The sequence below is a fragment of the Carcharhinus amblyrhynchos genome, chromosome 35, assembly GCF_965287045.1.
Source record: "Carcharhinus amblyrhynchos chromosome 35, sCarAmb.v2.hapA, whole genome shotgun sequence".
NCBI classification, from domain to species: Eukaryota; Metazoa; Chordata; class Chondrichthyes; order Carcharhiniformes; family Carcharhinidae; genus Carcharhinus; species Carcharhinus amblyrhynchos.
The window spans coordinates 14,372,269-14,489,534 of NC_137358.1; the positions used below are offsets into that span (position 1 = coordinate 14,372,269).

Genomic DNA, 117,266 nt, shown 5'->3' on the forward strand with positions numbered 1-117,266 from the left:
TACACTCTTATTGTTCCTCTATTTATTTCTCAGTCCTTAATTTAAGAGGCTGACTCTTTGATTCCCTGTTCACCGTGGACCCAGACTCCCTACTGAGTTTGGCTCTGTATGTCAGCTCCACTCACATCAAGTTACATCGTGCAGGGTGGCACAGTGGTTGACACTGCTGCCTCACAGTGCCAGGGAACCGGGTTCGATTCCCAGCTTGGGTCACAGCCTGGGCGGAGTCTGCATGTTCTCCCCGTGTCTGCGTGGGTTTCCTCCGGGCGCTCCAGTTTCCTCCCACAGTCCAAAAGACGTGCTTGTTAGATGCATTGGCTGTGCTAAATTTTCCCTCAGTGTACCCGAACAGGTGCTGGAGTGTGGCAACTTGGGGATTTTCACAGTAACTTCATTACAGTGTTAATGTAAATCTACTTGTGACACTAATTAAAAAAAACTTAAATATAAAAATAGTTTGAGATAAAGGAAGAAGAATAGGGGTTGCCAACTTTGAGTAAATGGTTCCCTGGAGATTTCATTACATAACCCGTCACCCTCTTCCCCCCCCACTCCCCTCAGCCACCAGTGGCTCCAGCCATTAGTCCATCCTTGTGTCTACTCACCTTCCTGTGTAGCACGATGGCACAGTGGTTAGCACTGCTGCTTCATAGTGCTAGGGACACGGGTTCAATTCTCTGGCTTGGGTCAGTGTCTGTGAGGAGTCTGCACATTCTCTCCTTGTCTCCCCTTCTCCCCGTGTCTCTGTGTGAGTTTCCTCCGGGTGCTCCGGTTTCCTCCCACACTCCAAAGACGTGTGGGTTAGGTTGATTGGCCATGCTAAATTGCCCCTTTGTGTCAGTGGGACTAGCCAGGGTAAATACTTGGAGTTACGGCGATGGGGCCTGAGTGGGATTGTGGTCAGTACAGCCTCGATGGGCCGAATGACCTCCTTCTGCCCTGTAGAGATTCCACGATCCAATTGGAATGCAAAAGGACACATTCCCCAATTGGAGGATGGTTGACTGTCACCCAAACAGCCTTTCCCCCTGATTTTTAATATCTGATAAAGAGAAATGTTCAAAGTAAATGGCAAAAAAATCTTTCAATGTTCTGGCAATTTATTTTTGTCCAGCGTTGCACACAGCGGTGTCGGGGATGATTAATGTTCGATTCCAGGAAATTCCAGGCCAACCCCTGGAGAGAAATTGTTTTGATCAGGATTTGTTTACTTGCCTGGGTGACTCGAGGCAGTTTTCCTTGGAAAAGGTTTTTTTTTGCACTGTTTACGAGGCTTTGTGCTCACGTAGTCTTAACCCTTTACAACAGTGGTTCTGTCGCTTCATCGCAAAACAAGACCAGTCTTCCACTGGCTGCAACAAGCAGCTGGAATTTTTTCTTTTGCTGAAATGTAATCGAGAAACGCTTCAGGCAGCATCTACGCAGAAACGAAAAACAACAAGGTAGTCCCTTCATCGGGAAGTAAAATTCTGCAGGAGGTCTGAAATAAAATGCCGGAAAATCTCAGCAGGTCTGGCAGGGTCTGTGGAGAGAGAATAGAGTTAGCAGATGGGATTTTCCAGATGGAAAGTCCCACCCGAGGTCAACAGACTTTTGCATGGGCCTGTCCCATCCCGTTTCCATGGCAGGTGGGACAGGAAAGTTTTGAGTCCAGTGTGACATCTTTGAGGGAGCCATCAAACCTCCTGTCCGGGGGGCCGAGGGCTACCCAGCCATCAGGACACTGGTCACAGTGCTCCGTCCCTTTCACTGGGTGGCCTTCCAAACTGACCGTTGAGCTAAGGGATTCATTCTGTTTCTTTTCCCCGCCCATGCTGCTGAACATTTCCAGTGTTTGTACTTTTTTGCATTAACCGGTACGCTCTCCATATCTGACTGGGGAGTATGACGCAACGTAAGGCTGCAGTTCCTGGCGTGGCCACAGGGGGCTGCAGTTACTGCAGTGTTGCCCAAGGCCAGAGGGGGGCACTGTTGCTGCAATAGAAAATGCTGGAAAATCTCAGCAACTTTGGCTCTATTCTCTTCCCACAGATGCCGTCAATGTTTCGAGTCTGGACGACCCTGGCATTGGTGAGACCACACCTGGAGTATTGTGCACAGTTTTGGTCCCCTTATTTGAGGAAAGATGTGATGGCACTGAAGGCAGTTCAGAGTAGGTTCACTAGATTGATTCCAGAGATGAGGGGGTTGTCGTATGGAGAGAGATTGAACAGTTTAGGCCGATACTGTCTGGAATTTAGAAGAATGAGGGGAGATCAAATTGAGGTTTATAAGATGATAAAGTGGGCATGGAGCGGATGCTTCCTCTTGTGGGACATCCTAGGACGAGAGGTCATAGTCTTAGGATAAGGGGTAGCAAATTTAAAACAGAGTTGAGGAGAAACTTCTTCCAAAGGGTTGTGAATCTGTGGAATTTGCTACCCCAAAGTGCAGAGACATTGAGTAAATTTAAGGAGAAGTTCACAGTAACTTCATTGCAGTGTTAATGTAAGCCTTACTTGTGACTCATAAATAAACTTTAACGTTAGTTGGACAGATTTTTAATTGGTAATGGGTTGAAGGGTTATGGGGAGAAGGCAGGAAAATGGGGATGAGAAGCATATCAGCCATGATTGAATGTTGGAGTGGACTTGATGGGCTGGATGGCCTAATTCTGCTCTTATATCTTATGAATTTATGAACTTAGAACCCTTCGCTAGAACTGAGAGCAAAGCAAATCAGACAAGATTTATACTATGAGGAGAGGCAGCTGTAATTGGACAAAGGAAATGTAAATGATAATGAGAAAGGCTGGGAAAGGTGTTAAAATTGTCCATTAAGCGATCAGAGTATATGAATGGCAGAACAGAGGTACAGGTAGTTAAGGGACTACCTGAGAAATGTGGCACCTTCCCTGATGGAGAGCGAGAATAGACAGGCGGAAAAATGGAAGCGAGAATGAAGGGTGATAAAAATGGGCGAATGAGATGAAAAGAGGAATTGAAATAAAATGAGTGGCAGTGGGGTGAAGGTGGAGGGGATAGTTCACACTCTGAAGTTGGAGTAATTCATGCGACTGTTGCTACAGTACCAGTAGTGTCCAGAGAGGGAGCACATTCTGCAGTACCAGTAGCGTCCAGAGAGGGAGCACATTCTGCAGTACCGGTAGTGACAGTAAAAAGTCTGACAACACCAGGTTTAAGTCCAACTGATTTATTTGATAGTAAACTCACTAGCTATCACTACTGTCAAATAAATTGGTTGGACTTAAACCTGGTGTTGTCAGACTTTTTACTGTGTTTACCCCAGTCCAACGCTGGCATATTAAATTAAATTATATTAAACATTAAATTCCAGGAAATGGCAAATGGAATTTAATGTTGGCAAGTGTGAGGTGGTCCACTTTGGTAGGAAAAATGGTAGGAAGGACTATTACTTACGAGGCGAAAAACTGCAGCAGGCGACGGTGCAGAGGGACCTCGGGGTCCTTGTGCATGAGTCGCAAAAACCCAGCTTGCAGGTGCAGCAGGTGGTCAGGAAGGCGAATGCTGGCTGGATGGCCTACTCCTGCTCCTATTTCTTATGTTCTTATATCCACGTCATGACTAGCACCGGTAGTGTCCAGAGAGGGAGCACATTCTGCAGTACCGGTAATGTCCAGAGAGGGAGCACATTCTGCAGTACCGGCAGTGTCCAGAGAGGGAGCACATTCTGCAGTACCGGGAGTGTCCAGAGAGAGAGCACCTACTGCAGTAAAAAAAACTTGGAGAGACCAAGGATAGACTGGGTGATCGCTTTGCTGAGCACCTTTGGTCCATGCGCAATCAGGACACTGACCTTTCGGTTGCTTACCATTTTAATACACGATCCTGCTCCCATGCCCACATGTCTGTCCTTGGCCTGCTGCAATGTTCCTGTGAAGCTCAACGCAAACTGGAGGAACAGCATCTCATTTTCCGGCTAGGCACTTTACAGCCTTCCCGTCTCAACATCGAATTCAACAACTTCAGATGATTAGCTCTATCCCACCTTGATCCCTTTGTTTTCACTTTATTTAATTTTTTTACTGTTCTCTACTTTTTATTTCTTTATTGTCTTTCTTTTCTCTTCCCCTCCCCCACTCTTCCCCTGACTTATGCCCACTTTCATAAAACATAGAACAGTACAGGCCCTTCAGCCCTCGATGTTATGCTGAGCTATGTCTGAACCCAAGCTCAAGCTATCCCACTCCCTATTATTCTGTTGCGCTCCATGTGCCTATCCAATAGCCGCTTGAAAGTCCTAAAAGTGTCCAAACTCCACTTTTCTTACCTTTTCTCCCCGTTTGCTTCCCCTTTGCCTCAATTTTACTTTCACTCCCATTCGTTCCACACCCCCCACATCTCTGTCACAGTTTACCCTCTGATTTCAGCTTCTCTGCCCTTTGGCCATTCACACCTTCTATTCACTCTATGGGCTGCCATTAGCAGCCTTTCCCCTAGTTTCTGTGGCTATGGCTCATCTTTCATTCCCTCACCCTGCAGTATAAATATCTCCCACTTTCTATGCCTTTTAGCTTTGACAAAGGGTCAACTGTGTCATCTTACAGATGCTGCCAGACCTGCTGAGATTTTCCAGCATTTTCTCTTTTGTTTCACCTACTGCAGTACCGGTAGTGACCAGAGGGGGCGAACCTACTGCTGAGCGCTGGGGACGGTGTGGGTTCAATATCGGCACTGAGCGCAGGGGGCGGTGTTACTGCAGTACCGGCACTGAGCTCAGAGGCGGTGTGGCTGCAATACCGACACTGAGCGCAGGGGGCGGTGTGGGTGCAACACCGGCACTGCGCAAGGGGCGCAGCGGCTACAGTATCGGCACTAAGCGCTGTGGGTGCAATAGCGGCACTGAGCGCAGGGGGCGCTGTCTGTGCAATAGCGGCACTGAGCGCAGGGGGCGGTGTGGATGCAGTACCGGCACTGAGCGCAGGGGGCGGTGTGGATGCAGTACCGGCACTGAGCGCAGGGGTCGCAGCGGCTGCAATAGCGGCCCTGAACGCAGGGAGCGCGGTGTGTGCAGTACCGTAGGGGGCGGTGCAGGCGGAACGGAAGTGGCGCCGGGGACCGGAAGTTGTGCCAGGACCGGAAGTGGTGCCGGGGAGCGGAAGTGGCGGCCAGAGCCGCTCCCATGGCGACACGGGCGCTGCAGGAATGGGCCCGGCTCCAGGCGGCCGGATACCCGGGGGTGGAAGTGAAGAACATGAGCTCCAGCTTCAAGGATGGACTGGCCTTCTGCGCCATCATCCACCGGCACCGACCTGATCTGATGTGAGTGTCCCGGGGAGAGAGAGCGGGGAGAAAGAGAGCAGGGATTGAGAGCGCCGGATGGGGGAGAGGGAGGGAGAGATGGGGGGGAGAGCAGGGAGAGAGGGGGATTGAGAGCGCGGGATGGGAGAGCATAGAGGGGGAGAGCGGGGAGAAGGAGGGGGAGGGGGGAGAGCGGGGAGAAGGAGGGGGAGGGGGGAGAGCGGGGAGAAGGAGGGGGGGAGAGCGGGGAGAAGGAGGGGGGGAGAGCGGGGAGAAGGAGGGGGGGAGAGCGGGGAGAAGGAGGGGGGGAGAGCGGGGGAGAAGGAGGGGGGGAGAGCGGGGAGGGGGAGGGGGAGAGCCGGGGAGAAGGAGGGGGAGGGGGGAGAGCGGGGAGAAGGAGGGGGAGGGGGGAGAGCGGGGAGAAGGAGGGGGAGGGGGGAGAGCGGGGAGAAGGAGGGGGAGGGGGGAGAGCGGGGAGGGGGAGGGGGGAGAGCGGGGAGAAGGAGGGGGGAGAGCGGGGAGAAGGAGGGGGGAGAGCGGGGAGAAGGAGGGGGAGGGGGGAGAGCGGGGAGAAGGAGGGGGAGGGGGAGAGCGGGGAGAAGGAGGGGGAGGGGGGAGAGCGGGGAGAAGGAGAGGGGGGAGAGCGGGGAGGGGGAGGGGGGAGAGCGGGGAGAGGGAGGGGGGAGAGCGGGAGAAGGAGGGGGGAGAGCGGGGAGAAGGAGGGGGAGGGGGGAGAGCGGGGAGAAGGAGGGGGAGGGGGGAGAGCGGGGAGAAGGAGGGGGAGGGGGGAGAGCGGGGAGAAGGAGGGGGGAGAGCGGGGAGGGGGAGAAGGAGGGGGAGAGCGGGGAGAAAGAGGGGGGGAGGGGGGAGAGCGGGGAGAAGGAGGGGGAGGGGGGAGAGCGGGGAGAAGGAGGGGGAGGGGGGAGAGCGGGGAGAAGGAGGGGGAGGGGGGAGAGCGGGGAGAAGGAGGGGGGAGCGGGGAGGGGGAGAAGGAGGGGGGAGAAGGAGGGAGAGCGGGGGGGGAGAAGGAGGGGGAGGGGGGAGCGGGGAGGGGGGAGAAGGAGGGGGAGGGGGAGAGCGGGGAGAAGGAGGGGGGGAGAGGGGGGAGAAGGAGGGGGAGAGCGGGGAGAAGGAGGGGGAGGGGGGAGAGCGGGGAGAAGGAGGGGGAGAGCGGGGAGAAGGGGGGGAGAGCGGGGAGAAGGAGGGGGAGGGGGGAGAGCGGGGAGGGGGAGGGGGGAGAGCGGGGAGAAGGAGGGGGAGGGGGAGAGCGGGGAGAAGGAGGGGGAGGGGGAGAGCGGGGAGAAGGAGGGGGAGGGGGGAGAGCGGGGAGGGGAGAGCGGGAGAAGAGGGGGGAGAGCGGGGAGAAGGAGGGGGGGAGAGCGGGGAGAAGGAGGGGGGAGAGCGGGGAGAAGGAGGGGGGGAGAGCGGGGAGAAGGAGGGGGGGAGAGCGGGGAGAAGGAGGGGGGGAGAGCGGGGAGAAGGAGGGGGGGAGAGCGGGGAGGGGGGAGAGCGGGGAGAAGGAGGGGGGAGAGCGGGGAGAAGGAGGGGGGGAGAGCGGGGAGAAGGAGGGGGGGAGAGCGGGGAGAAGGAGGGGGGGAGAGCGGGGAGAAGGAGGGGGGGAGAGCGGGGAGAAGGAGGGGGGGAGAGCGGGGAGGGGGAGCGGGGAGAAGGAGGGGGAGGGGGGGAGCGGGGAGAAGGAGGGGGAGGGGGGAGAGCGGGGAGAAGGAGGGGGAGGGGGGAGAGCGGGGAGGGGGAGGGGGGAGAGCGGGGAGAAGGAGGGGGGAGAGCGGGGAGAAGGAGGGGGAGGGGGAGAGCGGGGAGAAGGAGGGGGAGGGGGGAGAGCGGGGAGAAGGAGGGGGAGGGGGGAGAGCGGGGAGAAGGAGGGGGAGGGGGGAGAGCGGGGAGAAGGAGGGGGGAGAGCGGGGAGGGGGAGAAGGAGGGGGAGAGCGGGGAGAAAGAGGGGGGGAGGGGGGAGAGCGGGGAGAAGGAGGGGGAGGGGGGAGAGCGGGGAGAAGGAGGGGGAGGGGGGAGAGCGGGGAGAAGGAGGGGGAGGGGGGAGAGCGGGGAGAAGGAGGGGGGAGCGGGGAGGGAGCGGGGAGGGGGAGAAGGAGGGAGAGCGGGGAGAAGGAGGGAGAGCGGGGGGGGGAGAAGGAGGGGGAGGGGGGAGAGCGGGGAGGGGGGAGAAGGAGGGGGAGGGGGAGAGCGGGGAGAAGGAGGGGGAGAGCGGGGAGAAGGAGGGGGAGGGGGGAGAGCGGGGAGAAGGAGGGGGGAGAGCGGGGAGAAGGGGGGGGAGAGCGGGGAGAAGGAGGGGGAGGGGGGAGAGCGGGGAGGGGGAGGGGGAGAGCGGGGAGAAGGAGGGGGAGGGGGGAGAGCGGGGAGAAGGAGGGGGAGGGGGGAGAGCGGGGAGGGGGAGAGCGGGGAGAAGGAGGGGGAGGGGGGAGAGCGGGGAGGGGAGAGCGGGGAGAAGGAGGGGGGAGAGCGGGGAGAAGGAGGGGGGAGAGCGGGGAGAAGGAGGGGGGAGAGCGGGGAGAAGGAGGGGGAGAGCGGGGAGAAGGAGGGGGAGGGGGGAGAGCGGGGAGAAGGAGGGGGAGGGGGGAGAGCGGGGAGAAGGAGGGGGAGGGGGAGAGCGAGGAGGGGGAGGGGGGAGAGCGGGGAGAAGGAGGGGGGAGAGCGGGGAGGGGGAGAAGGAGGGGGAGAAAGAGGGGGGGAGGGGGGAGATCGGGGAGAAGGAGGGGGAGGGGGGAGAGCGGGGAGAAGGAGGGGGAGGGGGGAGAGCGGGGAGAAGGAGGGGGGAGCGGGGAGAAGGAGGGAGAGCGGGGAGGGGGAGAAGGGGGGGAGAAGGAGGGAGAGCGGGGAGAAGGAGGGAGAGCGGGGGGGGGAGAAGGAGGGGGAGGGGGAGAAGGAGGGGGAGGGGGGAGAGCGGGGAGAAGGAGGGGAGGGGGGAGAGCGGGGAGAAGGAGAGGGAGGGGGGAGAGCGGGGAGAAGGAGAGGGAGGGGGGAGAGCGGGGAGAAGGAGAGGGAGGGGGGAGAGCGGGGAGAAGGAGGGGGGAGAGCGGGGAGAAGGAGGGGGAGGGGGGAGAGCGGGGGGGGGGAGAGCGGGGAGAAGAAGGGGGAGGGGGGAGAGCGGGGAGAAGGAGGGGGAGGGGAGGGGGAGAGCGGGGAGAAGGAGGGGGAGGGGGGAGAGCGGGGAGAAGGAGGGGGAGGGGGGAGAGCGGGGAGAAGGAGGGGGAGAGCGGGGAGGGGGAGGGGGGAGAAGGAGGGGAGAGCGGGGAGAAGGAGGGGGAGGGGGAGAGCGGGGAGAAGGAGGGGGAGAGCGGGGAGAAGGAGGGGGAGGGGAGGGGGGAGAGCGGGGAGAAGGAGGGGGAGGGGAGGGGGGAGAGCGGGGAGAAAGAGGGGGAGGGGAGGGGGGAGAGCGGGGAGAAGGAGGGAGAGCGGGGAGAAGGGGGGGAGAAGGAGGGAGAGCGGGGAGAAGGGGGGGAGAAGGAGGGAGAGCGGGGAGAAGGGGGGGAGAAGGAGGGAGAGCGGGGAGAAGGGGGGGAGAAGGAGGGAGAGGGGGGAGAAGGAGGGAGAGCGGGGAGGGGGAGGGGGGGAGAGCGGGGAGGGGGAGGGGGGGAGAGCGGGGAGAAGGAGGGGGGAGAAGGAGAGGGAGGGGGGAGAGCGGGGAGAAGGAGGGGGAGAGCGGGGAGAAGGAGGGGGAGAGCGGGGGAGAAGGAGGGGGAGAGCGGGGAGAAGGAGGGGGAGGGGGGAGAAGGAGGGGGAGGGGGGAGAGCGGGGAGGGGGAGAGTGGGGAGAAGGAGGGGGAGGGGGAGAGTGGGGAGAAGGAGGGAGAGCGGGGAGGGGGAGAGCGGGGAGAAGGGGGGGGAGAAGGAGAGCGGGGAGGGGGAGAGCGGGGAGAAGGGGGGGGGGGGAGAGTGGGGAGGGGGAGAAGGGGGGGAGGGGGAGGGGAGAGCGGGGAGGATGAGGGGGGAGAGCGGGGAGAAGGAGGGGGAGGGGGGAGAGCGGGGAGAAGGAGGGGGAGGAGGGAGAGCGGGGAGAAGGAGGGGGAGGGGGAAGAGCGGGGAGAAGGAGGGGGAGGGGGAAGAGCGGGGAGGGGGGGAGAGCGGGGAGAAGGAGGGGGAGGGGGAAGAGCGTGGAGGGGGGGAGAGCGGGGAGAAGGAGGGGGAGGGGGAAGAGGGGGGGGGAGAGCGGGGAGGGGGGAGAGCGGGGAGGGGGAGGGGGGAGAGCGGGGAGGGGGGAGAGCGGGGAGGGGGAGGGGGGAGAGCGGGGAGGGGGGAGAGCGGGGAGGGGGAGGGGGGAGAGCGGGGGGGAGAGCGGGGAGGGGGGGAGAGCGGGGGGGGGGAGAGCGGGGAGAAGGAGGGGGGGGAGCGGGGAGGAGGAGGGGGGAGAGCGGGGAGGAGGAGGGGGGAGAGCGGGGAGGAGGAGGGGGGAGAGCGGGGAGGAGGAGCGGGGAGGAGGAGGGGGGAGAGCGGGGAGGAGGAGGGGGGAGAGCGGGGAGGAGGGGGGAGAGGAGGGGGAGGGTGGGGAGAAGGAGGGGGAGCGGGGAGAGAGCGAGAATGGGGGGAGAGAGCAGGGAGAAAGAGGGGGATGAGAGCAGGTGTGGGGTGGGGGATGGAGAGAGAGACCAGGGAGGGTCTGGGAAGAGAGGAACCTGAGGTTCAGCTTTGACAAAGGGCCATCTGGGCTCAATGTCAGCTCTTTCCTCTCATTGGAGATGCTGTCAGACCTGCTTAGATTTTCCGGCGTTTTCTCTTCTGATTTCAGATTCCAGCATCCACTGGAGTTTGCTTTTATCTTTTGATGCTTTATCAAAGCTGTGGTGATTGTTGATAGATGAGGGACAGTGGGTGGAAGAATTTGTGGTCATGTCTTGCTTCCCAAAACTGCCCTCGGGAATGAATCGAGGCTGTAATGGATTTCCAAGACTTGCAGGCAATCGCAACATTTTGATTAGATTGTGCATAAGGGAGGAAGACTGTACAACCTGACCATTAAAACCTTGGATAAATCCAGGCTAGTGATGGGGTGAGGCTCGGGAAAATCACAGGCTTCAGTGTCATTGCATAATAGTGTTGGGTAGGCCAGCCTCCCTCACATCTCAATTACAGCGCCAGAGGGTAACATGGAACCATTCTAGTAATCTGCGATTCAAACTGTAAAAGAGAGGGAGATCAGTGATTCCGATCGAGTTCCCTCAGTAGACTGAACAGAACGCTCTCTGCGCACAACCAGCAGTCTCTGTGGATCGCTATAGAATCCTTATAGTGCAGAAGGAGGCTATTCGGCTCATCGAATCTGCACTGACCACAATCCCACCCAGGCCCCATCTCTGTAGCCCCATGTATTTACCCTAACGCATCCCCCTGACACTAAAGGGCAATTTAGCATGGCCAGTCCACCTAACCTGCACATCTTTGGGAAGAAACAGGAGCAACCAAAGGAAACCCACACAGACCTGGGGAGAACGTGCAAACTCCACACAGACAGTGATCCAAGCCAGGAATCGAACCCGGGTCCCTGGCGCTGAGGCAGCAGTGCTAACCATTCTGGTGTCTGTATCAGGGCAGGAGGGGTTATAATAATTACTGTGGATGTGTGTGCTTTGCAGACTTTTCCCTCCAACTTCTCTCTCTCTCTCTCTCTCCACCTCACCCATCCAACAGTTGACACAGCCTTTCACTCACTACTTGACTCTCTCCCCTGTCTGCCCTTGTTCTCTCTTTTCAATTACAAGGTTATATTAGGATTTGGCGTTGCCAGTGTGTTGGCACTGATACAGCGGAGCGTGTTAATGGGTGGGTTAAATGGTGTGTAACCTTGTGCTGCTGTACAGCTTGCTTCAGTTCAGTGCCCGGTGCCACGCTCCAGCTGCCCACTATCTGCTGGAACAATCTCATGATCTGAGCTTCAATCAGTTATGAGCTGTTTACAGAATTAATTTGCTCTGATTTCCAGGCATTTATGTAAATATTGGCTGTTTGTTTGAGTGTGTTCCCCTTGTGCTGTTCCAATCGGTTAGGCATTGTTTAAAGCTTTGCTGCAGCTTGCCAAAAAGGAGCTGGACAATCCAGCCTCCAGAGTACAAATCCAGCAGACAGGATGGAAATAAAGACAGCATCATGCCCTTCAGAACACTTTACCTTCCACCTGCCTCCAGACCCTTCCCAAGGGCCAGGCCCCACAGGTCCTATTCTTGCTCTGTAACCATCTGCAGATTTTGCTGCGTTGTCTCCCCTCAGTCAGACACACACACCTGAAACTGTGTTGATTCATATTCCCAGCTCTCTGTTCTAGGTGAATCCACTCCCCTGCATTATTACTCTCAGCCTGTGTCCTGGCCTGTGTTGCCAGCTCTGATACCAGTGGAAAGTTGTCAGTCGTTAGCTTGTGCACATCATTAATCAGGATGGCAAACAGCAATGATTCAAACACAAACACGGCCACAGCGATTTTAAGTCTGCTGTGTGTCCCTGCTGAACATGTTGGTGTGTGTGACAGTAATACGTCATGGAGCTGCATAACTTTTCATCTGTGATAGCATGGTTACCTCATCACAATGTCCCCTACTTCCTTCGGCGACTGCATTCCCCCCCCACCCCCAACAAATCTCCCTCTGCATCTGGACCTCTTCCGCATCTCCCTCAGCATCTGGCTCCCCCCGACCGCCCTCTTAGCATCCCCTCCCTTTTCCTCTCCTCCCTCAAACCTTCTCCATCTGACCCCTTCACTTCCCACTCCCTGACTCTCTCCTCCTCTCTGTCTCTATCTGAGCTCGCACTTTTATCTTGTCTTTTATTGCCGGATATTTAGTGTCTGACATTCTTGTCTCTTTTTCAGAGACTTCGATTCACTCTCCAAAGAAAATGTCTACGAGAACAATCGCCTTGTGAGTGTTACATTATTAATATAACCGAGCTTCCTATTGACATTATTCCAACCCAGCATTTCCTGGTCTGGCCCTTGCTTTACATCGGAGCTGTCAGAAATAGTCACTTGCCCACACACTCTCACTCCTCTGTACCCCACCGCAAAGGAGATGAAACAATAAAGCAATTGGGTTTGTGGTTTAGCACTTGTTGGCGTATGGAATGAATTGTTCTGTGTGCAGAATGCGTAGGAGCAGTGTGTGTGACGGGGCCTGTGTGTGATGCAGTACGACTGAGAATTTGCTGTCAGTGTAAATTCAGTGCAGAGGGGGGACAACCCTCAGCCTCCAGATGCTGTTCAAGGCTCAAGGTGAGTAGCTGGTGAGTTTTCTCCTTATCTCCCTAGAAGGGCTTGTAGTTTAAATCAATGCTGGAATATATAAACATTGCATTAAATTTATAGTCTAATTGGTTACACTACTTGATAAAACTGCAAAGAATAAGTTAATTGAATTTCTAAACTTTGAAGTTTATTTAAAAGTGTCAGAAGTAGGCTTACACTGCAATGAAGTTATTGTGAAAATCCCCTAGTCGACATACTTTGGCACTTATTCGGGTACACTGAGGGAGAATTTAGCATGGCCAATGCACCTAACCAGCACATCTTTCAGTGTGAGGGGAAACCGGAGCACCTAGAAGAAAGTCACGCAGATACGGGAGAATGTGCAGACTCCGCACAGACAGTGACCCAAGTTGGGAGTGGAACTCGAGTCCCTGACTCTGTGAGGCAGCAGTGCTAATCGGTTAAATACAATGAAGATGGCAGGGCAGATAGTGTGTTGCAGCTCTCGCATGTGGTAGTTGGTGGACACCAGTTTGACTCATGGCAACCGTGTCTGCATATTTGGCTCTGAGTTGATGAGCTGCAGCCTGAGCTTCGGGCACCGTGATACATCAGCAAGGGGGAAACATTACCTGGACACTTTGTTCCAGGAGATTCCTCACATCGATTAGGCTAGATATTGCTGAATCATAAGGCTGTAGAGAGGGCTTTAAACTAAATGAAGGGAGGGGAAAGTTCACGTGAGTGGAGGTTTGGAAAGTTAAAGAGAGAGGGCATGGTGATAGTGCAGAGTAGCAATGTAGATAATGGTAACCAGAGTGTGACAGGAAGGGCAAGATGTCATCAGATAAGTTCAGAGTGGACAAGAACAGTAAAAGCACAGAATTAAAGGCTCTTCATTTGAATGCTCCCAGCTTTAATAACACGGTAGATGAGTTGATGGCATAAATAGAAATAATTGAGTATGATATAACCATTACAGAGAGATGGTTACAGAATGACTGTGGCTAAGACCCGAATACTCAATGCTCTTTGTTATTTCAGAAGGTCAGGGAGGAAGGAAAAGGTGGTGAAGGAGCTGAGTTAATGAAGGATGGGGTCAGTAAGGAAGTGAGAAATGATCTTGGTTCAGAGGTTCAAAATGCAGCATTTAAGCACATACACTCCAAACTCACAACTTACCATCCTGACTCCCTCTGCGTCTGGGTTAGAATCATAAAATTATGGAAGGTTTGCCACACAAAAGGGGGCTTTTCAGCCATGCCAGTTCTCCAGGGAAAAATGTGTGTGTGTGTCCGAGTCTCTCTGCCTTGCACTGTAACACAGTCATTTTTTTCCTCTTCAGTTGCTTATCCAATTACCTTTCAAAAGCCATGATTGAATCTGTCTCCACCACACTCTCAGACAGTACATCCCAGATCCTAACTACTCGCTGTGTGAATCTGTCTCCACCACACTCTCAGACAGTACATTACAGATCCTACCCATCCACTGCATAATAAGGTTTTATCCTAATGTCTCTGTTGGTTGCCATTCACCTTGAAACAGTGTCTTCTGTTTCTCAACCCGTCCACCATGGGGCTAGTTTCTCCCTATCTACCCTGTCTAGATGCCTCATGGATTTGAATATCTCTATCAAATCCGCTATCAGCTTTCTCTAAGGAGAACAGCCCCAGCTTCTCCAATCTATCCATGTAACTGAAGTGACTCATGCCTGGAAATGTTCTCTTAAATCTTTCAGATTCTTCCTATGTTGCAGTGCCCAGAATTGGGCACGATACTTTCGTTCAGACTGATCCAGTGTTTTCTAAAGATTCATCATTGTACTCTATGGCTGTATTTGTAAAACCCAGAATCCTATATATCCTTGCAATCACTTTGGCAACTCCCGTCATTCTCAACCATTTATGTACATTACCTTTTACTTTATATTGCCTTTCCGTAACAGGTGACACTGTGGTTAGCACTGCTGTCCCACAGCACCAGGGACCCGGGTTCGATTCCTGGCTTGGGTCACTGTCTGTGCGGAGTCTCCCCATGTCTGCATGGGTTTCCTCCAGGTGCTCTGGTTTCCTCCCACGGTCCAAAAGATGTGCTGGTTAGATGCATTCTAATTTCTCCCTCAGTATAGTCAAATAGGTGCCGGAGTGTGACAACTAGGGTATTTTCACAGCAACTTCATTGCAGTGTTAATGTAAGTCTACTTGCGTCTAATAAATAAACTTTAACATTACTTCATACTCCTTTGCATCAAATTTCATCTCCCACGTATCCACTGGTTCCGCAAGTCTGCCTGTACCCTCTTTAAGTCTTATCACTATCCTTCTCACAGTTCACACTGCTGTCAAATTTTGAAATGTGCTTTGTGTACCCACGTCTAGACCATTAATACATCTAGAGAAAACTGAACCTGGTACGGTCTCCTGGAGAACCTCCCACTTGAAACAGCAGTAGAGAATAGTTGTTTCCTGTCACTCAGTCAACTTTATATCCATGCTGTTTTTCTCCCTTCATTTCCTGAACTCTGTTACCTCAGAAAACCCATGTAAGTTCAACACGACTTGCCTTTAACAGCTCTGTATTGGCTTTCTCTTATTAAAAGTCAGGTGGACAAGTGTGGATTTATGTTATCAAGGCTTATAGTTTCCAACAACTTTCCTGCTACTGAGGTTAAACTGCCTCGCCTGCAGTTGCAAATTTAGTACCTCAGCCATGCCCCTGCTTCCACGAACATATCTCCTAGTTGGTCCGACCCCCATCTCTTCACACCTTTCTTACTATCCATATACCTCGAGGAGACTTTTGAATTCCCTATATGTTAGCTGCCAGTCTCTTCTCATACTCCTCCTTTGCCTCTTTTATTTCCATTTTCCTCTGGGGAAGGCACAGTGGCACACCGCTGCCTCACAATGCCAGAGCCCAGGTTCGATTCCTGGCTTGGGTACTGAACATAGTGTGCACCTTCTCCCCATGTCTGTGTGGGTTTTCCTCCGCGTGTTCCGGTTTCCTTCCACAGTCTGAAGGATTTGCTGATTAGGGTGCATTAGCAGTGCTAAATTCTCCCTCAGTGTACCTAAACAGGCACCAGAGTGTGGTGACTGGGGGATTTTCACGGCAACTTCATTGCAGTGTTAATGTGAGCCTACTTGTGACACTAATAAATGAACTTAAAATTTAATATTTCAATATTTAGCCTGGTCGTCACTTGTATTATTAATTTAACATCTTGCCCATCCTTTTTATTGCAGGGTAATCTGTTAATCCATCTTAACCTTGCCTCCCAGTTTACCTGTGCCAAATTTGTTCTCATCTCCTTGAAATTGCCCCCCCCCATTAAGTATTTGCACCCTAAATTGCGTGCCCTCAACATTGTTATCCGAAGATCACTGTCCCCTAAATGTTACCCTGCTGACACGAGTCACCTCATTCCCCACAACTCTTCATGGTTACTCTTTCCTACAGTGCTGCTTGACCCTCCCAGACTTCGACTGGACTTGATGGATTCAGTGCTTGCGTGGCCCCGTTTGAGTGAGGGGGGTTTGGTGTGGGGATGGGAGGTGGTGCAGGATTGTCACAAGACCATTAATCCAGAAATCCAACAGTGGACACTAACCTAGATATTAGGGAACAAAAAATCACAACACTTTGCATGATAAAGGAAATATCCCTAATCCCTTGAACCATCAGGGCATACCATGGGGTGTGCTGGTACGTTTAGCTCTATGATTGAAGGGGAGGGGATGGCCTCATGGTATTTTTGCTGGAATATTAATCCAGAAAATCAGCTAATGTTCTGGGGACCCGGGTTCGAATCCTGCCATGCCAGATGGTGAAATTTGAATTCAATAAAAAAAAAAATCTGGAATTAAGAATTTACTGATGACCAATGAAACCATTGTCGGAAAAATCCATTTTCCTTAAGGGAAGCAAATCTGCCTTCCTTAGCTGGGTGTGGCCTACATGTGACTCTGGAGCCACAGCCATGTGGTTGACTCTCAACTACCCTTGGGCAACAAGGGATGGGCACTAAATGCTGGCCAGCCAGCGACGCCCAAGTCCAATGAATTTTTCAAAAGTTTACCATGACCTTGCTACGGTTAGAACAACTACGCTTGTCAACTCGCGCAGGCGTTAACCTGCAACAGGTTGGCCAAGCAATAAGTTGACAATGGGTTTTATACTGAGCATGTTGAGCACCTTTGGCTCGAGTAGAGATTGCTGGTTGTGGTGTTGGTGACTGGGGAATTGAGGGATCATGTTGCTTCTGAACCCAAGTAGATTAACTGCAAAGTTAATTCAATTAATTAATTGGATTGTGTTGTTGTAAGTTAATAAGGGAGCTGATTGAATAATCAGCTGGAGTAAAGTACTCTTGTGCTGATGATAGAGCTGGCTGGCAGCGTTTGCTGAGGGAAGGTGAGAGGGAGCGAGTTTGACTGAAGCACAAGTTGGCACTTGTCTAGCCGACAGGTTGGTGTGAAATGATTCTGCCCCAGCCACCAAGCACAAACCATCTGAGATGCTTTCTGAGCCAAATAATCTTTTTAAATAGACCGACGTCTTTAAATATTCCCGATAGGACATTCCAAACACTTAACACTGCAGAAACAGTGATCCTGACAGGTTGAGAGGGGGTCATTGAGGAATCTGACATGAGGCTCCAGAATCCATGGGGCCTTTGTGACCTGACGTCACCTTTCTGCCTCGGAGGGTTCAGAACCAGTCACAGATAAAGCTGTTTTCTGGTTAGGACGTGTATGATTGCAATGTTTTTTTTTGCTGAAGCGTAGTTAATTTTAGCTCTCCCTGTGTCGTTCTCTGATCACTGCAAAATTTTGAACTGTGTGTTGTTGTTGGTCACAGGCCTGTACGCGACAGCCAGCCGTTTGCAGGAATTGCCGCCTTGCCTTTCTCTGTAGCAGTGTGTGGTTTCACTGTGGGTTGAGGGGGCTATGGATGAACTCGGGGTCAGGGCATCATTGGTGGGGGGGGTGTGAGAGGCTGGAGGGAGGTTGGGAGGGGTGAGAGGCCGGAGGGAGGTTGGGTGGGGGGGGTGGTGAGAGGCTGGAGGGAGGTTGGGAGGGGTGAGAGGCCGGAGGGAGGTTGGGTGGGGTGGGGAGGCGGCGAGAGGCCGGAGGGTGGTTGGGTGGGGGGGGGTGCGCGAGAGGCCGGAGGGAGGTTGAGTTTGGGGGGGGGGGGCGGCGAGAAGCCGGTGGGTGGTTGGGTGGGGGGGGGGGTGCGCGAGAGGCCGGAGGGAGGTTGGGTTTGGGGGGGGGTGCGCGAGAGGCTGGAGGGTGGTTGGGTGGGGGGGGGTGGTGAGAGGCTGGAGGGTGGTTGGGTGGGGTGGGGGGGCGGCGAGAGGCCGGAGGGAGGTTGGGTTTGGGGGGGGGGCGCGCGAGAGGCCGGAGGGTGGTTGGGTGGGGGGGGGGTGGCGAGAGGCCGGAGGGAGGTTGGGTGGGGGGGGGGGGAACTTGGTCGTGGCTTTGGAGGGAGCTCAGTGGGGGCATGGGGGGAGTTGTGGGGACGGCAGCACAGCTCACAGTGGGGAGAGCTTAGGGTGAGGCCATTGGAGGAAGTTCAGGGTTGTGGGGGTGAGAGCTCAGGGAGGGGGAGCTCAGTCAGGTTGTGGGGAGAGTTGGGGTGGAGCTGGGATTCTGTGAACAGTCAGACTTGATTGTCTGAAATCGGGTCACGTTGACACAGCGAGTTTTCTTTTCCCTGAGTCTGGTTTTCCGAGGGCTGACAGGTCAGAACTGGTTCCGAATGAATTCTCACTGGCTGCCCAATGTTCACTCACTCGCTGCAGTTATTATTCAGGCTGGTTAGGTTCCTGATTGGTGTGCTGTGTCTGTGTGCTAAGCTGTTCCAGGATATTGTTGTTGAAGCCTGTGTGTGTGTGTGTGTTTTCAGGCGGTGACTGCGCAGTGTGCTGTCCAGCCAGCCGTGCCAGTGAGCTCCAGCTTCTTACTGCACCCACCGCCCTGTGCCAGCTGTGTAACCCATGACATCAACAGTTTGCTGTGATCCAGATCTATTCATAAAAACAACAGGAATACCAGTGTTATTCACGATTCAGTTTCAGAGCAGAAACGCTATCTGTTATAAGCGATCTGTTTGTGTCTGTTCAGACGTACAGACCAGGGAGCTGAGGACAGTGCTTATTTTAAAGGGGGCTGTTTAAACTGTTGCTCAGGTTTACCAGACTGATTCTGAAGATGGTGGGACTGATTGACTAGGTTAGGATTATTTTCAGGTGAAGGAGGGAGGATCTTATAGAGATTTATAAAATTCTAACAGACTAGACAGGGTAGATGCAGGAAGGATGTTCCCCGATGACGGGCAAGTCCAGAACCAGGGGTCACAGTCTGAGGATTCAGGATAAACCATTTAGGATGTAGGTGAGGAGACATTTCTTCACCCAAAGAGTGGTGAGCCTGTGGAATTCATTATCACCGGAAGTAGTTGTTGCCGAAACGTTGAATGTATTCAATAGGCAGCTGGATCTAGCACTTGGGGCGAATGGGATCAAAGGTTATGAGGGGAAAGCAGGATCCAACTAGGAGTTGGATGGTCAGCCATGATCGTAATGAATGACGGAGCAGGCTCGAAGGGCCATATGGCCTCCTGCTCCTATCTTCTGTGTTTCACCTGCTGGAGTATCAAAGAAAAATACAGCATAGGATCAGGCCTTTCGGCCCTCCAAGCCTGCACCAACCATGCTGCCTCACTGAACGTTACTTGTCACAATCCTCCATTCAGAAACGCATCCTTCCACTGCTACCCTCTCTCTTCTATGACCGAGCCAGTTTTCTATCCACCTTGCTAGTTCACCTCTGATCCCATATGACTTCACCTTCTGCACCAGTCTGCCACGAGGGACCTTGTCAAAGGCCTTATTGAAGTCCATATAGACGACATCCACTGCCCTACCTTCATCAATCATTTTCATCACTTCCTCAAAAAAACTCGATCAAGTTAGTGAGACATGACGTTTCCTTCACAAAACCTTGTTGCTGCTTTTACTCAGAGTGGTTGGGGTGTGGAATGGACTGCCTGCTGTGATAGTAGAGTTGGACGCTTTAGGAACTTTCAAGCGGTTATTGGATAGGCACGTGGAGCACACCAGGACGATAGGGAGTGGGATAGCTTGATCTCGGCACAACATCGAGAGCTGAAGGACCTGTGCTGTACTGTTCGATGAAATCTGCCATCCTTATCCTGTTTTGGCCTACGTGTGACTCCAGAGCCACAGCAATGTGGTTGACTCTCAACTGCACTCTGAACAAGGGCAACTAGGGATGGGCAGTAAATGCTGTAAGAAGTCTCAGGTTAAGATCAGGTTAAACTCCAACAGGTTTATTTGGTAGCACAGGCCACAAGCTTTCAGAGCGCTACCCCTTCATTAGGTGAGAGGGAATTGTGTTCACAAACTGCATATAAAGACACAAACTCAATTTGCAAGATTATGCTTACCCCAGCTGACATCTCCACATAATGCTGGCCAGCCAATGACACCCATGTCCCACAAATGAATGAAAAAAAAATCTGGCTTGCTGCTTCTTGGCAGCACCATGCCTGGTCAATGCTGGTGGCACCAGCCCAGGCCGGTGCTATCCACTTACTGCCCTTGTTCGACTGGTAGTCAGGCAGTGTTTCCTGACATTGAGATTTGCTGTGTCTAGCATACTTGGAGGTTTATCGCAAACTTTCTTTGTGTGATCCTTCTGTTACAATTCTAATCAATTCCCCGAAGTTGTGGAATGTGTGGTTTGCACCTTGGTTCTATCACTAGGTTCCTTTAGCCCAGCGGGAAGCATTGCTGTTCAAAAATCTGGGCCAACTGTTTATCTTGCATGGTTAATTTATTGGCTTCCTCGTTTTCAAATGATCCCTTATCTCTTGTAAAACAAAATAGAAGATCCAGAAAAAATGCTATCTTAGTCGTTCCTTTCTTCCCTTTGCTTCTAACCCCCCAGTCCCGTTGCCTGATGTCTTGATCCCCATATTTGGGCTTTCTCCACCCTTATTATTCCCTATTCCTGCTGCTTTTAGTGTCTGGCAGGTTCTGCCAGTCCCAACACTGGGCTGTCTGTCTAATATCACACCTATATTTCTGCTCAAGGTACCGCCTCCTCTACATTGACCAATTCCATATGGGGCGACAGCTACGTGGAGCGCCCTGATTAAGACTGCAATGCGTGACACCCAGTTTCTGACCAATGGGACAGCATGGTGACACAGTGGTTAGTTCTGTGCCACACAGGGGCCTGGGTTCAATTCCTAGCTTAGGTCACTGGCCATGTAGAGTTTGCAAGTTCTCACCATGTCTGCATGGGTTTCCTCCCACAGTCTGAAAGACATGCTGGCTAGGTGCATTAGCCATACTAAATTCTCCCTCAGTGTACCCAAACAGATGCTGGAAAGTGGCAACAAGGAGATTTTCACAGTAACTTCATTGCAGTGTTAATGTAAATCTACCTGCGACATTAGTAAATAAACTAAACTGAAATCAGTCACCTGAAGTTTCCGTCCCATGCCCATTTCGATCTCCCTGTCTTCATCCTCCGACGTCATTCCAGTGAAGCAGAATGTAAACCCAGGGAACAGTGCCTCCCCTTTTACAGCCTTCCTGGTTCAACACGGAGTTCAACAATTTCAGACACAACGTCTCCCTTGTTTTGGGAATTTGAGCTGTTGGTGATTTTAGCGCATTTAACCCTCCTCTAAAACCCATCATTATTTTTACTTGTTCCACCCCTTGTGCTTTGAGCCATCGTCCCTTTTGTCACTTAACTCCTGCTTTCCACCCAATCGTATACCTTCCCTTTTGTTCTTTCCAGCCCGATGGCACAGCCGGGATTAACACTGCTGCCTCACAGTGTCAGGAACCCAGGTTCTATTCCTGGTGACTGTCTGTGCATTCTCCCCGTGTCTGCGTGGGTTCCTTCCCACAATCTGAAAGATGTGCTGGTTAGATGCATTGGCCATGCTGAATTCTCCCTCAGTGTACCCGAACAGGCACCGGAGTGTGGCGACTAGGGGTTTTTCACAGTAACTTCACGTAAACCTACTTGTGACACGAATAAATAAACTTTAAACTTTAACTCTACATCACCTGGAACTTTTTGCAGTTCCGATGAAAGGTTATGGATGTGAAATGTTAACAGGTTGTCCCTCCACGGGCACGGCCTGGTGTGCAGAGTGTTTCCAGTGTTTTGGATTGGCAGGCCAGGCCTGCCCATTCTGCACAAGACCCATCAACAGGCCAGGGACATCTGTGACAGGCCACAGCTATCAGCAGCAAAACAAGGAAGTGGGTGACATGGAGTTGCTGTCGGCAACATGCTTACACCATACAGCTATGAGCTGAAGCTCACATAGCAGTCACTGTTAGCCAATCTGATGGTCTTAAAAACAGCCATAATAGAATTAGGAAAGGAGTGTTGCAGGGTGGTCTCTGTGTGATTAATTATATTTCTCATAAAATCAGTGAGGATGCTAGAACATTGAATCAGGTAGTCACTGTTTATCATACAGAACGTGCTGTAAAGCTTAGTAATAGGCGAGTACTTGAAAACTTGGCAGTTTTGAACTTGGGTTGATTGAACCATTCTACAATTCGCCACCTGTATTATATTTTTCTTACTCCCTATACCTTCCCATTATTACAGTTGCATTAAACACTAATTCCATTTACTTTATACACGAACGATAACTGTAGTTACCAAACTGAATCTGTTTTGGAAGAGCCGATTTTTCTGTTGGGCTGAGATCTAATTCCCCATTTCATCACTTAGTCAAAAAAATACTTGCTGCATATAATTACTTTTCTACCAAGCAAAGCATTAATTACAAGTCTGACTTTGACTCTGTCTCATTTGACACACATTGCCGCCCTCCTACCTCACTATTTTGTTTGATGCCATCGTTCTGTCTGATGTCTGATACACCCCCCGCCCCCAACCCTTCTGTCTGACACCACCACCACCACACCTGCCCCCCACCTCGTCTGCGTGGGTTTCGTCCGGGTGCTCTGGTTTCCCCTCTCACTCCAAAGAAGCAGTAAGAAGTCTCACAAACACCAGGTTAAGTTACAGCAGGTTTATTTGGTAGCACGAGCATTCGGAGTGCTGCTCCTTCATCAGGTGATTCACCCCAGTCCAACACCAGCATCTCCACATTGTGACTCCAATGACATGTAGATTAGATGGATTGGCCATGCTAAATCCGTAGGGTTATGGTGATAGGGTGGGGTGAGGGGTGCTTCTGGATAGGATGCTGTTCCGGGGAATTAATGCAGACCAAGAACCTAAGATCCTGGAGTGCAGGTCCTCGGGTAGCAGGACAGATTGAGAACGTGATTAGGAAGGCACATGGAATGCTTTCCATTTTTAGGAGTGGAATGTAAGAATAGGGAAGTCATACTGGAGCTATTTAAATCACTAGCTAGGCCACAGTCTGAGTACCTCATGCTGTTTTGATCACCTCATTACAAAAGAGATGTAATTTCATTGGCGAGTATGCAGGGGAAATTTACAAATGTTGCCAGCACTGGAAAGCTGCAGCAATGAGGATAGGCTGGAGTTCTCCTTGGACAGAGGATGAGGGGAGATGTACAAAATCATGAGGGGTCTGGATAGATGGATGGGCAGGACCTATTTAACAGTGAGATCAGTGATTTGGGAGCATAAATTTAATGTGACTGGGAGAAGGATTAGAGGAGAGCTGAGGGAAACCTTTTACACCCAGTGGGTGCTGGGGTTTGGCATCATTCATTACCTGAATGGGCCGTTGAGGCAGAAACACTCAACTCATCTAAAAGGTGGCAGGAGATGCACCTAAAGTCTTATCACTTCCAAGGCTATGGACCATGTGCTGGGATTAGGCCGAGTGTCTCGCTTTTCAGACTGCACAGGCACAATGGGGTGGAAGTTCCTCCACATTTTTAAAATATTCTAAGTATCTGACAACGAAGAATGTGCAGTGACGTTCAGGGAGGGGCAGTGCATAGAATCATAGAACCCCTACAGTGCAGAAGGGTGCCATTCAGCCCATCAGGTCTGCACTGACAACAATCCCACCCAGGTTCTAACCCCACAACCCCATATATTTACCCTGCTAGTCCCCCTGACACTAAGGGGCAATTTAGCATAGCCAATCAACCTAACCCCACATATATCTTTGGACTGTGGGAGGGAACCGGAGCACCCGGAGGAAACCCATGCAGACACGGGGAGAACATGCAAACTCCAAACAGATAGTGGCCCAAGCTGGGAATCGAACCTGGCGCAATGAGGCAGCAGTGCTCAGTATATGCCACCTCATTGTGCCACCTCCTTGAGCATGAATCGCTCCTTAGGAGAACCATTATGAAAACAGTGGGCTGGATGGCCACTATCTATGCTGTTATAACTCTAATAGAGTTGGATGCTTTCTGGATATTTTTTCAATGCTCAATGTGCTTCCACAGGCAAGTTCACAATGCTAATATATATCTTAACGTAGCTACAAAGTAAATAAGTCTTTTTGATGAGGAGGAAAAGTGATGGCCTAGTGTTAATATCTAACTAGACTATTAATCCAGAAACTCAGCTAATGCTCTGAGGACCCAGGTTCGAATCCCACCATGCCAGATGATGCTATTTGAATTCAATAAAAATAATCTGGAATTAAGAATCAACTAATGACCATGAAACGATTGTCGATTATTGGAAGAGCCCATCTGATTCACTAATGTCCGTTTAGGGAAGGAAATCTGGTGTCCTTACCCAGTCTAGCCTACATGTTACTTCAGAGACACAGCAATGCGGCTGATTCTCAGGTGCCCTGGGGCAAGTAGGGATGGGCAATAAATGCTGGCCCAATACCAACGCCCATGTCCCGCAAATGAATGAAAGACAATAATGGAAATACAAATGAGCTCTGTAGTCTCTTGATCTCTCCAGTTAAAGGGTGCGCCAAGTATTCTCCTTCAGTGCACCCAAACAGGCACTGGAGTGAGGTGTCTAGGGGATTTTCACAGTAACTTTGTTGCAGTGTTAATGTAAGCCTTGTGACACTAATAAATTAACTTTAAGTAATGCCCCAGAAGCAGCTATAAATCTGGAAGTAGGAGGCAAGGAATATTGCAATCAGATGGTACAGAAGAAGTAGGAGCAGGAGTAGGCCATCTAGCCCTTCAAGCCTGCCCCGCCATTCAGTAAGATCATGGGTGATCTGAAGTGGCTCAGTTCCACTTTCCTGCTTTCTCCCCACAACCCTTAATTCCCTTGCCTACCAAAAACCTATCTACCCGTGACTTAAGTATATTCAGCGAGGTAGCCTCCACCACTTCAACGGGCAGAGAATTCCAGAGATTCACCACCCTTTGAGTGAAGAAGTTCCTCCTCAAGTCTGTTCTAAACTGCCCCTCCCTTATCTTGAGGCTGTGCCCTCTAGTCCTGCTGTCCTTTGAGTGGGAAGAATCTCTCTACCTCTACCCTGTCCATCCCTTTCATTATCTTATACGTCTCAATAAGATCCCCCCTCATCCTTCTAAACTCCAACGAGTACAGACCCGGTCTATTTAGTCTCTCTTCATAGTCCATGGTACTGGGTAAATTGTTGGAGCTACGGGTGGTAAGATCCCGAGTCCTGATGGACTTTGTCCTAGGGTATTAGAAGAGCTGCCTAGTGAGATAATTGATAGTCAATGTGAGCCCACTAGTCAAAAAAGGAGAGAGATTGGACACAAGGAACTATATATAGACCAGTGAGCTAAATGTTGGTACTGGGGAAGTTGCTCGAGTCTATTATCAAGGATTTCATAACTCGGTATTTGAACGACAGTGATATAATCAGACAAAGTCAGCATGGATTTATAAAAGGGAAATCACCCTTGACAAAGCTGTTGGAATTCTTTGAGGGTGTAACTAGTAGAATTGACCAAGAAGAAGGGTGGATGTGGGTTATTTAGACTTTCAGAAGGTTTTCAGCAAGTTCTCGCATAACAGACCACTATGTAAAGTAAAGCATGTGGAATTGCGGGTCGTGTCTTGAGATGGATAGAAAGCTGGTTAGCAGATAGGGAGCAAAAAGTTGCCATAAATGGATCTTTTTCTGATTGGTAGGCAGGGATTAGTGGGGTACTGCAGTGATCTATGCTAGGACCCCAACTGTTCATGTTATATATTAATGATTTGGAAGAAGGATCTGAATGTATTGTCTGCAGATTTGCAGATGATACAAAGTTGGGTGGGAGGGCAAACTGTGGCAAACAGATGCTTTAGTGTGATTTGAATAGGCTGAGGGAGTGGACATTGGCAGTATAATGTGGATAAATGTGAGGTTATCCACTTCGGTAGCAATAATAGGAAGGCAGATTATTATTTGAACGGGTGTTTATTGAGAGAAGTGGATATTCAATGAGACCTTGGTGTCCTCTGCACCAGTTGCTGAAAGTAAGTGCACAGGTACAGCAGGCAGTAAAGACGGTAAATGATATGTTGGCCTTCATAGCGAGAAGATTTGAGTATAGGAATAGGGAGGTTTTATTGCAATTGTATAGGGTGTTGGTGAGGCCACATCTGGAGTATTGTGTGCAGTTTTGGTGTACTTATCTGAGGAAAGATGTCTTTGCTATAGAGAAAGTACAGCAAAGGTTTACCAGGCTGATTCCTGAGATGGCAGGTCTGTCATATGAAGAGAGACTAAGGGTTATTTTCACTGGAGTTTAGAAGAATGAGAGGGAATCTCACAGAAATTTAGAAAATTCTAACAGGATTAGTCAGGGTAGATTCAGAAGGAATGTTCCCGATGGTGAGGGAGTCCAGAACTAGCAGGCATAGTTTGATGATAGGAGATAAACATTTCAGGACTGAGGTGAGGAGAAATTTCTTCACCCAGAGAGTGGAGAATGTATGGAATTCACTACCTCAGAAAGTAGTTGAGGCCAAAATGTTGTGTAATTGCAAGAAGAAATTAGATATAGTTCTTGGGGCTAAAAGGATATGGGGAGAAGGGATCAGGACATTGAATTTGATGATTAGCCATGATCAAAATGAATGGTGAAGTAGACTCGAATGAAACAGTGATCCCCTTTTGTTATGGCTCAATGTAAAACCTGCACTATTACTCAGGACTGAACTCATCCAAAGTCCTGTGTTATGGATGTTTAGCAAGCAGGCAGCTGCTTACCTGGGAAACTATACAATTCCCAGTGAGGTCAGTCTGAACATGAATCTCTCAATCCACCCAGCAGCCAACGGACTCACTGCAAGTGGGCTCGCGCTTGCAAACAATTAACTCTTTCCTTCCTGCATTTTTCACATGCCTTTTTTTAAAACATATTTCTGGACAGAGTGTCAGAACAATGTGCCCACTGTCCCTTAACACAATTTGATTACTGCACTGGAGGTGGGCTCATTTCCGTAGGATGGGAATGGACTTGATCTGGAATCAAATATTAGCAGGCAAAGCTGGGAAGGAACAATGGGCATCCTTTCAAGAAAAAGTAGTTTGGGGACAGTCCAGCTACATTCCCACAAGAGCAAAAGATGGGCCAACCAAAGCTGAGCTTGAGATGGAGAGTAAGATAAAGCAAAAAGAAAGTGTATGTGATAGATATCAACTTAATGCTACTGAGAACCAGGCTGACTATGGAAAGCTGAGAGAGGAAGACGTGAGAGGTAAAGTGAGAGTAGAACATAGAAAGTACAGCACAGTACAGGCCCTTCGGCCCTTGATGTTGTGCCGAGCTATGTCCGAACCCCAAGATCAAGCCCTCCGACTCCCTGTCGTTCTGTTGTGCTCCATGTGCCTATCCAATAACCGCTTGAAAGTTCCTAAAGTGTCTGACTCCACTTTCACAGTAGGCAGTGCATTCCACACCCCAATCACTCAGTAAAGAATCTACCTCAGACATCACTCCTATATCTCCCACCATGAATCTTATAGTTATGCCCCCTAATAACAGCTACATCCACCCGAGTAAATAGTCTCTGCACATCCACTCTATCTATCCCTCTCATCATCCTATAAACCTTTATTAAGTCACCTCTCATTCTCCTCTGCTCTAAAGAGAAAAGCCCCAGCTTCCTGATTAGACCTACCCTCCAAACCAGGCAGCATCCTGGTAAATCTCCTCTGCACTCTCTCTATGTTTCCACATCCTCCTCATAGTGAGGTGACCAGAACTGCACACAATATTCCAAATGTGATCTCACATTTGGATAGTTGCAGCATAACCCCATGATTCTTAACTCAAACCCCCTGTTAATAAATGCTGACACGCTATCGGCCTCCTTCACGGCTCAATCCACTTGAATGGCAACTTTCAGAGATCTGTGGATGTGAACCCCAAGATCTCTCTGTTCGTCCACATTCCTCAGAACCCTGCCATTGACCCTGTAATCTGCATTCAAGTTTGTTCTACCAAAATGAATTACCTCTCACTTATCAGGGTTAAACGCCATTTGCCACTTTTCAGCCCAGCTCTGCATCCTATCAATGTCTCTTTGCAGCCTACAAGAGCCTTCCACCTCATCCAATACTCCACCAGTCTTGGTGTCATCAGCAAATTTACTAACCCACCCTTCAGCCCCCTCTTCCAAGTCATTGATAAAAATCACAAATAGCAGAGGACCCAGCACTTAGCCCTGCAGCACACCGCTGGTAACTGGTCTCCAGTCTGAAAATTTTCCCTCCACCACCACCCTCTGTCTTCTATGAGAAATGATGTGGAGATGCCGGCGTTGGACTGGGGTAAACACAGTAAAAAGTCTGACAACACCAGGTTTAAGTCCAACCGATTTATTTGATAGTAAACTCACAAGCTTTCGAGGTTAAACTCTTCATCAGATGAATGGAGAGTCCTGGGAAGGCCAACATATCATTTACCGTCTTTACTGCTTGTAAACTCTCCAAATAAATCGGTTGGACTTAAACCTGGTGTTGTCAGACTTCTTTCTATGAGAAAGCCAGTTACTTATCCAATTCGCCAAATTTCCTTCTCTCCCACACCTCCTTACTTTCTTTGTGAGCCTACCATGGGGAACCTTATCAAACGCCTTACTAAAATCCATGTTTATGACATCAACTGCTCTACCTTTGTCTACACACTTAGTTACCTCCTCAAAGAATTCAGTCAAATTTGTGAGGCAGGACTTGCCCCTCACGAAACTCTGCTGACTATCCCAGATTAAGCAGCATCTTTTCGAATGATCATAATCCTATCCCTCAGGACCTTTTCCATTAACTTACTGACCATTGAAGTAAGACTAACTGGCCTATAATTACCAGGGTCATTCCTATTTCCTTTCTTGAAGAGAGAAACAACATTCAACACTCTCCAGTCCTCTGGCACAATCCCCATGGACAGTGAGGACCCAAAGATCAAAGCTAAAGACTGCAGTCTCATCCCTTGCCTCCCAAAGTATCCTAGGATGTATCCCATCTGGCCCGGGGGACATATCCACCCTCAGGTTTTTCAAAATTGCTAATACATCTTCCCTCAGTACACCTGCCACCTCCATCCTATCAGCTTGCATCACGCACTCATCCTTAAAAACATGGCCCCTCTCCTCTGTGAACACTGAAGAAAAGTATTCATTCAATGCCTATCTCTTCTGACTCCATACGCAAGTTCCCACTGCTATCCTTGACTGGCCCTAACCTCACCCTGGTCATTCTTTTATTTCTCATATAAGAATAAAAAGCCATAGGGTTTTCCTTTATCTGACCCGCCAAGGACTTCTCATGCCCCCTCCCAGCTCTCCTAAGCCCTTTTAACTCATTCCTAGCTACCTTGTAACCCTCAAGTGACCCAACTGAACCTTGTTTTTTCATCCTTACATACGCTTCCTTTTTTCTGTTGACAAGATCTTTAACCTCCTTTGTGAACCATGGTTCCGTCAGTCGGCAAGTAGGAGAAGAAACTAGCAGTTAGCATAAAAGAGAATCCCAAAGTTTTCTACCGTCTTATAAATAATAAAAAGGGTCGTAAAAGAAGGGATGGGGACAATAGCAGACCAGAAAGGTCCGCACAGCTGAAGTGCAAAATAATACTTTGCATCTGTCTTTACCAAGGAAGGAGATGTTGCCAGGGTCATTAACGAAAGAGGAGACCATCGCAGTACTGAACATTGATAAGCTGATAATGGAAAGGTTTTTAAAGTTTTGAGGATTACTTATTACTCACAAGTAAGGCTTAGATTAACACTGCAATGAAATTACAGTGAAATTTCCATGGTCGCCACACTCCAGTGCCTGTTCGGATCATTGCATCTAACCAGCACGTCTTTCACACTGTGGGAAGGAACCGGAGCACCCAGAGGAAACCCATGCAGGGACAGGGAGAATGTGCAAACTCCACACAGTCAGTGACCCAAGCCAGGAATCGCACCTGGGTCCCTGGCACTGAGATAAGTGTTAACCACTGTGCCGCTCTCGTGACTTATCAGTGCAACCAATCAGGGTTAGCTGTTGTCTCAACGCCAAGGACCCTGGCTCAATTCCCAGTTTGTGTCACTGTCTGTGCGGTGCCTGCACGCTTGCCTCGTGTCTGCGTGGGTTTCCTCCGGGTGCTCCAGTTTCCTCCCAAAGATGTGCTGATTAGATGTATTGGCCATGCTAAATTCTGCCTCAGTGTACCCAGCATACCTAACAGTTGGTTAGGTACATTGGCTGTGCTAAATTCTCCCTCAGTGTGGCTGAACGGGTGCCAGAGTGTGGCGACTAGGGGATTTTCACAGCAACTTCATTGAAGTGTTAATGTAAGCCCACTAGTGACACTAATAAAAGATAAATAAAGAGCTGGATGGGACATATCTGAGAATGTGGCAGTCAGTGAGAATAGAAATTGAAACTGTGCTGCCCACGATCTTTCAATCCTCCTCAGGTATGAGGGGGTGCCAGCTGGCTGGAGAATTGTAAATGTTTTGAGCCTTATTCAAAAGAGGGTTCAGGGATAAACCCTGCAGTTACAGGCCAATCAGTTTAACCTCAGTGGTAGGAAAACCTTTAGAAAGAATCCAGGACAGTCACTTGGACAAGAAGATTAATTTCCAGGAAAGCCAACACAGATTTAGCGAAGGGAAGTCATGTTTAACTAACTAAATGTGACTTGTTTTCATGAGATTAAAAAGGTTGATGAGGGTGTTGCGATTGTTGTGTGTCTGGATTTTTATTTGATAAAGTACCACATGAATAGACTTGTCAGTGCACTTGGAGCCCATGGAATAAAAGGACAGTGGTAGCGTGGATACAAAGTTGGGTTGTGTGACAGAACTCAGCTGGTGAACACTTGTTTTTCAGATTGTAGGAAGGTGTTTCCAGCTGTTGACACAAAGACCACAGCTTTTCATGACATATGTTAATAACCTAGACTTGGGAGAGAATTTCAAAATTTGCAGATGACAAAACTTGGAAATATTGTGAAGTGTGAGGTGGATAGCGATTAACTTCCAAGAGCATACAGGCTGGTGGAATGGGCTGGTGAAACACAGCAAAGTGTGAAGCAACACATTTGGGCAGAAAAAGCAGGGAGGTAATGCAAAATGTGATACATTTCAGTTGGTTTGTTTATTAATCGCAAACATTAACGCTGCAATGAAATTACTGTGAAAATCCCCTAGTTGCCACACTCCAGCGCTTGCTTGGGTACACTAAGGGAGAATTTAGCATAGCCAATACACCTAACCAGCATGTCTTTGGGAGGAAACTGGAGCACCTGGAGGAAACCCACGCAGACATGAGGAAAATGTGCAGACACCGCACAGACAATGACACAAACTGGGAATTGAGCCAGGGTCCTTGGCGTTGAGACAACAGAGCTAACTGCTGTGCCACCGTGCTGCCCCAGTTAGGTGGACTGGCCGTGCTGAATTGCCCCTTAACGTCAGGGGTATTAGTGATGTCTGTACAGAGTAACCACTGTATCACCATGCCACCGTAAAGTGGCTGCAGGAGTAGCGAGACCAGAATATATATATGTGCATAGGTCTCTGACAGAAAAGCTTTTCTGTGCACTGCGTGGTGGGAATTTGGAGTGTACTTCCTGTATGTGTGCTGGAGATAAGGTGTGATTGTGGCTTGCAAAGAGGAATTGAACTAACACCTAAAGAGAAATAATTCATCTGGCCACGGTAAATGGCAGGAATGAGATGAGCCCCCAAACTGCTGCTGCAGAGATCGTGAATAGCCTGTTCCTGTATTATAACCATTCGACATATCCTGATTGACCCCTTTCCCTTAACCGCACTAATTGCTAAATTATCTACTTTTCAGTAACTGAGTTGATTGCTAAATCGTTCTCTGCCTCTCCACTGAGTTAATTGTTAGATTGTCCTCTCTCCTTTTACTGTGACTGAATGTTCGAATTACACAGCCTGGCTTGTTTGTTACAGGCCTCTTTACCTCCAGCATCCTTTGGACATTCCAGGGCAAGAAAGTTTCCACCACCTACAGTCTGCACATATGTTGCTCATCGTAATTAGATGTCGAGGAAGGGAAAGGAGCTCTTGAGGCCACACAGTACAGATAATGGGATTGTGTGTGGATAATGTGTGCACTCCATCTACGCAGGTGACTCCCATTCTCAGCTAATCCACTCAAGATGATCACAATGCAAACTAGATGTTAAGAAGAAAGAATAATTTAAAACAAGACATCTTCAAACCCCATGATGAAAGTTTAGGATTATAGAATGGATTCATAGAATCTGTACAGTGCAAAAGTAGGCCATCTGGCCCATCAGGTCTGCAATGACCACAATCCCACCTAGACCCTATTTCTGTAACCCTTCATGTTTACCCTGCTAGCCCCCCTGACACTAAGGAGCAATTTAGCATGGCCAATCAACCTAACTCTCTCATCTTTGGACTGTGGGAGGAAACCGGAGCACCCGGAGGAAACCCACGCAGACACAGGGAGAACATGCAAACTCCACACAGACAGTGGCCCAAGCCAGGAATTGAACTCGGGTCCCTGGTGCTGTGAGGCAGTATGTGCCATATGCATTAAAGCTTCTCTCAGGTAGATCTAAGGCACAGCTTGATCAATGTTTATCTCATGACCTCCAACCAGTCAACTCACTGATACACAAGATGCACATTTGAAGGTTCTTCAAGCCTAAAGCTTCACAGGAAAGGAACCGAGCATCTTCCTCATCCAGGTGTCGTCTATCCCATATCTGTTCACCTCCCCCATCAGAAAAAAACCTTACTTAGACACATCTAGATTTCAGAGAGGCGAGCAGCCTTGGGGCCAGTTATAAGACCATTAGACATAGGAGCAGAATTAGGCCATTTGGCCCATCGAGTCTGCCCTGCCATTCAATCATGGCGGAGCAGACTCGCCGGAGGCAATCAAACAAGCTCCAGGAGTCTATGGTGCTCATTACTCTCAGTCACCCTAAAACTTCACCTTTGTAACATCAAACATCTCCAGCTCTCATTGAAGTACTCTGGGCAAATCCATGCACCCTGTGCACTGCAATAATTGATTCCTGAGGGCACCAGCTCTCAATGACAAATAGGTTTGAACTTCCTCAGTACCTTGTGTGTTTTCCTATACATTCCCTGACTTGCCCATTCACTCCTTTCTCAACTAACCCATGAACTGGATAGTATCAGCACTTTGCATGCAAATGTTTTTAACAATAGCCTCTACACACCTGAGTTTAAATGTTAAGCAACTGTATTAACTATTATAGACTCTGACAATGCAGAAGGAGGCTGTTCGGCCCATTATGCTAGTACTGGCCCTCTGTAAAAGCTACCAATTCATTCCATTTCCCTGCTCTTTCTCCATTGCTTTAGGAACTATTTCAAAAAATTTATTAGTTGAAAGTAAGCTGACGTTAACACTGCAAAGAAGTTACTGTGTAAATCCCCTAGTCGCCACACTCCAGTGTCTGTTCGGTGCACTGAGGGAGAATTTAGCACGGCCAATGCACCTAGCCAGCACCGACTGTGAGAGGAAACCAGAGCATCTGGAGGAAACTGGAGCAGACACAGGGAGAAGGTGCAAACTCTACACAAATGGTGACCCCAGCCAGGAATTGAACCTGGGTCCCTGTGAGGCAGCAGTGCTAACCACTGTGTCGCCATCATCCTGTCCCAATTGGGAATCCAATTTGCTTTTGAAATTAATGCTTGAATTCCACCAGCCTTTCAAGCTGGTGCATTCCAGATCATCCTAGTTCAACCGAATGGAAACAAATTATCCACCACCCCGGGGTGCTTTGCCATTTTAAATTTGTATTCTCTGATCACTGACCTTTCTGAAGATGGAGATAGTAGCGCTCAATCTAACCTAACAAAACCCCTCAAAATTTTGAATTCTTCTGTAAGTGACCCCTGAACATTCTGTGCTCTTAAGAAAACCAATTCTTGGTATTCTAGTCAATCCATATGGCTGACTTGCTTCACCCCCTGACCATGTAATAAATCTTTGCATCCAAATACTGTGCCACCATTCCTTCCCAAAATGTCTTGCATTGTTAGAAGTAATACCCTTGCTGTCTAATTTCTGACTTGCAGTGAATCATAGAATCCCTACAGTGCAGAAGGAGACCATTCCGCCCATCGAGTCTGCACTGACAACAATCCCACCCTATCCCGCAAATATTCACCTTGCTAGTCCCCTTGACGTTCAAGGCAATTTAGCATGGCCAATCAACATAATCTGCACATCTTTGGAGGAAACTGGAGCACCCAGAGGAAACCCACGCAGACATGGGGAGAACGTGCAAACTCCACACACACACACACACACACACACACACACACACACACACACACACACAGTGAGCCAAGCTGGGAATTGAACCCAAGTTCCTCATTCTGTGATGCAGTAGTGCTGACCACCGCCAGAGTGCCGCCCAGCGACACTAATAAATAAACTTAATTAGTCTACCTTTCTTCAACAAATTGGCAGAAGACTCACTGTAAAAGCTGTGACTCAAAAGTGTAATGTAGCTGTAATAGAAACACAACATGCCGGAAATTGTCAACAGCCTGGCAGAGTCTGTGGAAAGTGAAACAGTTAATGTTTCAAGCCAGTGGCTTTACATCAGAATGTGAAAAGATAAGAGATCTAACAGGTTCTAAGCAAGTACGGAAACTGGGCGAAGGGGGAGGAGAGAACAAGAAATAGGGTGGATGCCAGGAGAGATTAGATAACAAAAGTGGTGGTGCATGGGAGCAAATAAAACAAAAGCTGGATTGAGAACGGGGCTTCACAAACTGGGGCTCACAACACAAGATTCTGGGGTCACAAGTTCTGTAGCAGCTCCCACCCAGGGGCCAGGGTAATTTTCAAGCCCCAAACTGGGGTCACAGTTGGAAAAGCTTTGGGGAGCATTAGTTTACATGGAGAAAGCGGAATCATTACCCCAGTTAACACTGGAAAAAATGGGGGCAGAAATTACAATCTGAATTTGGTGTTGCTTTCAGAAGGCGGGCAAAGGCCTCTGTGAGGCATACGGTCGTGCTCATCAAGCTTCTGTTGGTGTGTCTGGCACTGACAACTTATTCCTGACATAGGAGAACATATGAATTAGGATAAGGAGTGGGCCATTTGACCCTCTCGAGCCTGCTGCACCATTTGACATCCCAGTATTTGGAGGGTTTGCTATCTCTAATGAGGGGGGAATATTCCAGAGATGTATAAAATTCCAACAGGGCTAGACAGATTAGATGCAGGGAGGATGTTCCTGATGGTGGGGGAGTCCAGAACCAGGGGTTACAGTCTGAGAATTCAGGGTAGACCATTTAGGACGGAGGTGAGGAGACATTTCTTCACCCAAAGAGTGGTGAGCCTGTGGAATTCATTACTACGGGAAGTAGTTGATATCAAAACATTGAATATATTCAAGAGACAGCTAGATATTTGATTTATTATTGTCACATGTATTAGCATACAGTGAAAAGTATTGTTTCTTGCACGCTATACAGACAAAATGTACTGTTCGTAGAGAACGAAAGGAGGGAGTGCAGAATGTAGTGTTACAGTCATAACTAGGGTGTAGAGAAAGATCAACTTAATGCAAGGTAGTCCATTCAAAAGTCTGACAAGCAGGGAAGAAGCTGTTCTTGAGTCAGTTGATACGTGACCTCAGACTTTTGTATCTTTTCCTGAAGGAAGGAGGTGGAAGAGAGAATGTTTGGGATGTGTGTGGTCCTTAATTATGCTGGCTGCTTTGCCAAGGCAGCGGGAAGTGTAGACAGAGTCAGTGGATGGGAGGCTGGTTTGCATGATGGATTGGGCTATAAAACTTGGGGTGAATGGAATCAAAGGCTATGGGGAAAAAGCAGGATTAGGCTATTGAGTTGGATGATCAGCCATGATCGTAATGAATGGCGGAGCAGGCTCAAAGGGCCGAATGGCCACCTCCTGCAAATATTTTCCATGTTTAAAAAGCTTGCATCTCTTTAATGTGTGTCTTTGTCTCCATAGGCATTTGAAGTGGCTGAACAGGAGCTGGGAATCCCGGCGCTCCTGGACCCGGAAGACATGGTCGCAATGCGTGTTCCAGACCGTCTCAGCATCCTGACATACGTATCTCAGCTTTATAATTACTTCACCAACCAGACTCATGGTACGGAGTTGGGCCAGCCCGTGCAGTGTCGCTGGTATCTGCTTTGGGACACTGATTCCATTTCAACTTCCCTTAATTGAAAACCCTAAATGGTACAGTCTGTTGTAGGTGATGGTGAGTTCAGTCGAGAATGAAATAATATTGGCACATGTTGCAAAGAATCCTTCAAGTGCAGTACACCCACCGGTCATTGCTTAAGGGCATCCACGGTGGCACAGTGATTAGCACTGCTGCCTCACAGCATCAGGGTCCCAGATTCAATTCCCGGTTGGGTGAATGTGCGGCATCTTCACTGTTGTCTCACAGTGCTAGGGACCTGGATTTGATTCCCGGCTTGGGTTACTGAGTGGAGTTTGCACATTCTCCCCATGTCTGTATGGGTTTCCTCCAGGTGCTTCGGTTTCCTCCTACAGTCCAATAGACGCGCAGGTTAGGTGAAGCTTTGACAAAAGGGTCACCTGGACTCGAAACATTTTCTCGCTTTACGGTTGCTGCCAGACCTGCTGAGATTTTCCAGCATTTTCTCTTTTGTTTGCTGGTTAAGTGCATTGGCCGTGCTAAATTTTCCCTCTGTGTGCCTGAACAGGCACCGGAGTGTGTGGCAACTAGGGGGTTTTCACAGTGACTTCATTGCAGTGTTTCTGTAAGTCTTGTGACACTAATAAATAAACTTAAAACAGACCAGTCAGGATTATCAATTGTCTTTGGAAATTAAAAGGCTGATTCAGTTACATGGCTGACTCAGGATGCAATAAAGGATGCATACAAGGTCCAAGCTGACAAGGTAAAATTTGTCCCCCTGATGGACAGGGGGGCAAATCTGGGGCCAAAAGGCCGAGAACAATTTTACACACAACCAGCACATCCTTTTTAGTCTGGGTTTGCGTTCGAATGGAATGGTTTTGGGGAATGAGAGGTTAGCAGCGATGAAACTGGGACCAAAACTGACACGAATCACCTCGCAAGCTTTGAGCAGATATAAATAACACTTCCGTGTTCTGTGAGCTCGTGCTGCTATGAGATTGTTGTCACACTGAACTGCACTGGCATGTGTTCCTGCCTCCAGCTTTGCTGATGTTGGTAACACTCTTTCTGGAATCAGCTTGCCCAGGAGGTTTTCCAGGCAGCTGCCATTTCATTTTTACAGAGGTAATGCCACCAAAAGGATAGGGGAGTGAACACACATTCGCTTGATCCAGTGGGCTAACAGTCTCAAAGTAGCAGCGACCGAGAAGTTCCCTGATTCTGCTGACAGAATGGGGAAGCGGTTATTGTTAATCAACATTAATTTTGGTTTCAATTTCATGGTGATTAATCTCTATTTAAAAGTAAAGTTTAAAAAGTTTATTTATTAGTGTCACAAGTCAGCTTACATTCACAGTGCAATGAAGTTACTGTGAAAATCTCCTAGTTGCCACACTCAGGCGCCTGTTCGGGTACACTGAGGGAGAATTTAGCACGGCCACTGCACCTAACCTGTACGTCTTTCAGACTGTGGGAGGAAACCCATGCAGATACAGGGAGAACATACAAACTCCACACAGGTAGTGAACCAAGCTGGGAATCAAACCCAGATCCCTGGCAGTGTGAGGCAGCAGTGCTCACTACTGTGCCACCATTTATCAGTTTCTTTGGAGAGATCAAAACAGGGGAAATAGAAGCATTTCTGTATATTCCTTTATTAATGCTTTTCACATTTTTTTTAGAGTGCAGATCAGAAACCCCAAGATATATAATGAAGTTAGACTGGACCCCAACTATCTTTTGATTTTGGCATTAGTGAGCAGATAAGGTGTTTCACTCCAGGTGTGATTCTATAGACAACACTAAGAAGTTTTTATCAAATTTTATTTAACAATACAGTTTGACTATAACAAATGAATTAGCTTAACTTTTATCAATTGGAATACTTAAACATGACAGGAAACAATTCTTAACTACTAACCTATCTCTATTAGTTCCAACTTAAGCAATATTCCTTATAGCCCCCTAATCCTAAAGCCTTTGAAGAGAGAGAGAAACATCTGTCTTTTGAACGGTCCAAAACAGCAGCCTCCAGTGAGGGAGGAAGACACCTCTTGCTACTTGCAGATCCAAGCAGAAACTGTCTGCTTTTCTCTGTAAGCTTAGCTCCTCCCCTTCATATAATCCTGCCTCTGTCACTCAGCCTAATCAAACCCTATTGTGAAACCCCAGGGGGAAAACCAAAAATAAACAAAAAATGCATAGCTAAGATGAAAACAAACACCCATCATCTCAAAGCAATTATTCTCCTGCATTCTCAGCATGTGGGCTGCCTGGTGCAGACAAATCGGCACCATATAAGCAAAACTGACTTCTAAACGTACCTTCACAAGAAACATGATATAAATATATTTCTTACAGGCGCAGTATTGTCACAGCCTTATGAATTTACAAGACTTCAATACTTATCTTCACTCTCGATATTTCCTCATTTTCTCTGTTCTTAAAGACACCAAGTCCTACCAGATCTGTAGGTGTTGCCTGTCTTCCAGTACTTTCACCCAAGTAGCCAGGGTGCCAAATTCCTAGAAGCAATTCGTTCACTAGTTATGTCACAGTGGCCACCACAGGAATCAATCTGCTGATGTGGGCTGTGTTTCTTTCTCAAAGCTGTTTGGCCACATGAAATTTCCCATGTCAGTCACACACATGGGAATTAGGAACAGAAGTAGGCAATTTGAACCCATTCGGCCATTCAGTCAGATCATGGCTGATCTCTCCCTGGTCTCAAATCCACCTCCCCACTTGTTCCCCATATCCCTCTTCACCCCCTTTATTAGAAATATATCCATCTCCCTCTTGAAACCATTCAATGATCCAGACTCCACTGTGCTATGGGGCAGCGAGTTCCACAAATTCAGCACCCTCTGTGAGAAGTAGTTCCCCCTCATCTCAGTTTTAAATCTACCGCCTCTCAACCTATACCCGTGACCTCTTGCTCTAGATTGCCCCAGAGGGGGAAATACTTGGTCTCCATTTACTTTATTGATCACTTTTAGTATTTTATACAGCTCGATCAGATTCCCTCTTGTCCTTCAGCTCCTTTAAGTTAGCATACATGCACAGCTCACAAAAGAAAATTAAAGGAACCAAACACTTAAACTGCCTGCGCACTCCTGGAGAACTGAGGGGGTATGATGATGGACAGGTGACCTTATTGTCCTAGACTATCTTACGTTGTGCAAGCCTGGGCAGTAAACACATGCCTCTCAATTGTTCTAAATTAACTTCAGATCCATGAGAGGAGAAGGAGACTTGTGCTTTCGATTTTCAAAGCTTATATAGATTGCGTGCTGGTTATTCAATATCCCACATACTCGCTATGCATATCCGATTGGATTAACTAATCAACCAGCTTGCTGTCCTGACCTGCATGTTGTTAATTGCTCTCTCTCTCTCCTTGAGTAGTATTCCCTGCCCTTCAAATCTGTCATCATATAAAAGGTGCCTTCAGCTTTTTGAGTATCTTGTTGAGATTGAATGTTATTTAGTGGTGTTTGAAATTTATTTTGGTAAGTAAGGTGACACAGTGGTTAGCACTGCCGCCTCACAGCGCCAAGGACCCGGGTTCGATTCTGGCCTTGGTGACTGTGTGGAGTTTGCACCTTCTTCCCATGTCTGTGTGGGTTTCATCCCATACGCCAAAAAATCATAAAATCTGCAGTACAGAAGGAGACCATTTGGCCCATTGAGTCTGTACCGACCACATCCCACCCTGGCCCTGTTCCATAACACCTGATAAAGAAGCAGCGCTCCGAAAGCTAGTGGTGTTTGCTACCAAATAAAGCTGTTGGACTTCAACCTGGTGTTGTGAGACTTCTTACTGTGTTTGCCCCAGTCCAACACCAGTATCTCCACATCATGACTACCTGTTCCATAACCCCAGACACATACGCTTCTAATCCTCCTGACACTGAGGTAAATTTAGCGTGGCCAGTCAACCTAACCCGCACATCTTTGGGCCGTGGGAGGAAACCGGAGCACCCGGAGGAAACCCTCACAGACATGGGGAGAAAGTGCAGACTCCACACAGACAGTCACCCAAGCCTGGAATTGGACCTGGTTCCCTGGCGCTGAGAGCCAGCAGTACTAACCACTGTGCCACCATGTGCAGATCAGGTTGACTGGCCATGCTAAATTGCCCCTTAGTGTCAGGGAGATTAACAAGATAAATACATGGGGTTATGGGGAGAGGGCCTGGGTGGGATTGTTGTCAGTGCTTACTCGATGGACCGAAAGGCCTCCTTCTGCACTGTAGGGATTCTGTCCTATTCTGTAGCTTTTGGATAGGTGTGAAAGTTTTACTAGAATGATTGTGGGAATGAGGGATTAAAGTTAGTTGATAGACTGGAGACATTGTTCAGTGGTTAGTTTGGATTTTGAAGGCTCCTGTGTAACATTGCTTATTTCTCTGCAGCCGGTGTCCCCCCCTCCATGAAGAGACCAGCTGAAATATCACCAGCAGAACCATCGACCAAGAAAGCCGTCACTCTAAGCAAGCAAGCCCTCTCACCTAATGTAAGTCTGTGTTAGCAATCGTCAACCATTCAGATAACTTGACTCCAGGAACCTTATTAACTATCATTGAGGTTATCGTTGTAATCACATTAACAGTTTATATTTCTGTGGCACCTTCCATTCAAAGAAAAATCTGAAAAAATGAATGCACAGTCAAAGGAGAGATGCTAGCAAAAAAAAGGTGGATTTTAAGGGGGAAACATAGACATAGAAACATAGAAGATAGGAGCAGGAGGAGGCCATTCAGCCCTTTGAGCCTGCTCCACCATTCCTTATGATCGCAGCTGATCATTCAACTCAATAGCCTAATTTATAGAAATGTAGGATCTTAAAGGAGGAAGAGAATATGAAGGCAAAGGGTTCAGAGTAAAACGATTATCTACAGTAGAGGACAAGGACGGCATGGTGGCACAGTGGTTAGCACCGCTGCCTCTCAGCGCCAGGGACCCAGGTTCAATTCCTAGCTTGGGTCTCTGTCTGCGCTGAGTCTGTACGTTCTCCCCATGTCTGCATGGGTTTCCTCCGGGTGCTCCGGTTTCCTCCCACAGTCCGAAAGACGTGCTGATTCGGTGCATTGACCATGCTAAATTCTCCCTCAGTATACAGGCGCCGGAGTGTGGCGACCACGGGAATTTCACAGTAAGTTCATTGCAGTGTTAATGTCAGCCTACTTGGGACACTAATAAATAAATTCAAATTCAAATACAGAAGATGCCAGCCACAGGAGCAAAGAGTCCTGAGAATGGTGGAAGTGGGCAGAGTTTGGGAACGCAGAGATAGGGAATGCTGAGGTCATGAAGGGATTTAAACTGGAGGATGAGGATTATAAATTTGAGCTGTTGGAGGATGCTGAGCCGATTATAGGTGAGGGTGAACGGGATGAAAGGTGAGGTATAGGGTACAGTGAGAGAGCCCTGAGATTGGAATTGTTGCCACAGACCGTTGTTCTGATTAGGGCAAGACCAGTAACTTTTTTTTAACAAAAATCCCAAAACTCCAATTTACCAGAAGAACGAAGCTACAAGATTCCGTAGTTTAAGCAAAAGAACTTGTACTATACAGGAATCAAACAAAGCAAACACTTAATACAGAAAAACCTGTCATCTGGCATGCTGCAGAATGGGAGGTGCCAGTTAATCAATTATTTTTTATTCATCTGTGGGACATTGACATTGCTGGTTGGCCAGCAGTTATTGGCCTCTCTCGTCGCCCTTGAACTGAGTGACTCACTGGGCCATTGCTGTGGCACTCTGGAATCACATGTAGGCCAGAGAGGGTAAGGACGGCACGGTAGCACAGTGGTTAGCACTGCTGCTTCACAGCTCCAGGGACCTGGGTTCGATTCCCAGCTCGGGTCACTGTCTGTGTGGAGTTTGCACATTCTCCTCATGTCTGAGTGGGTTTCCTCCGGGTGCTCCAGTTTCCCCTCTCAGACCAAAGCTATGAGGGTTAGGTGGATTGGTCATGCTAAATTGCCCCTTAGTGTCAGGGAGACCAGCTAGGATGAATGCATGGGGTTATGGGAATGGGGCTTGGGTGGGACTGTGGTCGGTGCAGACTTAATGGGCTGAATGGCCTCCTTCTGCACTGTAGGGATTCTATAATTGTATGATCCCTAATTGCCCTTCAACTGAGTTGTTTGCCAGGCCACTTGAGAAGGCAGTTAAGAGTCAGCCACTTGAATTGCACTTCCAGACAGAGCATTCCAGACCCCAACCACTCGCTGTGTGGAAAAAGTTTCTCTCACATCACATTTGCCCCTTTTGCAAATCACTTTAAATCTGTGGCCCTCTTGTTCTCGATCCTTTTACAAGGAGGAACAAGTCTCCCTATCTACTCTCCAGCCCCCCTCACTACTGCAGCGATTATCTGTTGTGTTGTTTAGATTGCAATGTGTAAAAATAGCATGGAGGCTGAGATAGTATTTTTTAAGTATATTCATCTGTTGTAAGTCTCACATTAATTGTTCATGAAATTCTTGGCATGTTTCTCATCCGGATTCTTCAGCTGAGGTTGAACATGTGGTAGTGTTTGTTTTTAACAACCTGGGCAGTAATATAGCTTTAGGGGCTAAGAAAGCAGGGCGGGGTTCATTGCAGGCCTGTTTTGAACTCACCCGATTTTCGTTTCTGCTTCGTGCATTGGGATGAAAAATGGGCTGGGTTCCACAAAAGGGAAGCAGTCTGCTGCACTAGCTAGGTGCTCGGATAGTGAGGAAGAAGCTCAGTGAGGTCCCACTGCACTGTGGAGCTAAATGATTAATTCAGGTGAGCTGACGAATTGGCCTGAGGCTCAATGTACAAGTTCCAGACTCCCAAATCAAACGGCACGGTGGCACAGTGATTAGCACTGCTGCCTCACAGCGCCAGGGACCCGGATTCGATTCCCAACTTAGATCACTGTCTGTGCAGAGTCTGCACATTTTCCCCGTGTCTGGGCTTCCTCCATGTGCTCCGGTTTCCTCCCACAATCCAAAAGATATACATTGGCCATGCTAAATTCTCCCTCCGTGTCCCCAGACAGGCACCAGAGTGTGCCAACTAGGAGATTTTCACAGTAACTTCATTGCAGTGTCAATGCAAGCCTGCTTGTGACACTAATAAATAAACTTTAAAGAAACCTTCAAGCAATTTCACAGCTGCTTCTGTGACACTTAACCAATAGGAATTCCCAAAATATAAAATTCATTAGGATAAGCAAAATACTGCAGGTGCTGGAATCTGAAACAAGAACACAGGACACTGGAAAAACTCAGTAGGCCTGTTTCCAGTCTGTTTGACTCTCCATCAGAATTAAAGAGAGGGAAAATGTATTGGATATTAAACCGTAGCTGGCAGAGGCTGCAACAAGATGTAGCAAACTTGAACAAAAGACAGATAGCCTGGGTTCAGGCAGGGGATCGGGGTTGCATTGACGCATTAACTGTATGGGATATTAACAAAAAGGGGTTTAAGTTGAAGGAAGAAGGTGACAGTCTAAAGTTGCTGAACTCAGTGTTGAGTCCTGAGGGTTGTAACGTGCCCAGTCAGAAGATGAGTTGTTGCTCCTCCCGTTTGCGTTGGGCTTCGCGGGAGCATTGCAGCAGGCCAAGGACGGGATAGGTGGGCACGAGTGCAAGGTGCTGAGTTAAAATGGCAATGACCGGAAGGTCACTGAGGTCATACCTGCAGGCTGAGCGAAGGTGTTCCACAAAGCCATCACCCCCAACCTTCCTGTTGCTGTACAGTTGATTCCCACTGTGCCACTTACTCTATTATATAATAAACAGGGTATCAACATCAGAACTGAGGGGTTATTATTATGGAATATTGATCAAGCCTGGGCTCTTTTTAGAAAAGAGAAGGCCAAGAGGGGTGAGTGATAGAGATATTTAAAAAGATAAGAGTTTGCAAGGTGGATATGAAGATGTTATTATTTGAAGGGGAAATAAATTTTAGGTAGTCACCTAATCATGAAGGAGAAACTTAGTTACCCAGAGAATGATTAGAATGCCCACATGTCTGTCCTTGAACTGCTGCAGTGCTCCAGTGAAGACCAACATTAACTGAAGGAGCAGCAACACATCTGCTGATTAGGCACGTTACAGCCTTCGGGACACAACGCTGAGTTCAATAACATTAGACCAGTATCTTTCTCCTCCATCTTCACCCCTTTTTTTTTGAAAGGGAGTTGTTGAGAAAAGTCACAGAGATGCAGCTGGATAAACACGGGAAAGGCATAGAAAAATATGTTGATGGGGCGAGATGAGGAGGGGCGGAGGAGGCTCACTTCAAGCATGTGGGCCAGTTGGGCTGAATGGTCAGTTTCTGATCTGTTCACCTGATAAAGGGACGGCTGTCACACTGTTCCACCCAGACTGTGAAGTGTTTAGTAATGGCGGTGTCTCATTCCTAAACTTCTGTCTTTTATCCACCAGAACGATTCCTCAGAGGAAACTGCAGAGAGACCCTGCAGGAACACACTCAGCAGCAAATGTGCAATCTGCAGCAAGCATGTTCACTTGGTACAGAGATACTTGGTGGATGGCAAACTTTATCATCGCAACTGCTTTAGGTAATGTGAAGGTTCTGACTCCATGCTGCTTCGCCATTGATCTCTACATTAATTTACAGAACACCTGACAGGAAGAGTCACTTACTTAGGCCTGTGTAATGCTTTCAAATCAAGGCCAGTTAGTGGCTTCCTGCATTGACACACCTGGTTCAGCAATCACACCAGGAATCATAATGAAGAAAGTTAAAAGCGTATCAACCTCATTGGCACACTGCATTAGACATATGTTGTAATTCTTCTTAATTAGTTCTGAGGATCCAGTGCTACTGACACAACCACACTTCCTGCTAAGCCATAGTTGCTCTGAGAAGGTGGATATCTTCAACCACTGCAATCCACGTGGTGATGTTTCATGATGTTTTTTCATTTATTCGTGGGACATGGGCACTGCTGGCTAGGCCAGCATTTATTGCCCATCCCTAGTTGCCCGAGGCAGTTGAGAGTCAACCACAGTGCTGTGGCTCTGGAGTCACATGTTGGCCAGACCAAGTAAGGATGGCAGATTTCTTTCCCTAAAGGGCATTAATGAACCAGGTGGGTTTTTCTGACAATTAACAATAGTTTCATGGTCATCTGTCAATTCTCAATTCCAGATTATTTTTATTGAATTTAAATTCCACCATTTGCCAGTGCTAATACCACTCGGCCATCATCTCTCCACATTAAGAAGGGAAACCCTTAATATCCTAGTGACCCAGCAGTAATGGGGAAATGGTTATATATCCATGGCCGAATCAGAGTGGTGTGTGACTTGGAGCTGATGGCTCTCCCCATTGTTGCTCTTGTCCTTGTCGATCATGATGCTGTTGGTAATCTTTGTCTTCTAGATTGTGTACCCTGCATTAGAGGTAGGGAGGAGAGAGATAGTGGCAGGCACCAATTAAATGCTTCTGTTCAGGATGGTCACACCCATGGCTTGAACCTTACGGATAGTCAAGAGATGTGAGGTGAGCCACTCATTGTGGAGTATTCTATTGCCCTACTCTTGCAGCCATGGTATTGATATGGTTCACTGTATGAAGCTTCTGAACAGTGATGACCTGCTAGATGTTGATGGTATAAGGCATTGATGTTGAGCTGAGTTTTTTTTAATTCATTCGGAGGACATGGGACAGCATTTATTGCCCATCCCTAGTCACCCTTGAGAAGGTGGTGGTGAGCTGCCTTCTTGAATCGCTGCAGTCTGTGTTCTGTGAGTTGAACCACAATGCCGTTAGCGAGGAAATTCCAAGATTTTGACCCAGCGACTGCGAAGGAACAGCAATATATTTCCAAGTCAGGATGGTGAGTGGCTTGGAGGAGAATTTGCAGGTGGTGGTGTCCCCATGCATCTGCTGCTCTTGTCCTTCCAAATGGAAGTGGTCGTGGGTTTGGAAGGTGCTATCTAAAGATCTTTGGTTAATTGACTGAGCTTTCTGTTCCCTGAGCTGGCCATTACTTCATATAAATGTCAACACAAGCCTGGGTATTAATTACATTTCGCTGTAGATTGGCATGGGCTGCTTCATTATCAAGGGAATTATAATTGGAGCTGAACACTAAAATTGTCAATGAGCAACTCTGCACCTGATCTTACGATGGAAGCAGCTGAAGGTGGCTGGACGTAAATAGGTCCCTGAGAAACCCCTGCAGTGAGGTCCTGGAGCTGTGGTAACTAGCTCTGACAGCCACCGCCACCTTCCTTTAGTATGATTCCCAGCAATGGAGGATTTTCCCCTTAACCCTGCATTGATGGCCTCACATCTGTTTGAGCGAGCGGGATGTAGCTTCAGACTACAACCTCTCTGCTCTTGGAGGGGTCCTGGAGGAAGTGAATCAAACCCAGGTCAGTTTGGCATCTCGTATCAAACCAGGAACCCTGACCTCTAAGCAACGTGTTGTCACTAGAGTTGGTTTGACCTAATTTTGGCCACAGTTCCGAAACTTCTCAATGGCAATTAGGAACAGACAACAAACATTCGCCTCGCCAGTGACGCTCACATCCCATAGAACAAATGAAAAAAATTACATGAGGAACCACATCATTCCTCTTTGATTGAAAAAATAAATTGATAAACTTGGCAATAAAAGGAACAGGTAGTATGGCAACACAATGGTTAGCACTGCTACCTCACAGTGCCTGGGACTCGGGTTCGATTCCGGCCTTGGGTCACTGTCTGTGCCTAGTCTGCACATTCTCCCCAAGTCTGCGTGGGTTTCCTCCAGGTGCTCCGGTTTCCTCCCACACTCCAAAGAGATGCAGGTTAGGTAGATTGGCCAAGCTAAATTGCCCCTTAGTGTCCAAACATCTACAGGTTAGTTTTTTTTTAAGTTGAAAGTTTATTTTTAGTGTCACAAGAAGGACTTACATTAACACAGCAATGAAGTTACTGTGAAAATATCCTAATCGCCACATTCCAGTGTCTGTTCAGATACACTGAGGGAGAATCTAGCATGGCCAGTGCACCTAACCAGCATGTCTTTTGGACTATGGGAGGAAACTGGAGCACCTGGAGGAAGCCCACGCAGACACGGGGATAATGTGTAGACTCTGCACAGCCAGAGACCCAAGCTGGGAATTGAACCAAGGTCCCACTGTGCCACCATGTCACCCCAGACTGGCCATGCTAAATTGCCCCTTAGTGTCAGGTTATTAGTGATTTGATCTAATTTATTATTGTCACAAGTACAGCGATACAGTGAAAAGCACTGTTTTGCATGCTGTCCAAACAAATCATACCATACAGAGCTTGCAAAGAGTCTCCACACTCTGGTTCCATCTTGAAACATGGGATGTGGTCAATCCACAATGAGATCAGTGCCACATCCCCATTCTCTCTCCTCTCCGTGTTGGGTAAATACATAGAATTACGGGGGTCTAGGGCCTGGGTAGGACTGTTGTCGGTGCAGGCTTGATGGGTAGAATGGCCTCCTTCTATACACTGTAGGGACTGTATGATTCTATTCTATGAATTTACAGCCTCTACCAGTTTGAGAGTGGTGGTTTCAAAGAGATGTTATCTTTAGTGAGTTTAGGGTTGTGGGAGGGGCATTCTACACATATTTTCTTTAGAACAATGAATTATACTTTATTCCAGATGTGTTGTGTCCTTTCTTGATCGCAGGCTGGTAGGTGATTTGCCTTGCTAATTTAATCATTCTCATTTTCTCTTCCCGCTCAGATGTAAAGAGTGTTCCAGCACTCTGCTCCCCGGAGCCTACAAACCTGGCGCACATTTGGGCACCTTTGTCTGCACACACCATCGAGGGCGAATGGCCAGCCAACTGCAGCGTCCTCTGTCCATTCCTTCCCAGCACCATGGCTCTGGCTCCTTTCCTTCACTACGCCATTCTCTGGGGCCCATAGAACGATCGGAAGATTCTAAAGGCAGCCCGTCGTTAGAGACAGAAATCAAAGAGGAAAGCGGCAAGCAGTCCAACGCCCAAGAGAGTCTTTCCCTCTCAGTCAAGCGGCTTTCTGCAGCCTTCTCGGTTCCTGTTGGCAACAGTCAGTCTACCACTGGCACAGCAGCAAGGCAGCCGGATCTTTCGCACAGCTCTGACGCCGAGGATACATCAAAGCCAGTTGTGGATTCTCATCCAGCAGAGGAGACACTAAGATCAGCAGGTTCCTGTGATCCCAGAGAACAGCCGGAGCGTGGGGTGGGCGAGCAGTCATTGCCAGGGTCACGGTCTGACCTGCAGGTTTCTCCGAGCCAGCAACAGCAAGCAGCGCGCACGGAGATGGGCATCGCCACTGAGAATACAGCGAGCGCCAGCACCTCGGGCACTCCCGCCGGGGTCACTGGTGAAAGCCCAGACGCAAACCTGACTTTGGGGAACAAAGAAACCCCCGACGAGAAGCTGAAAACTCCTCCGGTTCCCGTTCCGAGGAAGACGGTCGAATCTGCTTCCTCCCCTGCAACAACGCCACGCCCAGTACCTCGAACACGAATCAGCTTTGGTGGTGGGAGTGGAACCAGCGAAACAACCGCGCAGAAGCCGGAGAGCGGTGTGCTGTTAAATGGTATGTGATGCCTCTCCTGTAATTGCCAGTTTTATTGGTACGGTACCTCTAATGTAAGAAAATGTCCCAGTGCATGTTAGAATGGATACCAAGCTAAAGAGTAAGCACGTCACAGATTCGCGCCAAGCCTCGGTAAAAGAAATGGATCATAAGGAAGGTTTTAAAGGAAGAGAGGGGTTTGGAAGGGTTTGAGGATGGGAATTTCTGAGTTTAGGGCCTGGTTACCAAAGGCCACGGCAGCCAGCAGTGCAACAAAGAGAGAAGGTGCATTAGATGCTGCAGAATTCAAGGTTGGAGTTGCAGGGCTGAAAGGAATCACATAGATGTGGTGGAGCATGGCCCTGGAGAGCATTGCACACCTTAGAAATCAGGAGGACTTGAAGGTCTGCACTCCATTTTCCCCTTGATTTCAGGGCTTCCCTCTTAAGCTTTGGCAGATAAGGCAAAGGAGAATCCAAAGAGCTTCTACAAATGCACAAAGGGCAAAAGAGTAACAAGGGAGAGAGTAGGGCTTCTTAAGGATCAACAAGGTCATCTATGTGCAGATCCACAAGAGACGGGTGAGACCCTAAATGAATATTTCTTATCAGTATTTACTGTTGAGAAAAGCATGGATTTTAGGGAAGTTGGGGAAATAAATAGTGATGAGGAGTGTACATATTACAGAGAAGAAGGTGCTGGAAATCTTAAAGCACACCAAGGTAGATAAACCCCCAGGACCTGATGACGTGTATCCCAGCACATTGTGAGAGGCTAGGGAGGAAATTGCGGGTTCCCCAGCCGAGATATTTAAATCATCGATAGTCATGGGTGAGGTACCTGAAAATTGGAGAGTGGCAAGTGTTGTGCCTTTGTTTAAAAAGGGGTGCGGGGAAAAGCCTGGGAACTACAGGCCAGTGAGCCTCACATCTGTGGTGGGTAAACTGTTGGAAGGTATTTTGAGAGACAGGATCTACAGGCATTTAGAGACGCAAGGACTGATTAGGGACAGTCAGCATGGCTTTGGGAGTGGAAAATCATGTCTCACAAATTTGATTGAGTTTTTTGAAGGGGTAACCAAGAAGGTAGATGAGGGCAGTGCATTTGATGTTGTCTACATGGACTTCAGCAAGGCCTTTGACAAGGTACCGCATGGTAGGTTGTTGCATAAGGTTAAATCTCAGGATCCAGGGTGAGGTATCTAAATGGATACAAAATTGGCTTCTTGACAGAAGACAGAGGGTGGTTGTAGAGAGTTGTTTTTCCAAACTGGAAGCCTGTGACCAGCGGTGTGCCTGAGGGATCAGTGCTGGGTCCACTGTTATTTGTCATGTATATTAATAATTTAGATGACAATATAGTTAGTAAATTTGCAGATGACACTAAGACTGGTGGCATGGTGGACAGTGAAGAAAGTTATTTCCAATTGCAATGGGATCTTGATCAATTGGGCCAGTGGGCTGATGAATGGCAGATGGAGTTTAATTTAGACAAATGTGAGGTGATGCATTTTGGTAGATTGAACCAGGGCAGGACTTACTCAGTTAATGGTAGGGCTCTGGGGAAAGTTACAGAACAAAGAGATCTAGGGGTACATGTTCATAGCTCCTGGAAAGTGGACAGAGTGGTGAACAAGGCATTCAGCATGCTTGGTTTCATCAGTCAGATCACTGAATACAGAAGTTGGGACGTCTTGTTGAGGTTGTACAAGACATTGGTAAGGCGACACTTGGAATACCGTGTGCAATTCTGGTCACCCTATTATAGTAAGGATATTATTAAACTAGAACGAGTGTAGAAAAGATTTACTAAGATGCTACTGGGACTTGATGGATTGAGTTATAAGGAGAGGCTAGGTAGACTGGGACTTTTTCTCTGGAGCATAGAGGTCTGTAAAATAATGAGGGTCATAGATAAGCTAGGTAATCAATATCTTTTCCCAAAGGTAGGGGAGCCTAGAACTTGAGGGCATTGGTTTAAGGTGAGAGATACAGAAGTGTCCAGAGGGACAATTTTTTCACACGGAGGGTGGTGATTGTCTGGAACAAACTGTCAGAGGTAGTAGTAGAGACAGGCACAATTTTGTCTTTTAAAAAGCATTTACATAGTTACATGGGTACGATGGGCAAAAGGGGATATGGGCCAAATGTGGGCAATTGGGATTAGTTTAGGGGTTTAAAAAAAAGGACGGCATGAACAAGTTGGGCAGAAGGGCCTATTTCTATGCTGTAAACCTTTATGACTCTATAATAAGTCTGTGTTGACACTTAAAAGCATAGAACAGAATTAGAGAATCACTTAAGTGCAGAAAGAGGCTCGCCGAGTCTGCACTGACAATCCTACCCAGTCCCTATCCGCATAACCCCACGTATTTACCTTGCCAATCCCTTGACACAATAGACAATTTAGTGTGGCCAATCAACCTAACCTGTTCATCCTTGGAGTGTGGGAGGAAACCGAAGAACCCGGAGTAAACCCACGCAGACACGGAGAGAACGTGCAAACTCAGCACAGACAGTGATCCAAGTCGGAGGTCCCTGGTGCTGAGAGGCAACAGTGCTAACCACCGTGCCGCCCTCTTGTTGAATTCCTCCCAAAAGCCCAGAGAAAGCACATCTACTGCACTACTTTGATCAGCCTTCTCTTTCTGTTAACTCAAGGAATTCAAACTAGTTAGTCAGACATGATTTGCATCTGACAGATCATTCTGGCTTTCCTTGATGAAACAATGCCTTCCCAAAATAAACTTTGTTTTGTTCTTGTTAACAACTTCCCTTCACAAAGCGAAGTGGAAATGTAAACTGCAAGTGGGACAAGAAATTCTTGAGATATAAACAGGAGTGAGTGGGCAGCTAGATGTCAGATAGAGTACGTTGTGGGGAAAATAAGGTTATTCATTTTGGTTGTTAAGAGCAGAAGAGCAGAATATCTTTTAAAAGGCACATATCTTGGAAATGTTGGGAAGTTTGGGTATGTTTGTATAAGGAATTCAATATTATTGTGCAAGTGCAGTCGGGAAGGCAAATGGCATGTTGGCCTTTATTACAAGGGGATTAGAATACAGGAATAAAGTCTTGCTGTAATAGTACAGGGCATTGATGAGATAAAGTTTATTTATTAGTGTCACAACTGCATTGAAGTTACTGTGAAAATCCCCTAGTCACCACACTCTGGCAACTGCTTGGGTACACTGGGGGAGAATTTAGCACGGCCAATGCACTTAACCAGCACGTCTTTCGGACTGAGGGAGGAAACCGGAGCTCCCCAGTGGAAACCTAAGCAGACACGGGGAGAGCGTACAAACTTCACACAGACGACGAACCAGGAATCAAACCCAGGTCCCTGGTGCTGTGAGGCCGCAGTGTTAACCACTGTGGCACTATGTCGCCCAACCACACCACTTCCTGTTTCTATTCCCAGCCAAATTGCGGATTAGTACAGATAGAGTTGCCAGCTCCAGTGGTGGAGTTCCCCTATCGCTTTTGACGATCTTCCTGTAAACAGTACTTTGCTGTCTCCCGTGTACGTAACATTGTAAAATCTTGTTGATCCGGGTGCATTGTTTCAGCTTAGCCTGGTATGCAACAAGGTTACATCTAAGGAAATGTTAAAAAATATTGCTTGTGGATGTATATCCTGTCGACAAACAATCCTGTTGTCACAGCTTTTATGTGCGTGTTGATCATTGACACTGTCTGTGGGAGTATTTGTCATAAGAACTTCCAGTGTTTGTTGATGCACCAACATTGAAAGATTTGAGAACGCTGCAGGACCAGGACATCCAAAAGCTCTTTACAGCCAAGTCAGTACTTTTGGTCACTACTGTAGTGTAGGAAGCGTGCCAGCCAATGCGTACACAGCAATGTGATAACCCAATAATCTGCCTTTTTGTTGAATGAGAAATAATCACTGGACAGCACAGTGGTTAGTACTACTGTCTCTCAGTGCCAGGGACCTGGATTCAATTCCCGGCTGAGGTCATTGTCCGTGTGGAGTTTGCATATCTTACCCGTGTCTGCGAGTGTTTCCTCCGGGTGCTCTAGTTTCCTCCCAAAGATGTGCAAGTTAGGTGGATTGGCCATGCTAAATTATCCCTTAGTGTCAGGGGAATTAGGGAGGATGAATGCATGACGTGGTGGGATGGGGTCTGGATGGTCAGTGCAGACTCGAAGGGGTGAATGGCCTGCTTCTGCTCTGTAGGATTCTATGATTGTATGATAATTCTTCTCTTCTCCAAATAGGTCCATGGGATATTTTACATCTACTTGCAAGGACAGTGTTCAGTTTTGTCTTTTAAAAAGTGTTTAGACAGTTACATGAGTAAGATGGGTATAGAGGGATATGGGCCAAATGTGGGCAATTGGGACTAGCTTAGAGGTTTAAAAAAAAAGGGGCGGCATGGACAAATTGGGCCGAAAGGCCTGTTTACACACTGTAAACCTCTATGTCTCTATGAGATAGGACTTAGGTTGGACAGCACCTCTGACAGCACTGCACTCACTCATGTACTGCGCTGTAAATATAAGCCTGGGTTTTCTACTCAGGGTCACTGGAGTCAGGATCCTCCTACTCAGAAATGAGAGAGATGATACCAAGCCATGGTTGGAATAAAGGCTGGTAGGGATGGGGGAAATCTGAATCCCATTGTCCTTAGGTATCCCCTCCTCCCCAGGGTTGTGTGACCCTGCCTGTCCACTGCTGTCAGATCCCAGTAACCTCCAAATCCTGCAGGTTATGCCCAAAGCTTGCACAGTGCAGCAGAACGGTGGCACAGTGGTTACCACTGCTGCCTCGCAGTGCCTGGGTTCAATTCCAGCCACTGTCTGTGTGGAGCCTGCACATTCTCCCAGTATCTGCATGGGTTTTCTCCCGGTTGCTCCAGTTTCCTCCCACAGTCCAAAGATGTGCGGGTTAGGTGGATTGGATATGCTAAATTGCCCCTTAGTGTCCCAGGATGTGTGTAGGTTATATGGATTAGCCATGGTAAATGTGTGGGGGTACTGGGAGAGGGCCTGGGTAGGATATTCTGTCAGAGAGTCAGTGCAGACTCAATGGGCCAACTGGCATCTTCTGCACTGTAGAGATACTATGATTCTAATCTCATGACTATTTCCTTCCGAATGTCACCCCCTCCACCTACCAAACCCAGACTGCTTCTATATTCACTGGTTAGACTGCATTCCCAAAGCAAACACAAGAAACTACAAAAGATCGTGAATATAGCCCAATCCATCGCGCAAACCAACCTCCTATCTGTTAAGTCTGTCTACACTTCCCGCTGCCTCAGCAAAGCAGCCAGTATAATTAAGGATCCCACACACCCCAGACATTGTCTCTTCCGCCACCTTCCATCAGGAAAAAGTTACAAAAGTCTGAGGTCACGTACCAACCGACTCGAGAACAGCTTCTTCCCTGCTGCTGTCGGACTTTTGAATAGACCTACCTCACGTTAAATTGATCTTTCTCCACACCCTAGCTTTGACTGTAACACATACTGCACTCTGGTTCCTTCTCTATGAACGATATGCTTTATCTGTATAGCACACAAGAAACAATACTTTTCACCGTATGTTGATACATGAGCCAATAATAAATCAAATCAAATCAATGCTTCTGATTTCATAGCATGCTCCCAGATTATGAACCATCCTTCTCCGATAATCCCAGATCAGTGAACCCCAGTTCCTTGGACTTTTGTTCTCGGACCACTCTACTGTAATGCTGTCACTACCAACTGATTCACGGTGATTATCCCAGAGTCTGGGGTGCGCCTTCCCTCCACCTCGGCCGCACTCCCTTTTCCACATGACTGCCTGAACCCAGGCTGGATTGGGAAACCTCTCTGAGGCACCCTATTATAAAACATCTGATTCAGCATCAGATGTTCCAATTTAAATTAAACAGAACCATATTGCAGAGTGGGGCGTGATTGTTGAATGAATCATTCCCTGAGGAATTGGAGCTGCTATTTATAAGTTGTGATGTCCCGTGTTTTGCAGAATTCTGAAGCAAACACCAGGCAAATTTGGTTGCTATGGGCTGAGCTAGTGCTCTACTGCTGCACATTGTGACCACAAAGTGATTGTGACTGTGAGCAGAATGTCCGGCCTCTCTCTCTATTCCAGAACAGTGCCTTCTCGCTTCCCTGTTTTAAATAGCTCTGAGTAACACTGTGAAACACACCCCCACAATTACCAACTATAACAGCTCATTAGCTCGAAAATAACTCGCAAAGTACTTTTGACACTTTTACAGCTGGTTAATTGAGTCAGAGAGAGAATGATACAAAAAGTGAGATGTTATGCCTATCAGGATAAACTGGAGGAGAGGTGGGGGGGATCTGTTCTCTACAAATAAAGCCCAAGAAGTGGCCCAGTGGAGGTTTTTAACATTTAAAAAGAAATCATGGGGTAGACACAAGTTTCCATTAAATAGGGAGACCAAAGCCTAAGGGCCTGGTGTAGATTTCTAGATGGTTACAGCACAGAAGGAGGCCATTCAGCCCTTCGCGTCCAGGCTGGTCAGCAAAGATCTGACTATGCCAACCCTATTTTTCAGAGCTTGGCCCATAGCCCTGGAAGTTACAGCAGCAAATATCTAAATACTTCTGAAATGTTACCAGATTTGCTGACTCAGCCACCAGGTGGTTAGCACTGCTGCCTCACAGTGCCAGGGACCCGGGTTCAACTCCCAGCTTGGGTCGCTGTCTGTGTGGAATCTGCATGTTCTCCCCGTGTCTGCGTGGGTTTCCTCTGGGTGCTCTGGTTTCCTCCCATAGACTGAAGAACATGCATTGGCTGTGTAAAGTCTCCCTCAGTGCATCTGAACAGGAGTGTGGCAACGAGGGGAATTTCACAATAACTTCATTGCAGTGTTCATGTAAGCCTTACTTGTGACTAATAAATAAATAAACTTGGAACTTGAATCCCTTCAGGCAGTGAGTTCCAGACTTCCACCATCCTCTGAGTGGAAAACATCTGCCTAAGGGCAGGTTGTCTCCTCATCTCCCTGCTTCATGAGTCTCGCCCTTTCATCTCTGAATGTCCTCAGGACCCCCTCCTCATGACAGTTTTAATAAGGAATATATCTAAGGCAGTGAATATGTGAGTTGGTTTCCGACTGGCTTCCTTACGTGAAGCACAAGTCTGCTTCGAGAGAACCCCTCCCACTGATGAGCAGCCATTGTCACCATTGAAGATTCACTAGTTCCACTGCTGCCCAAGGATCGTGAACCTGAGCATGGGAAATATTTATTCATTATGAGTCTCACAAGTAGGCTCATTAACATTGCAATGGAGTTACTGTGAAAATCCCCTAGTCACCACGTTCCAGCGGTTACACTGAGGGAGAATTTAGCACAGCCAATGCACCTAACCAGAATGTCTTTCAGACTGTGGGAGGAAAACCAGAGCACTTGGAGGAAACCCACGCAGACACGGGGAGAGCATGCAGACTCTGCACAGACAGTGACCCAAGACAGGAATCGAACCCAGGTCCCTGGTGCTGTGAGGCAGCAGTGCTAACCACTGTGCCACCCAAGGATGGTCACTAATCTATCCAATGAAGAATTTGTGAGAAAGATCTCTCTCAGGAGAGTAGAGTTCAGCACAGCTGAGGGAAATCGCATAGATGCGCTAATGGAAGATTAGCACCCGAGGGGGAGAGAATACTCAACCTCAATGCAGGTTGTAAACTCATAGGATCCCTCTAGTGCAGATGGAGGCCATCCAGCCCATTGAGTCTGCACCACCTACAACCCCACCCTATTCCCATAACCCCACATACTTACCCTGCTAATCCCTTGACACTAGGGTCAATGCAGCTTGTGTATCCTTTCTCCGAATTGCATTTCAGACCACTTGGGTTTTGGATAACCTTACATTACAATTGTCCGATCCTAGACTGACTGTAGTCTAAAGTAAATGAAAAGGCCAGAATAGTCAGACATATCACTCAGTATATACAGGGTATCTGAAAAAATACTGGCAATCAAAAGCGAAAGGTTGATGAGGTTAAAAAGAAATCCAGGTTTTGGAGTTGACCAAGTTTTAGATTTACAGATAAAGGATTATTTAGAAGAAACTCGCCACCACTTGGGCCATTTGGTTCTTGACTTTCTTCCTTGTATCTCCTCCGCCTTCACTGAGCGCTGAGCTTTCCTCTTTGCCAGGCACTGATTTGCTTGGTATGATCACTCTCGTCGAACCAGTCTTAGTTTTTCCTGACTTTGTAGCTGATGGTTTCTTCACTGCTTGAGATAATGGCTGTCTTAGAGGGTCTTCAAGACCACAGCATTCGTGCTGACACCAAGATCCTCATGTACAAGGCAGGCGCCCTCCCAACTCTCTGTTACAGCTTAGGAACTTGGAGTACGTACAGACGCCACCTCAAGGCACTGGAGGGGTATCATCGCTGTCTGAGTCAGATTCTCTGCATCAGCTGGGGGAGAGGTGTACTAACCATCAGTGTCTTTGAAGAAGCCAAGAACACCAGCATCCAGGCCATGGTCATCTGAAACCAACTCCGCTGGGCTGGCCATGTGCTAAGAATGTCAGCGCCCCGAAGGCCAAAGCAAATCATCTTCGCCCTGCTGAAGGAAGGCTCCTGAACAAGAGGATGACAATGAAAACACTTCAAAGACACCCTGAAACCTTACCTCAAGAAATGGAGCATAGACGCCAATGCCTGGGAGATCCTTATTCAGAAAACCTACCTGGAGGAACCTCCTGGTTGAAGGGACACAATTCTTCGAGGACATCCAGCAAGAGGAGACCCAGGAAAGGAGCCTGAGAAAGGAACGCCAGTGATCTGGAGTCCCAGGACCAAACCCATCTCTCAGAAACAGAGTGCCGTTAAAGATTGGACTCATCAGCCACGCAGGGACCCACAGAACCCATGAGCAGAGTTCCTTTGGTAAGTGGTCATGCTCATTAGCGAGCGATCGAGAAGAAGGAAGATCTCCCTCCATCCCCTGACATATAGTGACAGCAGTGTGTCCAATCTACAAGATTCACTGCAGGAACTCACCAAGCCTCCTTAGGCAACACCTTCCAAACCCAGGACCACTACCATCTGGAAGGACAAGGGCAGCAAATACCTGGGAATGCCACCACCTGGAAGTTCCCCTATGAGCCACTCACCATCAAGACTTGGAAATATATCACCATTGGATCAAAATCCTGGAATTCTCTCTCTAACAGCACATTGGGTGTATCTGCACCTCTGGGACTGCAGCTGTTCCAGAAGGCAGCTCGCCACCACCTTCTGAAGGGCAATTAGAGGTGGGCAATAAACACTGGCCTAGCCAGCAACACCCACATCCTGTAAATGAATTTTTAGAAATACTTTCTGGAAGGATATATTGAGAGTGAGTTGTGAAGAGTGTGTGTGAAACATAAATACCAATGTAGATTGCTGAACTGAATGAACTTTTCCCAACTGCAATTTAATTGCTAGTTTTGAAGAACAGGCACAGGGAAGGTTTACTAGATTGATCCCAGGAATCAGTGGTTAGAGTTTTGAAGAAAAGTGTAAAAATGTTTAACTTTTTTTCACTGCAACAGCAGGGGAAGGAGAATTCTGATATAGGTTTTTAAAATTTAAAAAACAGTAATTGGCAATTTGATAATGCACAGTTTGCAGTAATTGGCAATTTGATAACACGCAGAGACCAATGTTTGTTAGCCAGAGCAGGATTTCACAGCCTAGCTGTGGCGAGACCGGAGATTCCCGCCGAGGTCAATGGAGATTTCCATTGTTGGACCCTCGGCTGCTCCGACTCCATAGAGTTCCGACCTCAGAGTATGAAGGGGAAAGTTAGAAGGAAAACTTTCAAATGGATGGCGATCCTCAGGTTAAATCACCACCAGTCAACTCTCCTTCAAAGGGGAAAGTGGCCTACGATCATCTCAGACTATGGTGACTTTACCTTTCCTTATTAGAATTGGGAATACTTTACAAGGCATTGATTTGATTTATTGTCACATGTATTGGGATGCAGTGAAAGTATTGTTTCTTGCGTGCTATACAGATAAAACATACTGTTTATTGAGAGCATAGGGGAAAAGGAAATGTGAAGGTGCAGAATATAGAATTGGAGCTACAGGTACAGGAGAAAGATCAGCTTAATATATGGCAGGTCCATTCAAAAGTCTGATAACAGCAGGAAGAAGCTGTTCTCGATATGTTGCTGTTCTCGATATGTTTTCAGACTTTTGTATCTTTTTCCTGATGGGAGAAGGTGGAAGACAGAGTGTGCAGAGTGCATGGGGTCCTTAGTTACGCTGGCTGCTTTCCCGAGGCAGAGGGAAGTGTAGATGGAATCAATGGATGGCACGTTGGTTTTGCATAGTGGACTGGGCTTCGTTCACAACCCTTTGTTGAGGCAATGATTAGAACATTTAGAATGGAATTGGGTAAGGATTTTAAAAAGGAAGAACACAAAAGGATACAGGTAGTGAGTTTGCTGTCCAAAGTTAAAGTTAGAGGGCTGGGACAGACACTGATCTCTTTCTGTGCTATAATCTCTGATCCTGTGAGGCGTTTCAATGTGATGAGGCACTGTGTAAATATAGGTTGTAGGAAGGACAATGAGTCTCCAGATATGGTAAAACTGGTGTGTTTCGGATTCCTTTGGGAACATTGTGTAAACTTATCTTTATTAAGCTGACAGCTGGTTTATCGAATACGGTTATAAACTGAAACAAGCATGTGGGTTAGGAACAGGGCCTTATATAGAGTAGAGCTGAGAAAGTACCTGACCTTTGTGTGGTGTAAAGTGCTTCAAGGGGACACAGTCATTCTTTCCTCTGATAAATTGCTTGGGTGATCCAATGTTCCCAAGCCTACAGTACAGAAAATTGAGCTCAGGCAGAGTCAAAGGAATGAGCAATCTGTAATCAGTACTCTGTTGCAGCAGTGAGGTCATTCTACGAGTTAGAGAATATTCTTCAATTAACCAAAGTCTTTGGCACAGTGGGTAGCACTGGTGCCTCACTGTGCCAGGGACCTGGATTCGATTCCCAGCTTGCGTCACTGTCTATGCAGTCTGCACATCCTCCCTGTGTCTGCGTGGGTTTCCTCCGGGTGCTCTAGTTTCCTCCCACAGTCCGAATGATGTGCTGGTTAGATGCTAAATTCTCCCTCAATGTACCCAAACAATGTGGCCACTAGGGGATTTTCACAGTAACTTCATTGCAGGGTTAATGTAAGCCTACTTGTGACACTAATAAAAATAAGTAAGTACAGGAATCTTTGTGCTACTATACTGGAAGTGTCTATTTTAAAATGGTTGGTAATGTTAGACTTGCTTTTAAAGGAATTCTAATTACTTTCTAAACTATACAACCTCATCAAAAACAATGGAAAGATGCATTTTAATCACGCTTTTCATACCCACGGGGTATCGCAAAATGCTTTCCAGCCAATTAGATATTTTTGAAATGCAGTCACTCTTGGAAACATTGCAGCTAATTTGTGCATGACAGAATCCCACAAAGAATATAATGATGAGGAGATCATCTGTTTTAACGGTGTTGGCTGATGGGTAAATTTATTGGCCAGGTTACGGGGGGGACATTCTTTGTGCTTCTCCAATATAGTGCTAAAACCTCTGACACCAACCTGAGTGGCGACACAGTTGCTTGCTTGTATGTGTAGGGCCATAGATATTTAGCGCATGTCAGTGCAGTATGAATCGATTCCCCTTTCTGAAAGAATGGGTAAGCCCTTGTGATAGTGCGTGTCTGTGTGATTACCATGCAAGTAGGGAAAGTGATGGCCTAGTGGTACTATCGTTAGACTATTAATCCAGAAACTCAGCTAATGTTCTTGGAGACCCTGGTTCAAATCCCGCCAAGGCAGATAGTGGAATTTGAATTCAATTAAAAATACCTAGGATTAAAAATCTACAGATGACCATGAAACCATTGTTGGAAAAAACCCATGTGGTTCACTGATGTCCTTAAGAGGAAGAAATCTGCCGCCCTTACCTGGTCTGGCCTACAGGTGACTCCAGAGCCACAGTAACATGGTTAACTCTCAACTGCCTTCGGGCAACTAGGGATGAGCATGTCCCATGAATGAATTTTTTAAAAGCTCATATAGCAAGAGGCTGCACCCACTGCATTACTTGACCATTCTCATACGAGACAATAAAGGTAAATGCCTAATTTTAGAGGATGCGGGGTCCACTTACAGAAAAACCAGGTAATACTGAATCTGAGAGGCTCTGTACAGACCAGAAATTTGTAATCAGCTTGAATTAAATTTTTACAAAGGTGATTTAGATGCGGGGGAGCTTGCAGGTTTTTGTAGTAACTGTCTCTGATATGCCTTGTCACTGTTTGTTAACTCTTTCCAGCGAATGCTTCAATCATTTTTTTTGCCATTTATTTAGGAGGGGTGACTGAACAGACCACGCCTGTGCCAAAGCCACGTGACCGCCCACAATCCCTTACGGACAGGTGAGTGTCTGTGTGCAGATAGATTAGTCAGTGCCTTTCCCTCGATAGGTTTCATCCCTGTTAGAAAGAAACATGTATTGGAGCGGCACGGTGGCACAATGGTTAGCACTGCAGCCTCACAGCGCCAGGGATCTGGGTTCAATTCCTGGCTTGGGTCACTGCTTGTGCGGAGTCTGCACATTCACCCCGTGTCTGCGTGGGTTTAAGAACATAATAAGAACATAAGAAATAGGAGCAGGAGTAGGCCATCTGGCCCTTCGAGCCTGCCCCGCCATTCAATAAGATCATGGCTGATCTGTCGTGGCTCAGTTCCACTTTCCCGCCCTCTCCCCATAACCCTTAATCCCCTCTCTTATCAAAAACCCATCAACCCGCTTCTTAAAAATATTTAGCGAGGCAGCCTCCACCACTTCAACGGGCAGAGAATTCCAGAGATTCACCACCCTTTGAGTGAAGAAGTTCCTCCTCAACTCCGTTCTGAACCGCCCCCCCTTTATCTTGAGGCTGTGCCCCCTAGTCCTACTGTCTTTTTTGAGCGGGAAGAGTCTTTCCACCTCTATCCTATCCATCCCATTCATCATCTTATACGTCTCAATGAGATCTCCCCTCATTCTTCTAAACTCTAACGAGTACAAGCCTAGTTTATTCAGCCTCTCCTCATAGCTCAACCCCCTCAACTCCGGTATCAGCCTAGTAAACCTCCTCTGCACTCCCTCCAGGGCCAAAATATCCTTGCGCAGGTGCGGCGCCCAAAACTGCACACAGTACTCCAGCTGCGGCCTCACCAATGCCCTATACAGCTGCAGCAAGACCTCCCTACTTTTATATTCAATCCCCCTCGCTATGAAGGCCAGCATCCCATTCGCCTTCCTGACCACCTGCTGCACTTGCAGGCTGGGTTTTTGCGACTCATGCACAAGGACCCCGAGGTCCCTCTGCACCGTCGCCTGCTGCAGTTTTTCGCCACGTAAGTAATAGTCCTTCCTACCATTCTTCCTACCAAAGTGGACCACCTCACACTTGCCAACATTAAATTCCATTTGCCATTTCCTGGCCCATTCGCCCAGCCTATCTAGATCCTTCTGCAGACTCTCCACACCCTCCGCACAATTTGCCTTTCCCCCAATCTTGGTGTCATCAGCAAATTTCGACACCCTACACTCGGTTCCCTCCTCCAGATCATCTATATAAATGGTAAATAGCTGAGGCCCCAGCACCGACCCCTGGGGCACCCCACTCGTCACCAACCGCCAATCCGAATAGCACCCATTGACCCCCACTCTCTGCCTCCTATTTGACAACCAATCCTCTATCCACGCTAACACCCTACCCCCAACTCCATGTCCTCTGACCTTCTGCAGTAACCTCTTGTGAGGTACCTTATCAAACGCCTTCTGAAAATCCAGAAAGACCACATCCACCGGCTCTCCTCTATCCACCGCCCTAGACACATCCTCATAGAACTCCAGTAAATTTGTCAGACACGACTTCCCTTTAATGAAACCGTGTTGCGTCTGCCCTATCAAGCAATTCCCTTCAAGATGCCTCGCAATTTCCTCCTTAATGACGGATTCTAACATTTTACCTACCACAGACGTTAAACTAACCGGCCTGTAATTCCCCGCCTTTTGCCTGGCACCCTTCTTAAACAACGGCGTAACATTAGCCGTTTTCCAATCCTCCGGCACTTCCCCGGAATCCAGCGACGTCTGGAAAATAACCACCAAGGCATCCACTATCACCTCCGCCATTTCTTTCAGAACCCTCGGATGCATTCCATCCGGTCCTGGGGACTTGTCCACAATCAGCCCCTCCAGTCTGTCGCGCACCACCTCTCTAGTAACAGTAATGTCATTAAGACCCTCCAGTCCTACCACCTTTCCATCGCTAACACCCGGCAAATTATTCACGTCCTCCTCCGTGAAGACAGAAACAAAAAAGTTATTCAAGACCTTAGCCATATCCCCATCCCCTACCACTAGGTCCCCTTTCTCATCCGCTAAGGGACCAACGTTCACCCTAGCCAGCCTCTTCCTTTTTATATATTTATAAAAACTCTTGCTATCCTTTTTTATATTAAGCGCTAGCCCAGCTTCATAGCTTCTTCTACCCTCCTTTATCAACTTTTTTGTCAATCTTTGTTGACATTTAAACCTTTCCCAATCCTCTTCTCGCCCACTGCTCTTAGCGACTCTAAATTCCTCCGCTTTTAATTTAACACTTTCCTTCACCTCCTTCGTTATCCACGGCTTATTACCTCTCTTCCTACTGTCCTTTTTAACCATCGGAATAAATTTCTGCTGAGCACCAAGAAAGATCTCCTTAAAGATCCTCCACTGCTCCTCAGCAGACCTACCTTCCAACGCGCTCCCCCAGTCCACATTCGCCAATTCTTCTCTCATCCTACCATACTCCCCTCTATTCAAACAAAGGACGCGTGTCCGGGAACCCACTTTCTCCTCCTCCATCTGCAACAGAAACTCCACCATACAATGATCACTCTCTCCAAGAGGATCCTTCACCTCAAGTTCCTAATTCTACCCGCCTCATTACATAGCACCAGATCCAAGATAGCTCGCTCCCTCGTCGGCTCCAACACACACTGTTCCAGGAAACTATCCCGGCAGCATTCCAAGAACTCCTCCTCGAGCCCACCTCGTCCAACATGGGTCGACCAATCAATATGCAGATTGAAATCCCCCATAACTACTGCCGTCCCATTCCTGCACGCCGCACTTATTTGCGCGTTAACAGCCCGCCCCACCTCCAGATCATTATTCGGGGGCCTATAGACGACACCCACCAGCGTCTTCCTCCCTTTGCTGTTCCTAATCTCCACCCACAACGATTCCACTTTCTGCTCTTTGGCTCCGATATCATCCCTTGCTACCACCTTGATGCTGTCCTTAATCAGCAGAGCTACGCCACCCCCTCTTTCCTCCTGCCTATCCTTCCTAAACACTTGATAGCCCTGTACATTCATCTCCCAGTCCCTGTCACCTTGCAGCCACGTCTCTGTAATGGCCACCAGATCGTATCCATTTGTGTCGATCTGCGCCACCAGCTCATCCACTTTATTCCGAATGCTTCGTGCATTCAGATAAAGCGCTTTCATCCCAGCCTTCTTCTGGACCCTATTTGCCATAACGCCACCACTTGGGACATCCTCAGCCTCTTCCCTTACCTGTACCCTATCCTTAACTGTAGACCTCCTAACATCACCTACCCTCGCACCCTCCCCCCCCCTAATTAGTTTAAAGCCCTGTCTACAGTCCTCTTTACTCGATTCGCCAGCACTCACAGTTTCCTCCGGGTGCTCCAGTTTCCTCCCACAGTCCAAAAGACGTGCTGGTTAGGTGCATTGGCCATGCTAAATTCTCCCTCAGTGTTCCCCTGAACAAGTGCCAGAGCGTGACAACGAGGGGATTTTCGCAGTAACTTCACTAAAGTATTAATGTAAGCCTACTTGTGACAGTAATAAAAATAAATTTAAAACTTAAACTCTACTGGAATAGACCTTGTAGTTACAGGGAGCTGGGCATATGCAAGAATAACTTAAAATCTCTACAGTACAGAAGGAGGCTATTTGGGCTATTGAGTCTATACCGACCATAGTCCCACCCAGGCCTTATCCCCACAACCTCACACATTTACCCTACTAACACTCCTGACACTAGGGTCAATTTAGCATGGCCAATCAACCTAACCCGCACATCTTTGGAGTGTGGGAGGAAACCAGAGCACCTGGAGGAAACCCACGCAGACACAGGGAGAATGTACAAACTCCACACAGACTGTGACCCTAGTTGGGAATCGAACCTGGGTCCCTGACGCTGAGAGGTAGCAGTGCTAACCACCGTTCAGGGAGCAAGGTGCTGTTACCAGTTAATACGACAGTGATAGGTGTGATTTTGTTTTTTTATCTGGTGAGTGACGGCTTGCTGCTTTCACTCACTGGATCAAAGCTTTGTGCAAGAGAAAGGAATCCACTGCTTGCTCAGGCCAATTCCAGTCTCTGAACATAGGAATCCCATCAACTTCTTTCTCGATGAGTCTCCAGTCCAGTAATTATCATTCCCCTAAATGGATCCTTTGGCACAAGGTGCTTGTTTGTACAATTCAGACTGGTTGATGAAGCCAAAACATGCTTTATTGGGAGAATTTATTGTTCAGTCTCACAGCTCCCCTCCTGCACAGCCCAGTGTCCCCGCTATCCCCGATTCATACACTCTTCTTGCAAAATAAAGAAATGAAACTAATAGAAGGGGTGACAGCCCCTGCTGGGCCCCTATAACAAAAGCAAAACTTTCAAAAGAAACTTGTACAATTAAATAAAATGTCATTCCTGAACCTACGACACACTCCAACCCTGGGGTGCCCACTGAGTGGGAAGACCTCAGGCAGTGGGCACCTTGTGCTCCCTCTCTGGGGTCCAGAGCTGCAGGAGATCCCCTATATGTACTCTCAATAAAACAAATAATCCGAAAATAAACTATTAAGTCCTGGTGGAGCACTGCAACTGAAACAAAACATCAAAGGAAGGCACCTCATTCAGCTGTACAAAATTCTGAGGGATATGGATCGGAAGGAACTTTTCCCTTTGGTAGACAGGTCAATGACCAGGTAAAGGGCAGGAGATTTCAAGGGGATTTGTGGAAAATCTTTTTCACCCAGAGGTGGTTGGGAAACTGGAACTCACTGCCTGGAAGGGTGGTAGAGACGGGGAACCCTCACAACATTTAAGAAGTATCTAGATGAGCATTTGAAATGCCACAGCATACAAGGCTACGGACCAAGTGTTGGAAAATGGGACTGGATTAGCATAGTGTTTGATGGCTCCTTTCATAGAATCCCTTCAGTGCAGAAAGAGGCCATTCAGCCCATTGAGTCTGCACCGACAACAATCCCACGTCCTATCCCCGTAACCCCACATATTTACCTTACTGGTTCCCCTGACAGTAAGGGTTAATTTAGCATGGCCAATCCACCTAACCTGCACATCTTTGAAGTGTGGGAGGAAACCAGAGCACCCAGAAGAAACCCATGCAGACACAAGAAGAATGTGCAAACTCCACACAGACAGCGTCCCAAGGCCGGAATTGAACCCGGGTCCCTGGCGCTGTGAGGCAGCAGTTCTAACCACTGTGTTACCGTGCCATCCCATGTGCTGTAAAACTCTGTGACTCTGAAACGTAACCAACTAAACCGAAATATCATTCGTGGGGAAGATGATACACCCAGTGTCCACCTGTTGCTGAAGGCTTTTATTCTGCCATCATATCCTTCTTGATATAATATGCTTGTCCGGTTTTCTCATAAATCCATCTATAAGACCATAAGAACTAGTAGCAGGAGTGGGCCATCTGGCCCCTCAAGCCTGCTCCGCCATTCAATAAGATCGTGGCTGATCCTTTTGTGGACTCAGCTCCACTTACCTGCCTGCTCACCATAACCCTTAATTCTTTTACTGTTCAAAAATTTATCTATCCTTGCCTTAAAAATATTCAATGAGGAGCCTCAACTGCTTCATGGGCAGGGAATTCCACAGATTCACAACCCTTTATGTGAAGGAGTTTCTCCTCAACTCAGCCTAAATCTCCTCCCCCTTATTTTGAGGCTATGCCCCCAGTTCTGGTTTCACCCGCCACTCATCTTCTTTTGAACTATTCCCTTCATAATTGTATATGTTTCTATAAGATCTCCCCTCGTTCTTCTGAACTCCAATGAGTATAGTCCAAGTCTACTCAGTCTCTCCTCATAAGTCAATCTTCTCAACTCCGGAATCAACCTAGTGAATCTCCTCTGCACCCCCTCCAGTGCCAGTATATCCTTTCTCAATTAAGGAGACCAATACTGTACACAGTACTCCAGGTGTGGCCTCACCAGCACCTTATACAGCTGCAACATAACCTCACTGTTTATAAACTCCATCCTTCTAGCAATGAAGGACAAAGTTCCATTTACCTCCTCAGTTACCTGCTGCATCTGCAAACCAGCTTTTTGCGATTCATGCACAAGGACATTCAGGTCCCTCTGCACAGCAGCATGCTGTAATTTTTTACCGTTTAAATAATAGTCCATTTTGCTGTTGTTGTACCAAAATGGATGACCTCACATTTGCCAACGTTGTACTCCATCTGCCAGACCCTTGCCCACCCACTTAATCTATATTATTCACTTCAACCACTCTCTGCAGTAGTGAGTTCCACGTCCTCACCACTCACTGGGTAAAGAATTTCTGAATTTCCTGGTGGAATTTTTGATGATGTTATGTCGATGGTCTCTAGTTATTCTCTTCCCATAAGAGGAAACCTAATGGTTAGACTGCTACTTCACAGCGCCAGGGACCCGGTTCGATTCCAGCTTATCACTGGATGGGAGGCTGGTTTGCGTGATGGATTGGGCTACCTTCACGACCTTTTGTAGTTCTTTGCGGTCTTGGGCAGAGCAGGAGCCATACCAACCTGTGACACAACCAGAAAGAATATTTTCCTCCCACAGTCCAAAAATGTGCAGTTAGGTTGATTGGCAATGCTAAAATTGACCCTAGTGTCAGGAGGATTAGCACGGTAAATGTGTGAGGTTATGGGAATAGGGCCTGGGTGGGATTGTGGTTGGTACAGACTTGATGGGCCAAATGGCCTCCTGCACTGTGGGATTCTATGAAACATGTATGCAGTACTCTGTGCGGTCTAACCATGGTTCAATATAAGTTTCGATTCTATCCCTCTCGATATAAAGCCTAGTTCTTGCTTTGCATTTTTTATGGCCTTCCTAATCAGTCCGACAACTTGCAGTGATTGATATATTTATTCCCCAAGATCCCATTGCTCATTTTCCTGCCAAAACCTAAGCTTGCAACTCTGAGGTAATACGTGACTTCCGTAGTCTCCCTACCAAAATGTGCAGTCTTGCTTTCATCTGTTGAAACTCTTTTCATAGTTATTTGCCCATCATAAAGTTTATTGATGTCATCTTGTAACTTGTTGGAATCCTGCTCAGTATAGACTATGCCCTTCCAATTTGGTGTTTTAGAAAGACTTTGAGCAATGTTTCTGCTGCTATTCCCTCCGCTGTTCTCCAGGGAATCTAAGAGCAATCTTCCCCAGCCCAGATAAGAACAGTAGCACCACCAGCCTCAGGCTAGCTGCCGGTTTTTGATGAATCCTTATCCCAGTTGCACTCAGCAAGTTGATGTGTTCCCTGAAGTTGGCCTCCTTTGGCATTTCAGGATGTATCAGTGTACTAAAACTGCAGATAGGGGCAAAAAACAGCTGCTTCCTTAGAGTTGTGTTTCAGTTAAACATCATGATCCCCTGAAGCCTCCGGACGCATCATCTCCTGGGGGAGGTAAACGTAACAGGTCGATAGCATTCTGAGGCCAGGTCGTTAATTGTAAACAGTAGTGGTCCCAGCACTGATCCTTGTGGAACACCACTCTGCACCTTCTGAATAACAACTCCCACTCCCCTCTTTCTGTTACTTGAGAAAGAATAGACTGGCACTGGGTGAGGGGAGACTGATTCCGGAGTTGCAAGGGTTGGCTTATGAGGGGAGACTGAGTAGACTGGGACTATACTCATTGTGGAATTCAATAGAATGAGGGGAGATCTTATAGAAACATATAAGATTATGAAGGGAATAGAAAAGATAGAAGCAGGGAGGTTGTTTCCACTGGCAGGTGAAACCAGAACTAAGGGGCATGGCCTCAAAATAAGGAGGACCAGATTTAAGATTGAGTTGAGGGGGAACTCCTTCACACACAGGGTTGTGAATCTGTGGAATTCCCTGCTCGGCTCGAGGGGCCAAATGGCCTATTCCTGCCTCTAGTTCTTATGTTCTTGCGTCTTGAATCCAGCTGGAAATCCATTCAGTCCCTTGTCTCCTGACTCCACATTCTCTGACATCTATTAGTCACTCATGTGACTTTTGAAAATCCAGATAAATTGTATCTACTATGTTACCATTGTCCACCCTCTGTTACCTGCTCAATAAGGTTGGTCAAGCAAGCTTTTCCTGTTAGAAACTAATGCTGACTAGTCACTATATTTCTCATTTCTAAATATTCTTCTATTCTTTCCTTTAGGAATTCTATTATATTCCCTATCACTGATGTCTCATTATTCTCTGGAAGTGATATGTCCTCCTCCTTAAATATAAGAATTATATTAGTTATCCCCCCAGGTCTATGGCACTATACTTTTTACTACAAACTGTTAAACACAATGAGCAATGTTTCTGCTGCTTTTCCCTCTGCTGTTCTCCAGGGAATCTAAGAACAATCTTCCCCAGCCCAGATAAGAACAGTAGCACCACCAGCCTCAGGCTAGCTGCCGGTTTTTGATGAATCCTTATCCCAGTTGCACTCAGCAAGTTGATGTGTTCCCTGAAGTTGGCCTCCTTTGGCATTTCAGGATGTATCAGTGTACTAAAACTGCAGATAGGGGCAAAAAACAGCTGCTTCTTTAGAGTTGTGTTTCAATTAAACATCATGATCCCCTGAGGCCTCCGAACACATCAGCTCCTGGGGGAGGTAAACGTAACAGGTCGATAGCATCCTGAGGCCAGTTCAAGGGAAAAAAGAATTCTCTTGAAGTCCCTTCTCCAACATACCTGAAGGTGACTGAAATAAATCCCAGGAGACCACAGAGCACATGAGTCACAGCAGCCAATACACCAACTTCCCTCAGTATAGTGCAACATTAACCTCAAAGACAGGTACAGCTGACCTCGGTCCATCAGCTAGCAACTCTTCCAAAGGTTCAGAAACTGAATAAAGAAATCACCTGACATCTCGAACGATAATGTTTACATCACTTGTAATCATTTTCATGGAAACCGTGTTGCTGATGCTCCCTAACCTATCTAATATTTATTTATTATTTATTAACTGTCACAAGTAGGCTTACGTTAACACTGCAATGAAATTCCCCTTGTCGCCACATTCCGGTTCCTGTTCGGGTACACTGAGGGAGAATTTAGGTTGATTGTATCGGGGGATTAGCAGGGTAAATATGTGGGGTTACAGGGTCTGGGTGGGATTGTGAACGGTACAGACTCAATGGGCTAAATGGCCTCCTTCTGCACTGTGGGGATTCTATTCTAAGAAAATCAAGATTTACCTGACTAGGAGCCAGTGTCGGTCAGTGAGCGCAGCAGTGAGATATGAACAGCATTTGGTGCAAATTAAGAGACGGGATGTCGAGTTTTGGACTTAGCCTGTGTATTTATTTTTGTAATATAGAGACCAGAATTGTGCACCGTACTCAATGTGGTCAAACCAAGGCTCGATACATTTAACATAACCTCTCTACTTTCCAATTCTGTCCTACTAGACATGAACCCCAATGCTTGTCTTAAATCTTGCTAACACGCATTGCTGCTTTGTAATTTAAGAATCTGTACTTCTAGATCTCTCTCTGCTCCTCAACTCCATTTGGACTCCCATTTTCCCAGTAGTATGAATTCTTCCTCGAATAACAAGCCACCTCTCACTTACCTACATTAAATATCACTTACCCAATGTAACAAATCGTTCATGTCATTCTGCATTTTGCTGCAGTTCTCCTCTGTGTTAACAAGGATGCCTAATTTAGTATCATACAAATTGTACTTTGTTTCTGCAGTCCAGCCTGTCGGTGAGAATGGTGAACAGCAAACCAGCACCTCTCACTGTTCAGCAGCACTCCCCAACTGAGTAACTACCTCCAAAGCCTTACTCTGTTTTCCATTTTGTAGCCAGACTGCAAACCATTTTGCAACTTGCCGCCAGGCTCTGACCTAAGTCACGAGACTTTATTGAAGGCTGTGGCTAGAAGAGCAGGTCAGAGGCTGACGATTCGACTGATTGAGGCTGTATGAGGAACGACCCCTCAGTTAAGTGAGGCAAGATTGGGCTTCCCCTCCAAAGCCCTGGCTCCATCAGTGTAAAATCACCAGCAGATCGAGGCAGGTGGGATACTGAAGGGAATCCCAACTCCTTCTCCCACTTCAGAACACGCCAGGGTTCGGGGGGGGGGCATCAAATTCTGACCTTCGGATTCATATTGGTTGTGAAATTGTAGGACTGATTAGGATTATATTCATCAGAGTTTAGAACATGAGAGGGGCTCTCGTAGAAACTTATAAAATTCTAAAAGGATTAGACAGGGTAGATTTGGAAAGAATGTTCCCGATGATGGGGGAGTCCAGAACTTGGGGTCGTAATTTGAGGATAAGGGGTAAACCTTTTAGAACTGAGGTGAGGAGAAATTTCTTCATCCAGACAGTGGTGAATGTGTGGAATTCACTCTCATAGAAAGTAGCTGAGGCCAAAAGAAGAAATTAGATATAGCTCTTGGGACTGAAAGGATATGAGGGGATCAGGATATTGAATTTGATGATCTGCCATTTTCAAAATGAATGGCGGAGCAGGAATGAAGACCCAGTGGCCTCCTCCTGCTTCTAGTTTCTGTATTAATGTTACTCAGAGACTGCCTGAGATGAAGCCAGTTAGCAAAGAGGATTTTAAGCTCCAGCACTCCCCCTCCCTTTGCTTGCTGGCTAGTGCAGTCCCAGTGGGATGTTTACTGGTGATCACATACGTCTGTTCTTTGGGCAATTATCTTTGGAAAATTCCACATCTCAGTAATCATCTTAGCTTCTTGTTGAGTCAGATTTATTATTTCAAAGTCTGCTGCAGCAGTACAGTCACAGACACAGCTTAAATAACTTGCATCTGGCAGGGAATGCAACCACTGTTACAAATCTGTAATTATAGGATTCTTATATTTCACAAAATATCATTCCCTTAAGCAAGGCATCAAGCAAGTGTTTGCATATCTTGACAGGAAAGGGATGCAACTTTTAAGGTTTGTATTAAGGATTTCTCCATTGTGTCTCACAAAATAATGCCACTGCTTCCAAGTGGAGCATTTGAACTTTATGAAGTGGCCATATTATAGAATCCCTGCTGTGCAGAAGGAGGCCATTTGGCCCATCGAGTCCACATTGACACTCTGAGCACCTTACCTAGACCCCCTACCCTACCCAATTCCCCTTAGCCCATACATGGCTAATCCATCTAATCTACACATCTGTGGACACTTAGGGGCAGTCCACCTAACCTGCACATCTTTGGACCGAGAGCAAACCAGAGTTCCCAGAGGAAACCCACGCAGACGTGGGGAGAACCAAACCTGACACAAACAGTGACCCGAGGCTGGAATTAAACCCTGGCGCTGTGAGGCAGCTAACCACTGTGCCACCCCTTACTTTTAAGGGTTGGTTGGATATTTTTTAAAGTTTATTTATTAGTGTCCCTTGTAGGCTCACGTTAACACTGCAATGAAATTACTGTGAAATTCCCCTAGTCGACACACTCCGGCACCTGTTCCAGAACACTGAAGGAGAATTTAGCACAGCCAATGCATCTAACCAGTACACCTTTCTGTGGGACTGTGGGAGGAAACCGGAGCACCTGGAGGAAACCCACGCAGACACGGGGAGCACGTGCAGACTCTGCACAGACAGTGACCCAAGCCCGGAATCGAACCTGGGTCTCTGGCACTGTGAAGCAGCATTGCTAACCGCCTTGCCACCGTGCCGCCCTGTAATTTGAGCCTTGAGCCCAGATTGTGTCATCACCACTGTGCTACAGTAGTAATTGATAAAAGTTAAATTTAGCAAAGGACCATACAAACAGAAGAATTAGGAGCAGGGTAGGCCATTCAGCCCCTCAAGCCTGCTATACCATTTGATAACACCATGGCTGACCTGATTGTGGGCTACCTTCCTGCCTGCCAATACTCTTTAAATCTATTTAACTCTGATAGCAACTATACGGTTTCAGAATTATAGTGAGTTTGGTTTGAAAGGAGGCAGAGTGATGGACATGTTTTCTGACCATTTATTTGTTCCCAACAGGAAAGGAGATACCAAATCTAAGGAACATCCTTGGATTGCCTTGGTGAATACCGAATCGAAGCGAAGGCCTGCGCCTCCCCGGCCTGGAGCCCCAGCCAGGCCCAGCAGTGCTCAGCAGGAGAGCACACAATCCCTCTCCCTAAACCCATTCGATATGGATGATGAGGAGGAAGCTAACAACACATCTGAGAATGTGCCGAGCGCGGCGTTGACAGAAACAGCTCCCAAATCTAACCACCCATGGTATGGGATTCAGCTTGCCAACAGCCCAAGGAGCAGGAAGAGACCAGCACCCCCAGCACCCAATGCATCACCCTCAGGTGAGCCTGCCATTGAGTTATTGCTCTCTGCTCTGCTGGTGGGGGTTTGAAGTAGATGTTTGTAGTATATTTAAGAGAGGATTGTATTCCTATTAAATAGATAACCATCAGTAGCAATCCTTCCCTGATTATTGAATAGTGCACCACACCCAGAGCAATACTGGTACTCATTGATTGATGAGTGTCTGTCCAATATGGATTTGAAGAGAGTCTCTATCAGAAATCATTACTGTTTATAAAACGGGCCGCTCTTTTCCCCTTTAGGTACTTAGCTTTGTATGCTCTGTATCCCCTTACTATTGGGAGAGGGAGGCTAGTGCTGCAGTTTATAGAAGAAATGGTGGCACGGTGGTTAGCACTGCTGTCTCACAGCACCATGGACCCAGGTTTGATTCCAGCCTTGGGTGACCAACTGTTTGGAGATTGCACATTCTTCCCGTGTCTGCATGGGTTTCCTCCAGGTGCTCCAGTTCCCTCCAAAGATGCGCAGGTCAGGTGCATTGGCCATGGTAATTTATCCCTCAGTGTCCCAAGATGTGCAGGTTAGGTGGATTGGCTGTGCTAATATGCCCCATAATATTCAAAGATGTGTAAGTTAGGGGGAATTAGTGGGGTAAACGTGTGGGGTTACGAGGATAGGACGTGGGAATGGGCCTGGGTAAGATGCTCTGTCAGAGAGTCGGTACAGACTCAATGGGCTGAATGGCCTCCTTCTGCACTGTAGGGATTCTATGATGGATTCTATGAAGCCAAAACATATCCATCTCTATCCAAGGACAGACGTTCTGCAGCTGAGCAGCAGGAGGGGGTGGGAGGGCGGTCTGTAAGATATTCTGGCACTGGCAATGTCAACTGCCTCATACGGAATGTAAACCGCTGGCTCAGTGCACTGCTTTTCCTCCTCCTGGATCATTCTGCCTCTCCCTACCTACATAAATATTCACAAAATGTCACCAGACGTGCCTTCCCGTCAACTGCAGCTTCAAATCTGTCAGCCTTCGTATTCGCCGAGCTGATGTTAAGGTATGTGTGTGTGTCTCTATATATTAGGGGGAAGGCTATGGCCCACTGGGATTATGATTAGATTATTAATCCAGAAACTCAGCTATTGTCCTGGGGACCCAGGTTCGAATCCCGCCACGGCAGATGGTGGAACTTGAATTCAATTTTTAAAAATCTGGAATTAAGAATCTACTGATGACCACGAAACCATTGTCGATTGTTGGGAAAACCCATCTGGTTCACTAATGTCCTTTAGGGAAGGAAATCCTTACCTGGTCTGGCCTACGTGTGACTTTAGAGCCACAGCAAACTGGTTGACTCGCAACTGCTTCTGAAGTGGCCAAACCACTCACCATTACCTTCTCAAGGGCAGCCAGGAATGGGCAATAAATGCTGGCCAGCCAGTGATACCCACATCCCATGAATGAATAAAGAAAATATATATTTGTATACCATTGACCTGGTCTCACCACTGGCCTGCAGCGTGTCAATGAAATTTGTTTTTGGCTGCATTATCCCACTTTTACCCCTGTTGCAGCTTATTAAGAAATGTAATAAATCAGGGTTGGTGACTTAGGGCACGGTGAAATGCTGTTTTACGCAGTGTGTTGTGATCTGGACTGCATCAGCCTGAAAGGATTAGTGGAGACAGATTCACTGGCAAGCTTCTTGGGAGAGTTGGATAAGTGCTCAAAGGGAAAAAAGTTAAGCAAGGCTGTTCCAAAAGAGCAGAAGCGTGGGATTTATTGCATCGCTGTAGCCAAATGGCCCCCCCTTGTCTGGTTCCTGCTCTATGTCGCATCGTTTACAAATATTTTTTTAAAGAGGCCCAGGACAGGTTCCTATGGGGAGAGGGTCTCCCCAGAAAGATTTTTTTATCCTATTTTTCAGTTTCTCTATTGCGCATTTTGTTTATTTGTTCATGGGATGTGGGCGTCGCTGGCTGGGCCAGCATTCATTGCTCATCCCAAGACTCAACCACATTGCTGTGGCTCTGGAGTCAACATGTAGGCCAGGCCAGTAAGGGCAGCAGATTTCCTTCCCCAAAGGACATTAGTGAACCAGGTGGGTTTTTCCGACAATGGTGTCATGGTCATCATTAGAAATTTAATTCCAGATTTTTTTATTGAATTCAGATTTCACTATCTGCTGTGGGATTCGAACCCGGGTCCCCAGAGCATTGCCCTAGGCCTCCTGATTACTAGTCCAGCAACAAAATCGCTGTGTCACTGCCTCCCCTTTGCAGAATCAGTTCTGCAACAATCGGACAATTTGTCAATACTCCAGGAGCCTTAACTTTCCCTATCGCTCTCGCAAAGAAATTTGTTGAGAGCGTTTTGTGAATCTAAAACTCCACTGGGTCACTTGCCCTCTGCCATGAGCCTGGCCACCAGGAAGACTTGGCCAGTTTTATTTGTGAAGTAATACGGCTCCTAGTCATCCCAGTGCATGGCGGCATAGTGGTTAGCATTGCTGCCTCACAGCGCCAAGGACCCGGGTTCGATTCCAGCCTCGGGTCACTGTCTGTGTGGAGTTTGCACGTCCTCCCCTTGTCTGTGTGGGTTTCCTCCAGGCGCTCTAGTTTCCTCCCACAGTCCAGAGATGTGCGGATTAGGTGGATTGGTCATGCTAGATTGACCCTTAGTGTCAGGGGGATTGGCAAGGTAAATATGTGGGGTTAAGGGGATAGGGCCAGGGTGGGATTGTTTCTGGTTCAAGCTCGATGGGCTGAATGGCCTCCTTCTGCACTGTAGGGATTCTATGTACCAAGCCTGCCTTCACTATTGTTTGGTAAAGTGCTGGTTGAGTGTGTACCTATACTGTTCAATAACTCATCATATGAGTCAGACGGTGAAATAATTTGTGATACAGCAGTAGATTTGGGATAAGATCTATTCCAATTAGCTTCGCAATCTGTAAATATTGGAGCCAAATATACTGAAAATACTGGAACTAACAATGACTGAATTTTGTATATTGTCCCCTACAGGAGGTGGTTGGAGTTAATTTCATTTCTTGCTATTGTAAGGAATAACGTATTATGAATGCAAGCCCTCCCACAGAGGCCTTCCATATCTCGTTAATACGAGCGATTGAATGTTAATTTCTCTGTTCTTTCCAGTTGAACTGCTTTTTAAAAGCTTTATCAACAGTTGGTATTGGGCAGCACAGTGGGTTAGCACTGCTGCCTCACAGCACCAGGGACCCGGGTTCAATTCCCTGCTTGGGTCACTGTCTGTGCAGAGTCTGCATGTTCTCCCCATGTCTGCGTGGATCTCCACCGGGTGCTCCAGTTTCCTCCCACAGTCTGAAAGACATGCTGGTTAGCTGCATTGTCCATGCTAAATTCTCCCTAAGTGAACCCGAGAGTGCGCTGGAGTGTGGCAACTCGGGGATTTTCACAGTAACTTCATTGCAGTGTTAATGTAAGCTTGCTTGTGACACTTATGAATACATTTAAAAATAAACTTTATTGCAGTGATGTGAATGAAATGAACCTACATTTCCAATTTATATTCATTCCTGAGCTTGAGAGGACTAGAGTTCAGAGTTATTCATCTTTTTCAGCCTCTCGCTCGCTCCGGTTTCAGACCCATGATCATTCTGCCTCCGAAACCAGCCCATCCCCATCCCTCAGCATGGAGAGTATTCCCGGGAATTCGGCAAAGTCCACTCCAGAGCTGCACAGAAAGTTTGGAGCTGAGACAGCTGATGAGAGTCCAGCGGTGGCGGCCAGTGAAAGTCCAGCAGTGGCGGCCAGTGAAAGTCCAGCAGTGGCGGCCAGTGAAAGTCCAGCAGTGGCAGCCAGTGAAAGTCCAGCAGTGGCAGCCGGTGGGAGTCCAGCGGTGGCGGCCAGTGAAAGTCCAGCAGTGGCGGCCGGTGGGAGTCCAGCGGTGGTGGCCAGTGAAAGTCCAGCAGTGGCGGCCGGTGGGAGTCCGGCAACCAATAGGAGTCCAGCAGTGTCTACCAGTGGGAGTCCAGTGGTGTCGACCAGGGGGAGTCCAGCAGCCGGTGGGAGTCCAGCGTTGTCGACCAGGGGGATTCCAGCAGCCAGCGAGATTATGATTACCGAGAGTCCTACGCCATCCAACCATCACAGACCTCCACCAAAACCTCCAGTCAGCCGTAGTCCCAGGTTACCTGCTCATCCATCCCCAGAAACAAACAGACTGAAAAACCCCAACACTGACCCTCAACCAAAGGTAGGTTATCACAGTGTCTGATAAATTGGATTCTGCATTTCCTTCTGTCAGGAATACCAACACATGTTCCACATAGGTTGCCTCCTGCAGTAGTGAAGAGCGAGACGGCTATGAGACACGGGTCATTTATTCACATTTAATGCACTGGGGATGCAGCACTGATCCAGGGATTGGCGGATGCAAGTTCTTCAACCCAAGAATTTCCCTCAATCCCGTGTGTCTGATGTTCCGATGGCGGGAGAGTCCAGAACTTGGGGTCATAGTTTGAAGATGAGGGGTAAACCTTTTAGAACTGAGGTGAGGAGAAACTCCTTCATCTAGAGAGTGGTGAATGTGTGGAATTCACTACCACAGAAAGATAACCCTTCAGCATTCCTCTCATTCTTTTGCCAAACCCTTTAAAACTATGTTCTGTAGTTATTTCTTTCTGTCCTGTATATCCAGGCTGCTCATAATTTTATAGACTTCAGTAAAACCTTGCCTGTGTTCACAGCAGATTTTATTTATATAGCACTTTTAAGGTCATAAAATCCCAGGGTGGTATCGCAGTAACCTTATAAAACAAAATATGACATAGACACGCAAAAGGATATTAGGTTAAATGACCAAAAGCTCAGTCGAAGTGGTAGATTTGAATTAATGTTTTAGTAGAGGAAAGTAAAGTAGGGAAGAGAAGAGGTGTGGGGTAGGTATAGGGCGATTCAGATCAAACATGCTCAAGTGGCCAGAATCGCAGACGCAGAGATTACCCCGGCGGGGCTGGAGAAGATTACAGAGTGAGGACAAGAATGGCAAAGCCATGGAAGGATTTGAAAACAAGGATAAGAATTTCAGGACGGTGTCATTTGCCTGATCTTCAACCAGTGTTGGCTGGTGAGGACAGGGCTGACAAGGCAAAGGGACTTGGTGCTGGTTAAAACATGGGCAGTAGGAGTTCTGGATGACCTGAAGTTAACTGCAGGTCGAATTTGGGAGACCAACGGTAGAGCGTTGGAATAATCAAGTTTAGACGCATGAGTGAGGATAGATAAGCTGAGATAGGACCTTGGCGAAAATAGACAGTCTTCGTGATATGAGGTCAGAAGCTCATCCTGGGGTCAGATGTGACACCCAGATTGCAAACAGCTGGCTTCCCTAATTTCCTTTTTAACTTCGCCCCTGCAGTTTCTGTACTGCTCCTCCAGGCTTTCTGTGGAATTGAACTCTCTATCAAACATAAACTTGGGCGGCATGGTGCCATAGTGCTTAGCACTGCCACCTCACAGCGCCAGGGACTCAGGTTCGATTCCCAGACTTGGGTCACTGACTGTGTAGAGTTTCCTCCAGGTGCTCCAGTTTCCTCCTTAAATCCAAAGATTTGAGGGTTAGGTGCATTGGCCATGCTGAGTTCTCCCTCAGTGTACCCGAACAGGTGCTGGAGATTTTCACAGTAACTTCATTGCAGTGTTAATGTAAGACTACTTGTGACTAATAAATAAACTTTAACTTCCTTTTCTTTTTGCCTTATCCTATTCTGTTTGCTCTTTAACATCAGTGGGATCTAGTTTTGGGGGTTCCATCTTTGTTGCTTTGTGGAAATATATTTAACCTGAACTCTTACAATCTTCTCCTAAAAAATCTCCCACTATTCTGTCACTGATTTACCTTTAAGCAGGTGTTTCCAGTACAATTTTCCTCAACCACCTCCCAGCTTTGCTAAATTGACCTGCCCTCCCAGTTAAAAACATTTATTCTGGGTTCCTCTTCATCAGACATGCAGATTAGGAGCAGGAATAGGCCATTCAGCCCCTCAATTCTGCTCCGTCATTCAATAAGATGATGGCAGATCTAATTGTAACATCAACCCCACATTCCCATCTACACCAATAATCTGTCACCCCCTTGTTCATCAAGAATCTATCTCACTCTGATCTATATGACTCTGCTTCCATAGCCTTTTGAGGAAGAGAGTTCTAAAGACACTAAGGGCCAATGTAGTAAAGCCAATCCACCTAACCCACACATCTGTTGGAGTATAGGAGGAAATCGGAGTACCCAAAGGAAACCCACAGGGAGAATGTGCAAACTTCACACAGTCACCCAAGGCTGGAATTGAACCCAGGTCCCTGGCACTGTGAGGCAGCAATGCTAACCACTGTGCTGCTCAAAGTTTAGTACCTTTGCGATCCTAATTTTTAAGTTTATCCTCAGATCTCTGAAACCTGCCTGCATGAACTCACCCTCTTTCTTACCTGTTGTTGGTACCGATATGGACCATGACCACTGGCTGTTCATCCACCCCCTCAGTGTGCTGTGCAACAACTTAATGATACCCTTGAACTTGGGAGGCAATATATCATCCTTCAGTCTCATCTGCTGTCATTGCCCTAACTATCAAACCCCTGCTCACACTCTCACCTACCCAAACTCTGTGAATGGATCCCAAATCGCGAGAACTTTAGAAGATTATAACTGGGGAAATTATCTTTGTTCAGGAAAGGAATTACTTTCTTTTTGTTTTGCAGTCTTCATGCAAAGAAAATCCATTTGATAGGAAATCCAGTCCAGCTGGACAGACTGCCCCACCTCGCCCATCGAAAGGGCCAAAGCCAGCTCGCCCACCAGCACCCGGCCATGGATTCCCATTAATCAAACGCAAGGTAAGATCTTTCACTGAACCAACATTCCCAATACCAAAAACACCAACATCTAATGCTGATAAAGAGCAATTGCCTGAGAGCACTGGGCTCCCTCTGCCAGCATATGCAAGCTTTCTTTCTCCCTCCCTCCCATGTTGTGTGTCCATCGGTTGCTGTTCGTACCAGCTGTGAGGTTGTGCCGTTAGGCTGATCCCTGCCTCCTGCTAGCTGATTTCCCCCTCCTCCCACCCCTCATCTCACTCTCCTTTCACCACTTACTACTGAGCATCCCAACTGGAAAGCTCCCATTCACTGTTTAAAGGTTTAAACAAGATGTACGAGGAAGGTTTTTTTACACAGGGCGCGGTGGGTGCCTGGAACTCGCTGCCAGAGAGGGGTAGAGGAAGCAGATACAATAGTGAGTTTTAAGGTGCATCTGGACAAATGCATGAATAAGATGGGAATAGAGGGATATGGTCCCCGGTAAAGTAGAAGGTTTTAGTTCAGAGGGGCAGCATGGTCGGTGCAGGCTTGGAGGGCCGTAATTTTCTTTGTTCTGCTATTCTTACAGCATATTGACATTGATCAGTGGCACAGAAACAACTGCATTAGTTTCCCCCTCATAGTTCCCTTTAGGCCATGCAGCCCCTAAGATTTATTGAGGCAACTAGCACACCACTTCATAGCCTCTGTCCACTCGATATCAGCTGTGGCTCAGTAGTTGCTGCCAACCTTCTCAACCAGAAGGCCGCGGGTTTTGGAGCACAACATTCCACACTGGCACTCCAGTACTGAGGGAGTGCTGCACTGTAGGACGAGCCTTCACAACTTCGCAATAAATAACCCATCGGATAAAAGCAGAACACTGCGGATTCTGGAAATCCGATCTAAAAACAAGTGAAGAATTATAATCAAGTCCCAAAGTTAACTCTGTTTCTCTCTCCATGGATGCTAACAAACTTGATGAGTATTTCCAACACTTGGGGTGAGGGAGTGCAGTTCTCTCCAAAAAAATTGTAAGTGCTGAATTGGTGGGACAAATAGTCTAAATCATGACTATTTTTCAGTGGGAGTTCAGACTTGAATCTCCCACACTCTGTGCAATGTGGAGGTCACAATTGTGAATATCATTAAAAGCTCGGGGGTGGGGTCTAATCACGTCGGAGTCTGACAATTCCAGAACACTCTGCGCATGCGCAGTGACCCCGCATTGTCAGCCTGCAGTTTGCTGGCCAGCCCAGGACTGTGTGCGTGCGTCTCTGTGTGTGCGTGCGAATGGAGATTTCGATGGCTCACTGGGAGAACCTGCGGCAGGAGGTGCTGGAAAATTCTGGCCAGTGTGAACCATTAGCACATTCAGTTGTGCCCTGTGCATACATGTGGGTACTCGCTGACTGTGTTGTGTGTGTGTGTATATAACTGGTTCTCACACTCAGATTGGTTTTCCATTTTATGGAACATTAGGAGGATATTTGGGCAGGACTATTCGTGGTGGACTATTGGCATGGCATTAAATTTGCTTTCACTTCAAATGGGAAAAGTTTTGCCTGGTGCTGTGCCAGCCAAGTGAAAATCTGGCCAAACTCTGCAACTGATCCAGAGCAAATGGCATTGAGTAGTGTGTGTTCTTCAATCTGAACCTCAGCTCTGCCCTTTGAGGATGATTCACATTTCTCTTTCCTGGCGTATTCCATTCATTTGTAAACGATTCACAATCGATCAGAGTCATGGAACTCTGCCTCTTATGATTGTCCAGGTGCACGCGGATCAGTATATTCCAGAGGAGAATATTCAAGGAGAGTTGGAACGACTGGAGCAGAGTCTGGATGAACTGGAACACCGCGGAGTTGCACTGGAGGAGAAGCTACGCAGCTGTGAAAATGGTGAGTTCGGCACACAGTCAAAGTCAGAGTTGGCTGGATTAGCTAGAGTGCGAGGATTAGAGGGCGTAGATTTAAGGTTTTGGGCTAGAGATGTGGGGGAGATTGTGAAGAAGAACTTGCTTTACGTAGGGAGCGGCAATGACCTGGAACACATTGCCTACAAGGGTGTTAGAAGCGGATGTGACAAATGATGTCAAAAGGGGATTCATAAAATATAGAATCCCTACAGTGCAGAAGGAGCCTGCACCGACCACAATCCCACGCAGGCCCCATCCTCGTAACCCCCATGTGTTTATCCTGCTAATCCCCCTGACACTTGGGGACAATTTAGCATGGCCAATCAAACCTAACCCACATATCTTTGGACTGTGGGAAGAAGCAAGAGCACCTGGAGGAAACCCACGCAGACACGGGGAGAATGTGCAAACTCCACACATAGTGACCCCGGGCCAAAATTGAACTCTGGCCCCTGCTGCTGTGAGGCAGCAGTGCGAACCACTATGATACCATGGATTTGTAGTTGAGGGAAATCAACTTGCAGAGCTATGGGAGACTGTAGTTGAAAGGGATTGACTGGGTTATTGTATGGAGAGCATGGATGCTATGGATGAAATAGGCCTATGCCCTGATATGGTGACACATCACGGGGAGAACGTGCAAATTCCACACGGACAGTGACCCAAGCTGGGAATCGAACTCAGGTCATTGCAGGTAAGAGACAGCAGTCCTTGCCACCATGCCATCCAGGGGTCAGGAGGATTAGCAGGGTAAATGAGGGAATAGGATCTGGGTGGGATTGTGGTCAGTGCAGACTTGATGGACCAAATGGCCTCTTCTACTGTGTGGATTCTATAATCTATGATCTATTCTACAGAAATACTATCTCTCTTAGTAAGGGCAGAAGTTTTTTTAGTTTAATTAGGGCATCGTGATCGGTACAGGCGTGAAGGGCTGAAGGCCCTGTTCCTGTGCTGTACTTTGTGCTTTATTTATTCTAACAGAAGATGGCCTGCTGATCAGCTGGCAGGAGGAGAATTCATATCAGTTCAAACCAAGCTGCACAGCAGCTTCTACATGTAACTCAAATCTATTATGTATAATGGTTTAAGGACCTCGGGAGGGAAAAGCCACAGAGGGTTTTGAAAATGAGGATAAAACTGTGTGAGGGAATGGGGGAGCTGAGGGTGAGGCAGACGGGGGAGTAGCAATGATTCTCAGAGGGGAAACGGGCCACGGCACATCTCCAATCAGCATTTATTGTCTTTTTGCATCCTCCCCCAGATCAGGATGAAGATGATCTCCTGGTCGACTGGTTCAAACTGATCCATGAGAAGCACATGCTGGTTCGCCGGGAGTCAGAGCTCGTTTACACGTGAGTACAGACAGTCAGAAGCTTTATCCCAGAGTGGAAGAGTCAATTACTAGGGCACATCGGTTTAAGGTGCAGGGGGCGAGGTTAAAGGAGATGTACGAGGCAAATTATTTTACACAGAGGGACAGAGGGTGGTGGGTGCCTGGAACTCACTGACAGAGGAGGCAGTGGAAGCAGATACGATAGTGAGTTTTAAGGGGCGTCTGGACAAATACATGAACAGGATGGAAATAGAGGGATATGGTCTTTGGAAAGGTGGGGGGTTTTAATAAGAACATAAGAAATAGGAGCAGGAGTAGGCCATCTAGCCCTTCGAGCCTGCCCCGCCATTCAATAAGATCATGGCTGATCTGTCGTGGCTCAGTTCCACATTCCCGCCCTCTCCCCATAACCCTTAATCCCCTCGCTTATCAAAAACCCATCAACCCGCATCTTAAAAATATTTAGCGAGGCAGCCTCCACCACTTCGCCGGGCAGAGAATTCCAGAGATTCACCACCCTTTGAGTGAAGAAGTTCCTCCTCAACTCCGTTCTAAACCGCCCCCCCTTTATCTTGAGGCTGTGCCCCCTATTCCTACTGTCCTTTCTGAGCGGGAAGAGTTTCTCCACCTCTATCCTATCCATCCCATTCATCATCTTATATGTCTCAATGAGATCTCCCCTCATTCTTCTAAACTCTAACGAGTACAAGCCTAGTTTATTCAGCCTCTCCTCATAGCTCAACTCCCTCAACTCCGGTATCAGCCTAGTAAACCTCCTCTGCACTCCCTCCAAGGCCAAAATATCCTTGCGCAGGTGCGGCGCCCAAAACTGCACACAGTACTCCAGCTGCGGCCTCACCAATGCCCTATACAGCCACAGCAAGACCTCCCTACTTTTATATTCAATCCCCCTCACTATGAAGGTCAGCATCCCATTAGCCTTCCTGACCACCTGTTGCACCTGCAGGCTGGGTTTTTGCGACTCATGCACAAGGACCCCGAGGTCCCTCTGCACCGTCGCCTGCTGCAGTTTTTCGCCATGTAAGTAATAGTCCTTCCTACCATTATTCCTACCAAAGTGGACCACCTCGCACTTGCCAACATTAAATTCCATTTGCCAGTTCCTGGCCCATTCGCCCAGCCTATCTAGATCCTTCTGCAGACTCTCCACACCCTCCGTGCAATTTGTGCGAATAATTCAGTTGGGCAGCATGGTCAGTGCAGGCTTGGATGGCCGAAGGGCCTGTTCCTGTGCTGTAATTTTCTTTGTTCTTTGTACTTCCAAGGCCCAAAGGTGTGGAGTTGTTTAACATAGAACATAGAACACTACAGCACAAACAGGCCCTTCGGCCCACAAGTTGCGCCGATCACATCATCACCTACCAACCTACAGACCTATCTATAACCCTCAATCTCATTAAACCCCATATACTCATCCAGAAGTCTTTTAAAAGACCCCAGCGAGTTCGCCTCCACCACCACTGACGGCAGCCGATTCCATTCACTCACCACCCTCTGAGTGAAAAACTTACCCCTAACATCACTTCTGAACCTCCCTCCCCGCACCTTAAATCTGTGTCCTCTCGTAGCGACCATTTCAAACCGGGGAAATAGCCTCTGAGAGTCCACCCTATCTATTCCTCTCAACATTTTGTAAACTTCTATCAGGTCGCCTCTCAACCTTCGTCTCTCCAGGGAAAAGAGTCCCAGCTCCCTCAACCTAACTTCATAAGGCATGCCTCCCAGTCCAGGCAACATCCTTGTAAATCTCCTCTGCACCCTTTCAATAGCTTCTACATCCTTCCTATAGTGAGGCGACCAGAACTGCGCACAATACTCCAAATGAGGCCTGACAAGGGTCTTATAAAGTTCCAGCATTACCTCCCGACTCCTAAACTCAATCCCTCGATTAATGAAGGCCAGTACACCATACGCCTTCTTGACCACCTCCTCCACCTGCGAGGCCGATTTAAGAGTCCTGTGGACCCGGACCCCAAGATCCTTCTGCTCCTCAACACTACTCAGACTTCTGCCCTTGATAGTGTACTCGTTCATCCCGTTGGTTCTGCCAAAATGGACGACTACACATTTATCCGCGTTGAAGTCCATCTGCCACTTCTCCGCCCAGTCCTGCATCCTATCTATGTCCTGCTGCAACTTTTGCCATCCTTCCAGATCATCCACAACACCACCGACCTTCGTGTCATCAGCGAACTTACTTACCCATCCCTCCACTTCCTCATCCAGGTCATTTATGAAAATGACAAACAACAAGGGTCCCAGAACAGATCCTTGAGGCACTCCGCTGGTGACTGACCTCCATTCAGAAAAAGCCCCATCCACAACCACTCTCTGCCTTCTGCAGGCAAGCCAGTTCTGGATCCACAAGGCCAAAGGCCCTTGGATCCCATGCCCTCTCACCTTCTCAAGAAGATCCCATGCCCTCTCACCTTCTCAAGAAGGTGAGAGGGCATTCCAAAAAATTTTTTCATTCCAAAAAAGTCTGTTTTCCTTTATTTTTGATGCCGTGTCTCAGATACCTGCAGCACAATAACCCTGCGCATGTTAGGTGCATCCTGAGAGCAAAGGGCCCTGGCTTTGCCATACCCCTGTACTCTTTGGGGACGATCAGGAATTGCCAAGCTGTCTCTGACCTGGAGGAAGGTGTGTGAAGGAAAGTTTTAAAGTTTAAGTTTATTAACTATTGTCACAAGTAGACTTACCTTAACACTTCAATGAAGTTACTGTGAAAATCCCGCCGTCACCGCACTCCAGCACCCGTCCGGATACACTGAGAGAGAATTTAGCACGGCCCATGCACCTAACTAGCACTTCTTTCAGACTGTGGGAGAAAACCGGACCTCCTGGAGGAAACCCACGCAGACATGGGGAGAACACGCAGACTCCACACAGACAGTGACCCAAGCCAGGAATCAAACCCAAGTCCCTGGCACTGGAGAGAGGAAAGGGATTGCTGTCTTTGGTCAGATCATTGTATCACTTGTCAACATGGGGTAACCTTGTTATTGAAATTAGGGGCAGTTAGTGGAGGCAATGGCCTAGTGGTATTATTACTAGATTATTAATCCAGAAACTCAGCAAATGTTCTAGGCACCCGGGTTCGAATCGTGCCACAGCAGATGGTGGAATTTGAATTCAATAAAAAGTATCTGGAATTACAAATCTACTGATGACCATGAAACCATTGTCAATTGTTAGAAAAACCCATCTGGTTCAGTAATGTCCCTTAGGGAAGGAAATCTACCGTCCTTACCTGGTCTGGCCTACATGTGACTACAGAGCCACAGCAATGTAGTTGACTCAACTCCTTCTGAACAAGGGCAGCTAGGGATGGGCAATAAATACTGGCCCAGCCAGTGACACCCATGTCCCACAAATGAATTTTTAAAAAATCATTATCCTCTGCACTCCTGTGTAAGCTTTGAGTTGTACGAAGCGGTCAGTATTTCCACCTTATGCACAGCTGAGAGATATATTTTGGGTAATTTAAATGAAGCAGAGCAATGGCGCTATGTTCCCACTCTTACTGTTCTCCTCCTTTCCCCCTCCTCTGCTCCTCCCCCCTCTCTCTGCCCCTCCCCCCTCTCTACTCTCTGCCCCTTACGCTGCTTCCTCTCTCAGGACCAAGAGTGGCTGAGTGCTGATATGTCAGACAAGTCCTTCTGTTCTGGCCCAGGCCACTGTTTCCATTTAGCACTAGGAGATTAAACCAACAGGTTGTCCCAGCTCCTTATCAGTGATCCAACCGGTAGTAGTGAGTCAGCAAGAGTGGGTAGATGGTAAGGGAATGATGCTAAAGTCATTGGACCCAGATCACCCAGTCGCATTGGCTTAGTGAAGGAATATTGAAAGGTCTGGATATAGTGGACATGAGGAAGATGTTTCCGTTAGTTGGAGAGAGTAGCCTCAGAGTAAAGGGACGACCCTTTAGAACCGAGTTGAGGAGGAATGTCTTCAGTCAAGAGGGTGGTGAATCTGTGGAATTCATTGCCACTGAAGGCTGTGGCAGCCAGGTCATTCAGTGTATTGAAGATAGATAAATAGGTTCTTGATTGGTAAGGGGATCAAAGGTTATGGAGGAAAGGCAGGGAAATGGGGTTGAGAAACTTATCGCTGTGACTGAATGGCAGAGCAGACTCAATGGGCCAAATGGCCTAATTCTGTTCATTTATCTTATGGACTAATGGAATTGTAAATGGATGGTCTATAATGATTGCCTTAACATCTATAACCATCTATAACAATTGCTATTTGGAGTTGTATTACCGAGGAGGCTGTATGAGCCTCCTCAACCTGTTATAGTGATGTGAACCCTGTTTTATTTCCCAGTTTCAAGCAGCAGAATCTAGAGGAGCGACAGGCTGACGTGGAGTATGAATTACGCTGCCTACTCAACAAACCAGGTTAGTGACCGCCACAGAGCACACTGAGAGAATTACCTCCCGCACTCGCAGTTCCCTCCGGCTGATCACTGCTTCCGTTGTCCCTGCAGAGAAAGACTGGACAGACGAGGATCGAGCACGAGAGACCGAGTTAATGCAGGAGCTGATTACGGTCATTGAGCAGAGAAATGCCATCATCAACAGCCTGGATGAGGACCGACAGCGGTAATGGAATCAGTAATTAGGCTGCTAGGGAGGCGGGGAGCTGAAAGGCTGCGGATACTGGGGGACTGGCCTCCTGTGGGGAGGGATTAGCACTAGATATTGAGGTATGGGCTTCCAGTAGAGATACTGGCTCAGGATATTGGAATGCAGAGATCCTGTAGGTGTAACTGACACACCATATGGGGATACCAGGGTCCTGTATGGGTAACTGGCATACGATGTTGGGGTACAAAGTTCGTGTAGGGTAACTGGCACACTACTGGGGAATCAGGCTTCTGTAGGGGTAACTGGCACAGGATATACTGATACCAGTTTCTTGTAAGGGTAACTGGCACACAATATTGGGGTACAAAGTTTCAGTACTGGTAACTGGCACAGGATATTGGGGTTCCATCATTCTGTAGGGGTAAGTGGCACAGGATGTAGGTGTACAAGGTTCCTGTAGGAATAACTGGCACACAGTATCGGGGTACAAAGTCCCTGTAGGGGTAACTGGCACAGGATATTGGGGTACCAGGGTCCTGGCACAGGATATTGGGTTGCAAGCTTCCTGTCTGAGAGTGGTGAACACAAGGTAGTGGAGAATTTCTTGATTTTTCCAAAGCTGTGTACGAGAGAGACCTGGGAGGTTAATTCTCACGTTATTATCTTACAGAGAGGAAGAGGAAGATAAGTTGCTGGCAGCAATGATTAAAAACAAAGGTGAGAAAATTGCTGCGAGTCCAAATCCTTTACCTCCCATGTTTAAATTCTCAAAAGTAGAGTAATGATGCTGTGAGGTCTTGCTTTTGGATGATATACGTCTCCAGGGTCATTCATGGATCTTCGGGCCTCTTGCCATCGCCACTTCCCCTCTTTTCCGGAACTCCAATGGAGGAAGTTAGTGGAAATTGTATCATATTAGCAGGGTCCCAGAAACTATCCCAGATGAATCCGATCTCTCCAAGGAACATTGCACGGTTGACTGGCCCTCATCTACGGGTTGGCAGCATTGTCAGCATGCCTAGTACCAGCCGCACAGCACGGTGGCACAGTGGTTAGCACTGCTGCCTCTCAGCACCATGGACCCAGGTTCAGTTCTGGCCTCTGGTCACTGTCTGTGTGGAATTTGTACATTCTCCCCATGTCTGCATGGGTTTCCTCCAGGTACCCCAGTTTCTTCTCTCACTCCAGAAATGTGCGGGTTAGATTGATTGGCTATGTTAAATTAACCCTTAGTATCAAGGGGATTAGCAGGGTAAATATGTGGGGATATGGGGATCAGGCCTGGGTGGGATTGTGGTCGGTGCAGACTTGGTGGGCCGAATAGCCGTCTTCTGCACTGTAGGGATTCTATGATCCTATCAACTACCTGCACTCTATCTCTAGCTGATTTCCTACAATGTGACTTGGATATCTGACAATGCTGCCCTTAAAATTGTGGCAACCCCAGGCCCACTCCTTCATGTGGAACCCCGGGGCCCGGCTCCCCCGCGCAGGCCCCCGGGGCCCGGCTCCCCCGCGCAGGCCCCTGGCTGTGTCGACTCCTTTGTATACATCAGAAACATGATCATTTCTTTTCTCATTATTTAAAAACAGATTTCCACAAAGATACCAACAGCGAAATAAAGAAAAAGTTGAAATTCAAACCGGGCAAGATGCTGAAGTTTCTTGGCAACAAGCCAGAGGGAAAGTCCAAAAATGCCAAAGAGAAGAATTTGTGATTGGTCAAAGTGCTGCGGTGAATGGAAAGCTGCATTTGTGGCACCAGTTCTTGGGCAAGGCCAGAATTGTCGGGACTGGTTCAACTCAACAGTATCTGGTGATTGGTTCATAGGAAGAGTACCTGAACCTCCTACTGACATTAGCCAGCTCTCTCATGGTGCTGACATGGCGTTACTCACTATATATCTTTAGATTATGTGCAATAGAAGCCACTACAGTCCTGTAATATTTGTGCTTAGCGCATTTTAACATCACCAGTGAGAGAAACTACCCATTCTCGGGGCTTAAGTCTGATCTTCTGCACAATGTTGTTCAGGGTTTTCTAGCTGCAGGGTTGAGTGCTAGTTCCTGGATGACTCTATACTAGTTCACTGTGGGCGAGTTCCTCGCCTGACCGTCACTGTGCTGTGGAGTAGGGTTTCTTTCTCTGTGTGTTAAGATCCTGTCCTGTTCCAGCCCCACACTGACCTGTTCCGGCCCCACACTGTCCTGTTGCTGCACAGCTCGATGTCTAAATAGCTAGCAACGTACAACATAACTGTAAACGTGCATCTGTTTGCAAGTACTGGTTACTTTATATAGGCACGTTGTCTGAAGGTCTGAACCTTTACCAGTTGTAACTGAGGTCTTTGCAAGGACGCTATACAAGTCTCCAAAAATTAGTAACTTACCAGTGGCTCATCAGGGACAATATCTGAGTGTTGTGTACTAGCATACTGACACTTCATTAAACAGTGGGGTGAGGGGTACTGGGCAACATGCTCTCTGTGGGCCACTGGGAACTTTGGGGGCACCAAGCACTGTGCATCCTGGGGGGTACCAGATGCTGTGCACTCTGGGCATACCAAGCACTGTGCCCTCTGGGGCAGAGGGCGCCCCACATTCTGGGGGATACTGAGTTCTGTGCATTCTGGGTGTACCGGGCGCTGTACACTCTGGGCATGCATGGCAGTCTAGAGGTCAGTGGGGGCAGAGGACGCCGTGCACTCTGGATGTATTGGGCACAATGCAGTCTGGGGGCGCTGGGTGCCATGCATTCTGGGGGAGTACCAGACGCCATACATTCTGGGTACATCAGGCATTGCACACCCTGGGCGTACTGGGCATCATGCACTCTGAGAGCCACTGGAAACTCTAGGGCCAGAGGACACTGTGCACCCGCCAGATTTGAACACAGGCCAATCAGTGGCAAGAGCAGTCTTTCCAAACTGAAATAATGAACAGGAACAGTGCTGGAACCAAGGAGGTCAGAAAGGGGAAATTCAGAATGTTAACCCATATCTCCGGACTCGTATGTCACGCTGACTCTTGCAGTTAGTCCCAGATCACTCTGGTCTTTTTTGAGACGTGATGCTGACCCTTTCCTGCACTGAGTATAAACATCCCAGAGTCCTGAGCAGACTGTCGACTGCATCACCTCTCGTTCTATTGCATGTCTGTGGATATTGGAGCTCTCTGGGCTGTAGGAAGCTTCTGCCAGCTTCACTAACTTGGCTTTGTAATAAGTAATTCAGAGGCACTTTTCAGAATGAAGCAGGATAGGCAGAGTGTGTGTGTGTGTATACATACGTACATGGTCTTTGTATTTAAAATCAGTGGCCCTCAGCCTCACTTATTGCCATCAGGTAAATTTTTGCCGAGTGACAAAGTTACAGACCTCCAGGCTGTGAAAGCGTCACCATTGAGACCCAGCTCAATCCGACCAGAATCCTCTTCATATTGTTATCTTCGTATCTCATTTCAGTGTTGGCTTTTTAGGAGTGAGGCGTCCCACTCTGCATTAATTGTTAATGATTAGCAAGATTCTTAGACATTTGAAAGCTGTTCCAGGATAAAATACACGTGCATGTCCATATGTTACACATGCATGTGGAATTGTGCACATTCAAGCAGACATTCTGAGCGGACCAGCATCCTACAGATGTACAAACCACAGGCAAACAAAGGTGATGTACGGGTTACAGTGAAGCTGTTCCTAATGCTTTACTTGGTGCCCCACTGCCTCTGTTGTTGCTCATCGCCCACCAGGTTTAAACTGGAAATTAGGTGGTCTCTACATCTCTATTTAATCTACCAATATTCTTGTTGCATCTCAGCCTCGATCAGTATGCGTTTCAGTATGCTGTAATATCGTGCGATGGAACTTAAAGCTTGTCCCTTTGACCTGCTCGTAACTCAGCGCACTGAAGGGAAGCTGACACCAATATGACACAGGAAGGCTCTTGATTATATTGGTTGGGGTCAGACTTCCCGTTCTGTTTTGTGGGGCATTTGCACACAAACGCGTCAAATTAAAATCAGCTCACATTGTCACGTCAACAGTTCAGGACTCTCAACTGTGTTTTTTGGAACTTAAAACTCTGTGCTTCCATAGATTGAATGAGAAACTTTCTGTGCGTCGGACTTGAGCCCTAGCATATGCACTCTTACCCTGGTTAACGTCTTTGAGATTTTTGTAGTTTCTTAGCATTAATTATATTTCTACCTAATATACAGGAACAGCTGCCAAAAATAAGCCTTAATTCAATTTGATGTTTGTTGTGAAAGCCTTTTTTATATTTACTCTCGAGGGATTATCAGTGCCATTTCATCAGATGTTTTTGGTAGTTATCGGTTTGCTTTGCGAGGGAGAATTCGACGGTTTCCCTGATGCAGGATCTTTATTCTGTTAATCGTCCGTACCTATTTGTATATAATATTTATTGAAACCACAAGCACTGTTCCAAAGCTATATTATTCTGCTAACAAAATGGGTAAAATCGGGGCCAATAAAATGGAATATTGTCCAACTGTGCGCCTGCTTGATTGTGATTGAGAAGTTCATCAATATACTTCCTTTTATTTGTTCTTGGGATGTGGGTGTCGCTGGCTGGGCCAGCACTTATTGCCCCATCCCTCAGGGTGTTTAAAAAGTCAATCACATTGCTGTGGCTATGTAGGCCAGACTGGGTAAGAATGGTAAATTTCCTACCCTAAAGAACGTTTGTGAACCAGATGATTTTTTACAATAGTTTCATGGTCATCAATTAGATTTTTAATTCCAGATTTCGTATTCAAATTCCACCATCTGCCGTAGCAGGATTTGAACCCAGGTCCCCAGAGCATTACCCTGGGTCTCTGAATTACTAGACCAGTAACAATACCACTACGCCATTGCCGCCCCATTTGTCAGTTTTTTGCATGTAGCCTAGAAATAGTCACTGTAGAAGAGCGAAGCTTGCTTCTTTTGAGAGGTGTGTTACCTCACATCTGATGGTTGGTTTGTTAGAATAGGTCCTGTGCTGGCCATTGTCATGTTCAAGTTTAAAGTTTATTTATTAGTGTCCCAAGCAGGCTTACATTAACGCTGCATTGAAGTTACTGTGAAAATCCCCAAGTTGCCACACTCTGGCGCCTGCTCAGGTACACTGAGGGAGAATTTAGCACGACCAGTACACCTAACCAGCACATCTTTCGGACTGTGGGAGGAAACCAGAGTGTCCAGAGGAAACCCATGCAGACACGGGGAGAATGACCCAAACTGGAAATCAAACCTGGGTCCCTGGCACTGTGAGGCAGCACTGCTAGCCACTATGCCATCTGCAACTTCACCTTTATAGAAACAGAATATATGACACCATGTCTGGTCAAAGAGCAGGTTACATAGGCTGACGCTGCTGCCTCACAGCACCAGAAACTCAGGTTTGATTCCTGCCTTGGGGTTTCTGTGCAGAGTTTGACATTCTTCCCCTGTGTGCGTGGGTCTCCTCCAAGTGCTCCGGTTTCCTCCCACACTCCAAAGATGTGTAGGTTAGGTTGATTAGTTGCCACTTAGTGTCAGGGGGATTTGCAGAGTAAATACATGTGGTTATGGGGATAGGGCCTGGGTGGGATTATTGTTGGTGCAGGCTGGATGGGCCAAATGCCTCCTGCACTATAGGGATTCTATGACTTGAGGGGGTATCTTAAAGGGGGAGAGCTAGGCAGATGGGTTGGGGTGGGAATTTCAGCATTTGGGGCATAGGCAGCTGAAGGCATAGCTGCCAATGGTGGAAGAACTACATAAACCTGGAGATGCTCAACAGCCTAGAATTGGAGAAGTGTAGATATCTTGGTCATGCGATTGGATGAAATTACAGTGATAGGGAGGAGCAAGGCCAGTGAGGATTTGTAAAAAAAGAGTATGAAAATTTTAAGAATTGTGAACCAAGGCAAGGTAAAAGAATTAGGGGATGAAATTCGCTATAAGCTAGGACATGGGCAGCAGAGTTTTGGAATGACCTCAAGATTCTGGGGGATACAAAGTGAGAGATGGTTCAGTTAGAATAGCCAAGTTCAGATGTAATGAAACTGTCAGTGAGGGTCTAACAGCAGCTTAGTTGGGGAAGGGCTGGAGTTTGGCAATGAAGTAAAATTAAAATGGGCGGTTTTAATAATAGTTCAAATATGTAGTTAAAAACTCACCTGGAGCTGCCACTATCAACCCATTGGATCCAGCGTGACTGCAAATGTCGCTACATCTAGTGGTCATCCCCACCCCAATGTCACTGCATCCAGTGGTCATCCCCACCCCAGTGTCACTGCATCCAGTGGTCATCCCCACCCCAATGTCACTGCATCTAGTGATTACCCCCACCCCAATGTCACTGCATCTAGTGATTAGCCCCACCCCAATGTCACTGCATCTAGTGATTACCCCCACCCCAATGTCACTGCATCTAGTGATTACCCCCACCCCAATGTCACTGCATCTAGTGATTACCCCCACCCCAATGTCACTGCATCCAGTGATTACCCCCACCCCAATGTCACTAGATCCAGTGATTACCTCCACCCCAATGTCACTGCATCTAGTGATTACCCCCACCCCAATGTCACTGCATCTAGTGATTACCCCCACCCCAATGTCACTGCATCTAGTGATTACCCCCACCCCAATGTCACTAGATCCAGTGATTACCCCCACCCCAATGTCACTAGATCCAGTGATTACCCCCACCCCAATGTCACTAGATCCAGTGATTACCCGCACCCCAATGTCACTAGATCCAGTGATTACCCCTACCCCAATGTCACTAGATCCAGTGATTACCTCCACCCCAATGTCACTGCATCTAGTGATTACCCCCACCCCAATGTCACTGCATCCAGTGATTACCCCCACCCCAATGTCACCAGGTGACTGCACTGGATCCAGTGATGGCCCCTTATCCCACTAGCTGCAGCTGCTGGTGGTTCTGTTTCCGGTTGGCGCGGTGCATTCTGGGGGCTGTAGTCCGCGCGGTGGCTGCTGGGCTTAGGGGCGGGCCTTGCGTCGCCATAGCGACCGACGCCGCAACCCGGCCTGTGGCCGGTCACTGTCCCTCCGGCCTCTGGCCACTGCCTGCTCTCTGGCCCAAGTCCAAACTCTGGTCAGTTTCTGACCTCTGGTCACAGTTCCCCCCCCGACCTCTGGTCAGGCTCTAGCCCCTGTCTGGCCTCTGGTTAGGCTGTGGCCCCTGTCTGGCCACTGTCCAGTCTCTGGCTCCTGTGCAGCCTCTGGTCAGTCTCTGGCCCCTGGTCAGTCTCTGGCCCCTGTCTGGCCTCTGGTTAGGCTGTGGCCCCTGTCTGGCCACTGTCCAGTCTCTGGCCCCTGTGCGGCCTGTGGTCAGTCTCTGGCCCCTGTGCGGCCTGTGGTCAGTCTCTGGTCCCTGTCCAGTCTCTGGTCCCTGTCCGGCCTCTGGTCAGTCTCTGCAGACACTAAGTGGGTTCAGTCTGGGATCTTGCTGTTCTGTGTAACCAGCTGCTACCCCAGTCTCTCCTGCAGCTCCCAGGCCAGGGAGTGGAGCAGGGACACTCTCTATAAAATGGCCAGCGACGAGGGAAAGGGTAATGGACAAACTGGCACTGGATTCTGGAATTGTGCCAGAGCTTCATACAGCAAAGAGACCCAGGAGCTGCTGAAAGGTGAGACAGAATATACAATGAACCAGAGTGTGGCGACTAGGGGGTTTTCACAGTAACTTCATTGCAGTGTTAATGTAAGACTACTTGTGACACTAATAAAATAAACTATCTCAATGTCATTTATCCCGCTATCCCCATATCCTTGGATATCATTCGTATCCAGAAACCTTATCGAGATTGAGTTTTCACAGCCCCATGGATAACACTGCACAGATATCACAGCACTGATAGAGAGCAATGTATGAGACTAGTAAAGGATGCTCAAAGGGCCGTGGGTTTTCCTTGTATGGGAATCACAAAGTTAACATGATGGATACAGCAAGCAATAGGGAAGCATGCTTTAAAGTAAAAGTTTATTTATAAGTGTGACAAGTAGGCTTAAAATCCCCTACTCGCCACACACTCGTGCCTGTTTGGGTACACTGAGGGAGAATTTAGCACGGACAATGCACCTAACCAGCACGTCTTTCAGACTGCAGGAGGAAACCAGAGCACGTAGTGGAAACCCACGTAGACACAGGAAGAACTTTCAGACTCCACACAGACAGTGACCCAAGCCAGGAGTCAAACACGGGTCCCTTGCACTGTGAGGCAGCAATGCTAACCACTATGCCACTGTGCTCCGCTATAGACAGGGGTTTGTGGTGCATGTATAAATTGTCTGGGGGTTAGGTGTCAGCAAACTTGAAATGCTGTGTACGGTTCTGGTCTCTGTACCTAAGAAAGAATATACTCTCATCACGGTGGTTAGCACTGCTGCCTCACAGCAGCAGGGAGCCAGGTTCGATTTGGGCCTCGGGTAACTGTCTGAGTGGAGTTGCATGTTCCCCCCCATGTATATGTGGATTTCCTACAGGCGCTTCGGTTTCTTCCCACAGTCTGAAAGCCATGCTGGTAAGGTGCATTGGCCGTGCTAAATTCTCCCTCAGTGTACCCAAATAGGAGTGTGGCGACTAGGGGATTTTCACAGTGACACTAATAAATAAACTTTAACTTTAAAACTTATTAAAAACTTTACAGGGAGGGCAACAAAGATCCATGAGGTTAATTTCTGGAGTGAGAAAGTTGTCCTACAACAGGACATTGACTAGAAAGAGTCTGTACTTTGTGAAGTTTAGGTTAATAAGGGGTGATCTCATCGCAAAGTAGAAAATCCTCAGTAGAAAGCCTGGCTAAATGCTGACAGTTTCCTTTGGCTGGAGAATCTAGCGCCAGAGGGCGCTGTCTCATAAAGGAACGACCATTTGAGAGATGTGTTAATAGATGCAGGAGTGTAGACCATTCAGACTGCCTGCCATTTAAACAGAGCATGGCTGATCATCTATGGGTGGCACAGTGATTAGCACTGCTGTCTCACAATGCCAGGGACCCCGGTTTGATTCCCGGCTTGGGTCAGTGTTTGTGCTGAGTCTGCACATCCTCCCTGTGTCAGCGTGGGTTTCCTCTGGGTGAATCCATACAATCCTACAATACAGAAGGAGGCCATTCAGCCTGTCGAGTCTGCACTGGCCACTACCCCCATAACTCCAGGCACTTACCCTAGCTAGACCCCCTGCACATCTTTGGACATAAAGGGACAATTTAGCATAGCCAATCCACCTAACCTGCACATCTTTGGACACTAAGGGACAATTTAACATGGCCAATCCACTTAACCTGCACATCTTTGGACTGTAGGAGGAAACTGGAGCACCCGAAGGAAATCCACGCAGACACAGAGAGAATGTGCAAACTCCACAGAGTCAGTGACGCAAGCCAGGAATCGAACCCAGGTCCCTGGTGCTGTGAGGCAGCAATGCTAACCACTGTGCCACCGTACTGCCCTTTTTTTCTGCAGCAAAGGAGGACTGTGGAAGGTGGTTTCCTTCCACGGTCCAAAAGACCTGCTGCTTAGGTGCATTGGCCATGTTAAATTCTCCCTCAGTGTACCCGAACATGAACCAGAGTGTGGCGACTAGGGGGTTTTCACAGTAACTTCATTGCAGTGTTAATGTAAGACCACTTGTGACACTAATAAAATAAACTATCTCAATGTCATTTTTCCAGCTATCCCCATATCCTTGGATATCATTCGTATCCAGAAACCTTATTGAGATTGAGTTTTCACAGCCCCATGGATAGAGAATTCTGAAGATTCACCATTTTCTGAGATTTTTCCTTACCTCAGTCTTAAATAGCCAGCTCCTTATTCGCCCCTTATTCACGTCGAGGGATATGAATGTTCAGTCAGTGGATATTAAGACAGAGATAAATAGATTTTGTTTAGCGCAAAAGCAAATCAAGCAATATGGGAGTAAGGTGGGAAGTGGAATTGATGTAGAACATCAATGGTGAGGAAGGTTCAAGGTACCACTGGCCTCCACCGACTCTTTCTCACAGAGAGAGCAGTGTGGAACACACTGAATTCCTTGAGCCAGTTTGCCCATTCCCTTTGATCATAACTGATCTCCATCTACCCAACACCATAATCCCAGTACCCTCGCTAAACAAAAACCTACACATCTCAACTTTGATCCTCAGCCTCTACAACTTTTCGGGAGCGAGAGTGAGTTCCAGATTCCCATGACCCTCCGCGTGAAGCAGTGCTTCCCGTGGTCACCCCTGAGGCGTTGGTGTTGTTTGCCTTCCCCACCTCGTGCTGCATGGGGCAGACTTTCATGTGATTCCGTCGCGAAGTTTTACCCGAAACAGGTTGCTGTCAATGGAGGCTTATCGCTTGACGGGTGCTACTCCACACCAAGCTTGGCTGACCAGGACTCTCTCCCACTCCCCCAGCCAGCCTTTGGCATGTTCAGAAGGATTTATAGGTTGATAATCAACCTTTTCAGCCACTTAATGAACTCCAAGTCCTGGAGTGCAACTCAAACCCAGAGCTTCTGGCTCAGAGGCAGGGATACTACATTGTCCCTGAGTAGCTCATGCTAATTTTAAGGTTATGCCACCTTAATCTAGGCTTCATCACCATAGGGAATAGATTAGATTAATGGAAGCTACCTTTCTCCTCCTCATTCAGGTTACCAAACAACATAAAGGCACTGGTGACCGTGGACGTCCATTGGATTTGCCCATGGTAATGCTTGGCAAAGTGCTGCAGTGGTTTGCCATTGCCTTCTGCAATATGGCTGACCAGAAAACTCCTGCTCTTAATGCCCACCATCAAGGATATTGGGAGGATTTACAGGCTTATACGCAACCTGTTTGGCCGTATTAGGAACGCACCTTCCTTGGCCATTGCGTCCTAAAGTTGGACTTGAAACTGGAGCTTCTGGCCCAGAATTGAAACAGACTCACTGCCTTATCTCCTATATTGAGGGCAATCCAAACTCAGCTGCTGCAACCTGAGCTCATAGATTAATTCCTCACTTCCCACCCCTACATTCCCATCAACATCAGTATATCCTAACTAAACAGTTCAGATGGAATGTGACTCGAGTTTTATATAACCGGAACCCAGTTTCCACCCCTTTGTATTCCAGCACCCTCAAGATTAAGATCAATGTTCTAGGAGCCTTCTAAAATCGTAGAATAAAGTAGATTCCCTCTACTGCAAAAAGAGGCTGTTTGGCCCATTGAGTCTGCACCAACTCTCCGACAGAGCATCTGACACAAACCCTATCCCTGTAACCCCATGTATTGACCCCACCAATCTCCCAAGCTACACACTAAGGGGCAATTTAGCATGGCCAATGACCTAAGCAACACATCTTTGGACACTAAGGGGCAATTTAGCATGGCCAATGACCTAAGCAACACATCTTTGGACACTAAGGGGCAATTTAGCATGGCCAATCAGCTAACCTACACATCTTTGGACACTAAGATGCAATTTAGCATGGCCAATCCACCTAATCTACACACCTTTGGACACCAAGGGGCAATTTAGCATGGTCAATCACCTAACCTGCACATCTTTGGACACTAAGAGTCAGTTTATCATGGCTAATTCCCCTGACCTACACATCTTTGGGCACTAAGAGACAATTTAGCATAACTAATCTACCTAACTTACACATCTTTGGACACTAAGGGTCAATTTAGCATAGCCAATCCACCTAACTCCATATCTTTGGACTGTGGAAGGAAATTGGAGCACCTGAGGTCAGAATTGAACCCAGGTCCTTGGCTGTGTGAGGCAGCAGCACTAACCACTTAATTACTTTTTGTACCTGTTCTCTTACTTTTAGTGATTTCTGTACTTGGATCCCTAAATCTCCTGACTCTTTCTAGCTTCTTGCCAATTATAAGATACTTTGAGTTATCTTTCCTTGGGCCGTGGTGGGTGATCTGGAATCTAACTCCACAATTCTCCCCACTCCCTTTGTTTCATCCATCAAATACCCCTTTGTACCTTGCCAACCCTACCTGTATGGAGTGTGTTAAATAAATCAGGATGGCACTGTGATTCTCCCCATGTCTGTGTGGGTTTTCTCCGGGTGCTCCGGTTTCCTCCCACACTCCAAAGATGTGCAGATTTTGGTGGATTGGCTATGCTGAATTGCTCCTTAATGTCCCAGGATGTGTGGGTTGGAGGATTAGCGGGAAGTATTGGAAGCAGATATGATAGTGAGTTTTAAGGGTGTCTGGACAAATACACGAATAGGATGGGAATAGAGGGATATGGTCCTCGGAAGGGTAGGGGGTTTTAGCAGCATGGTCGGTGCAGGTTTGGAGGGCTGAAGGGCCTGTTCCTGTGCTGTAACTTTCCTGGGGTTACAGGAATAGGGCCTGAGTGGGTTGTCCCCTTAGTGTCGGGGGGATTACGTGGGATTATGGGGTAGAGCCTGGTGCGATTGTTATTAATGCAGACTCAATGGGCTGAATGGCCTCCTTCTGTACTTAGGGATTCTACGTCTTAGAGTCATCCAGACTCAATGTTGACTCTATTCTCTCTCCACAGAAGCTGTCAGACCTGCTGAGTTTCTTCAGCATTTTCTGGTTGTGGTTTATTAGCTAGCAGCTAGTGTAGTGGGAAAGATACAGACTAAACAATTTGCAGAGAAATTGCAAGAATTCTCAAGTTGCTTTAGTGGGGGATTTTAACTATCTGAATGTGGCAATCATGTTAAAAGGCTAAGAGAAGCAAGGAGGCTGTGTTCAAGAGAATTTTCTGCATCAGTCCAATGAGGAAGAAGATATTGCAGGACCTGGTTTTTGGGAAAATAACAGACATGGTGTCATGGCGGCACAGTGGTTAGCACTGCTGTCTCACAGCGCCAGGGACCCAGGTTCGATTCCCAGCTCAGGTCACTGTCTGTGTGGGATCTGCACTTTCTCCCCGTGTCTGCGTGGGTTTCCTCCAGGTGCTCCAGTTTCCTCCCACAGTCTGAAAGATGTGCTGGTTAGGTACGTTGATCATGTTAAATTCTCCTCCCTGAACAGGCGCTGGGGTTTGGGGATTTTCACAGTGACTCCATTGCAGTGTTAATGTAAGCTGACCCTAATAAATAAACTTTAAACATTCTGTATCTCAGGCTGTGTACCCCCTCATTGCTCTTACTGTCTGAGCCTCACCTTGTTCCCTCTTGCAGTGATGATGCAGGAATCCAAACTGAACCAATTCCAACAGAGACAGCTCAACAGAAGACTACAGGGTGAGTATGTTTACATATGAGCCTCTCGCTTTGAACCTTGCAATGAACAAAGCTTCACCAGGAGTCAAAATCCAGGAACTCCCTCCCTATCAGAGCCAGGGGTGTACCTACACCACATGGACTGTAGTGGTTCAAGAAGGCAGCTCACCACCACCTTCTCAAGGGCAACTAGAGATAAACAGATGCTGACCTAGCCAGTGATGCCCACATTCTTTGAAAGAACCTTAAAAACCATTTAAGTACCTGGAATTTATCTATTTTACCTGTTTCTCCTTTACAGCTACATTTTGTACCTCAGCCATGTCTCTACCTTCACAATGTGGATCCCCACTAGTGGCCCAGTGGTTAGCACTGCTGCCTTGCAGCACCAGAGACTGGGTTCAATTCCAGCCTCGGGTCACTGTCTGTGTGGTTTTTGCATGTTCTCCCCGTGTCTGCGTGGGTTTTCTCTGGGTGCTCCTATTTCTTCCCACAGTCAAAAGGTCTGCGCGTTACATGGATTGGCCATGCTAAATTGCCGCTTAGTGTCCAAAGATGTGCAGGTTAAGGTCGATTGGCCATGCTAAATTGCCGCTTAGGTGTCCAAAGATATGCAGGTTAAGGTTGATTGGCCATGTTAAATTGTCCCTTCGTGTCCAAAGATGTGCAGGTTGGATGGATTGGCCATGTAAATTGTCCCTTAATGTCCAAAGATATGCAGGTTGGGTGGATTGGCCATGCTAAATTGCCTCTTAATGTTCAAAGATGTGCAGGTTATGTGGATTGGCCATGCTAAATTGTCCCTTAGTATCTAAAGATGTGCAAGTTAGGTGGATTGGCCATGCTAAATTGTCCCTTAGTATCTAAAGATGTGCAAGTTAGGTGGATTGGCCATGCTAAATTGTCCCTTAGTATCTAAAGATGTGTGGGTTGGGTGGATTGGCCTTGCTAAATTGCCCCTTAATGTCAGGGGATTAGCAGCGTAAATACATGGTGCTACAGGGATAAGGCCAGGGTGGGATTGTTGTCGGTGCAGGCTCGATGAGCTGAATGGCCTCCTTCTGGGCTTTGAATATGCTTTCACAATTTATAAATGACTGCCCTTAATCTGCCCTTTTTTAGAAAGCGGGGAGAGGTGGGTTGTAATAACCTGAAAACGTGGCACGGAGAGGGCGGAGGGGTTCAGGAAACAGGTTACGTGGGAGAATTGAAAACAATTTCTGAGGATATCCCTTCCAACTGAAGGAAGATCAAAGGAAACACAACAGTCTGATAAATATTAAATAAACCTTCCTGAAGCTGGGAAGAAACAAGCCGATGGTGCGACTGATTCCGAGAGAACTTTCCATTTACTGGAGTTACTCTTGCTAGCTGCAGAAATGCCTGGAAATAGATGGTCTAATTATAATGAGGGTGAAGGAACACAGGGTCTTGAGGGGTGGGGGGGTTTGTGGGATTGGAATGTTACACACACAAACCTTTGAAGTAGCGTGCAAAGCTATGGCGGCTGTTTTCCTTTAATTATATAGCAAGGCATGGATTCCAAAAGTAAGAATGTTATGTTAAATCTTCCTGAATGAAGTCTCAGCTGGAGAAATTGGGTCAGATTCTGGTCACCGCAGTTCACAAAGGATGTTGGGGCCTCAGAGAGGGTGTGGAGGAGATTTACTGGAATTGTTCCAGGGATGAGGGATGTCAGCTAATGAGAAGAGACTGGAGAAGCTTTTAATTGATTCAGTCATGGGATGTGGGGGCCACTGTCTAGGCAGCATTTTTTAAAGCCTGTCCTTAATTGCCCTTGAGAAGGTGGTGGTGAGTTGCCTTCTTGAACAACTGCAGTCCCTGAGATGTAGATGCTGTTAGAGAGAGAGCTGCAGGATTTTGACCTAGTGGCAGTGAAGGAACGGCGGCGTATGGTGTAGAATGGTTAGCACTACTGCCTCACAACGCCAGGGACCCAGGTTCAATTCCCGGCTTGGGTCACTGTCTGTGCAGAGTTTGCACGTTCTCCTTGTGTCTGCGTGGGTTTCCTCCAGGTGTGCCAATTTCCTCCCACACTCCAATGATGTGTGGGTTAGGTGGATTGGCCGTGCTAAATTTCCCCTTAGTATCAGGGGGATTTGCAAGGTCATGGGGAAAGGGCCTGGGTGGGATTTTTGTCGGTGCAGGCTCGATGGGCCAAATGGCCTCCTTCTGCACTGTAAGGATTGTATGATTATTCTCCTCAGGACGGGGAAGGTTGAGGGGAGATTTGATAAAATGTTAAAGAGTCAATGAAGAGAAACCGTTTCCAGTAGCAGAGTGGTCAGTAATCACAGAACATTAGGGGCGTCATGGTGGCACAGTGGTTGGCACTGCTGCCTCACAGCACCAGGGATCTGGGATTGATTCCCGGCTCGCGTCACTGTCTGTGTGGAGTTTGTACATTCTCCCTGTGTCTACGTGGGTTTCCTCCGGGTGCTCCGGTTTTCTCCCACAGTCCAAAGATGCGCGGGTTAAGTTAATTGGGCCGTGCTAAATTACCCTTAGTGTCAGGCAGATTAAGCAGGGTAGATATGTGGGGTTATGGGAATGTGGTCAGTGTAGACTCGATAGGCCGAATGGTCTCGTTCTGCACTGTAAGGGATTCTGTGATTTATGGCTTTATGATCATCAGCAGGATAATGAAAGCAAGAAACGAACAGAGTTCATTTAACAAGCGAGTGGTTATGATCTGTTTCCCACAACCTGATGAGGTGCTGGAAGCAGACTGAATAACTTCAAAAAGGAATTGTTAAAAACTCAAAGTGGAAAGGAATGACAGAACAAAGGGGAAATGATAAAGAAATGTGAATAATTCAGTGCCACTATGAGCTGGATTAGGCATGATGGGCTGAACGGCCTCCTCCTCTAATGCACTCTCATATTTGCAGAAGGTTTCTCGTGGAGCTTGGAACAATCTTGTTGTTATAATATTGATTTTTCTTGTAGAGGGAGACGCTTTCCCAGCGACCTGTAATCCCAACTCCAGCAAGGTCTCATCTCCTCCGCCACTGCCACCCACCCCATCTCTCCGAGTCTACCCCTCCTCCAAACCACACCTGCGACCCGCAGACAGCTGCCGTGCCGGAGACGCATACCAACGGGAAAGGTTCCGGCCCCGGGCAACAAGTAGGTGTTTAAATATATCCACTGTAACAAACTTTGTGGCAGCTCCTAATCTATCACATCTCAATCAGCCCCATCACTGGATTAATTTGTGAGATAAACCCCACAAAGAAGGAACCGCAGCGAGTGTGAGCTGGTGGCATTGTGGTACTAGTAATCCAGGGTAAAGCTCTGGGGACCCAAGTTCAAATCCCAGCACGGCAGATGGTAGAATTTGAGTACAATAAAAATCTGGAATTAAGAATCTACTGATGACCATGTAACCATTGTCAGAAAAACCCATCTGGTTCACTGATATCGTTTAGGGAAGGAAATCTGCCACCCTTACCCGGCCTGGCCTACATGTGACTCCATAGCAACTCCTAACTGCCACTCAGTTCAAGGGCAATTAGGGATGGGCAATAAAGGCACAGTAACAGCAGTGTGTACCATCTAAATGCACTGCAGCAACTCACCAAGGATCCTTAGGCTGAACCTTCCAAACCCACTATCTAAATGGACAAGGGCAGCAAAGGCAGGCAGACACCATTACCCCCAAATATCCCTCCGAGCCACTCACCATTCTGACTTGGAAATATAGCGGCCATTCCTTCACTGTCGCTGGGTCAGACCCCTGGAACTCCCTCCCTAACAGCACTGTGGATGTACCTACACCACAGGGACTGCAGCGGTTCCAGAAGGCAGCTCACCACCACCTTCCCAAGGGGCAATTAGGGACGGGCAATGAATGCTGAGCTAGCCAGCGATGCCCATGTCAACCGATTTTTTTTTTAATGTATAGTAATAACTGAGTACTGTAACAGACGGACACCTGTTTTCAATTCAAGCATTTAATTTTTTTCATTTACTTTTGCATCGATGAAACGTCTGCAAAGAATATAAGAAATAGGAGCAGGCCATTCGACCCATCACGCCTGCTCCACCAGTCAGTAAATTTGTGGCGGATCAGATTGTTGGGTTAATGCCACTCCTGTCCCCTCGACTCCCTTGTCAAAAATCTGTCTAACTCAGCCTCGAATACATTCTGTGACCCAGCCCCCAGCTGCTCTCTAGGGAGGAGAATTTAACAATCCCTCCTCAGCTCCATCCTAAACCAGAACCTTCTTATTCTTAAACTGTGTCCCCCTTGTTCTAGATTCCCCCACAAGGGGAAACATTCAGTACCCCACCCTGTTGAGCCCCCTCAGAATCTCCCAATGTTTCAATGAGATCACCTCTCATTCTCCTAAACTCCAATGCATTTTGGTCCAACCTGCTCAATCTTTCCTCATTAGACAACCTCTTCATTCTAGGATCAGCCTAGTGAACCTTCTCTGAGCTCCCTCCAACGCAAATATATCTCTCCTTAAGAAAGGAGACCAACGCTGCACACATTACATTCAGTGCAGTCTTACCATTGCCCTGTATGCCTGTAGCAACCTCATTGCCCCCCTTGCAATAAAGACCAACTCCTAATTACTCGCTGTACCTGCACGCTAGCATTTTGTGATTCATGTACAAGGACCCCTAGATTTTCTCTGTATCGTAACTTTCTGTTGTCTCTCCCCATTCAAATTACATTCCTGCCAAACTGGGCAACCTCTCATTAAACTCCATCTGCCAAATCTTTTCCCACTCTGTCACGTGCACTCTCGTGCGATCCTTCTCACACACGCCTTCTCGTGCATAGCCTCCCGCGCACCACCGCCCTCGTGGGCCTGCCCTCATTTGCCCACCCTTGCTCACGTGCCCTCGCTCGCCCGCTCTCCCTCACTTGCCTGCCCTCTATCTCTCTCGCTTACGCACCCTCCCTCGCTGTGACAATCATTCATTGTTTTACTTCAGGGAACTTGGAGAAGGAAAAGCAGCGTCTGCAGAATCTCATGGCCACTGGGAAAGATGACCCTGAACCCAACTGCAAACCAATACCCAAGAAAGTGGAGGAGGAAGTGCCGGAAATCGATCGGTTTGAAGAATGTAAGTGTTTCTTTCCAGAGTCATTTCCCAAAGCTCAGTTCCTAGGGTGATGCTGCATCTGACACTACTGCTCTTGGGGTGAGTGAGAGGGTGTCAGTGAGGGTTTAATGGAGGAAGTTGGGTGAGATTGGGGATTGTGAATGGGGTTGTTAATGAGGGAGGGGGCAGCCAGTGAGGGTGTTAGAACAGAGAAAATTACAGCAAAGGAACAGGCCCTTCGGCCCTCCAAGCCTGCACCAACCATGCTGCTCGACTAAACAAAAACCCCCTACCCTTCCAGAGACCATATCCCTCTATTCCCATCCTATTCATGTATTTGTCAAGACGCCCCTTGAAAGTCACTTTCGTGTCTGCTTCCACTACCTCACCCAGCAACTAGTTCCAGGCACCCACTACTCTCTGTGTAAAAAATCTGCCTCGTATGTCTCCCTTAAATCTTGCCCCTCGCATCTTAAACCTGTGCCCCCTTGTAATTAACTCTTCCACCCTGGGAAAAAGCTTCTGACTATCCACTCTGTCCATGCTCCTCATAATCTTGTAGACTTCTATCAGGTCTCCTCTCAACCTCCGTCATTCCAGTGAGAACAAGTTTCTCCAACCTCTCCTCATAACTAATGCCCTCCGTACTAGACAACATCCTGGTAAATCTTTCTGTACCCTCTCCAAAGCCTCCATGTCCTTCTGGTAGTGCGATGACCTGAATTGGACATAGTATTCCAAATGCAGCCTAACTAAGGTTCCATAAAGCTGCAACATGACTTGCCAATTTTTAAACTCAGTACCCCGGCCGATGAAGGCAAGCATGCCGTATGTTTTCTTGACTACCTTCTCCATCTTTCAGTGACCTTTGTACACCCAGATCCTTTGCCTATCAATATTCTTAAGGATTCTGCCCTTTACTGTATATGTCCTATCTGTATTAGACCTTCCAAAATGCATTACCTCACATTTGTCGGGATTAAACTCCATCTGCCATTTCTCCGCCCAAGTCTCCAACTGATCTATATCCTGCTGTATCCTCATCGCTATCCGCAAATCCACCAACCTTTGTGTTGTCCGCAAACTTGCTAATCAATCCAGTTGCATTTTCCTCCAAATCATTTATATATAGTAACATATATATAGAGAGGTGATGGCCTAGTGTATTATCACTAGACTGTTAATCCAAAAACTCAGTTAATGTTCTGGGGACCCGGGTTCAAATCCCTACAATGCAGATGGTGGAATTTGAATTCAATGAAAAATATCTGGAATTAAGAATGTACTGATGACTATTAAACCATTGTCAATTGTTGAAAAACCTACCTGGTTCACTGATATCCTTCAGGGAAGGAAATCTGCTGTCCTTACCCGGTCTGGCCTACATGTGACTCCAGAGCCACAGCAATGTGGTTGACTCTCAACTGCCCTCCAAGGGCAACTAGGGATGGGCAATAAATGCTGGCCCAGCCAGCGATGCCCATATCCCACAAATGAATAAAGAAGAACAAACAGCAAAGGTCCCAGCACTGACCCCTGAGATATGCCATTAGTCACAGCCACCCATTCAGAAACGCACCCTTCCACTGCTACCCTCTGTCTTCTATGACAGAGCCAGTTCACCTCTGATCCCGTGCGACTTCACCTTCTGCACCAGTCTGCCATGAGGGACCTTGCCAAAGGCCTTACTGAAGTCCATGTAGACAACATCCACTGCCCTACCCTCATCAATCATCTTCGTCACTTCCTCAAAGAACTCGATCAAGTTAGTGAGACACGACCTTCCCTTCACAAAACCATGTTGCCTCTCACTAATATGTCCACTTATTTCCAACTGGAAGTAAATCCTGTCTCAAAGGATCCGCAAAGGATTTCCCTACCGCTGACATAAGGCTCACCGGCCTGTAATTACCTGGATTATCCTTGATACCCTTCTTAAACAAAGGAACAGCATTGGCTATTCTCTAATCCTCTGGGACTTCTCCTGCAAGAAGTCTCACAAGACCAGGTTAAAGTCCAACAGGTTTATTTGATAGTAAACCTGCTAGCTTTCGGAGCGTTGCCCCTTCGATAGGTGAGGACAAGAGTCACCTGATGAAGGGGCAGTGCTCCAAAAGCTTGTGGGTTTACTATCAAATAAACCTGTTGGACTTTAACCTGGTGTTGTGAGACTTCTTACTGTGTTTACCCCAGTCCAACGCCGGCATTTCCACATCATGACTCCCCTGTAGCCAGTGAGGATACAAAGATTTCTCTCAAGGCCCCAGCAGTTTCCTCCCTTGCCTCACTCAGTATTCTGGGGGATATCCCATCGGGCCCTGGGGATTTGTCTGCCTTAGTGTTTCTCAAGAACCGCAATATCTCCTTTGAGTCATGTTGAGATCAAAAACTATCTACACACCCTTCCCCAGCCTCATCATCCACCAAGTCCTTCTCTTTGGTGAATACTGACGTAAAGTACTCATTTAATACCTCGCCCATTTCCTCTGGCTCCACACATAGATTCTCTCCCCTGTCCTTGAGTGGGCCGACCCTCTCCCTGGCTACTTTCTCGCTCTTTATATATGTATAAAAAGCATTGGGATTTTTCCTTTAATCTTGCTGGCCAGTGACTTTCTGTGACCTCTTTTAGCCTTCCTCACTCCTGGCTTAAGTTAAATGAGGGAGGGGCAAGACAGTGAGGATGTTAATGAGAGGGATGTTTGTCAGTGAGTGTGTTAATGAGGGAGGGGGCAGTCAGTGAGGGGATGAGGGAGGGGGCAGTCAGTGAGGGGATGAGGGAGGGGGCAGTCAGTGAGGGGATGAGGGAGGGGGCAGTCAGTGAGGGGATGAGGGAGGGGGCAGTCAGTGAGGGGATGAGGGAGGGGGCAGTCAGTGAGGGGATGAGGGAGGGGGCAGTCAGTGAGGGGATGGGGGAGGGGGCAGTCAGTGAGGGGATGGGGGAGGGGGCAGTCAGTGAGGGGATGGGGGAGGGGGCAGTCAGTGAGGGGATGGGGGAGGGGGCAGTCAGTGAGGGGATGAGGGAGGGGGCAGTCAGTGAGGGGATGAGGGAGGGGGCAGTCAGTGAGGGGATGAGGGAGGGGGCAGTCAGTGAGGGGATGAGGGAGGGGGCAGTCAGTGAGGGGATGAGGGAGGGGGCAGTCAGTGAGGGGATGAGGGAGGGGGCAGTCAGTGAGGGGATGAGGGAGGGGGCAGTCAGTGAGGGGATGAGGGAGGGGGCAGTCAGTGAGGGGATGAGGGAGGGGGCAGTCAGTGAGGGGATGAGGGAGGGGGCAGTCAGTGAGGGGATGAGGCAGGGGGCAGTCAGTGAGGGGATGAGGGAGGGGGCAGTCAGTGAGGGGATGAGGCAGGGGGCAGTCAGTGAGGGGATGAGGGAGGGGGCAGTCAGTGAGGGGATGAGGGAGGGGGCAGTCAGTGAGGGGATGAGGGAGGGGGCTGTCAGTGAGGGGATGAGGGAGGGGGCTGTCAGTGAGGGGATGAGGGAGGGGGCTGTCAGTGAGGGGATGAGGGAGGGGGCTGTCAGTGAGGGGATGAGGGAGGGGGCTGTCAGTGAGGGGATGAGGGAGGGGGCTGTCAGTGAGGGGATGAGGGAGGGGGCTGTCAGTGAGGGGATGAGGGAGGGGGCAGTCAGTGAGGGGATGAGGGAGGGGGCAGTCAGTGAGGGGATGAGGGAGGGGGCTGTCAGTGAGGGAGGGGGTGGGGGAGGATGTTAGTGTCTGTAACTAAACTCTTTTCCTTTTCTGATTCCAGTATGTAATGAGATTGAGGAGAGACGAATATTCCTGCAGGAAATGGAATCTCTCGGGCGGGGAAAGGATTTCCGAGCAATCATTCAAACTCAAATTTCCCAGGTAACTGGCAGTGTGAGCGGGGTATCCTCTGCCGCAGCCCCTGGCATCCCCCATTCCCCTCACCCCTGCCCCGCCCTCCACCCGCAGCCCCTAGCATCCCCCCCCCACCGGTCCCCAACATTCCCACCCTGCCGTCTCTTACATCCCCACCCCACAGCCCCTTACATCCTCCCGCCACACACCACCCTGCCCTGTTAGGGCTGGTGCTGCTGGAGTGAGTGAAGGGACAGAGGGAAACTGGCCTGAACCCTGAGGCTCATCTGACAGGGTGAGGGGGGCATCCAGTGGCTGAGGATGGAACTGCAGCAAGGCCATGGATGGTGGGGTTCACCAGATACCTGGCTGTACAGATTGTGTTGGTGTCTGCAGTGAGGGGTTTGCATTCTCCTCAGAGTTTTTTATCCATTCGTGAGACATGGGTGTCACTGGCTGGCCAGCATTTATTGCCCATCCCTAGTTGCAGTTGGAGGGCAGTTGCTGTGGCTCTGGAGTCACATGTAGCCATGATGTGGAGATGCCAGCATTGGACTGGGGTAAACACAATAAACCAAGCAAAGACAGTAACGTCAAATAAACCTGTTGGACTTTAACCTGGTGTTGTGAGACTTCTTACTGTCACACGAAGGCCAGACCGGGTAAGGACAGCAGATTTCCTTCCCTAAAAGACATCAGTGAACCGGATGGGTTTTTCTGACTATGGTTTCATGGTCAGCAGTAGTTTCTTAATTCCAGATTTTTTTTATTGAATTCAAATTCCACCATCTGGCATGGCAGGATTCGAACCCAGGTGCCCAAAACATTATCTGAATTTCTGGATTAATAGTCCAGCGCTAATACCACTAAGCCATTGTCTCCTCCTGTTCTTTCAAGACCCAGCACGAGCTGACCTTTCTGAGGGCAAACACAGAGCAGAGACAAGGCTTGGGATAAAAGCAGCCCCCTCAACCTCCCCCCCATTAACCTCTCCCCCGTCTCTTACAGAAAATCCGTGAGATGGAAGAGATCGACCAGAAGAGGAACAATGACCTGGAGACGGCCAAGAGTGAGAGCGGATCCACTTGTTCATAGTTCCATGTTGAATATCCAGAAGTCTAAAGTCTTACAAATTCCCTGGACAAATGTATTTAAAATAAATATAAAAAAAACTTGTTTCTGGAGCTGATTTTGATTTGATTTGTTATTGTCACGTATTCTCATACAGTGAAAAGTATTGTTTCTTGCACACTCTACGGACAAAGCATACCGTTCATAAGGAAGGAAAGGAGACTGTGTAGAATCAAGTGTTACAGTCATAGCTAGAGTATAGAGAAAGATCAAGTTAATACAAGGTAAGTCCATTCAGAAGTCTGATGGCAGAGAGAAGAAGCTGTTCTTGAGTCGGTTAGTACGTGACCTCAGACTTTTGTGTCTTTTTCCTGATAGAAGAAGATGGAAGAGAGAATGTCCGGGGTGCGTGGGGTCCTTAATTATGCTGCTGCTTTTCTGAGGCAGCAGGAAGTGTTGACAGAGTCAATGGATGGGAGGCTGATTTGCATGATGGATTGGGCTACATTCATGTCTTTTGTGGTTCCTTGCAGCCTTGGGCAGAGCAGGAGCCCATACCAAGTTGTGATACAACCAGAAAGAATGCTTCTTATGGTACATCTGTAAAGACTGGTGAGAGTCATAGCTGCCATGCCAAATTTCCTTAGTCTTCTGAGAAAGTAGAGGCGTTGATGGGCTTTCTTAACTATAATGTCAGCATGGGGGTGATCAGGGCAGGTTGTTGGTGATCTGGCCCCCAAAAAACTTGAAGACCTTTGACCCTTTCCACTTCGTCCTGTTGATGTAGACAGGGACATGTTCTCCTTGTCGATGACAATCTCCTTTGTTCTACTGACATTGAGGGAGAGTGCAGCACTCTCCAGTACTGCCCTTGCAACAGTACAGCACTTCCCAGTACTGGCCCGCAACAGTGCCGCACTCCCTGGTACTGTCTCTCCAACAATGCACACTCCCCAGTACTGCCTCTCCAACAATGCAGCACTCTTTTAGTACTTCACTGGGCCATCAGAATAAATTTTGTGCTCATGTCTCTGAGATGCGATCTGCATCACCAATGTTCTGAGGGTGGATTCCCCTTAGTTTCAGAGAATTAGCAGGGCAAATATGTGGTGTTAAGTGGATAAGGCTTGGGTGGGATTGTTGTTGGTGCAGGCTCAATGGGCCGAACGGCCTCCTGCACTGTAGGGATTCTATGATTCTAAGAGTCACCGGGACTCAAAACATTAATTCTGTTTCTCTCTCCACAGACGGTGCCGGACCTGCTGAACTTATCCGGTGTTTTGTGTTGTCATTTGAGTTTGATTGGACTGAATCTGGGTGGACAGAGATCCACATGTTCCGTTTCACATGTTCCGGACAATACTTGCATTGTTAGCAGAGCCGTTCTGCTTATCGCCAAATATTAGCGCGCTTAAACCCGCAATACTTCCGTCTGCTTGTAATCTGCTGTAGCCACACCCGTCAAAAGGTTCTGAATGAACAGTGTGTGCGGCGGAGGAGGGGGGGAAGCGGCATTAGAAGACAAGAGATTGGAGAGTTTTCGATTCCCTGGATTTGGCAGCTTTAATAATTAGTGAGCATCAGAAGTGATTTAAGTGCCTTGATGAAATGGTTCTGTTCTGTAACATTACGGATCATGCAGGGCACATTACAGCAGGATTGTGACTTTAACTCATTGCATTCAAAACTCCGAGCAAGGAGAGGACATTCATTAGAGGAGGAATTCCAGACTCAGCTCAGAAATTTCTTTAGACAAGTTCCTTTGTTTAATAGTGCTGGTTTATTTGAGGTAGATGCATATTAACGTTTGGGGTGATGCAGCTTCTGTTTCATAGAATCACGATGTGGAGATGCCGGCGTTGGACTGGGGTAAACACAGTAAGAAGTCTCAGAACCCCAGGTTAAAGTCCAACAAGTTTATTTGATAGTAAACCCGCAAGCTTTCGGAAACGCTGTTCCCTCGTCAGGTGAGTGGAAAGTTCTGATCACAAACAGGGCATGTAACAGCACACACAGTTTACAGAATACTGATTAGGATGCGAGTCTTAGCAGATTAGCTGTAAAGACCCACATTCTAATCAGTATTCTGTAAATTGTGTGTCTTTATATGCCCTGTTTCTAATCAGAACTCTCCACTCACCTGATGACGGGGTAAACCCCAAAAGCTTGTGGGTTTATTATCAAAGGAACTCGTTGGACTTTAACCTGGTGTTGTGAGACTCCATGGAATCACTAAAGCTCGTTCGAGTCTGCACTGACTGTCTGACAGTGAATCTTACCCAGTCCCGCTCCTCCACCTTATCCTCGTAACCCCATATATTTACCTCACTAATACCCTGAGGCTTCACGGTGACACAGTGATTAGCACCGCTGCCTCACGGCGCCAGGGATCCAGGTTCGATTCTAGACTTGGGTGAATGTCTGCGCATTCTCCCCATCTCTGCATGGGTTTCCTCCCACAGTCCGAAAGATGTGCCAGTTAGGTACTTTGGCTGTGCTAAATTCTCCCTCAGTGTCTCCAAACAGGTGCCAGAGTGTGGCGACTAGGGGATTTTCACAGTAACTTCATTGCAGTGTTAATGTAAGCCTACTTGTGACTAATAAATAAAATTTAATCTGTACATCTTTGGACACTAAGAGGCAATTTACCATGGCCAATCCACCTAATCTGCACATCTTTAGAGTGTGGGAGAGAACTGGGGCACCTGGAGGACAAGGGGAGAATGTGCAGACTCCACACAGACAGTGGCCCAAATCTGGAATCGAACCCGGGTCCCTGGCGCTGTGAGGCAGCAGTGCTAACCACTGAGATAAACTTTATTCACTGATTGCGCATCCAGAGAGTGAATTAAGGTCCTCCTGTCACTTGTTGCAGCCTAACTCGATATTGACTTTCTCTATTGATTACGGAATAACTCTTGATGGGCCAACTGGCACCTTGCCATGGTTGGAACTTTCTCATGCTCCCTCCTCTATCATCAAAGGAATTTATCGGTTAAAAGTTGGGAGGTTTTGGAACCGTGCCTGACCTCAGGATTTTCGCTAATGGAATTTCTACGCATTTGACTGCAAATCTATTTGATCATCAAATGTCTTGATATCTTATGCATGAAATCTGCGGGTAAAGAGATAGTCTCTGGACAGGACAGAATTTGCTGGGAAAAATATACATTTTAGCTCACACAGATTCGCCTGAATACCAAATTTCCAAGGGAGCAACAGCCTGAGGAGAGGGTGGTGATTGGTTGGCAAGTTGATTCTGATTGGGAGAGCCATTGCCATGGAGAACGCTCTAGCAGGGAACAGTTAACTGCCAAGCTTTTGTATAACTTCAATCCAGACAGATCGCCTCTGATTGGTGAAGGCCCTGGCTGTCCCCCTCGAGTTTTTATTTAGTTGAAAAAAATCGGGCAATGGGCCCAGATTTTACCGTCACGTTGCGCCCATTTTCAGGCACAAAAACTTGGTAAAGGCGGGCATTGAGGCAAGTAGTGTGACCACCTCCACACCTGTTCGCCCTTTAACAAGGACCCAAAATGGCCACCCTCGGCACCATGCCCAAAATGGGCTTGATATCAATTTAAATGTATTTGCATGCATTTAAATTGACTTAATTTAAGTCAATTAAATTACCGTGCCGGGGGTGGCATGGTAGCACAGTGGTTAGCACTGCTGCTTCACAGCTCCGGGATCCCGGGTTCGATTCCCAGCTCGGGTCACTGTCTGTGTGGAGTTTGCACATTCTCCTTGTGTCTGCATGGGTTTCCTCCGGGTGCTCCGGTTTCCTCCCACAGTCTAAAGACGTGAGGGTTATGTTGATTGGCCGTGCTAAGAAATTGCCCCTTAGTGTCCAGGGATGTGTAGGTTAGAGGGATTAGTGGGTATAATATGGGGATATGGGGTAGGGCCTGGGTAGGATTGTGTTCAGTGCAGACTCGATGGGCCGAAGGGCCTCTTTCTGTACTGTAGGGTTCAATGAAATTCTATAATGGGCTGCATGTCCAAATTTACCAGCACTTCCCCCTTTACCAACACGTTCGCCCGTCCAGGTTCGGCGCGAAACAGATATGGTTCGCAAAGATCCAATTTAGGTGCTCTGAGGAGGTAAGTTCTGAGCTTCTGGCAGCTCTCTGACTCAGATCGGTGGAGGGGAGGAGGGAGGTGGGTCAGAAGGTCTTTTTGGTGGGGTGGTGGCGGTGGGGGAGGGCGCAGGGGCGGGGGAGGGGAGGGTCCGCTGCCACTCTGCGTGCAATCGGTGTGGTGGGGAAGTAAAGCAGGGGCCGCGATCGGTCTGGGTAGCTTTGGGGGGGTGGAGATAAGGGGGTCAGTTATGTTGTGGGGACGGGGCAATGTCTATGGGGGTCAGGAGGAGGCATTGTTTGGCCCAAGAGCAATGTGGCAAGGGAGCATTTTTCTATTTTGTTTTACTGCGCATGCGCAGTTGGAGATGCCAATCGGAGCTGCAGGGTTTTGGGCACGATAAGCCCCACCCACAGGGTTGTGCAGCGCGATTCGGGAATCACTGATATCTTTTCAGGCTGAGTACGTATGGGGTCTAAAAGTCGGATCTGAAACACTCCCAGATTTAAGTCCGCCCAGCACTTAGAATCAAAATGGTCAAATAGGGCCCAATGCCTGGACATGTTCTGTTTGTTTGCAAAGGATAAGGTCCTGTGTGTGTGAATATATGTGGCAAATATGATAAAATCGCACTGCAAACATGACTGATAATCTTAAATTGGTTATGAGTGCAATTTTCAGTGCAATTGGGATTGTTTGGTAAGTGCTGGGATCACATCTAATGTTGGCCACACAGTGTTTTGGGTTTTGTAAGCACGGACTTTTGATATCTTATGCATGAAATCTGCTGGTAAAGAGACAGTCTCTGGGCAGGACAGAATTTGCTGGGAAAAATCTACATCATTTGTGGGTAAAGTATTCATCAATACTTTCCCCGTTGCAAACAGCCGCAGGGATGTGCTGTTTGATACAATCCACTAGTCATTGGGACGTTCAGCAAACATACCTGGCATCACACAGGCATTGAAATTCATATCCCATTGCCCCTGTCTACATCAGCAGAAATGGTCGAGAGCTTCAAGTTTTTAGGTGTCCACATCACCAACAGCCTTGTCCCGGTGCCCCCCCCCGACCTCCCCACCCCACCATGCCGACACTATGGTTAAGAAAATCCATCAACGCCTCTACTTTCTCAGAGGACTAAGGAAATTCGGCGTGTCCGCTACGACTCTCACCAACTTTTACAAATGCACCACAGGAAGCATTCTTTCTGGTTGTATCACAGCTTGGTATGGGCTCCTGCTCTGCCCAAGACCGCAAGGAACTACAAAAGGTCGTGAATGTAGCCCAATCCATCACACAAACCAGCCTCCCATCCATTAACTCTGTATACACTTCCCACTGCCTTGGCAAAGCAGTCAGCATGATTAAGGACCCCACGCACCCCGGACATTCTCTCTCCCACCTTCTTTCTTCAGAAAAAGATACAAAAGCCTGAGCTCACGTAGCAACCAACTCAAGAACAACTTTTTCACTGCTGGCATCAGATTTTTGAATGGACCTAACTTGCATTAAGTTGATCTTTCTCTACACCCTAGCTATGACTGTAACACTACATTCTGCACTCTCTCATTTCCTTCTCTCTGAACAGTATGCTTTGTCTGTATAATGTGCAAGAAACAATATTTTTCCCTGTATACTAATACCATGTGACAATAATAAATCAAATCAAATCACATTGTGTTTGGCAGCACCTTTGGCTTGATGGCAGCACCCTGTTTAGTGGCGAATATTACTAGTGCATAGTAGCAGACTGGAGCAGATAAGTTCACCTATTGCTCAGATTTTGGAGCTACCTTTCCCTCCCAGAGTAAGGTGAGGTAAACTGGACAGTGAGGGATTAACCATTATCCCACAGGGAGGCTTTGCTCTGACCCAGCACAGTGGCACAGTGGTTAGCACTGCTGCCTCACAGCGCCAGGGACCCGGGTTTGATCCCCAGCTTGGGCCACTGTCTGTGTGGAGTCTGCATGTTCTCCCCAAGTTGGCGTGGGTTTCCTCCGGGTGTTC

At 47.9% G+C, this 117,266-nt stretch overlaps 2 protein-coding genes across 2 annotated transcripts; both read left to right on the forward strand.

The window, feature by feature from the left end:
• The first annotated feature begins 5,115 nt into the window (after positions 1-5,115).
• On the forward strand, positions 5,116-92,493 carry micall1a (MICAL-like 1a). Its single transcript, XM_080217518.1, has 16 exons — positions 5,116-5,282; positions 12,096-12,144; positions 35,904-36,045; positions 40,487-40,587; positions 44,504-44,640; positions 47,802-48,646; positions 61,023-61,089; positions 72,994-73,313; positions 76,884-77,518; positions 80,023-80,157; positions 81,893-82,019; positions 83,301-83,391; positions 87,723-87,796; positions 87,886-88,000; positions 88,656-88,702; positions 89,579-92,493. The coding sequence occupies exons 1-16, from the start codon at positions 5,143-5,145 to the stop codon at positions 89,701-89,703; spliced, it is 3,150 nt and encodes a 1,049-aa protein (XP_080073644.1). The 5' UTR covers positions 5,116-5,142; the 3' UTR covers positions 89,704-92,493.
• Positions 92,494-95,384: 2,891 nt separating this feature from the next.
• On the forward strand, positions 95,385-111,282 carry c35h22orf23 (chromosome 35 C22orf23 homolog). Its single transcript, XM_080217619.1, has 6 exons — positions 95,385-95,629; positions 101,158-101,220; positions 104,170-104,349; positions 106,171-106,302; positions 110,032-110,132; positions 111,114-111,282. The coding sequence occupies exons 1-6, from the start codon at positions 95,530-95,532 to the stop codon at positions 111,198-111,200; spliced, it is 663 nt and encodes a 220-aa protein (XP_080073745.1). The 5' UTR covers positions 95,385-95,529; the 3' UTR covers positions 111,201-111,282.
• The last annotated feature ends 5,984 nt before the right edge of the window (positions 111,283-117,266 follow it).

What these genes read in the sequence shown, in the direction of transcription:
- micall1a (XM_080217518.1), top strand. Translation starts at nt 5,143, where the DNA reads ATGGCGACACGGGCGCTGCAGGAATGGGCCCGGCTCCAGGCGGCCGGA. An exon ending in AGCAAGCCCTCTCACCTAAT is followed by an intron (nt 40,588 to 44,503) that starts GTAAGTCTGTGT and finishes TTTATCCACCAG; the next exon opens with AACGATTCCTCAGAGGAAAC. An exon ending in TCCCATTAATCAAACGCAAG is followed by an intron (nt 80,158 to 81,892) that starts GTAAGATCTTTC and finishes ATGATTGTCCAG; the next exon opens with GTGCACGCGGATCAGTATAT.
- c35h22orf23 (XM_080217619.1), top strand. Translation starts at nt 95,530, where the DNA reads ATGGCCAGCGACGAGGGAAAGGGTAATGGACAAACTGGCACTGGATTC. An exon ending in GACCCAGGAGCTGCTGAAAG is followed by an intron (nt 95,630 to 101,157) that starts GTGAGACAGAAT and finishes TCCCTCTTGCAG; the next exon opens with TGATGATGCAGGAATCCAAA. An exon ending in GTTCCGGCCCCGGGCAACAA is followed by an intron (nt 104,350 to 106,170) that starts GTAGGTGTTTAA and finishes GTTTTACTTCAG; the next exon opens with GGAACTTGGAGAAGGAAAAG.